The sequence below is a fragment of the Budorcas taxicolor genome, chromosome 1 (genome assembly GCF_023091745.1).
Source record: "Budorcas taxicolor isolate Tak-1 chromosome 1, Takin1.1, whole genome shotgun sequence".
Classification (NCBI taxonomy): Eukaryota; Metazoa; Chordata; class Mammalia; order Artiodactyla; family Bovidae; genus Budorcas; species Budorcas taxicolor.
In genome coordinates, this window is record NC_068910.1 from 208,987,469 (window position 1) to 209,116,422 (window position 128,954).

General features: G+C 49.5%; 1 protein-coding gene across 3 annotated transcripts; it reads left to right on the plus strand.

Annotated features, from left to right (window-relative positions):
* The first annotated feature begins 13,889 nt into the window (after positions 1-13,889).
* On the plus strand, positions 13,890-98,960 carry ADARB1 (adenosine deaminase RNA specific B1). Of its 3 annotated transcripts, none has more exons than XR_008198953.1 (11): positions 13,890-13,974; positions 34,495-34,631; positions 64,647-64,721; positions 68,480-69,414; positions 73,157-73,271; positions 73,997-74,165; positions 74,774-74,922; positions 76,210-76,378; positions 83,096-83,277; positions 83,770-83,892; positions 97,729-97,847. XR_008198953.1 is itself a non-coding variant. In XM_052635809.1 (11 exons), the coding sequence occupies exons 1-11, from the start codon at positions 13,925-13,927 to the stop codon at positions 98,924-98,926; spliced, it is 2,340 nt and encodes a 779-aa protein (XP_052491769.1). In that variant the 5' UTR covers positions 13,890-13,924; the 3' UTR covers positions 98,927-98,960. The 3 variants fall into 3 exon arrangements, 1 of the variants encoding a protein (XP_052491769.1); XR_008198954.1 differs by having other exon boundaries at positions 83,770-83,857; XM_052635809.1 differs by lacking the exon at positions 83,770-83,892 and adding an exon at positions 98,747-98,960 and having other exon boundaries at positions 97,729-97,907.
* The last annotated feature ends 29,994 nt before the right edge of the window (positions 98,961-128,954 follow it).

A 128,954-nucleotide genomic window follows, 5' to 3' on the forward strand; every position in this document is an offset into this window, starting at 1 on the left:
TTCTTTCGCCTCACGTGACTCTTTTGGGGTTCGCCTGTGCCGTAGGTGGATCAGTGATTTCTTCCTTTTAGTTGTCGACTAAGACTCTGCTGCATGAGGGTCACACGCCTGTATTACCCTCCGTCAGGGACGGGCGTTTGGATGCTTTCTGCCTTTTGCTTCTGTGAACAGTGTGCTCTGAGTGTTAGCGGCTGCATTTCTGTGGAAATTGGCACTCGGGTGGGGTTAGGATGATGGCGCATCTGCTCTCGGGACCCCAGGCACACTCAGGCCTGTCCCTGCGAGGGGCACTGAGTGTCCGGAGCAGTGAGGACCCGTTACCTCTGTGATGAACTACTGTGATGTGATGATGCCCTCGGGGCCGAGTGTGGGGCTGAGGAACCCTTCCCAGTGTCTGTCTGGCTTTTCCTTTCACTCAAGAGAAGCCGTCCAGCAGGAACTCTGAGGTTTGTTAAAACCCACACCCGGCCTGCAGACACCACGGGCTTCATGCTTTGACCCTGCAGTCCTCTTCTAGGAATTCAGCCCAAGGACACACTGCTAATAAGATGGAAATACAGATGGAAGTGACCTAACTGTGCAGCCAGGGGCAGGCAGATGGGCGCTAGGTGACCACACCATAACGAGCTATGTGGAGGTGTCGGTCTCTGATCTGAGGCGATTTCCAGAACATACAGGAAGGGAGTTGGGCCAAGCACTGGAGCGTGGCCAGTGAGCGCCCTTGAAGTGAGCAAACATATATCTGTGCCTTCGTGCAGAAGGGACACCAAAAAGGAAAGCCAGGGCGAGCAGGGTGGGGCCCCGGCTGGTGGGAAGGAGAGGGGACACAGGAGGGTGGAGGGCTGGCCGGGGCTTCTCTGAGCAACCCTCTCAGTACAGCCCAAGTCTGGGAACCACAGACGCCAAGACAAAATAAATGAGTGTCAGCCAGGATGTGCGGGACCCAGAATGGAACACAGACAGAAAGAACCAAAGCTCCATGTAGGATAGTCATGGAGCTACAGTGGGGGTGGGGAAGGATTAGCTGGATTTTGGAAAACAGACTTTTCTGGGTTCTGTAAGGCCACAGACAAAAAAGGCTGCGCAGCATCTGTCCCTCTGTCTCTCCCAGCGCCAGGTTAGTGGTGCAGCGTTCACAAAGGTGGGACAGCCAGTGTGTCGTAGGGACGGGATCCGGGAGGAAGATGCGGACAAGGGGAGGGGATGGAGGAGCCTGGGCACTGGGCTGAACGTAGGTGTCATTGTGCACAGGTGGGCAGAGAGAATAAATGTCAGAGCCCAGGCCACTCAGCTCCTGAGCCAATCCCCCAAGGACAGTTGGGCTCTCCTGAGCAGAGAAGCAGGGCTCCTCCAAGAAGATGCGACTGGAAGCCCTAGGTGCAGGAAGCAAGGAGGAGCCCAGAAGGGACCGGCCCACATGGAGGGGGTGGGGCAGAGCTGGTGAGTCTGAGCGAGGACCTCCATGGCGATGGCGTGGCTCATAATCCATAGAATAAAGTAAAGCCCATCACTCCATGCTGGTGCGTGTAACCAGCAGTCAGTAAGCAAGGAGAGGGGAACAGCTAAGCAACGGGGAAGGAGTGAAGACACAGGATCACCGAGAGGCAGACACCAGGGTAATAATTACTTTAGGCAGGGCTCAGGACTGATGCTAAATAAGTGAGAGTTTGAGGAGAAACAGGATATTTGTCTCGTCTCAAAGTACCTGTTCCCCAAGTTACTTATTTATTGAAAAGGGAAAAGCAGTAACTTTAGAGTGGAGAGAGCCAGCAAGACACCACCCCACCCGATGATCTGGGCAGTGTCACCCATGATAAGACAGGTCACCCTTGTGCCCTCCCTGCTGCTTGGGCACGGGCACAGTGCAGGCCCCGCCCCACAGAGGATGTCCCCAAAACACCAGGCCAGGCCCTTCATGTGTCCACATCACGAGAGCCCGGGCGGTTGAGGGAGTCTCGGCCTGGAGGGGCTTCAGGAGATGGGGCAGCGTGTGTGGTCCTAACTCTGTCCCAGGGGAGGGTCAGTGTTGTCTCAACGAGAAGTTCTCATGCCTTCTTACCAGAAGTTCTGGCCATCTGGACCAGGCATGGAGCATTCTGGAGACGCGTGACCTGCACCCTCAGCAGAGGGGCATGGCTCTTCCCAAAGTGGGAGCATCGAGATAGCCTGGACCCAGTGGGCAGAGACCCTGTGACCCAGAGGCAGTGACCTCCAGAGGCACAGGTAGGGACTTCTCAGCAGCAGGAAAGTTGTCCTGGGTAGTTCTTGATCTTTTGATTTTATTATTTTTTCCAAAATGAAGTGAAAGTTGCTCAGTCATGTCCGACTCTTTGAGACCCCATGGGATTCTCCAGATCAGAATACTGGAGTGGGTAGAGTTTCCCTTCCCCAGGAGATCTTCCCAACCCAGAGGTCGAACCCAGGTCCCCTGCGTTGCAGGCGGATTCTGTACCAGCTGAGCCACAAGGGAAGCCCATTTTTTCCGAAGAGAAATTTAACATTTTTAAATGTTCAGGTTTGTCAGCCTTTTCCTTTATGGCTTGGTTTTGAATCTGCCTAAGAACACTTTCCTGTTTCAGGAGCCGTTCTTCCAGGAGTCTTCTGTTGTTTTCCACACAGCCTATTAATCCGCGTGAAATCTGCTTCTGTACAGTCTGAGGCCAGGATCTAATATCTTTTCTGGTTGGCTAACCAGTTGCCTCAGTTGTTGCTTGCTCTGCCCTTTGCCCAGTGTTCAGAAAAGCCATTGTATCCTGACTAAATTTATTTAATTTGCTATTTAACTTGCTATTTGTTTTAATGTTTTCTCTCTTTTAGAATGTGTCTCTTCTCTCCCCCTTGTCCTGTGTGCTTTTGAGACATGGTGTGCATGCTGTGAGGTACCTGCAGGGCTGTGCTGATCGATGTTCAACAGATGGGTTTTTTTTGGTGCTGGTGCTGGTGTAAAATGCCCTGATTTGTAGCATTTGCCAATTTCCGTGGTGTAAATCTTCTCACCATCACCTATTTCAGGATACTGACGAGCTATTGGCTGGTGGTCCTGAGATATAACAGTTCTCTCGATCTGGTAGGAGCTGGCCCAGCTGCCAAGTTTGGTGGGCAGCCTGCTGACTGATGGCCACACCCATGTGGCTCAAGGGACCATCTCAGACATCCTCTGTGCTTCCTGGCCATCCACACTGGCACCCATGCCCTCGGTCTAACCTTAGTCACCCAGGGTCCTTGCCCCGTCTGGAGCCCTGGCATTCTTTCCTGCACTCATAGCTCCTCTCTCCCACCGGCCACCTTGTGTAGAAAAGGTAAGACATTGGGTCACAGTGAGCTCTGTTGAAGAATTGAACATTGGACTCATGATTACTATTGTGGCACTAACTTTACTAGAAAACAGTGAGGGTTCTCTGATAGTAACTTTCTTTAAATCTGAGGGGTTGCTAGCATGTTATAATCATGCAGCTTTTCATCTTCCTTAGTATTAATTAGGGCCTTTTCCCTTCATTTATTTGTTCAGTCATTCAGCGGGCATTTTATGAACATCCGCTCGTGTCAGGCATTTGGGTGCCAAAGGTAGAGCAGTGAGTAAAAGGCTCAGTCTCTTTCTTCATAGTGGGCTTCACCAGTGGCACAGTTGGTAAAGAATCTGCCTGCATTCCAGGAGCCACGGAGATGTGGGTTCGATCCCTGGGTCGGGAGGATCCCCTGGAGGAAGACACGGCAGCCCACTCTAGTATTCTTGCCTGGAGAATCTCACGGACCGAGGAGCCTGGCAGGCTATGGTCCATGGGGCTGCAGAGTTGGACGTGACTGTGCAACTGAGCACACGTTTACTCTTTCTTCATAGAGCCCAAGCTCTGATATGCCTTTCCGTTGTGTGTTTTTCTGATCTGATCATCCTTGTGAGTTTTCTCCTTAGACATCCACTTGTCTTTGCCCGAGTGTTATCTTAAATCAACCCTAAATTAATCCAATTTCTTCCACTGCTCCGGTTTTGAAATTCCCTGCTTCGATGCTAGTTGACATTACCTTAACTACTTATACAGCAATTTCTACTTTTACCAAAATCTCACCAGGAAAAGCCGAAGAATTGCATCTGATGACTTTTATATTAGGAAAGATCAGTGTTTTTAAAGGGTTTGGTCAGTAGACTAATTGAAGAGGTTTAGTGAAGTGACGTTCTTTATGGTGTGTGGCCTGTTGTCCGAGGAGGAGCCGGGGACGAGCTGGTGGTCTTCCACAACAGTTATGGTTGGGGGGGGCAGGTGTCCACGGGCTGCTCCCCACCACCGTGGTCTCATCTCACTCTGGACAGCATCAGGGTGTATGGGGCTGTGCCTTGGCAGCTCGGCTGCTCTGAGGGGGCAGCCCAGCCACCGATCCTTGTTAGACGTTCACTGGGAGCTCTGGAACCAGGCGAGGTGGAGGAGGTGGGGGCCAGGTCCCTGTGCCCCATGGGTTACAGGCCAGGAGAGAGGAGGCTCCTGTGGGGAGGAGGAGCAAGAGGACCTTGATCCAGAGAAGCCGGCCTGGGGGCAGCTGGAAAATTAGGGTGCAGCCGGAGGGCCTTGCCAGTTTACCTCCCCGCCTCCGCTAAGCTGATGGTTGGGGTTTCAATCCTTTGCGTAATTAGTTTGACTTTAATTTAAAAGTCAGTATTTCATTTTAATAAGAAAAATCATTTGTAGTTTATTTATTCAGGATCTTAAAAGACCTCAGAGATCAACTTTGCTGCCCCTCCGGGAGGACATGAGGAAGTCAGATGTGTGAAAGAACAGCATGGGTAGGCCTTGGCTCCTGGCCCCTGAGTGTCTGTCTGCACAGAGGAACCTCCAGGGAAGCACGGGTCACTCTGCTGCCGGCTGTCGGTCCAGAGGTGTGGTCTGGCCCTCAGTGTCAAGGATGGACAGAACCTCCGAGAACCTCCTGCCATGGGTGACTTGTGACCGTTAGTAAACGCTCTGTGAGCTGGCTCTCCTTTCTCTTCTGACTGTGTTGCAACTGGCTGATGAGGAGGATTTACTGTAAAAATGGATGTGATGGAAAGCATTTTTCATGGGATTAAATATATTTTGGTGGAGGTATAGCTACACCTTGGAATTCAGTCTTTGAAAGTAACAATTCTGGGCGTGCAGGCTTAATCTGAAAGTTGAATCCTCACAGACTACCTTTAAATCTTAGAATTCAAGAACCCTTGTCAGAAGTAATTTTCCATTGTTGTGGTCCTATTGGATTTTTAAATGAATACATCTTATTTACCTGTACTTAAATATATAAGTCAGATACTAATAGTATCACAGAATATGAAAACAAAACATCCTTCTATAGATACCAGAAGAATGGACGAGTTAGAGATTGTACCAGACACAGCAGATGAGGTGGGGGAGATTGATGAGGCTCTAATATTAGGCTCAAACCTAACTCTTGTGTCCTTATTTAAAGTGTCTTGGTGGGTAGAGCCTCTCAGTACTGTGGAGTGGCAGTCATTCATCACCATACATTTGTATTCTTGGTTCTTTTTCTTGAAGGTGGATCCAGGGTCCTAGAGATGTCAAAACCACTGTCACCTTGAGTTTCCTAAAGCGGAGGAAATCTTTGTCCTGCTTCCTAGAGGCCACGAGGTAGTCTGTTACAGGCCTCTGACACCCTTCTGGGGAGTCTCAGATTGCCCCCACCCCTGTGTTTACACAATAGGCACAATGAAAACCAGGAAACCGAGGCTCTGAGATAAGTAAGGTCTCTGGGAGGAAGGAAGCTTGGCTCCCGACACCCTGTGGGGTCACACCCACCTGCACGTGACTCTGGCCAAGAGGGACCTCGAGACCCTGGCTGCTGGGCTCTGCTGGGCACGGAGGTGGGGGCAGCTGCTGGAGGCTGGCCTCCTTCCCACTTCCTGGGCGGCTCCGGAGCTGGACCCGGGCCGTGGGGCCCTCTTACACCCTGGGCACTGCTGTCCTGGGGCGGGTTCCCTCCTGTTCACCACTTTCCAGACCTGCTGGCATCCCTGGCTATCAGTTGGAAGAGAGAGAAGTGGGACCTCTCATGGAGCTTCCTTTGGAGCCCCCCTCTGCTGTCCTCTGACTCTGTGGCCCTGGGACAAGCCTTGCCCTCCATGGGGAGGCTCGGTGGGCATGCTCAGGGCTGTGGTTTCACAGTGAGGGCACAGCCACTCCTGGGAGGAGGCCCTGGGGCCCGGGGCCTGAGGAGGTACAGGCCTAGTCTGGGAGTGCAGGGTACAGGCAGGCCTCCTGGATTTCTCAGTCAGTCCGGAACCTCCTTCCTCCATGTCCTTCCTGCTGGGCACCTTGGGGCTGGGCTTCATGTCCCCGCTGTACACAGTGCCCAGAAGAGGTTTGATACAATCTGATGAAATAACTTGCCTTCCGGCATTTCATAGGACAATCTTTTTAGTTGCCTTCTCAACTTGTGACTCATCTGAGTGTTTGTATTGCTCTATGTGATTGCAACATTTTTATTCAAAGCATTCTTAGAGGTGGTATCTTGTTTTTAGTATATAGTGTCTTTTTTGTTAAGATGAGTTTCTGGTGATTTCGTATATAAAAAGTGAGGCTCTTTTCTGACATGGAATAAATCAAATGATTTGTTCAGAAATGTCCAGAAGCAGGTTTCACAGCTCCGAGACCAGCTGGGCTTAAACAGTCTTTAATGTGTCTCATTAAAGGCCCAGAAGAGCTGCCGGCCGCTCTCCTGTCTTTATTGAGGGCGGGGCTTCCCGAGGGCTGTAGCCTGCTTTGGGCCAATGCTGGCTTGTTGTCTGAAATCACCTTTAGGGTGGAGGATCTTTCAGTGAAGTCTGGAAAGCTTTGGCTTCGTTCCCTGGGGTGCTTTTGAACTGTGGATTGGGCGGGTAACCTGCTTTGGATGGTTTGCCTCCACTGCCGCCAAGTGCCCCACTGCTGTCTGGGCTGGTGGGGTCACTGGTCGGGACACCCCCTGCCCAGAGAAGCAGCCCCAGTGTGTCTGCTTCAGTGGGCCCTGTCCCCCCACCCCAGCCCAGGTGAACGCACCTCCCTCAAGTGCCAGCCTGGGGGCTCTCTACACAGGTGCCTCCCGCCTCCCGGCCCTGCTGTCAGCATCTCCTGGGCTGTTGTGGTCAGGTGGCCTCGCCATCCCTCCACGTGGCTCTTCCAGCCCCTGGGGACCTGTCTTTGTTGAGGGCAGTGGTCCATGCCAGCCTATCTTCCTGTCTACCCTCAGCCCGAGACCACCCTCCCTCCTGCTCTGGAGTCGGAGCCTCTCCTGCCCCCGCCGCTCCCCACTGGCTGGCCATGTGATCAGCCGCCCCTCTCAGCTTTGCTGTGTCTCAGCCTGGTTGTCATCCTCTCCTGCCAGTTCCCGTCTCCTGCTTGAGCCTTGCTCTGGGCCGTGGGCGCTGCTCCTTGGCTTCCTGGGTCTGGACTTGCTCTCGAGAAGCCTGCCCTTCATCTGGCCCCTGCAGGCATCTTTCTGGGGGCACATCCTGCCCGGGAGCCTTCCTGGTGATTTCCTATCACACCAGGAGGGCGTTCCCTCGGCAGGAGTTCAGTCTTCCCTGAGCCTGCTTCCCTCTGTTGCCCTGTGTGCTGCTCTGCGCAGAGCCACCCTCCCCTCCCCAGGGCTGGAGTGTCTGCTCTTCCTCCCGTGGGCGATGGCTGTCTCCTGGTGTTCACAAGGCTGCCGCTGCTCCCCGTTCAGCCATCTGCGCGCTGGCCCCCTGGCCTTCCCACCCCCACTGTGAGCACTCAAGGTGCCCCTGCATTTGCTTGTAGGCACGTGTGCTGTCTGTCCCCTGCCCTGGCACGTGAGCTTTTGGAAACCAGAGGCGGTCCTGGGTCACTGGGGGCTTTCTCTCGGGCCTGTGTTTGGCTCGGGGGTGGTTTGGCAGCAAGTAGCAGACCACCAGCTCCTGTCAGGGGCCGGACCCTCCGTCTCTCTTCTCTGCTCTGCCACCGTCCCTCTGGCTCCTTGGCCTCGGGGTGGCTGTTCTGAGGGGAAGCAGGGGACCAGTCTCTTTCAGGAGCCCTGCCGCCACCCTGCTGGCTGGGAGGGTGTCTCTAGAGTCAGGCTCTGCACGGAGCAGGGAGACGGTCGGGGGAGGCCTGGCAGGGCTATAGGGTGTGGCCTTCTGTCACCTGCACCCACTCTTCTTGGCTCAGGTTGCTTCGTGGGGAGGGCCCCACGCCCCATGGATGGGCTTGTGGTTCCTCTGTGGGAAGGGCCCCCATACCCCATGGATGGGCTCCTGGAGAACAGAGGTGGCCCACCCTGCGGGACGACATTATCATTAGCGTACAGGCTGCTCCTCTTTCGTCTCAGATTAGTCAGACCAACCCCCCTGGTGGTGAGCATGGCCGGGCAGGTGACCTCGACAGGGACAAGCCCCTCCTGCACAGTGACTTGAGGGGCCGGTCTTGGGGGTGGGCCACCCTCCCCCAGACCATCGTTGCTGCCTCCTCCCTCCTTGAAGGTGAGCTGGCTTCTCCCCTCAGGGCAACAGGAGCAGGAAGGCAGCTTCCTCATCCGCTGTGGGCTTGGCCATCTCCAGTGGGGGCAGCCTGCCATGGGTCGGCCTTAGGGATGGTGGCCCTATCCTCACACAGCCCCTGATGAGCCCCCCGCCTTCTACCTCTGTGACTCTCCAGGGGCCCTGCTGACTCTTGCCCCCTTCTTGCTGCCTCTTTGTGGCTTCTGAGGAGAACCCTCCCATAGGTTGATTCCATAGTTCTGGGAGCCAAGGGGCACCTCTGGGGGCACCCTTCTGGGATTTGGCAGGAGTGTTCCCCCGGCAGCCCCCCCCACTCCCCCCGCCCCTTGTATCCTGCAGGGAAGGGGCTGGGTTTCCTCTCCAGCCCCAGAGAAGGGTGGCAAGAGCAGTTCTTCAGTTCTTCAGAGAGAGTCGCTCACCACCATGTAGGCCCTGTACCTTCTCTTTGTTAGTCGATGGGGATGGAGCACAGCTTTGCTGAAAGCCTGGGTTGCAGGAGAGGAGGCTGGCGGAGGATCTGTGGGCGGCAGGCGGTTGTGTCTGCTCTGAGAATTAGGGCAGGTGGAGAGCTCAGGCGTGTTGGGGCTGCGTGTGGGGCGAAGGGGTGCCTTTGCCTGAACAGAGCTTGCTGGGAGGCGGCTGTAGTGGTGGGAGGCCTGGAGCAGCACGTCTGTTCTGCACGCACACGCTTGGACGGGAGGGAGGTTTGCGTTTCCGTCTCCAGCTCCCGCGGAGCTCTGGGCCCGGGCCTGCCAGGAGCACGGTACACCCCTGCACCATGCTGACGAGCCACAGGCCCCAAACTGAACATTTGGAACCAGTTCCTCTATTTTCCTAAGTTTTCTACCCTTTCCCCCCAGTCAGTGTCACAACACCCCCAGGTTTTCCGCTAGAAACCGGGCAGTTGTCCTAGGCTTCCCCTGCTGCCACCTCAGCCCCTCTCACACACCATGTCCCTGCAGTCCCTGCATTCATCTCCTCCTGGACGCCTGCCTCCCCACATCCCTTCCCCCCCCCCCCGCCGCCCCGCCCCGCAGCCTGCAGGCCACTGCTCTCCCTCCTTTGGCCTTGACAGAAGCATCCCAGTGGGCCCTGAGTCTTCCCTTGTCTCTCTGAGCCCTCCACAAGGTAGTGGCGGTCAGACCGTCTCACCTCGTGCTTTTAGTCTTTCCTGACGTGCCTTTGCATCTGCAGAGAACCCTGACTTAATTCTTAGCTACCAGCGCCCTGCTTTCCCTGGCCTCCAGCTGGCCCCGGCTTCCCTCTGACCACTGTTTCCTTATGCCTGGTCCACCCTAGCTTTGCGCCTGGTTCGCCCCAGCCTCCCCCTTCTGGCCATGTGGGCCCCTGCCCCCGTCTGCCCGGTCTGCCCCAGCCTCCCGGCTCTTGTACATGCTTTACTTGTTCCCGCCTCCTGGCTTTCCCTGGCTCTTCTTCTCCATCAGGTGACTGCCACTGAGGTGGGCCTGCCGCACCGGTTCCTGGTGGTGTCTTCTGATGTTCCGTTGGGAGGTGGCTTCGGGATATGGTCATGGGCCTGGTCTCTGGAACCAAACTGGATTTGAGTCATGCTGACCTTGCCTCTTACTGTGTGACCTTGACAGTTAACCTTCTGGGCCTCAGTTTCCCAATCTGCAAGATGAGGATTAAATGATCATGTGAAGCATTTGTGAGAGTGTGTATGGACAGCAGGTGCTGGGAAGAAGTTGACGGGTCACCTGGCAGAGTGCCCCGCAGAGAGTGGACGCGCAGGCAGTCAGGAGCTCGTCTCCTTACCCTTGAGCCCTGCTGCCTTGCCTTGGAATTGGACACATGGCCAGGCTTTTCTTAGTATTTCAGCCTGGTCGACCAGAGTGAGCACGTTCCCTGCAGAGCAACCGTGGCTGACCACAGGACAGGAACACAGTTCCCCCAACAGAATAGATACCTGATACAGGCAGGAGTGGGGCTGGCAAGGGCTTCTCCAGGCTTCAGAGGTGAAATCTAATAGATGCTGGAGATTGAAAGGAATCCCATGTCTTCTCTTAAGGGGTGTTAATTCAGCACCACTCCTTGAGAAATGGGTTTTGTAGGATTGGTGGCCAAGAAAATGTTGTTTCCTGTGGTACAGCAGCATTTTCATCATTATTTTAAGTGAAATAAAGCTGTTATTGGTCACCATTCTTTACTGCAGAGTAAAACCTAGCTGTTAAATTAGGGTCTTTTTCTCTCAATTGCTCTATAACCTTAAAAAAACTACCACTTATGTTCAGTGCAAATACTTTATCATTTTATGTAAATCAAAGCATAATTATACACTAAACACAGCATGTGAAGCAGGACACATGCAGTGTTTGTTCACACGTGCTGTCCTTTTCCTCCAGATCTCTGGCCCCGGTGTTTCTGGAATGCCCTCTAAGGCTGGCATGTGTTTGGTTATGGAGGCTTGTAGCCTCTGGGTGCTGAGTGTCCACGTGCACCCGTGAACCACAGACTCTGGAGGGGGTGTCTGTGCATCACTGGCTGTATTAGAGTTGCCTCTGGAATCTATTTTAGGCTCTGCCCCGGATGCTGTCTGAAAACACTGATAGCAAGCAGTCCAGGTATGGATTTGTAAAGAGAAAACACACGTCATAAAAAGAGAACACACGTCATGAAATCTGTGTGAACTCAGCCTAGGGCAAGTTCCACTCTCCCCTTTCCAAACGCTCAATTTACCTTTTTACCCAAACCTTATGTTCAAGATTCTTAAATATGTAAAAAAAAAAAAACCCTCACCTTTAAATTGTAGAAATTATTGAACATACCGAAATAAAGCAGCAGCATCTACAGTCCAGTGAGGTTATGTGTGTCTGCTCTCTGGGTTAGTGTAGGGTGTGTGGGGAAGCGGGGTGCACAAGTGACTCACTCGGTCTGGATTTGGGGGCCATCTGCCATCACTGTGTAGGCCCCTGTCACTTACTGTCCCCAGGTCAAATGTAGCCACCAGCTCCTAAGAGAACTGCAGCTTCCGAGCTGCACTGGTGGGTGGCCTGGCTGCTGCCACTGGCCCACAGTTCAGAGACAACGCTTTGCCGTTTTTCAGAGACACCACCCAGCCATTTTTTAGCTTTATAATTTAATGAATCAAAGTAGAGATAAACTATCTTCTGATTTCCTGGTACCCAGATTTCCTGAGCCCTGTCTTCAGTTCGCTGGGATGTGGCATCTCCTTTCAGGCTGTTCAGGGAGTCGCTGGGAGGTGTGACCTTGACAATCACTGACCGCACACGGGGTGGTGGTGGGGTTCTGCTTTCTGGACCTGTTTCTGTCCGTGAGGTCGAGACGTGGAGGCCGGCGAGGTGTTGGTGCAGTGTCCACGCTGGGCAGGCCTGGATGCAGCGTCCCTACCCGAGAACCAGCCACAGGGCAAGCGGGGCCAGCAGGGCGAGTGGGCCAGGGACGGGGCTCGAGCCGCGGGCTCTGAGCTCGATGCCGGGCAAGGCCCGGCTCTCCGAGGTGTTGCTCTCCGGGATCAGGGTCGCGATCGGGGTGGGCGCGCTGTTCGTGGGCTCCGTGCAGGTCTGCCTGGGCAAGAGCAGCGCCAGCAGCAGCAGCAGCACCGTCATGGGCGGGGTCGCCATGGTCGTGCGCTCAGGCACCTCCCAGTCAGGCCAGTGGGAAGCGTCAGTGCCCGGTGAGTCTGCCCCGCAGAGACCTTTCGGGGTCCTGTCGGGCGAGGTCTGGGAGGCTGCACCCTATGACTTGCGTCCGCTACTGTTAACGGTTGGCTCTGGGCTGGCCGCGCGCCTGCGCCCTCGGACTCTCGGGAGCCACGGTGCGCGCGCCCAGCCTTGGGTCAGGGGTTAGCGAGCCGCCTGCTCTGGGTCTCCCCCTCCCACTTCCATCCGCAGCCAGCTCCTCCCGGTTCCGCAGATCCCCAGGTGCGGATATTTTAGGGGACATCGGAACACCTTGCCTCCTAAAGTACACATACAGAGATATGGTTTTAGAAACCTTGACATTATAAATTATACTTTTTCTTAAGTATACCTGTGATGGAACTAAAACATTTTTTGTCTCATGTTTCTCTTTTGCTAATGTACAACATTTACTTCCTGTCCTGGAGTTTAAGGGGTAACTCTTCTCAAATAGATCAAGAATGCTTTTGCTTTGGGGAGTTATGGTGAACCCCACCATCTTTGGAGCTATAAAACTTCTCAAGCAAAGCGTTTTCTAAAAGTTTCTAGATACTGTGTATTCAGCAAAAGCATTTGAGTACTTTGAATGCAATTCATGTTAGTTAACCAGAATCTTTGCTGATTGTTAAAGGAGTGAAAGAGCAACTTAAAATTGTGTAAGAAAAAGAGTGGACACTGAACAGGTGGTATGTGCTTTGCTAAACTCGGCCCATTCTGAAGTGAGCATGCTTTGTGTTTATTTTTATTCAAAATCAGAATTGTTAGTATTCTCTGTCTTAGATTTGGTTTGTACTCATAGACAACACAAGGGTTTAAATTATTTTTTTACGTTTTAAAAAATTTATGGAAATAATACACATCCTTGGAAAAAATTATGCAAGCAGTTTAAAATGAAAAGTTTGGGCTTCTTCCCCCATCTTACTCCCTGCAGGTAACCCTTTCCACAGGATCACCCAGTCATGTCCAGTGGGAGGAAGTCATTCTGAACAAGGTCAAGGTACTGTTCCCAGGAGGAAGATGCCTACCTTTGGAAGGTAGGCAAAGCTAGCTGTCTGCCACTTGTGTTTTTAAACATGTAACTGCATGCTCCATAAATGAGCATGTAGAAAATAAAGAGTGAGGGTTTCTTTCTGAGACTGTGCAGGAAATACCCAAGATGACCTGGAGCCCCTGGTAGTGCCAGAAAGTACAGAAGTGCTAAAAACAAACAAACAAAAAAACAAAAAAACCCAGCCCCCATGGACGGGCATGTCAGGAGACAGAGGAGCCAACCAAGGAACTCCCGAGGGCCAGCACTGGAACAGGTTCAGTAGCAGAACAGAGTCGTACTGGATCACGGCCCAAAGCATAAAATAAATAAATACCCATGGGGCCAGCCTGACATAAACAAGTGATGGAGAAGGAAACCAGGAGGATCCACGTGGCTCTGCAGCTGCCCCGTCCTCAGGGGAGGGGAGGGGAGGGGAGGGGAGGGGAGGGGAGTGCCCCTCCTTGGGTGGGGAGTGGGCACAGCGACCCCCTTCCAGAGGACGGTGGGAGGAGGTGGCAGCATAGAGGAGACGACCGCCAGACTCGCCTGAGCCGGGCGACCACAGTCAGCGTCCACCATGGAGGTCACATGACGGCACGCACCCTGGATGGGACGTGGTGAGAAGGGCCCCTCCCCTCTGTGGTCTTCACTGAGGGGCGTCCTGCAAAACGCCTGGCTCCTCCTCCAAACTGTCAAGGTCGTTAAGGACAGGAAGGTCTGAGGGACTGTCACAGCCCAGAGGAGCTCTGAGGGGACACGATGGCTGCATGTCACGTGGGGGCCTGGCCGGAGCCCTGGGGCAGCAGAAGGTCAGTCGGGGAAAATGAGGAGTCTGAACAGACTGCGACTTCCTGGTTTCATTAGCCAAAGTCTGACTTAGGTGACAGCTGTCCACTTGGTTCTCGTAGATACCACGTTGGTTTCTTGCCCTGGTCAGTGTCTCTTGTGAGCTTGCCAGTGCAGACCCTGTTCTGGGAAAAGGTCAGGTCACTAGCGAGGGTTGTGAGCAGAAACTGTCCTGCTTGTCAGCGGTGCCTCTGGCAGAGTTGAGGTGTCTGTTTTTCCAAGTGGGACACCGTGAGGCCTTGGGGAGCAGGGCCTCTGCCCTGCAGTGGGCGGCCGCCCTGTGAACCCCTGCCTGCTGGCCTGGAAGCCCTGCTCCGGTGTCACCTCTGCACACGCTCCTGCTGGCTGCCTGGGGTGACTGCTGGCTGGAAGGGCTCTTGGGTTTTATGACCTTAATACCAATCTGTGTTTTCCCCAAAGCGACACCCTCCCAAATGAAGGGCAGGGTTTAGTGGAAGAAACTCACCTCCCACTCAGGGTGACGGTGCTGGGGGCGTGTGAGCCGGCTGGCTCACCTCCTCCGAGGCTCTTCTGCTGCCTCAGATGCATCACTGAGCCTTTGATTTTCACTTTTTGACGGTGGCGTTTGTGTTTTTAGAGGAACATTTGGGTTCATTTTGGCCCTTCATGTGATAACCGAGGGGCAAGGCCAGGTCTCTTGTGTTGGTCAGTCTCAGAGGATAAGTAATGGAATGTATTCCCATCTGCCAGTGGAGATGCAGTGGATGTGAGTTCCCTGGAAGATCTCCTGAAGAAGGGAATGGGAACCCACTCCAGTAATCTTGCCTGGAGAATTCCATGGACGGAGAAGCTGGTGGGCCACAGTCCATGGGGTCTCAAAGAGTCACACATACATGCATTCTAAAGGAGACAGCCCCTGAGAGCCAGCTGTGAGCAAACAGGGAAGTATTTTGAACACTGTACAGATGAAAGCCCCTGAAAGTGTTGGTTCTGGCTCTCCGGTACACCTGCTATCTGGAGACGTGGTTAAGGGGGGTTTATTTCAGGAACTGACCTGTTCATGAAGGTGCACCAGAGGCCATGTGGGGATGTGGGACCGACCGCGCAGGGTTCACCGGCCTCAGAAGCAATGACACCCTCACCCTGGCCAGGCTTTCTGGACCCGTCGCTGTGTGCTCTTTTCTTAATAGGTCTCTGTCTAGGAACTGGGGCTGAACTCTCCTTCTTTGCTTTTTCAGACTGTTTAGCTAGCGACACTGTTGCTTTTGTCCAGGGGAGCAGCTGTGGGGGAATGTCAAGAACAGTGTCCCCTCCTCTCCTGAAGAGAAAGCACCTTGATGCCATTTCAAGTCTTAAGATTCTTCTCAGCTTGTTTACAAAGCTGTTCTTAGATTTTCAAGCGTAGTCAATAGGGTTCAGGCTTTCAAAGCTGCGTTTTTGTTTTTTTTTTTTCCTTCTTCACAGCAGTGGTAATTCCTTTCTTTGTTTTTGTTGCAATTGTATCCTGTAAAACCAGGCTTATTAAATTCCTCTGGAGGTTTTTATAGGTCCCTCTCTCCATGATGCCTGCTGAGTTTAAAGCCCTTTTCTGGGTCCAACAGAGCTCTCTGTGTTCAGGGCGGGTGGCGGGCCTGCTCCGTGTTGCAGCCTAGACTAGTATATTCAGTACACACGTGGTCTGTCAGCTAACTCATCCTTCTGTTTCCATGATCGTTTCTGTACAACCGTCCCACCACATGAACTTGCCTAGGCCTGACCACTGTGGTGCCTGTTTCCTGGGTGTGGTCTTCAGAGTAACCCCTGGGAGAACACTGGGAGGCTGCGGGCCTGTGGCGTGTTTGCTGACCCCCTTTTTTTTCCTCTCTAATAATGAGTGACTTGGGAATTAGAGCAACAAATTAATAAAAAATGAATTTTCCCAGCAACATAGAGAAGTTCAGCCCACATCACTTTTACAAACCGTGTTACTGCATCTGCGGTGGCCTCGGGTCCTCCCAGTGAAAGACCCTGAGCAGCGGGATGCAAGGAATCCCACGTCCCGGTGTGAGCGCGAAGCCTGGGGCTAAGCGTGGGGTCAGTGAGGCATGTGATCTTTGGATGCTGTACTTATGGAACGGGAGGCAAAAACATGTGTTCTATTTATTTCAAATTCTATTGAATGTAACCTTTAGAAATCTTAAGGATCTCTTTTTCAGGTCCACAGGTGTCAATCATTCAGTTTGTCCCAGATGGAAGTTTTGTTTTTCTGTCTGAAAAAGTCTTATCAGAGGTTTAAATAAGAGTCAGAAAAGTAAAGAAGGTTTTACTGAAAAACAAATTTTAGGCGCTAACTGATCCTCCTTCCATCCCCTGTACTCCCTTCAGAGACGTTGACCTGGCTGCGGACCAAAGGGAGGGCAGGAGGCAGGGGCTGCACCAGACACAGGTGTGCAGTGTGAGGCCTGATCACAGCGTTCCTCCCAGCCAGGCTGAGCAAAGAATAGGAGGACACAAGTGGGGTTTGGACCAGAGGAGGTGAGTGGCCCCTCTTTGCAGCAAACCTGGGCAGTACTGTCCAGCAGAACTTTCTGTGGTTGGGGCGGGGCTACTCACACTTGGGCTGTCCGTGCAGAGGCCACCACTCAGAGAATCACTGATGAGATAAACACAGGTAATGAAAGAATTTGCCAAGGTAGTGTAAATACAAAGTTAATATGCAGATGTTCCTAGTGCCTTTCACATTCAGAGCTAACCAATTAGAAGATACTGGGGAGAAGACAGCCCCTTTTACAATAGCAAAATAAAGTCCTTAGGAGTAAATGAAATAAGAATGTTCAAAACCTAAGGAAGAACATTCTAAAAGTGCTCCAGAAAGACACAAAGGTAGCCTTTGGCAGACTGAAGACAGGGCTTTTTCCTGGTTTGGTTGTTGCAGCTTCCGTAAGATGGCAGGTCTCTTTACATCAGTTGTTTTCCTTCCCTGGGGTTGGACATGTTGATTGTGTCGTTAACAGAAGAATGTGTGTGACCACCTAGAAAACTCAGAAGAGAAAGGGCCAAGGAGAAGAGCCCTGCTGGACGTTAACTCATCCTCTAAGTAAGAGAAGGTGGTGACGGAGCAGGGCAAACACGAGTAGCAGACAGCCCAGCAGACCTGGAGGGCAGGAAGAAGCCCAGGCACAGACGGAAGCCTCGGGTCCGACGAAGGCGGCATCTCGGAGTGCTGGGTCAGGATGAACTTTCAGTAAGTGATTTGGGGACAGGCCGACACCATTTTGTTAAAGACAGTGTTAGGTTTATGCCTTAGACCATGTACGAGGATAAGCACCAAATGGATCCGAGGAGACTATTCTAGTGTTAGAAACACCTGCCAGTATAACCTCAGTGCTGGGAAGGGCTTTTAAAACATGACTCAGGGTTGAGAGTCAACCAGGAGAGGGAGAGTCTTAGAACATTACAGTCCTCCAGCGATGAAGAACTTCTATCTGACCAGGATTCAAACAGCAGCAATAGCACAGTACATGAGGTCAGAAGTCAGAACGATCAGCTGTGAGAAACGCACATGCTCAAGCACATGTGCACAGGCAGGCAGGCATGCATGCCTACACATATGCACACAGCTGCACAGCACACACGATCACACGCGCACACACACTGCATGCATGTATGCACGTGTGCACACATGTGCACGTGTTTGCACACACGTGTAAAAATGGCCCTTCAGCTTCTTGGAGGTACTGTTTCTCACACATCAGATGGGTGGAAATTCCAAAGCTCTTTGGAAAGCTGTCACTGTACATGTGCTTAGTGGGAGAAGACGGTCAGTGGATGAAGGGGCCTCTCGGCTCCACCAAGAGGCTGCATTCACAGTGGTTGACCTAGCTGACCTGCGACTGGCCTTGAAATGGACTTTATGATGGAAGTGACACCCTGCCCTTGTTTTCATTGTTCGTAGGTTCTGAGCATAGAGCGAGTGTTTGGGAAGCTGTGTGCATGAGCTGCTGGGCCCCTGGGCCCCTTCCTGGGTCCCATGGGTCCCTCGGGCTGTTTGTCCTTCCCTCTCCCCACACCTGAAGTTTAGGAGCTGCTGCTCTGCTGCCCTTTGCCGTAGGCAGCTCTGTGCTCACATGGATTTCACGCTCTGCTTGGCGGGAAGGTGTCTGTGGTGTGTGTGGATTTAGGGGGAAGGGTGACTCCTCGTCCGTGTAGGCCATGTGGGTGCCCCTTCATCCATCCTCGAGCTGGCTCACCCTAGGGGCTGGTCTCGGGGGACAAGACAGCCCCGTGCAGTCAGTGTGGAGACTGTTGGCTTCGCTCCGCTGACATCTGTCTCGGGAACTTTATGTGAAGGAGTGAGATGGGGAGGAGAGGCCTGCAGGTCAGACCTGCGGCCTGGGCTATGCCGGGCCCTCCCATCCCGGCCCTCAGGCTGCTGTCTCACCACTGACAGCCTCTGCAGACACTGGACAGCCTTCTCTGCTCCTGGGTTCTGGTTAAAGGCTAAATTGTTTTGATTTTGTGTCCCACGTGTGGACCTATGAGCCCACAGCCTTGCACACAGGAAAGGCAGCCTCAAAGGTCTGACTGAGGAGCTTCAGGGCTGCTTCCGGCCCTCCTGTGCTCAGTGTGTGTGAGTGTGTGGGAGTGAGCATTCGCCCGGGGTGGGGTGGGAAGCCAGGCCAAGGCCTCTTCCAGGCTGGGAGCCGTGCCCCATTCCATGTGGGTGACAACATGGGGGAGGGTGTTGTCCGTCCTGCCAGCCGCCTGTGGGGCTGAGGCCTGCTTCTCGCTGGGGGTCCAGCTTGGCCCCGGCCGGCTTCAGCAGCCACCCTGTTGCTCACATTGAGACAAACCCCCACTGCCACACGAGGGTCAGCAGTGGGAGAGAGTGACGGGCCTGCCCGTGGCAGGGCCAGGAGGATGGCTGGCTGGAGGCTTGCTCGCTGTCCTCCCAGCAGACACTCACAGTCTTCCTCTGTGGCTGCAGCCGGCCTGGCCTCTGTGTCTGCAGGAGAGACAGTGGGCGGTGGGTGAGAGGTCTGGCAGGCGCGCGCCCCCCTCTGTCCCTCACTCTCTCCCACACATGGCGGGCGGCCTGTCCTTTACAGGCTGCTCGGGCATCGCCCATCCCATTGGGAGCTCCCGTCCCTGGCATCTTCCTGCTCTGCGTGCCAGGCCTCGAAGCTTTGCTTCATTCTGGGGACCAGCTGGAGGGGAAGAGAGATGCCTCACCGTGAAGAGGGGCTGGGAGGGAGGCACGGGAGCTGCCTCCCCTCGTGGCCGTAAGACTTGCAGGGACCGTGACAGCAGTGCCGCCTGCCATGCTGGTTTGCATTTAAATTAGAGACAGAGGTTGGTCTGCTAAGGTGCAATGGATGCCGAGGGCCTGAGTAGGGGGAAGCAGGGGACAGTGGTGTGGGGCACTGAGCCCAGCCCAGAGCCCAGCCATGGGTCTCGGGCACAGGGGCAGCCAGGACTCAGCTACCTCCTCTCCTGTGGGGCTTGCCCCTCTCACCCCTGGAGCTTTTTCTCTTGTGAGAATCGTTTGCTTTGCTGTAGAAATTTCAGACTGCGGAGATGAGCAGAAGAAAGCAAAAGACGTCATCTCGCCACCCAGAGGGGACTGCAGTGATCCTCTGGGGCGGTGCCTCCTCGTGGACACATGTGGGCACACGGGTGGGTGTGCCTTGGACCCAAGTCCCCCTGGCGTGTCAGTGGCCAAGGGGACATGGGGTCCAGCCTCTCTGCTCTCATCACAGGTCAGGGAGCAGAGGGGGACCAAGCAGCTGCCTGGGGGCATAGCTCTGGGCTCACATGCTGTCACTGCACAGCCACGCCCAAGCACATGCATGCCTATCTGTGTGGGCTCACACGTGAGGTCGTGGCACCTCTGGCTTGTCAGGCGCCCGTTTCTGTGTGTGAGTGCCCCCGTGGCCAGTGGTGTCCCTCCGCGCCCTCCCTCTGGAGCCGGTGTGTGCACCTTCTCAGCCCCTCCTCAGCACCTGGCCTCTAGGGGCCTGGGCCCCTCTCTTGTTGAAGAGTGGCTGGGCGCCTCAGTATTTTCATCCTGGTGTGCTTTTTGCTTGTCTCCAGGTTTGCTATTTAACCAGTGTTAAATAGCTCTTAGTGTGCTTTCAGCTGAAAGGATAGAAAAGCCAGTTCGATCTGATTTTCGGCAAACATAGTTAATCTACCCCTGAAGTTCCCTTTGGGGTCCTGCCGTGAGCGGATTATTCCCGGTGCATAGCCGCTCGCCAGCCACGAGGTGAGGAGTTTCCTCTCCTGCTGCTCATGGGAACGTGCGGGTCGGGCGCAGGGCTGCTCCGCAGTCACGACTCAGCCCCGAGTCAGATGTGAGTGTGTATTTATATCCTCAGCCTTTCTCCAGAAAGCTCAGACCGCTATGCTTTCTAACTTTAGCTTTCTGCTCTATTAGCCAGCGCAGGGAGAAGAGAAGCCCAGATTAGTCAGTTTGCTTTGTATTTATTTTTACTTGGCCTTTTCACTTCCAGAGTTTGAGGAGAAAATGTGCGATTCTTTTCTCTGCATAATTTTGTGCCTCGACAAGAAGCCACTCTCAGCATGAGATGCTCCGAAAGTGGTGGGATTAACCTCAGGGTAGCATGTTCATTTTCCGTTCATGAAGCACACTTTAAAATGTTGATCCGTTTACTCTATGAAGTAATTGTTAATTCTTTCTCAGCAAGTTGGAGAACAGCACAGACTTGCCCCGAGCAGTGGTTGTGTTTTCCAGGCAGTCCGGCAGAGTCCCAGGGCAGAGGGTCTTGGGGTGGCCGCACATGAGGGCTGTTTTGTCAGAGAGCCAGGTGAGGCGAGTGTGGGGAGGATCTGCTTACTGTTTGGTGTTTATTTATGTTTTCCTACAGGAATTAAACTAAATAATAGTTACTGGCAGGAGTGTATTTTAATTCCTCAGAGAGTGAACCCCTCACTGGTGGCCATGGGAGGGGTCAGCCTGATATGTTTAAGCCTCTGTCCCTTTGGAGCTTCTCACAGTCGACTCGCTAGCATTTATAGCACCTTTGACCTTTCTAGTTAGCTTCCAGCAGGATTAATTTTGTTTTGAACAAGTGATGAATCTTCAGCCATTGTTAAAAGTAATAAACAAACACGTTGAATCTCATGGAAAGTGTTGCACAGACTCCTGTCCTGCCTCATAAAAGCTCGCCGTGCATCTCTGTCCAGTTTGGTTCTTCGGGAGAGGATGGCCGTTGGCCCTGCGAGAGCTTGTTCCCCATGGAGGCCCTCGTGGGAGGTGAGGGTGCTCGACTCTCTCTGGAGCCCTCGTGCACTGCCTCTCTCACCTGTTCTGACTCAGCAGTGACTTCGTGTTTGAAGTGTTGTTGAGAGGCATCACATGCCTGGGACGCACACAGGACAGAGACACGTGGCCCCGTGGGCTGCCACAGAGCAGGACGCGCCGGGAGCGGAGCCCTGCTGGCCCACGGCCTCCCCACCCCCGTCCCCCAGGGCCACCCCACAGGTGGGGTTCACCAGGCACATGGAGCTCAGAATGCCACGGCACCCCTCACCCTGCTGGTGCCCTCTCCAGAGTTCTCGTTCCCGGGTCGCGTTGTGATGAGGGGTGATCTCCTGGTCGTGCGTGCCTCTGGCTTCAGCACCCTCCCCCTTCTCCTGAAGTCTTGGGTTTTGAACTTCACATGTTTAAGAGCTGAGATGTCTTTCTTTACTTGTGTTGATGAAGCCTGAGGATTCTTGCAGAAGTTGTCGAGGTTGTCTGGAAGGTGAGGGTGACTCATTTGCTCTGAATCCCCTTGTGGGGTCTGCGTGCTGTTGTGTAACATGCGGGGTTGCCGGAGCCAGGCCTCGTCCCCTGAACTGCGGGGCGAGGTCATCCCCCTAACTTAGTGTTTGGAATGTGGACTTGTCCAGAAGGGAGCTTGCTTTGTCATGTTCCGCACAGGCAGAAGCTGGGGAGACATTAGACCCCTGTTAGCTCAGTGGCCTCTCCTTGGTTGCCACCACGCAGGGCCCGTGTGCTGCGTCTCCACCATGGAGACTCGGCCCGCTCATTAGGGCAGGTAACGGGGTGGGGGGTGGTGAGTGCTTCCAGGGACGGTTGGTCAGCGTGTCCTCCTGGTCCTCCTTTGAGCCAGGTTTGTCTTACAAGCAGGGTCAGTCTGGGAACCACCTTGTCCAGGAGGGGCTGGCGGGACAGGATTGTGCCCTCTGGCCCCACTGTCCCACCATGTGTGCCCTTTGCCTCAACTGTGGTCTCTGCAGAGCACTCCTTGCACTGCTGAGTTTGAGTAAGATTTTATGTTTTATTCAGAAACAAAATATTGTTGTGAACTGTGTCCTCTGCAGGGATGCAGACTAGGAGCAAGGAGGTGCAGTGATCCCTCTGCCTGATGGCAGCTGTGCTGGTAGCGTTTGTCTGTGTCCTCTGAGTCATCTTTCTTATGGACATGTTTTATTTTTCCCTAAACACATTCGAGAGACTGCTGTTCCTCTGCGTATTTCTGTGGGTCTCTCATGTCATCGGAGCAACACATGCTACAGATTAGCAGCAGCGCCTGGAAGAATGGTCTATATTTAGTTTTCACTGTTCAGTGTCGTCTAGTAAGGACTTTGCTGCAGGTCCCACATGGAGTGGGCGGCACTGTTGTGCGTCTGGGGTTTCTTCCTCTGAGGACGGTGGCGCAGCGGAGAGGAGCGGCCCCGGGCACTGCCCCAGCCTCGCTCTCCTCCAGGAGAGCCCACTGCCTGCCTGAGTTTCCAGGGAGTCCATCTCCAGGCACTCCAGTATCTTCCCATGATGTCTGTGCACTCTCCCGGCCGGCATGTGCGGCGTGTGAGTGTGTGAGTGTACACGCAGGGGAAACGTGGAAAGGGGCAGCTAAACGTGCTTGCAGCCCTGACTTCCTTCCGTGCTGGGTGTGGGTCTGTCGTCATGTTCGTGGGCTTCCTGTGACATGTGTGGGGTTTCTGTTGTCTGTGTGGCATTTTGTGGTACGTATGGGACTCGTGCTGTGCACATGGGATTCCTGAGATCTATGTACACATCATAGAGCAAGCATATACGCATACATGATGTATCTGCGGGCTTTCTCCATTAGATACTGGCTTACTCTCTGCACAATTGTAACACACCTTTTCCATTACCTTGTGGGCATGTTAGTGCACAGGGACCTCCCTCTTTGTAGGGCTGATACATTTTATCTGGTACCTGTTCGCTTCCACAGTTAAAAATAGTTTCAGAAGCCTTCTGATTTTGTGTAACTAATACCACGCTCATAACCTTGTTATCGGGCTCATTTCGCCATATTTACCAGGAGAGCTTGTCCTTCTGTCCTGCAGATGGACTACAGTCGTTCAGTATGCCCTGATGGGTGAGGTGCCCTTGCAGTTTAACTGTTTAAAAGCCCAAAGTGCTGTGAGCATGCGGTAGGAATGAAGTCGCCTGTCCCCTTCCGCCCTCGGTGCTCCCCGAGCTGAGCCGTTGACAGTGTGCAGCTCCTCTGCTTCCCCATCCTTCTGGTCCTGACCGTCATCACTTCGTCTCATTTCTGTTCCTGTGCAGAGCCAGCAAGCAGCGCCTCTCCAGTGCTTGACTTTTACGAGTTACATTTTTAGATTTATATTGACTAAGCTCTAAACATTTGTAGTCTGTTTCTCATCTACCATTATTTTAGGCTTTCTGTGCTTTTTCTACAGTGTTAGTCCAGGAACGTTAACAGAAGGAAAGCGGTGTGTATAGTACTATGATCATATAAATGTATTTCACTGCAGAGCCAAGTAGGAGAAAATGCAATTCCGAATCACAGAGCTCCTGCCCAGCAAAGAGGACATTCAGACGGCACCTCCTGCCTTCCTGTGGGGCTTCCGTACTGCCTCTGGCTGCTCCAGCTGCTGTGGGTCCTCATACCCCATGGTGTTCATTTCTTAGATTCCATTTCTCTTTTGCTGATGCACCTCCTTCATCCACTTCCTTATGGAATGCACAGCTGAGAGACTTCCTGGGTTGCTGCACACAGTCTTCAAACGTGGTATTTTTTGTTCCTGAATTCAATCGATAATTGGCTGGGTCTAGAATTCTTGGTCCGTGTCACTTTCCTTTGGAACTTGGCAAGTATTCTCTAGCATCTTCCAGGGTCTGGGGTCACTGATGGGAAGTCAGGACGGCGATGCTCGTTCTTCTGCGGGTAGGTCTCCCGCTGTCCCGTCATATCCCTGCGTGGCCTTGAGTGCTGCTTATCTGACTTAGGACTGCCCTTTGCTCCACCCTGCTTCTCCTCCAGGCCCATGCTTGGGCCTCCTTCAGGCTCTCGGCTTGTCTTTTGACAGTCATTCTCAAGTCCTACTCTTGGCTCCTTGGTCTTGGAACCCCTACCCTGCCGTCCTGCACAGGCTCCTTCCACTCACGTGAGTCAGGCTGGGTCCACCTGCCTTTTGCCATGACGCCTGTCCCAACTTCCTCCACCGCTGAGCCCCCTTGGTGACTTTTCAGCACTGTTTTGGCTCATTCACCTCCAGAACATACCTTTTCTGACCCTTTGACAGGGCCTTCGGAAGGAAGGAAGGAAGGTGTGGACTTTATCACTGTTTTCAATTGAAAGCCTTTTTAGATCACTGTGAGTGGCAAGGTTCTTGAACATCTCCAACAGTCGGGGTTCTTTCTTTCCACTGGAAGAACTGCCCAACAATATCAAAGAATTGGGAAGAAATTAAATGAGCCAGTTCCAGTAAATTTGTCAGCAGCATATACTTGTCATTTTGTATTATGTAAGCGTGCCCCATAAACTTAAAAATAGCTGGGTAATATTGTTACATTTACCTAGATACTGTGTTGCAAGTTAGTTAAATTTCACAGACTTAGAGTCAGGGCGTGGTTTTCTGATAAACATCTCTGCTGCTGCTGCTGCTGCTAAGTCACTTTAGTCCTGTCCGACTCTGTGTGACCCCATAGATGGCAGCCCACCAGGCTCCTCGATCCCTGGGATTCTCCAGGCAAGAACACTGGAGTGGGTTGCCATTTCCTTCTCCAATGCATGAAAGTGAAAAGTGAAAGTGAAGTCAACGACTCTTTGTGACCCCATGGACTGCAGTCTACCAGGCTCCTCCGTCCATGGGATTTGGATCACAATTCAGAGGGGCTCTATACACATGTTTAGCCATAAGGTTGGAGATCATTTATGATACTGAAAGTTTAGTTATTGAAAAATTATGGTCCAGGAAAACTGACCATATTTCCTCCCTGTGTACCCAAATAGCCCATATTAAACTAATATGGAATGATAAAGCAAAGCTAATGTTATAATGATTAAAAAAAAAAAAGCCGTTGAAGTCCATGATAAATTAAAACCATCATTGATAAAAGAATCGTTCTTTCTGAACTTGGGGGTGCATGGCCCTCTGCAAACTTGAGAACACCCCAGGTTTGGGTTATGAATTACAACTTTTAGTTTTCCTTAATGATTCACTTTATAGGTTACCATCGAGTGATAGTTATACCAAAAGAAGAAAGGCTATAACATCTTGTTGGTTAAGTGCCAAAGAGAGGAATGGGGGCTCCCCTGGTGGTCCAGTGCAGGGGACGCAGGTTTGATTCCTTCTCTGGGAAGATTCCACGTACCCCAGAGCAATGAAGCCCACGTGCCAAACTCCTGAGCCTACTGCCGTAACTGCTGACGCCCACGAAGCCCCCACGCCTACAGCCCATTGCTCCACGAGAGAAGCCGCCACAGTGAGAAGTCCACGCAGGGCAACGAAGAGCAGCTCCTGCTTGCCACAGCTAGAGAAAGCCCATGTGCAGCAGCAGAGACCCCCAAATAAATGAGCAGATAAACAAAAGAAAGGCTGAAAATCATTAAAAAGCAAAAAAAATAAAAAGAGACTGGGTTTGAGGTCAGCCACAACCTGTGGTTAGACATGCCTGAAGCAGGGTGCAGGCCAGAGGGTCTCGGGGCGTCTGGCTGCAGCTCTGTTCATGTGTCCTAGGAAGGTGTGTCTGGACACACACACACACCATTGTGTGTCTAAGTTTATGTTTCCACAGACTTGACCCCTCGGTGTGCCCCTCCTCTAGATAAGGCGTGCGGCCACTGTTTCCCTCTGCCGAGCACCCACCGGGCAGGGGGCGTCATGCATGGAAGCAAAGGACAGAGGTCCCACAGGCTGCTGCCCCCTCCTGCCGCAGCCTGCGGCTCTCTCACAACTTCCTGACGGAGGACCCAGAGTCTTCCGAGGATGCCGAGCCCTGTGGCCCTCCTCCTCCCAAAGGAAGGACGGGGCTGGGGAGGCTTCTGTGTGCTTGGTTTTCATCTTCGTGATTCACGAGGACGCCAACTTTCATCCTCTTGGTGTCTTTATTTCTCCTTGCCCCGTTTTCAGTTCTTTTCCGCAGTAGAGGGTGGTTTTGGGGATGAACACCAGGCTCACCACACTGGTGCACAGTCAGGAGAACACCAGTTGGCTCCCTGGGGAGCTTTGTTGCTGGTGACGTGGGTACTGATTTGTTTTTAGATCCAGCCCACTGTGCCCTCTCGGTATGAACACAAGGAGCTGGTGGTGACCTGTTGTCACACGTGCCGGTATTTTCGTTATGGTTTTTGTGTCTCTGTAAGAGAAGTTGGCCACTAGATTTTAATTCCTGTAACTGATGTCCTCGAGAGGCTTCCAGCCAAGGTCGTGGCAGCTATGAGGAGCATTGGGAAGTGTGCCCTCTTCCCTCCTCTGAGGGTCTGGGGGGCTCTCAGGCTGCCTGCCTCATCTCCATCCTCTCCGTCCTCCACCTCACCTCCTCCTCCTGAGATGACTACTGTGCCTGGCTGCAGGGGGCCCCAGGTGCCGGTCTGGGCCTCTTGGCTTTCCTCACCATGGAAGGGCTACTGCCCATGTCTCTTGCTGGTGGGGGTCTTGCCACCTACCGCCCCCGCCAGGCCTGGGCTCTCTGGGGTCTAAGCTCATAGTTTTTAATAGCTTCATTTATTCATCTGGAGTGACTGAGCTGGTCCCCCACCGTCCCCCCTAACCAGCTGGCTATTCCCTCCTTCTAGGGATCTGCCCCCCTCTCTTCTCTGATCCCTAACCAAAGACCATTTTCTGGTTAAAAACTTATATTTAGTTCATCTTATGTAAGAGCAAGGAGACAGATTTGAGAACTTTCTATCAAAAATGATTAAAGGTTTTTCTTGTCTAGACAGCTCATCTTCCTGCAATGGATAATAGGATATATTAATTTTCAGTATTTGATACGTAACCTTACTGATGGCTTTTAAAATTACAACATTACTTAAGAAATACAGAGATCACATTTGTTTGGGCTTTAATTAAGAGCTTCTGAGAATGTGTGTGTTTGACACATGAATCGGATCCAAGAGGTTGATGGCTGGCCCAGGTTTATGTAACACAGGGACGTGACGGTGGAAGCTGGCGCTGCTGTCACTCAGGGACATGCGTCCTTAGGGCAGTTTCCGCATTATTGGTATTTTTAGACCTTGCAGTGAATGGTGGATCCCTGCGCTGCCTGCCAGGGCTGCTGCCCCAGCATCTCTGCTTGTCCGCTCTGGTCTGTGTGGGTCTCAGTCTTGTTCTTTCTTTCAGTTACAGGAGGCTTCCTGAGTTTTGCTCTGCGTGTTAATTCTTCCTGTCACTCTGCCTTCCATACTTGGCTTGTGCATTTCGGTCTGGAGAGCATTTTGTTTTCTCCAGTTGTTCAGTTCATGATCCAGTCCGGGTTTCTCAGGGGAGTGGCAGGCCTTCCTTGTGGGTTTCCTGGTGTCTGTGGGCAGCGGCTGCAGACTAGAGACAGGCAGGCATCCTCTGGGGCAGGTCCCCCTCACCTGCTGCTCTGGGTCCTGTTGTTTGTCGGCTGTGATGGGGTGCGAGGCTCCACTCTAGGCCAGTGTGCCTTTGGGCTCTCCTTGGCAAAGACACCTCCTCTGCTCACCCGCTGGTCTCGCTGGTTTGTCCCAAAGGGAGCAGGGGCCGAGGACGGGGCGGGCGGGCTCAGAACGCCTATCCCTTACCAACTGCTGCGCCTCCTGTTCTGGTGACCAGGCATCTGCCCTGTGCCCAGGATGGAGTCACTCCTGCTCTGCGCTGGTGATGCCGGTGCTGCCCGCAGCCTGTGTCGGCATTGATTGTCCTGGGCCTGAGTGTGGGAGAGGCGGGAGGCCGGGCCTTGGGCGCTCACTCTGTTCCCTCCTGCACCTCTGGCCTGCCCTCGCTGCCTCTCTACTCTTCCTCTGAGTGCCTCTCCTCCTCTTTATGTGTGTGTCTCTCTCTATGTGCCTTTCCCTTTCTGGGTCTCTTTCTCTCTCTTTTCCACTCCATCTCTGCTGTCTTCCAGTGGAGACCCAGGGCTCATTCCTAGTGTTGGGAACATTGAGTTTCTCTAAAAACGATCATAAAACAATAAAATATATCTAGACAGGGAGCAGCCTCCCACCTACTTAATGAATTGTTTTAATATTTGCAACATGCTTTAATTGCCCATGAAGCATTTGATTGTTGAAAGTTTGAAAAAAAATAACATTTCCTTCGGGTCATAAAAATATTTCCAATAATGTTCACCAGTTCACTTCAAAAAATAAGTGGGGTTTTAAAATACAAAACAAAGTAGTCTTTTTTTGACAGCAGCTTTCTTGGGTGCGGTTGGTGTGTGCCCGGAAGCTGCACGTGTGACGGGTGCAGCTGGCTGCGTGTTGAGCCCCAGGGGGCATCGCCCTGTGACGGTGGTGAACGCCCCCTCCCTGCCCCGTCCTGGCACAGTGGATCCCTTGCAGCTCCTGGTTCACGTGGATGGGATCAGGCCACGCGTCCCTCTCTGTCTGGCTCATTTCACTCAGGGCGATGACTCAGAGGCCCAGCATGTTATTGCAACTGTCAGTGCTTCATCCCAAAGGAATCTTTCTTATGAGGGAAAGGACAGTACTCTTGCTTGCTCAGAAGGTGGGGTGGATTTAATTCACTGAGTAGAACAAAGTCCGCTTCGACTGGGGCTATCAAGCCCCAAATGCAGGGGGAATAAAAGGCTGGGAAACTGAGGCCCTGCTGGGCGGTCCCAAGGTCACGTGAGAACCTGTATCTGGCTGAGCCTTCAGGACCAGGTAGATCCAGCGCTCTCCCCTGGACCCCGTCCCGCTGGCTCAGACTGGAGTGGGCCCTGCTTGGGAGCAGTGATGAGGGTGGTTCTCGGGTGTCATGGAATAAATGTACTGTGCGGAGCGTTTCCTCGGCATGCAGGGTCTTAGATCCCCAACCAGGGTTTGAACCTGGATCCTGGTAGTGGAAGCGCCAAGTCCTAACCGCTGGACAGCCAGGGAATTCCAAGTGGAATGTAAGTAATACAAAAAGATGAAATCAAACCAAGGCCTCTAGACTAGAGAATCGTTTCCTCAGGCGAGTCTTTCTTCATAGACTTCCCAGAGGAAGTGAAGGCCAGTGGCACCCCCACCCCCACTTCCCTTCCTTGGGGGGGACATTTTTATATTTAAGTGTTTATTGTAGTTTACCACGTGGAGCTCCTGCTTTTCTCCCCAGTGGTCACATACCAGGATCGACTTGATTCTTCTGAAATCTTAGCCAGGGAAGCTTCTGTCCTATCAGCTGAAATATCAATGCTCAGAGGTTTCCCTAGTTCAGAACAGTTGAAGACACCTGTCTTCTAGAACTTCCTTTGCATTTTCTCATGCTAGTTGTTGAAGAGCCGCTCTGCCCTCTGGGTGGAGCCAGGATCTTTGAGGATCCCGAGTCATTCGGCTTCAATGTGCTCCTCCACCCACAGGCCTCATCCCCAAGGTCCGTCCACTGAGCCTCCCAATGAGAAGCCTGATGTTTCCATCTCTGTCATCCCTCTGCCCCACAGCTGTCCCAGCCTCATCCCTGGCATTGCCCATAGAGCTATCAGCCTGACCTTTCAGCCCAGATTCCTCTTTATCACACCAGCTTTTGCCAAGAGCCCCTCCCCTAACAAAGGCATCCAGAGGGACTCCTCCTGCTTTCAGTCTCAGCCTCAGATGAGGGGCATCCGCACCCCCTGCCTGGCTCAGTGACTTAGGGGGCCCCCTCCTGGCTCAGTGACTTTGGGGGTCTCCCCCTGCGGCCCCTCCTCTGGTGCCTCCCCCTGTGGTCCCACCTCCTGGTGGCCCCCCCCCCCCCGCCAGCCTCTCCTCCTGGTGGCCCCTCCCAGTGCCATCCCTGCCCGCTCAGTGACTTGGGGGGACCCCCCTGTGACCCCTCCTCCAGTACCATCCCCCGCAGTCCCTTCTCTGGTGCCCTACCCCACGGCCCCTCCTCCCGGTGCCCCTGGCCAACCCCCTTTGGTGGAAGATCACAGGACTAGTTAAGCATTTGAAGCGGTGGTGGCACCAGTGATGCGGAAGTACCCCTGAGTGTCAGCATTACTTTGCTGACCGTTTTCTGTCCCCTGCCTTGAGCCTGTGAAGCCTTATGTCTCGGATAGTTGGCATCTCTAGTATCAGGGAATCTGGTTTGTGTAACTGCATACTTACAAACGGTGCTACACACCCGCAAGGTAGAATGTAGGGGAAGAGTGAGTGAGTGAAAGTCGCTCAGCCGTGTCCGACTCTTTGCGACCCCATGCAGTCCATGGAATTCTCCAGGCCAGAACACTGGAGTGGGTAGCCTTTCCCTTCTCCAGGTCTTCCCAACCCAGGGATTGAACCCAGGTCCCCCGCACTGCAGGCGGATTCTTTACCAGCTGAGCCACAGTGGAGGCCCAGGAGTACTGGAGTGGGTATCTGCTTTGTGTCTCTGCACACTTACGAATGGTGCTACGCATCTGCAAGGTAGAATGTGAGATACTTATTTGGGGGCAGAGTGAAGGCTTGATTTCCACAGTCTAGTAAAATTGTAACGATAAATACCACTTTTCAAGGAAATTCAAGAGCTTCATTCAGTCAGCAAGGTTTCCAAGGGCATAGCAGTCCATCGGGTGCCGAGCGACGCGTTCGTGTAACGGGACTGGTTCTGTGTCTGCAGTTAGTGCCCACGAGCTCAGCCCCACCTGACCCTGTTTCACCAGCATTGCTGTGGCATCTGAGCTCCTTTGGTCAGCAGAACGGTGAAGCCCTGCAGAAACCCTTGCAGCCTGACTAATGAGTGGTCACGCTGCTGTCAGAGGGGGGTGTCCTGAGCCAGGCGCAGCCACCAGGAGAGGGCTCCGGGAGGCAGTGGTGGTGGTGCCTGGGTGTGTCCGGGACTGGAGACCATGGAGCCTCCAGCTGACAGGGCTCCTCCATGTCCCACCCCCTCCACCCCTTCCAGAGTTTTAGGGTGCCCAGGCCCTGCCCTTCTCCTGTGGCGTGCCGGGTGTATCGAGCCAGGCAGGGTCCTGGCTCCTGACCCTGCGCCATCAGCTGGCCTCCTCTCCCTGCAGCCTGGCTCCCTGCCTGCCTCTCTCTTCTCCCACAGGGTCTCTTTTCTTCTCTTTTGCAAGAAATAGGAAACCTCCCTGAGGGTTCCGATAGTAAAGAATCTGCCTACAATGTGGGAAACCCAGGTTTGGATCCCAGGAAGAACCCCTGGAGAAGGGAATGGCAGCTCACTCCAGTATTCCTGCCTGGAGAATCCTGTGGACAGAGGAGACTGGCAGACTGCAGTCCATGGGGTCACAAAGAGTCAGCCACAACCGAGCGACTAACGCTTGCACTTTGACTGGCAGGAGCGCTCCAGCTGCCTCTCCCGGCCTTGCCTGAGGTCTTGCCGCCCTTTACACCCAGGCTCCTCGGCTCTCTTTGCTGCTGCAGGCAGTGCCGCTGTCACTGGCCTCGTCTGGTTCAGTGTGGCAGGTGCAGCTGGCCCTGGCCCAGCTAGGGTGTGAGTGGGTCACCTTTCCGTCAGCAGCAGTTCTACAGCACTGCGCGACCCAAGGACACGGGACCTGGGGACTCGGGGCACCGTGCTTGGCCGTGTCGTTCCCAGGCCGTTCCTGGGTCAGCTGTGCTGGGCCCCATCGTTACCGACAGTGCTCCCTAACACCGTGGGCACCATGGTGGGTTTGTCTTCTGTGCCTTGTGATTTTCTCCTACATCTGTGTTGTAACCTGTGTGACTCCTACAGAGGCGTGAGGGTCAGGAGAGCGGTTCTGATGACACGTCCGTCCTCTGCCCTCCCCAGGGTAAAAGCAGATGTGTCTCAGTCTCCCTGGAGCTCCTCCTTGACCACAGCCTCTCCCCATGCAGACAAGGCCGCTGTCCTGGGTTTCAGAGCAGCACTGTGCTTGCCGTTCTCTCTACATCAGCACAGAAGCCTGTGTCCCTTGGAATCCATCTCAACTGTGCCTGCTACTGAGCTGCCAGTAGTGGGGTCATGAGATGTCCTCCTATGGCCCTCTAGGTTTATTAGCGCAGAGGATTACATCGATAGGTTTCCATGCATGCAGTCATTCTCATGTTCCAGCACAAATCCAGCTAGATCATGCAGGATTAGTCAGGACTACATTCGCTGATGTTTTGTCGAGGGTGTTTACATCTGTCCCTGGGAGCAGTTTGGCTGACACTTCCTCCTTCCTCCTTGCACTTGGCAGATATGTTCCTGCTGAGTGTTGGGCGAACTTCCTTGGGGAGCCATCCAGGCATGGACTGTTGTTCGTACAGTGATTTTTTTTCTCTCTTGATTCTACTTTAATGTTGGTAGTCTAGTCGAATTTTCCATTTCTTCCTGAGTCAGCTTTGATGAGTTGCATTTTTCTTGGAATTTGCTTGTTTTACCTAAGTTTACAAGATTTTTGGAGTAGCTCCATTCTGGGGGGTCTCTTGCTACTTAACTTAAACACCCAAGGCTCAGCTTCAGAGAACAGCCACGATGTTGTTCTGCTTGTGTCTTCCTGGGTCAGGGATTTGCGGGGCGTGTGTGGATGGCCTGTCTGTGCTCCGCAGTGATGGGGACCTCAGCTGGGCTCGCCCAAATATCTGGAGGTTGGCCATGTGTCTGGGGCCATCGTTTAGGCTGATGCCTGGGTTCATTGGTTCTTAGTGTCCTGCCCAAGGAGGCTTCATGAGTGACATGGGCTGGCACCTCCTGCAGCTGGGTGATGATGGGTGGGCAACGCTGGGCCCAGCTCTGGGCACTCGACTCAGAACCTCTGTGCTGGACAAGACGGCTGTGTGACTGTAACCCCAGGCCTGCGGGGCTCTGCAGTGAGTGCCTGTCACAGCGGTGATGCTGCCAGAGGAGATGGGGACACCGTGTGCCCTCTGGCACACGTTCTGGGGGCATCTGAGCCCGTCACAGCGGAGAGGTGTGGCGGAGCCTGAGGACCTGCAGCTGTGGCTGTGCAGAGGGAGGGTCCCGGGGGCTGGGGATGGGGGTCTGCACAGCTTGGCCGCCCCGTGGTCAGATGCACCGTCCGCCTCGGTCTTGGCACTGCCCGCCTCGGTCTTGGCACTGCCCCTCCGAGACCCGCCGTTCTCCCCGTAGACGTGGGCTGGTAGGTCTGCACTGGAGAAGCAGGTATCCTTTGGATATCAGTTTGTTTTTCAGAAAGAAAATACGGGCGCTCCATTGTCAGGTCTCATAGGTATATCAGCAAGTTCCATCGTCCCACTGGTCGGGAGGAAGTGATCTGGAGAGTTGTTTCCTGGGCTCCGCTCCAGACACAGGGCTGGCTGTCGGCGCTGACCTGGGCGGGAAGGGGTGGGGGTATGCCAAGCCTGTAACTCCAGGTCTGTCTGGACTCACACGCGTGTACACAGGCCTGCGCAGGTGGCGTCTGCTCTCTCGGAAGATGGGTCCGGACAGGACTCTGCCCGAGGCCTCATTCCTTGGCGTGTGGGTTGGTGCTTGTTTGCGCTGGCCTGTTGGCGAGTGGAGAGCTGATGGTGTGTGTCTTGTGTGCCCCTGCCTGTTGTGGCAGGGGGTGAAGGTGGGAGTTATCATGGGGTATCTGCTTTAAAATCCAAGAACACATTAGAAGTAAGTGAAACATATCTAGGAGTTGTTGTTCAGTCACTCAGTCGTGTCTGACTCTTTGTGATCCCATGGACTGTAGCCCGCCAGGCTCCCCTGTTTGTGGGATTCTCCAGGCAAGAATACTGGAGTGGATTGCCATTTTCTTCTCCAGGGGTTCTTCCTGACCCAAGGATTGAACCTGCGTCTCCTGCATTGGCAGGCAGATTCTTTACCACTGAGCCACCAGGGAAGCCTCCATATTCAAGAGAGGACTGGTTATTTTGGGGGCTGTGCTGTGTAGCCTGCAGATCAGTTCCCTGGGAGAGGACTTTTCATGAGCAGCATGTTACGGAGTTGGCTTCTCTGGTGGCTCGGAGGTTAAAGCGTCTGCCTGCAATGCAGGAGACCCAGGTTTGATCCTTGGGTGGGGAAGATCCCCTAGAGGAGGAAATGTGCAACCCACTCCAGTATTCTTGCCTGGGAAACCCCATGGATGGAGGAGCCTGGTGGGCTACAGTCCACAGGGTCGCAAAGAGTCGGACACAACTGAGCGACTTCACTTTTTCACTTTGACTTCTGCAATGGTGGAAAGGCTTTATTGTTGGGTTAAAGTTAACATGAAGCACGGGAACTGTCTGTTACAGGGGGAAGGCTTTCCGGTCGGCATGGAGAGCTGGACAAGGGCCTGAAGGAAGCTCGCCGAGCGGGCGCCACGCTCGGATCATCTCAGCTCCACCCGCTCCACAGGGCCCAGGCGGCACAGGAACACGTGGAATTCACAGTAAGAGTGGAACCTGTAAACCTCTGCTAACTTTTGACTCATAAAAAATGCCTCTGGCCCCACGTAAACTCATTAGTTAAGCCTTTTGGCTGGCTGTTTAAAATGCATTTTGTTAGCAGCTTCCTACAGACCATCTGTTCCTGTCCCCACAGCCTCTCAGCTGGTGCTCTGCTGCCCCCCAGTGGCCGCCGCGGGTGGCCAAGGGCTGGGCACTACCGGGGACTTGCCGTAAAGCCCTTACCGCAGATTACTTTCTTTGAGGTAATTAAAAGAACGTTTCTTCGGTACTTGTTGTTGGTGACTATTACATGATTCAGCGTCTGCTTCTGAGGGAAGCTGAGACGACCCAGTCAAAATCCCGGTAGTTAGTATGACGTAAGGTTAGTTTGTGGCCTGCAGAGTGACTGAGTCAGGAAGGTCAAGCACTGAACTTTCACGGAGGTTTTTTCCTTGGGGAAGAAGTATTATAGGGAGTGGCTGCCAGAAGCTTCTGGGTGCAGAAAGAGGGCGTTCTGCATTTGTCCACTCCCTCGCTGGGGGCTGAGGCATGTCAGCCAGGACACAGCCCCCTCTGGGCCGTGGCGGGCGTGGAGCCATCCATGGGGTTGGTTAGGGCCGGGAGATGCGCCATGCCTGACCACAGGGCCCGGGAATTGTACCTGGAGGGCCCCACCTGTCGTTTCTGTGTTTGTGGACATCAGGAACATCAGGTCCCTGGTTTCCAAGGAAACCTTTAAAAGAGGTTTTGTCTAATCTTCAACTGGTGCTTTCTGTTGTTGTTTTTTTTTCTTTTGTACATAGCCAGCAAGTGTATGGAGAGGGCAAAACCATGCTTACTTTTACCACTGCTTGTGCCAGTAGGATGGAGTTGTGTTTTTAACCACAACTCATCTGTTAGCTCAATTAGTGATCTTAAATCAGTTTCTCTGTAGCCGGAGTTGGCTGGGAGATGGTACAAAGCCCAGAGTGAGACCATGCTTTAGCACCATGCTTGAGCTGGGGTTTATGGCCACCTACATCCAGGGTACCGTGTGGGCTTCCCTGGTGGCTCAGACGGTAAAGCGGCTGCCTGCAATGCAGGAGCCCTGGGTTCGATTCCTGGGTCGGGAAGATCCCCTCCTGGAGAAGGAAATGACAATCTACTGCAGCACTCTTGCCTGGAAAATCCCATGGATGGAGGAGCCTGATAGGCTACAGTCCATGGGGTCGCAAAGAGTCGGACATGACTGGGCGACTTCACTTCCACTTTCACATCCAGGGAGCTGTAGATGTAACGTTCTTGTTGTTTAGTCCCCCAGCCGTGTCTGACTCTTTATGACCCCATGGACTGTGGGTCCCCACGGTCCTCTGTCCGTGAGACTTCCCAGTCAAAAATACTGGAGTGGGTTGCTATTTCCTTCTCTAGGGGATCTTCCTGACCTAGGGATTGAACCTGTATCTCCTGCATTGGCAGGTGGATTCTTTCCCACTGTGCCATCAGGGAAGCCCCCAAAACATTGCCCTCTTAGGCCCATCTGGGATTCAAACCCAAGATCTCCTGTTTACTAGACAGGTGCTTTCAGAGCTAAGCCACAGAACCAATTATAGTGGGATGTAAACTATCGTTTTAATTATGCTGTTGAAGTGAACTAGAAAGTGTTTTTAATGTGACGTAAGCATGCAGTGAAGAAGCGAATTGTTTTCAATCCTGTGCACAAGTCAGCTGTCCCTGAAGGCACAGGAAAAAAAGCAAGGGCAGGAGGTGGCATCTGAAGCAGAACGGAGGGCGGAATGGTCAGACACCCAGTGTCAGGAATCAGGTCTTCTGCTGAGTCTGTGCTGACAGGTGGTACCTGCAGAGTAGACACTTCGCATTTGTTTCATAAAATGAGAGCTAATTCTGGCAACCGTAATCCCGTGTATTAATCTTTTTTTCACAGTGATTTGAAAAAGAAAAAAGCACGCAAGCTTCTGGCTGGATAAAGTATCTCTTGGCTGACGCACTCCTGGTCAGTAGCCTCATTTGCCGTCTGGCGGGAGCGCTGCAGGCAGCCTGTATTTTTAGCTCCAGGCCGGTCCCTGCTTCCACCGCTCTTGCTCCTTAAACAGGCTGAAGTTGCTTCCTGTGTTTCATAGGTGAGAATACCTTCCGAGGCTGGGGCCTCTTGAGGTTGTGCTGTGGAGCCCCTCCAGAGTTTAAGGGCCCTTGCGTGCTGTGCAGGCCAGGTTGCTTCAGTCCTGTCTGATTCTTTGTGGCCCTATATGGACTGCAGCCCGGCAGGCTCACCTGTCCATGGGATTCTCCAGGCAAGAGTACTGGAGTGGGTTGCCATGCCCTCCTCCGGGGGCTCTTCCCGAGCCAGGGATCGAGCCGAGTCTCTTACACTCCTGCATTGGCAGGCGGGCTCTTTACCACTAGTGCCACCTGGGAAGCCCGTAAGCTCCCTCAGGGGGTTAATTTGAGGGGGTCCCAGGGAGGCCTGGCTCTGCTCAGACGCTGAGGCTTTCCTCAATGTCTCGTTGCCACCAGTCCCCGCAGTCTGCTTATGACAAACATGTATAGACTCCCCTTCAAATTCTGAATTGAAATCATTATAATTGTGACCATATCCAAATGTAGTAAAAGAGAAATTAAGGACGCACCGTGACATAGCTCTCACGGGGACCTGTGAGTGTCCTGTGCTGCGCGCACACCCGCAGACGCAGAGCTGCAGGCGCTGCGATGGTGTCGTGGGACTGCGGTGCTGACTTGAGTGGGATGGCCCTCAGCTCATGGACTGGCTCTCAGAGCAGCAGGGTGCGGCCTCTCTGCCTCCACACAGCAGTTCCACTCTGGACTGCTGGGTGTGTGGGAAGTTGTGACCGTATTGAAACAGGCCTGGTCTTGTGTCCTCATGAATCTCTGTGTCACCTGCATGTCAGTCCTTCGGGCAGGACAGTTATTTCTGGAACGGTCCTGCTTGTGTCATACATTCCCTCTCCCCATATGGTGCCCGAGCGCCCCAGCCCTGTGACGACCAGACCACATCCACACGTGGCTACCACTGATAGGAGCCTTAGCAGAGAGAAGAAAGTGGCAAGGAGGGTCTGTTGGGGACAGGGTGGCCTCAAGATCCTCACAGGCCGGCTGGGTGTTCTGAAAGCTGGGGTAGCTGTGGGCCCAGGAGGGGTACCCTGGGGCATCAGGTAGGCCCTGAGGTGCAGGTGACCCCAGGTGCTCCTAACACATCAGCAATGGAGAAAGCGGGAGGCAGCGCTGCGAGGGCACCTGGTGCTTAGGCAGGCAGCTAAATCCTCACATGTTGGGGTAGAAACTTGACTTTTCCCCCTTACTGTGATTTATTGGCCAACAGAATCTGTTTAACACAGATGACACTTCAGTTTACAAACACTTCTGAAGGTCGGTGAACTAAAGAAAAGTTTGGCTGAGAATGGAGAGTGTCTCAGTGTGCTTCTGGCATGAGTCACTGCTGCCGAGAAGGTGTCCTTGTGTGGCCTGCCTGACTCATCAGCATCAGCTCAACAAGGGGCGTCCAGGCAGAGGCGTCCCTGTTTGTGAGGTCACAGGTCTTGGGCAGCCAGGGGCAGAGACTGGCCCTTTGGGACCCCGGTGCTGCCCAGGGAGCCGAGGTCCGCCCTGCTCAGATCTGCCAGTGTTTGCTCTTCTGCTTGGGAACAAGGAAGCCGAGCAGGAAACAGATCCTGCCGGGGACCATGCTCTTCTGCATGTGAACCTTGGTGGTCCAGTCATCACTCATTGGGAAGCTTGTGTCCTGCCTCATGGGGCAGTGAGGGCCTGCATCCCCAGGCCACGTGGAGGAGACGCACTCAGGGTCCAACGAGCCCAGATTGTGGGCGTGGCCGGTGTGGTGGGCGTGGCCGGCGTCTTGGGCATGGTTGGCGCAGTGGTTGTGGTTGGTGCAGTTGGCGTGGCTAGCGTCAGGCGAGCCTCACTTCCCCGGCTGCCACAGGCCACCCGCCGGCTCAGTGTGGAGCGTGAACCCAGTTTTGTCCTTGGAAGCATCGGTGGTCAGCATGCCTGTGGACTAACTTCTTGTCACTGTGAAACAAACCGCAGCAAATGTCCTCCAGCCGTCTCAGGGTCAGGGCCGGATTCCTTGCTCCCGCTCTCACCTGGTCCAGAATTTAGAGGCCCAGGGGCCCTACCCAGCCCACCGAGTTACTTGTGGTTGCAGGATGCAGGCCTTTGGCCCCAACCCCTGGACACAGGAAGGGGAGGGAGCCTCTTCTGCTGCCTCCCATACGGATTTCTTTCCTCCACCCTAATTGGGTGAGCCCACCTAGGGAAGTCCGCTTTACACTAACTCAGCCGGCTGATTCGGGACCTTCATCATATCTGCACATCCCTTCCCCATGCCTCCTGTGGCAGTAGGCCCATCATGTCTGCAGCTCTGCCACCATCAAGGGGGAGGGAGAAGCAAGGTGTGGAATGAAGTGTGCTGCCAACACCCATTGATTGGGGAACTTACTGCACCTGTGCCTGGTTGAGGTGTGTATCTGCCATCAGTGTGTGCCTCGCAGGATGTGTATCTGATCGGTGTGTACCAGACGGGCAGAGGCCTGCGTGGTCTCTAGAGCACATAACGCATACGGGCCCCTACAAGCCAATATGGACAAGACAGTGGGCACAAAAAGGGCAGGAAAGCTTGCATAGGTTTGGCGCCAGAAATGAAACAGGGGTGGCCAGTGAACATATGAAGCAGTGCCCACTGGCAGCGAAACCCAGCATGTCTGGAGGTTGGGACAGCACCAGCCCAAAAGCCGCCTGGGGATCCTCCCAGAACCATCCCCAAGGTGGGCACCTGGGCCCCAGGTGGGCCTGGCGTTCTACTTCTGGGGCCTGTCCCAAGATATGTGCAGCCTATAGACTGAGACCCTGGCAGCAGCCCTTGACTGAGTCTGCGTACGTGGACTTGAAGCCAGAGTGGAGAGGCTGGTTCCTGGGGAACCCTCTCTTGCTCACCCCCTCCCTGTTCCTGCTGCCTGGCACTCCCGGTGCCCAAGGAAGCCCTGAGGGTGTCACCGCGGCTGTGGTCTCGGCACTCGGTGCAGGATAGACAGTTAGAGGCGCTGTGAGCATACTCACGGAGAGACCTTACGGGCTCATCAGCAGAGCCAGGAGGCCATTCTGGAACTAATGGCCTGCTTCTGCACCTCACTGCCCATGACAGGCTGGGAAGGATGGGGGCCTGCTAGGTGGTCAGGTGCGTGGAGGGAGCTACAGGTGGACTTCTGGGGGGCCTGGGGTTGGAGTGAGGCTGGGGTGAGTGGACCAGGGCCTGGAGCTGGGGGGAGGGAAGGACTCCATCTTCTCCCTCCACCTGGAGCTCACCTGCTGGGAGGACTCTGCCCAGGCTGTCGCCCCCGACCACGGTCCAGCTCCGGCCTTCTCCCCACCCCTCATGGTGGGTGATGGTGTGGACCAGGCACTGGGTTCATGCTCTCCTGGCTGATCTTGCATAACTGGAGGTGCCCCCTTCAACGTCCTGGGCCCCTAACGCTCCTTCTTTCTCAGCTCCAGGGCCTCAGGTAGGGGCTCAGATGGCAGGGAATGTCCCAGTGAAGCTTCTTAGCACCTGCAGCAGTGTTCAAGGAAGATCTCTGTTGCACTCTGGACCCCGTCTGTCATTTGTCCAGCAGATATGTGCCTTACACCTGTGGGCAGGCACTAACTGAGGCCCTTGGGACCAGGGTGGCCTCCTGATGCTGCTGGAAGCAGAGGGCAGTCATGGTTGCCACCAGGCAGCGCTGGCTGTGAGGGGAACCTGCAGGCCAGGGGTGGGACCTCTCCCAGGGGGCAGCATCCCAGCAAGGACCCAGGAGGGGCCCCCATGTGCCTTCTCTGCATATCCCTGGCTGAGGGTGGCTGCAGGCAAAATAGTGCGCAGTTAACCTCATGAGTGGGCTTCCCTGGGGGCTCAGACAGTAAAGAATCTGCCTGCAACGCGGGAGACCTGGGTTTGATCCCTGGGTTGGGAAGATTCCCCTGGAGTATGGCATGGCAACCCAGTCCAGTTTTCTTGCCTGGAGAATCCCGTGGACAGAAGAGTCTGGCGGGCTACAGTCCATGGGGTTGCCAAGAGTCAGACACAACTGAGCCCCAAGCCCAGCGCAACCTCAAAAGTACGACTCGGCAAATAAAAATTCAGTTGCCTTTGCAGTGTCGTGTGCCGTTGCATCTGTTGTTCTTGGAGATTAATTGGTGATTTTCTTCTAGCTGTTTTGAGCTCTAGTCAATACTAGACTCAATACTAGATAATAGAATCAGACACTTAAGACTGACGTGTAAAAGAAAAATGAAGAGGTTCATTTATATTGTTTAGTCGCTAAGTTGTGTCCAAGTCTTTGTGACCTCATGGACTACAGCTCACCAGTTTCCTCTGTCCTCCAGTATCTCCTGGAGTTTAATCAGATTCATGTCCATTGAGTCAGTGATGCCAGCCAACCATCCCAGCCTCTGTGGCTTAATCATTGTAGATACAGGAAAATCTGGTGTTCTTCCCTGTGTCCTCATGGAGGGATTTTTAGAAATACTATCATCGCCCTCCTGTGGATGGGTTTGTTATGTAGTTACCACTCTAAAATTTGAAAGGCTTAACCTATGAGACCCCCTGCCCCTCCTGTGCACATGGAGAATTCTAGAAGATTGATGTTTCCTGATCATCTTATTAATGCACGCTTGGCTGTGCCCAGGACGCTGTGGACCGCTGCTGGGTTTGTGGTCCACCTTTTGGACATGAACTGGGACATTCCATGTGGTCTCTCATCACTCCCTGGAGTTTGTCAGGTGGCAACTGGCAGCATTGATGAGAGCTCCATGGGCCCCATTCTGGAAGAACCAAGCCCAGAGCTGCTTAGTGGACAGGGTGGGTCTCTTGGTTCCTGGTGGCACTCAGGCCCTGTGCAGTGCTGTATACAGGCAGGCCCTGGAGGATGGATGTGGCTGGGGGTGGGCAGGAAGCAAGTGATGACGGGGTGTCTGCTGCTGCTGTGACGAGAGTGGGGGCAGAGGCAGGCGACCTCTCCAGGCAGGGGCTGCAGGCTTCATGGAGGTGGGGAGTCCTGAACATTGTATATTTTCTAAGCAGATGGTACAGGGAGGTGGGCTTGGAGCAGGGGATTGGGGACAGGAGAGGATCCCAGCAGCCTGGTGGGCCCAAGTGGGCTGCAGCTGTCGGGGTGGGGGCATGGAGGGCACTTTAACTAGCCTTATCATTGGGTCATGCCTTTTTTGTTCAGTGTTAGCCTCTTCTTCCTGCATTCTTGCATTGTCTGGGGTGGTGGAGCAGGCTGTGAGAAGTGGCTACAGCCCGAGTTTGGACCTTGGCCTCCCTGACACAGCTCTGTGCTTGTGGCTGTTTGCCGGCTTCCCAGCCCGGTCTCCTCACGAGATATGTCAGCTGTAGCAGCGAGAGCTGGTGGCACCATCCTCTGCTGTCCTGATGAGAGAGATCGGGCTTTCCAGTCTTTTCCAACTGATTCATTCTGTGTTTGGAATCCATTCATTCCTTCTTCTTGAAATCTACATACCTTTTATTTTGTTTCAAATTGAACGATGACTTTCTCATATAATTTGTGTTTTTTTTTCTGAGATTTTTTAAAAAGCTGACTTTATTGAGATATAGTTGACATGCAATAAAAATCACTTTTCTGTGAGCAGTTAATTGTGTGCCGACAGTGTGTGCACATAGCACAGCACCGCCGCGTCTCCTCCTCCCAGAGGCGCCCTCTGGCCCGCTCAGATGTGCCCATCCACCGTCATCGCAGAGTGGCCTTGTCTGTTGGTGGTTTTCTGTGTCATCGCCTGCCACGGACAGAGAGCCAGGACGTAGCGGTGGAGAGGGCCGACCACACTGTCCAGCGTGCCCAGAGCCCCAGGTAGACGCCTTCAGACAGTAGGTGGCGCTGTGGGGTTGTGCTGCGATTACGAGAAAAGCCTGTTTCACATCCTGAACCCAGATACCAACTTCCTGTGGAAAAGTGCAGAGAAGTTTCGGTTCACTGGCTTTGGTTTAACCGTTTTAAAGGAGCCAGGAGACAATGGCATGGAATACTTATGGCTAGTTTAGTTTACTGAATGACCTGATTTATAAATTTTATCAAATAATTTATGTTTAACTATGCTAATAAATCGGAGAAGGCAATGGCAACCCACTCCAGTACTCTTGCCTGGAAAATCCCATGGACGGAGGGGCCTGGAAGGCTGCAGTCCATGGGGTCGCTAGGAGTCGGACATGACTGAGCGACTTCACTTTCACTTTTCACTTTCATGCATTGGAGAAGGAAATGGCAACCCACTCCAGTGTTCTTGCTTGGAGAATTCCCAGGACGGGGGAGCCTGGTGGGCTGCCATCTATGGGGTCTCACAGAGTCGGACACGACTGAAGCAACTTAGCAGCAGCATAGCAGCAGCATACTAATGAATTGAGTCTGTGTTACAGACTTGGAAAGCACAGTCGCATAATTTGTTCTCATCTTTAAAAAAAGTACTGCTTTGCTTATTTATGTGTAACATAATTCTTCAGTTCTACTGTTTTAGCTTAATATTTCACATAGGCAATAATTAAGGAAAAATGCAAAAGAAAAAAAAAATCCCAGTCTGTACTCTCAGGTTCTAAATGTGTGGTAACAGATTGCTGATTTTAATAAGACTAACCAAAATTTGTATGTGTGTGTTTGATCTTTAGTGAAGAGTTGCCAACTCTTCACTTCCTAAAGTGAAGAAATAATGTGACTGCTTAAGGTTTAAAATTCCTCTTCCATAAACCTGCGTCTTGCAGCCCTACGGCTGTGTCGAAGCCACGCCCACTCTGTTGTCCTGTTCCCACCCCCACTTGCTCTGCTGAGGCTGACCTTGCAGCAGCGGGCACCAGGGGGAGGGGGAGGGGGGTCGGGGCTGGCCAGGCGGTAGCCCGGGTCCATGGTGTAATCTAGGGCCTCCAAGTCGTGGCTCAGATTCTGCCTATGAGATCCCAGGGTGCTAGACTTTGGGGATGAAGGCACACTCCAGCCAGAAGAGATCCCTGTGGGCCAGAGTGAGTAAGGGACCTGTTCCCACACCTCCCTGTGAAAGTCCGTCCAAGATGACACTCACGTCTCCTGAGGGCCTCCTGGCAATTTGGGGATACAGATCTGCAGGTGGGGTGAGGCCTGCGGGCTGCCCCACCCTGGAACTCGGGGTCTCCTAGGCTCCCACCTTCGTAGGTGATCAGCTTGAGGGACCTGAGATGGGTCACCCCCTCTCAGACTGGCTGACACCCTGCCGCTGCCCTCCAGCCCAGCTGCATTGCCTCAGTAACCAGACTGCTTTGGTCTCGACTCCACTGGCACTCTCTAGTCATGGATTTCAGTGACAAAGATGTGGGTTTTCGTTGTTGCCTTTTATTGCCATCTCCTTGCACATGGCATCCATTTGGTGGCAGATTCGGCTCTTCACACCCTGAATGTTTCCCCTCTTGCAGCTCTGAGGGTGCCCCGTGTGTGTGTTCCTCAGGCTCATGAATTGCATGCCTCAGGCGCCACCTACGGTCCAGCTTTAATGCCTCTGATATCTTTTCAAGTGGTTTCTTCCCCTTCAGTCTTGCTGAAGTTTTTAGTCAAATCTGGTCACTTTTGTCCTCTGGTACCTTCACTGTGACAGACTTTCTTTTTTTGGGCTCCAGAATCACTGCAGATGGTGACTGCAGCCATGAAATTAAAGGATACTTGCTCCTTGGAAGAAGAGCTGTGACCAACCTAGGCAGCATATTAAAAAGCAGAGACTTTGCCAGCAAAGGTCCATCTAGTCAAAGCTCTGATTTTTCCTGTAGTTATGTATCGATGTAAGAGTTGGACCATAAAGAAAGCTGAGTGCCAAAGAATTGATGCTTTTGTCCTGTGGTGTTGAAGACTGTTGAGAGTTCCTTGGACTGTGTGGAGATCAAACCAATCTATCCTAAAGGAAATCAATCTTGAATATTCTTTGGAAGGACTGATGGTGAAGCCGAAGCTCCAATACTTTGGCCACTTGATGCGAAGAACTGACTCACTGGAAAAGACCCTGGTGCTGGGCAAGACTGAAGGCAGGAGGAGAAGGGGACGACAGAGGATAAGGTGGTTGGATGGTATCACCAACTCAATGGACATGAGTTTGAGCAAGATCTGGGAGTTGGTGATGGACAGGGAAGCCTGGCATGCTGCAGTCCATGGATCACAGAGTCAGACACGGCTGAGCAACTGAACTGAACTGAACTTTCCTTGTATATATATACGTTCACATCAGCTCTTTTATCTACACATACCCAGTTAAAAAACGACAATCTTGGAATCATTTATAAATAGATCAACTAGGCCAGGGGTTTTCTACTCTAGATTGAGCAAAGTCACTCTGTCTTCTTTGAAGAAATAGCCAGATTTACTTTGTATTTCAAAAAGTTTATGTTCTAATTTGTTATTAATAATCAGTAATAGCTAAAGCATTTTAAAGTATGCTTCAAAAAAGTAATGTTTAAAGAAAAACATACCTATATGTATACCTATGACTTATTCATGTTGATGTTTGAGAGAAAACAACAAAATTCTGTAATGCAGTTATCCTTCAATTAAAAAATAAATAAATTAAAAAAAAATACAATAGAGAAAGAAATACCTATCCAATCATGACTATCAATTGTGTACTCAGTTTAGCTTCAAATTTATGTTCAGGCTTGATGGCAGTGTTTATTTCAGACTTTCCTTTCGTCTTTAGCTAGATGTCTGAGCCCTCCCTGCATAGCCCAGGCCTCGTGGGTTTGGGATGGCCTCTGCTGCAGACACTCATCCACCGGCCACCATGGCCACTTGTGGATCACCTCCGTCATCCGTGGGACATTTGAACCATCTGCCTACCACCATCTGTGGCTACTTCCTTGCTATAGGTGACTTTGTTCAGTTGCCCAGTTGTGTCTAACCCTTTGCAACCCCATTAATGGCAGCACGCCAGGCTCTGTCCTCCACTGTCTCCCGGATCTTGAGCACTGTCTTGCTCAAACTCATGTCCACTGAGTCAGTGATGCCATTCAACCATCTCATCTATCACCCCCTTCTCCTGCCACCAGTCTTTGCCAGCATCAGGGTCTTTTCCAAAGAGTCGACTCTTCCCATCAGGTGGCCGAAGTATTGGAGCTTCAGCTTCAGCATCAGGCCTTCCAATGAATATTCAGGGATGATTTCCTTTAGGATTGACTGGTTTGATCTTGCAGTGCAAGGGACTCTCAAGAATTTTCTCTAGCACTACAGTTCAAAAGCATCAATTCTTCAGTGCTCAGCCTTCTTTATGGTCCAGCTCTCACATTCATACGTGACTGCTGGAAAAACCGTAGCCTTGACTATAAGGACCTTTGTTGGCCAAATGATGTCTCTGTTTTTAAATACGCTGCCTGTTTGTCATAGCTTTTCTTCCAAGAAGCAAGCATCTTTTAATATGGCTGCAGTCACTGTCTACCGTGATTGGCTATTGGAACTAATTTCAGGGCCTAATTTCAATTCAAGTGTCTCCCTGCTTTTTTTTTCAGATTCAACACCTGCTTTACTTATTTGAGCTGTGTAGATTTTTATTTTAATCCAAAGTTCCTTGGTAAAGTCACTATAAAAGAAAATGGAAAAAGCTCACTTGAATCCATGATCTTAACTGAGTGGAGCAACGTTGGAAGTAGACTGACAACTACGCTCACCTTAGTCTGCTTGAAACTGTTCTGTCAGAGAAAGTAGAAACGTGCAATGTTAGAGAAATACGGGCGTGTCGTTTTGACAATACTGTAGAATCTTAATACACTAAAAAAGTTAACGAGTGGCTGTGCTTTTGCTATGCTGGCTGTGTTGCAGAGGTTGAAGCGCTGCGTCTGAGCTGGGCGTGTCCTGGGTTCTGAACAGGGTCCTGCTGGTTGCCCAGTTGTGACTGTGGACAGGTCACTTAGCCTCTCCAGCTGGCAGGCTCCTCTGTAAAGCGGTGCTGCTAATGCAGGAGCAGCTAAAGCTGAGGGTCCGCTGCCCTCCCTGTGCATCATCCTCACATGGTCTCCCCAGCAAGCCTGGAGGGAACCTTCACCGTCACCAGGAAGCCAGGAGGGTGAGAAGTTCCTGTGGCCCCAGGCCAGTAGGAGGTGGAGCAGGGCTTCAGCAGGGAGGTCCCTATGCTGTAATCAGGCTGCACTGCCCGACTTCCCTCACAGAGGTTTGACTGGCATCCCTTCTGGTCGTGAAACAGATGGTGGTTGTGTCCAGGCTGCCCCTCATGCGGTCATTGCAGAGTCTTCTTTACTGAGATTTGGTGATGTTTAAGTGAGCTAAGGCAATGCCAAAGAATGCTCAAACTACCGCACAAGTGCACTCATCTCACACGCTAGTAAAGTAATGCTCAAAATTCTCCAAGCCAGGCTTCAGCAATACGTGAACCGTGAACTCCCTGATGTTCAAGCTGGTTTTAGAAAAGGCAGAGGAACCAGAGATCAAATTGCCAACATCCGCTGGATCATGCAAAAAGCAAGAGAGTTCCAGAAAAACATCTATTTCTGCTTTATTGACTATGCCAAAGCCTTTGACTGTGTGGAGCACAATCAACTGTGGAAAATTCCTCAAGAGATGGGAATACCAGACCACCTGACCTGCCTCTTGAGAAATCTGTATGCAGGTCAGGAAGCAACAGTTAGAACTGGACATGGAACAACAGACAGGTTCCAAATAGGAAAAGGAGTACGTCAAGGCTGTATATTGTCACCCTGCTTATTTAACTTCTATGCAGAGTACATCATGAGAAACGCTGGACAGGAAGAAACACAAGCTGGAATCAAGATTGCTAGGAGAAATATCAATAACCTCAGATATGCAGATGACACCACCCTTATGGCAGAAAGTGAAGAGGAACTCAAAAGCCTCTTGATGAAAGTGAAAGAGGAGAGTGAAAAAGTTGGCTTAAAGCTCAACATTCAGAAAACGAAGATCATGGCATCCGGTCCCATCACTTCATGGGAAATAGATGGGGAAAGAGTGGAAACAGTGTCAGACTTTATTTTTTTGGGCTCCAAAATCACTGCAGATGGTGACTGCAGCCATGAAATTAAAAGACACTTACTCTTTGGAAGAAGAGTTATGACCAACCTAGACAGTATATTCAAAAGCAGAGACATTACTTTGCCGACTAAGGTCCGTCTAGTCAAGGCTATGGTTTTTCCTGTGGTCATGTATGGATGTGAGAGTTGGACTGTGAAGAAGGCTGAGCACCGAAGAATTGATGGTTTTGAACTGTGGTGTTGGAGAAGACTCTTGAGAGTCCCTTGGACTGCAAGGAGATCCAACCAGTCCATTCTGAAGGAAATCAGCCCTGGGATTTCTTTGGAAGGAATGATGCTAAAGCTGAAACTCCAGTACTTTGGCCACCTCATGCGAAGAGTTGACTCATTGGAAAAGACTCTGATGCTGGGAGGGATTGGGGGCAGAAGAAGAAGGGGATGACAGAGGATGAGATGGCTGGATGGCATCACGGACTCGATGGACGTGAGTCTGAGTGAACTCCGGGAATTGGTGATGGACAGGGAGGCCTGGCGTGCTGTGATTCATGGGGTCGCAAAGAGTCGGACACGACTGAGCAACTGAACTGAACTGAAGTGAGCTAAAGCACGGGCAGTGACCGGACAGGCGGTAGTCAGTGGATAAACCTGTCCTATGCACACCACCTCGTGGCTGCTCCCTCTCCCAACCGCCCAGCAGCAGCGTGTATCCCATCCACCCTCGAGACTCTCACCTCCTCTCTGTGTTGGTGAGTCCCACACCTGAGTCTCCAGCCCAGACCTTTCTCTTGCTGTCTGTACTCAGACCCTGGGTCCCCCTGCATCTTCTGGGGGACTACCTCATCTCCAGCTTGGCACATCAGAGTGAACCCCCAGTGACCCACCCCCACCCCCTCAGCAGCTCCGTCCTTCTGGGCTCTCAGGCTGAAAGCCAGGCATCCTTTCTTTTTTTGCCCCAGACCCGAGCCATCAGGCCGGCCTGCCTGCTGTGTGGCTCCACTCCACTGTGGAGTCTGGCTGTTTCTCACCTCAGCCAGCTGTTGGCACTGGCCTCAGCCCTGCCCCAAGCCCACTCCTCCCCAGAGGACGGCTGGATGAGGGAGTGAGTGAGTGCTGCTTTTCTTATTAAGAGATATTTCTCAGGTGCCATAATATTAATATTAAATCAAGTACTGTTACAGTTTCCCATGTGTTGATTATATATGAGTAACTAATGAATGACTCATTTAGAGGGTTTAGAATTCTAATAGATTAAACTTTTTTTATTCCTTATAAGAGTAGAAAAATAGTTTTCAAGAGTCTTATTCTAGATTAATAGTCTAGGAACATTAAATTTTGGTGTCTTTACTCTAGGGTTTGGATAAAAATAAAGTTAATTAGGTACCAAGAATGTCAGATGCTAAATGGTGTCTGACTATTTATGACTTTCTCTTGGAATTCAGTAGTTATTAACTTGCAAAGATGTGACAGCTGAAGTCCAAAATTGATGTATTTTTAAATTAGAAAAAGAGCCTTGAAGTATTTTTTTAGATTATAAACTGTCAATTTAATGGTTCTGGAATCCCTATCCGAAATAGCAAATCATTGCCATTCTGCTGTGAATCTCTTGATTCTCATGAACATGGGAATTCTATTTTTACACTTCTCTTAAATAATCCTAAAGGTGGAAGAAAGAAGTGGGAAGAAAGAAGACTATAATAGATGCAGAGAGAGGTCATTACTTCACCTCTGGGGACTCCGTGTGGAGTGGCTCTGAGATAAATTAAGACACAGAGAGAAGCCTGATGCTCCTTGAGGGCCCCACCTGACAACAGCCACAGGCTCAGCATGGTCAGAGCCCCACTCGCCTTGTCATTCTGGTGGATTCTGCCCCACGCTTACTCTTGAGAATATGGCATTCATTACTTGATAAGATTCATTGTGCACTGGGTCATGTCATTTGATGAGAAAAAGCAAGCTATCAGTTTATGAAGTGAAGGCTGTGTGCATGTAACTGCCACTTTGTCTGCCTCTTGATATGAATGTAGAGCGGGTGTGAAGTGGGCTTGTGCACATGGTTGTAGGAAGCTAGCTTGCCCTTGTGTCTCACAGACTGTTACGTGCCCTTTAGTTGAAAGGAACCTAAGTGGACTCAATGTCATTGCACCAAGTGTCTTGAGAACCAAACTGTGTCCTCTTGAACCCATAGGATCATAGTGAGCAGTGGGTGCCCTGGGGAGGCCTGGCTGCATACGTGCCCTGCAGAACATGGTAGCACCCACTGGGGTCTGGAGGGATAAAGCAGTGAGAAGGCCTTTTGGGGAGTTTGCATGGGGACAGCTAACAGAAGCAGAAGATATTAAGAGGAAGTGACCAGTATACACAGAAGAACTATACAAAAAAGATCTTAATGACCCAGATAACCATAATGGTGTGATCATGGACCTCGAGCCAGACATCCTGGAGTGCTAAGTCAAGTGGGTCTTAGGAGGCATCACTACAAACAAAGCTAGTGGAGGTGATGGAATGCCAGCTGAGCTATTTCAAATCCTAAAAGATGATGCTGTTAAGGTGCTGCACTCAATATGCCAGCAGATTTGGAAAATTCAGCAGTAGAGCCACAGGACTGGAAAAGGTCAGTTTTCATTCCGATCTTGAAGAAAGGGAATGCCAAAGAATGTTCAAACTACTGCACAGTTGGACTCATTTCACATGCTAGCAAGGTAATGCTCAAATCCTTCAAGTTACAATTCAATAGTATGTGAACCAAGAACTTCTACATGTACAAGCTGGATTTAGAAAAGGCAAAGGAACCAAGATCTAATTGCCAACATGTGTTGGATCATAGAAAAAGGAAGAGAATTCCAAAAAACATCTACTTCTGTTTCATTGACTATGTTAAAGCCTTTGACTGTGTGGATCACAACAAACTGTGGAAAATTCTTAAAGAAATATAATACCAGACCACCTTACTTGTCTCCTGAGAAATTTGTGTGCAGGTCAAAAAACAGCAGTTAGAACCAGACATGGAAGAACAGACTGGTTCCACATTGGGAAAAGAGTATGTACGTCAAGGCTGTACATTGTCACCCTGATTATTTAACTTCTGTGCAGAGTGAGTGGGTGAAAGTTGCTCAGTTGTGTCCAACTCTTTGCGACTCCATGGACTACAGTCCATGGAGTTCTCCATTCCAGAATTCTGGAGTGGGTAGCCGTTCCTCCTCCAGGGGATCTTCCTAACCCAGGTCTCCCACATGGCAGGCAGATTTTTTACCAGCTGAACCACAAGAGTACATCATGTGAAATACCATGCTGGATGAATCACAGGCTGGAATCAGGATTGCCAGGAGAAATAACAACCTCAGATATGCAAATGATACTACTGTAATACCAGAAAGGGAAGAAGAACTCAATAACTTCTTGATGAGGGTGAAAGAGCTTAAAACTCAACATTCAAAAAACTAAGATTGTGACATCCGGTCCCATCACTTCACGCATAATAGATGGGGGAGAAGTGGATACAGTGACAGATCTTCTTTTCTTGGGCTCCAAAATTGCTACGGACAGTGACTGCAGCTATGGAATTAAAAGATACTTGCTTGTTGGAAGAAAAGCGATAACAGTCCTAGATAGTGTATTAAAAAACAGTGACATCACTTTGCCTACCAAGTTCCATATAGTTGAAATTATGGTTTTTCCAGTAGTCATGTACGGATGTGAGAGTTGGATCATAAAGAAGGCTGAGCACCAAAGAATTGATGCTTTTGAACTGTGGTATTGGAGAAGACTCTTGAGTGTCCCTTGGACAGCAAGGAGATCAAAGCTGTCAATCCTAAAGGAAATCAACCCTGAATATTCATTGGAAGGACTGATACTGAAGCTGAAGCTCCAATTCTTTGGCCACCTGATGTGAAGAGCTGACTCGCTGGAAAAAACCCTGATGCTAGAAAGGATTGAAGGCAGGAGAAGGGGATGACACAGGGTGAAATGGTTGGATGGCATCACTGACTCAATGGACATGAATTTGAGCAAACTCCGGAAGACAGTGAAGGACAGGGAAGCCTGGCATGCTGCAGTCCATGGGGTTGCAGAGTCGGACATGAATTTGTTGTGTTAGCAACTGAATAACAGCGTGGGAACAGCAGGGCAGGACAGAGTCAACCACGCAGGACTGACCAGTTTGGGTCGTGCTGACAGGCTCTGGGCTGGAGCAGTGACTTCTGGTGGCCTGGTCCCTGCCTGAGGGCCTTGGGTTGAGGCAGAGGGGTCTGGGGAGAGGTTGGATGGTGGTGGGCGCTGGGGTTTGCACTGCTCCTGGCTGAGCCCTCTGCTGTCTCTGAGAATTGGCTCACTGGGGAGGGACAGTCTCTCTTGGGGTCAGCAAGGCCTCTCCCCATGCCAGAGCATCAACAAAAAGAAAATATAGGTAAAGTAATGTGCCGTGTGGTGTATGGATGCCACATGGAAAAATACTGGACAGAGTCCAGGAAATCAGAGTTAGCATGACCGCCTCCATCAGCAGCATGAACGGCTGTGCCTGAGGCTGGGGACAGTCCCTGGGCTCTGCCCACCAAGCCGGCCCACCGCTCGGGTTTGCACTCTGGTCCCTCCGCCCCACCCCCACCCCAGGCCAGGGGTGGATTCTGTTCCCCTAGTGCCCTCTGCCTGGAGCCTTGGGGAGGGGGCTGTGCAGGGCAACCTCTTGTGTGGGGCACATTTGGATGGGCACACCCACAAGTCTAAGGTAACAGGAGCTGCTCGACGTGATAAGACATGGCTCAGCTCTGTGTGCAGTTGGTGAATCTGGTGTTAATTCATGTGCACCTTTGGGAATACTAAGTTGTAAAAGGGATGCTGGCATTACCGGAAAAGGAACATTTTTTTTTTTTGCAAGACACAGTCAGTCATGTTGTAAAGAAGAGTTTGACACATTGATTGACTTTTCTTTGGATGAAGGACTGTGCCATTCATGTCCTCCCGGCTGCAGCTGCCTTTTGTTCTGAGGACAGGGCCCCCTAGATGTGGGAGAATGTCTATACCACCTGTCTGGATGAGGGGGGCCAAGGGCATGGGTTGTGCTGGGCCAGCCCGAGTGTGGGGGTCCCATGCCCCGAGATGTGCCTCTCTGTATGTGCGCGTGGGTGTGTAATTGTGTGGTCTGTGTGCGCGCACACACGCGTGCCTGTGCACCTGGATGCATGGGAAGGGGTGAGTGGCACTGCCTGGCCTGGCTGCCCACATGCAGATCGGCGGCAGTGTCCCCAAACGGGGTCCTGGCCCCCGGTGTGTGCTGCCTGGCTGTGTTACTTTGAGCAGTGTGTTTTGTGAACTGGTCTCCTGGCAGTTCGACTTCATTACTTGAGGGTTCTGTGTGTTTGAAGATGCTGGGTTTTTTCAGGTCGGATTCTGTTTGCCAGGGAGAGCATGTCTCTCCTCCCCTTTCAGGGTCATGTCCCTGCCTGTGTTTCAGGTCTGAGAGTCCCAGGTCACCTGGTGGCCCCTCCGTCTGCCTCTGATGAGAGAGCCTGGGGCGGGGAAGGAGCCGCCCTCCCACGTGTCCCCGGGCGGCCGTCGCAGCTGTGCAGCTCCGAGGGTTGGCTGAGCGTCCACCCCAGTGGCTGCGGGGCCAGACTAGGGCCGGGCTGCCCCGGGCTGGCTCGCTCATCACGGGGACCCAGGCTATGGGGACCGTTCTCAGCATCAGGGGCCGCCGGTATAAGAGGAGGCGCAGCAGACGCTCTGAGAGGAAAGGTGAGTCGTCCTCTTTTATTCTGAAATGCAGATCCTGGATGCAAATGTGCTGTGGGAATGTGTTCTGAGTTGTGGTGCTGTGAATTCATCTTACTGATGCCAGTGATTCCAACTCTCCATTTAAAGCCCTCCTCTTTTTCTCTGTTGGCACTTCATAGAATGTCAGTGAGGGGCCAGCTTACAAAGGCAGATTTTAAAAACATGTCTAGAAACATGTCTAGAAATCCCGTTGGCTTCCAGGTTTAAAGTATTGTTTAGAAAGATGTTTATGGAATCTCAGAAGTGTGCAGCTTGGAGTCCTGGGGGATTCTCCCTCTAGAGATGGGAGCTCTGTAATTTCCCTTCTCCTGCCACGCTTCCTTACTGACTTTTCCAACCTTAAAACTGCTCTTCATGCTGTTTGATACTGTTACGTGTTTGCCTTTTAAAAACGCGGAGTGTTCCATTCACCACTGCAGATGATTTCTGTCTTTAATTCAGTTTAATGTGTTAAGATGTTAAAATCATTATTTTTTTCTTAACACCAGATTCAGAAGTTGCCCTTGACTATAAAAACCACACACTCATGGCTTTGAGGCAAATCGCTGCTTTAAGAGATGTTGAGAGTTTGCTGTCTCCATGTAATGTGCGTGAACTAACAGAAAACGTCATCAGTGCAAAGACGCCCCTCCTGAGGAAAAAGCCAGGTGTTTTCTGGGGGCCACCTCGTTACCCAGCAGCCGACAGGGCTGGAAAGGGTCTTTCAGGGGCACCGCATCTTTGGGGTCTTCTGCAGCAGGAGACAGTGACCTCTCCAGGAAATAGAATGAGCCTCAGTTTTTAGTGCACTTCCCGAGAGGAGGAGGAAGCCCATCTTGATACTGGCAGTCTTTCGATATCACAGACAATCACACTAGTGGGAGCAGTGGGGCTGGCTCACAGTGCGAGACCTCCAGGGGTGCCGTGCCCACGTGCTTGTCCAGGATCCGAGGGCATGCAGGTGCTGCCTCTCAGCGCGTCCCTGCTGCCCCCACCCCGCATCTGGGTGGCAGTATCAGTCAGGCGTGGGAGAGCAAGATGTCAGGAAGATAAGCAGCAGGGAACTGAGACAAAGGCAGGAGCCCAAACTGCACGAATTCTCATCCAAAGACCCTAAATTTAGACTTGCCACCTTTTTTCCCATGGTTCTTCACCACTAGACATTTAAATTGGAGAAAGTTTTGAGAAGTGTAAGAACAATTGTGTCATCATTTGGAACTTGCTGTAACTCACGTGGTTTGCGTTAGCCCCACCGTACACAAATTCTGAATGTCTTCACGCACGCTGGCATCTTTTTCTGCTGTAGGAAAGCTGTTTGCATTTTCAGACCAGCATCTTGGGAGGCTGAGCGTAATGAGATGTAGCAGTGCTCACTGCACATCGCTATGCGCGCACGCTCATCGTGGTTGCTGCGCGTGCACGCTCAGTGTGGACACTGCTGATGAGCGGGGCACACGTGAATGCCTGCTCCTGTTTACCACACACTCTATGTTTGAAACTAATAAAAATGCCTTTCAAATTTATGAGTGTTATTAGGACTGGCCCTCCCGTTTATGGGATGAGTTTTACAGGATTTGAAATATAGTCCTTACTATTGTGTAATTTTAAAGTGCTCCCAGTCACATGTAAAGCCTGGTGTGACATATGGCTTTTCAAATGTCATTGTTTGTCAGTACGGCGTAGTAGCAGGCAACTTGGTGTCAGTAGTGATGGGGTCTCAGTGGTTTTTCAATGATCCTGAATTATCCCTGTGGTCACCCCCTCCACAAGGCAGATGTTGGCTGTGGCTGTGGATGAGACTCTGGTGGATTAACTCAGTCGTCAGGAAGTGAATGGCAGTTAGAAGAGAGTGACGTGCAGTTTAATTACCAACCACCAGCCAGGACCTGAGGCAGACGCTGCTGCCCTGGTGGGTACTGTGCCCAAGGCCCAAGGTGGGCTGGAGCCCAGGTCACACCCGGGGACAGTGGAGCACACCCCAGTCTCCCCAGGGCCCCGAGGAGTGCCGCCAGCTCCACTGTGACCTCCTCCGCTCCTGGCCTGCTGCCGAGAACGGGTGGGGGAACCCCATGTGAACAGGCTCCAGTGTTTTGGGGTTATGGGCTTCCCTAGTGAGTGCTGGGTCTGTGTGCTCTGTGATGGTCACTGTCCTGTGCTCAGGCCATCTGGGCGCCCCCATCTTTCCAGAATGGAGAAGTGGATGGGCATGGGGCCTGTTGTAGAAATGGAAGCCCAGATCCACAGCAGTGAGCCTCCTCTGAGTACCGCCAGAGGACAGGGCACCAGAGACTGGGTCGACTTTCCCTCGTAGATGGAGGAGATGCAAACAGTGCCTGAGGCTTCGGGCTCCTTCCCTGCTTCCGCCTTGCTGAGAGAACACCTCCTTGTGAGGGGAGGCATAGGGAGGGAGAGCATTTATCCACCCACCCCTCCATCCACCCACCCCTCCATCCATCCATCCATTTGTTCATCCACTCATTGATCTAGTCCATCCACTCATCCCCCCACCCACCCACCCAGGCATCCATCCTTCCATCCATCCATTCGTTCACCCGCCCATTCACTCATTCATCTGGTCCATCCACTCATCCCCCTGCCCACCCACCCAGGCGTCCTTTCGTGCAGCAAATAGCTATTGGCACCCTCGTGTGCCAGCACCAGGATTGGGGCCTGTGTTTGCAGGCATGGGTGATAGGATGGTAGGCCTGGAGACCGCTCTGCAGCGGGCCACCCAGAGTGCCCTGTGTATGTCTGCCTCAGGAAGGAAGGATCTGAGCCCATCTCTGGCACGAGTAGGAGGCGCCATGTCTGCCAGGAGAGGATACAGGGAGGGGAAGTTGCTGACCGCTGATGAGCAGCAGTTGTGGACAGAGGCCTGGGGCTCCCAGAATTGACCGTCACATGTGTGTGCATGTTACTGCACTTGTACTGATGGGCTCCCCAGCATGAGTGGGGACCAGGCTCCCTGGGGAGGAGCTCCTCCAGTGCGGGACCTTTGGGGTGGACAGAGCCACCCTCGTCTGATAGTTGAAATTCTAAAACAAACGTGGGGTTAGGTCTGTGGGCTGTATTGGGTTGGCCCAAAAGTTCATTCGGCCCAATTCCCTGGGCATTCCCAGTCCCTTTGTTGGATCCCCAGGCTGGGAAGCCTGATGTGGGGCTCAGAACCTTCACAACAGCAGGGGAACTTCTTTGGTTCTGTAGCTTGTGGGTCACCCACCCGACAGGTATGGGGTTTGATTTTACTGTGGTTGTACACCTCTTGTCTTTGGATGTAGTATCTTTTTTTGGTGGGTGCCAGTGTCCTTCTGTCAATGGTGGTTCAACAGCTAGTTGTGATTTTGGTGCTCTTGCAGGAGGAGATGAGCACATGTCCTTCTATTCCACCGTCTTTGTTCAGATCTGTCTTGATTCCCACAGCTGTATACACAGAAAGTCTTGAAGTCAGAGACTGCCAGGGCCCCTCTGTTCTTCTCCCTCATATTATGTTGGCTGCGCTGGGTGTTTGCCTCTCCATATGAACATGGGAACAAGTCAGTTGATTTCCACAGAATGTCTTGCTGGGATTTTATTGGGATTTTGTTGAATCTATAGGTGAAGTTAGGAAGAGCTGATACCGACATTGTTGAGTCTTTCTGGATTATATCTCCGCTATTTAGTTCTTTGGTTTTGTTCATCAGAGTTTTGTACTTTTCCTCATATGGATCTTTTACATATTTTGTTAAATTTTCATTGGGGGAAGTGATACTAATGTAAACAGTATTGTTTTTTTATGTCAAATTCTAGTTCATTGCTCATATGTAGGAAAGCAGTTGTCTTTTGTGTATTAACTTCGCATTCTGCAAGCTTGATATAACTGCTTCTAAGAGTCTTCCTGTCAGTTGCTGTGCATATTTTAATTATTCTTCATTGCATTTCACTAGGAAAACTACATTTTCTGAAAGTAGTGCTTGAACCTTATTTGTTGTACACAGTCTGCCTTACCATGTTCAGTGTGTACTGAGTCTCTAAAGGGAAACTGAACTGAACATCTATTATTTGGGTGGTTTCCTAGAAAGGAAAATATTTCATTGTAAAGTATTATAAGTTGATTGTTTTGAATATTTTAGTGATACTACTTTGTTTAGAAAGCAAAATAATGGAAGCAAAATACAAGTCACGAATGCATTCTCTAAACATGCATGATTAAGTTGTTGAATTTGAGATTATTTTTTTAAATTAAAGAATTTTGTACTTCAATCACCTTTGTTAAATAAATAATCAAATCAGCATTCGATTTTTTCCCATAGCTGCAAAATTAGTCTATGCTATGCTTAGTCATGTCCTACTCTTTGTGACCCCACGGACTGTAGCCCGCCAGGCTCCTCTGTCCTTGGAATTCTCCAAGGCAAGAATACTGGAGTGGGTTGCCATGCCCTCTTCCAGGGGATCTTCCCAATCCAGGGATTGAACCCAGGTCTCCTGCATTGCAGGCAGGTTCTTTACCATCTGAGCCACCAGGGAAGCCCCTTAGCAAGTTGATTGATTTATAGTAAAAAAAATTAACATGAAGAATCTTCATTTGAATAATTCTCTCTTTAAAATTTTGTAGTGTATGGCTCCTAACTGAAACCCATAACAGTCATTAAGAATATGTAAAACTTTTTCAAAACCATCCTTTTCAGAGCATAAGGTAGATTAAAACGAGTAGTAATGGCTAGTAAGTTTTGTCAAGTTTACTGTCTCTCTTAACATTTTTAAAATTTTTAGTGAATTCCTCAAGATAGCTTTTTTTTTTTTTAACCAGCACAACAGAGAATTCATGTTCTGATGCATCTTGAATGTGAGTAAGTGCTGTTCTTCATGTTTTATTCCAGAAAACCTTCTTTTCACCAAGGGAGGGGAGGCATGTGTGCAGGTTGGTGTTTCCACAGTGAGAGATAAGATACGGAGAGAAATGCTATAGTTTACGTATTTATTTATACTTTGTCTTACATCAGAAACACCTACAAGTGTGTAAGGAATTACACAATAGATGACCATCTACCCACCAGCCACTTAGAAAGTAAAGCTTTGCCATTGGGTGGCATTATGGGAAGTCAGACGCAAACCCACAGGGAACCAACACTGACACGACCGAGGGCCCTGGCGGGTCCAGCCTCCTCTTCCCCCAGGGGTCACCCCAGGTCTAGCCCCACTTGTTATAAAGGGCATTGGTCAGTGGTGGGGAAGCCCTTCTGTCCTGAGTCTGTCTCTCTGCTCTGCGTCCATGAGCCGTGAGCACATTCTGGGGCTCCATCCTTTCCAGTCTGGGAGGACCAGCCCCACCTTGTTGCTCCTCAGGTCAGACTTTTCCTAATTATTCAAATCTGATTATTTCTCCACATAAACTTTAGCATCAGTGTGTCTAGTTCTACTTTAAAAAAGGGAAGTTGAAATTATAACTGGAATCAAGTTAAACTGAAATCCCAGGTCTTTTGATGCCAAGTTTAATAGTCTTTCCATACCTCCCTGCCTACTGTTTAATGCTTTGGGGGAATCCTGCAAAATGAAGAAATTATTCGAATGTTGCTATCAAATAGAGCTTTTCTTTAACTGGGAGTTCCTGGAATTTTGTCCATATGGGATTTTTGATGGGGTTTTCATTCTTTGGTGTTTGTGGTCCAGGCCATGCAAGGTGCTTTTCAGAATGAAAGAAAAACGGTTATGTAAAATGCTCTGAACTGCTTGTATTTGCTATTTTGCCTTGTTTTATAACCTTCAGTATGAAAGCTGGCATTTGTGCAAGCTGGAAGTGCCAGCTTCTGCCCTGCAAGAGGTCTCTGGCCTCCATTCTGTTACATGCGTACTCACCGGCACGGTGCACAGCCTGACTGTTTGCTACTGTGAGACATTTTGAGTATGAAAGAGCAGGAAAAAAAGGCACGTCCTATAGACCGAGTGAACTCTGGGGCCACAGGACTCCTGTGGCTCAGACTGCCCGTCATGGTTACTGCCTGCGTGTGTTCCTCTTGTCCTAGACCCCAGGGGAGCCAGCCTCTCAGCACACCAGCCACTGATTAGTTACATATGAATATGCTGTGTACCTTCTGCCTACTTTTCAATCAACATTTTTATTGTGAGAGAACCTACATTCACGAGCCTCTGTGAATACAGGGAAATTGTGTTCCCTTTACACGGTGTGCGGTCTCAGTGGGAGGCAGGCCTCGGGGAGAGGTCCAGAGGTCCGAAGCGTCTGCTGTCACCAGGACCCCCACCCCCTTGTGCTTTGTAGCCACACCCACATCCTCCCTGACCCCCACAGCCACTGCTCTGCTCCCTATTTCTATGATTTTCTCGTTTTAGGAACCCTTGAAAGTTGACCCTTGAACTGCACAGGGTTGGGTGTTGACCGGAGCTGCCGTCAAAAACCCATGTAATGGGTTGTCGGCCTTCTGTGTCCTCAGCCGGCCTTGGGATGTGCAGTGGGCAGTATGCGTTTAGTGAGAGTAATCTGTGTCTGAGTGACCCACGCAGTTCAAGCCTGCCTTGCCCGAGGCTCCCAGTGTGTAAATAGGTGTAACTTATGTGACCTTTGGGTCGGCTTTTCCACTCAGCTGAGTCCTCTGGAGACTCACCCAGGTTGTTGCGTATTGACTGCTTGTTCTTTTTTCTTGTCTGTGGTGCTCCTGGTGTGGACGGGCCACAGTGTGTCCAGCCGGGCACCTGCAGAAGGGCATCTGGGTTGTCTCTGGGTTGGGGCTGTTATGAATAAAGTTGCTGTAAACATTCGCCCACACTGTTTTTCTTAAAGTGAATGTAAGTCTTCATTTCTCTGGGATAGATGTCTGTGTTTAGTTTTAAGAACCCACCAGACTGGTTCCCAGGTGGCTGTGTGGTCCAGTTCCCCTCGTCCTCGCTGGCCTTCGGGTCGTCGGTCCTCCGCTTCAGCCATTCTTGTGGGAGTGTGGTGGATGCGTGTGGCTCTCAGCCCCTTTCCCTTGTGGCTGATGACGATGGACATCATTTCCTGTGTGTCTGTCTGTGTGCACTCTTTGGTGAAATGTCTTTCTCACGTGAGTGTGTGTTCTGCTCTTGAGAGTTATGTTCTGTTTGTTGCCTGTGTGGTTTTCTCATATCTGCTCACAGTCCATAGCTGGTCTTTTCATCTTCTTAACAGAGTTGTTCACAGAGCAAAACCCTAACATTTTGAGGGATTCCAATTTATCATTTTCTTCTTTTATGGATTTGATGGCTAGTCTGCAAACTCTTCACCCAGTTCTGAATTTGGGGTATGATTTTGTGAAAATTTTCTAGTTTTATGCTTTGTATTAAGCCTGTGGTTTATTCCAAGCACCTGTGTGGGGTGTGAGCTGAGACGGCTGGTTGACCCAGCGCTGTCTGTGGACAAGGCTGTCTTCCCCTCACTGCGTGGCTTGTCTGCCTTTGTCAACAGTGAGCAGGTATGCTGTGCGGGCTGGTCTCCGAGTCCCCTGTTCTGTTTTGTGTGGTCTGCCTGTCTGTCTTGGTGATGCGGGCTGTATAGGCTGTGTTGAGATTGGTTACTGATTCCTCCCACTTCTGTTTTGATTGCTGCTTGAAAGCCCTTCTCAGATAATGTTGACATCCTGGGGTAGGCATCTCTTGCCTTCGTTCATTCAGTTTGAGGTTCTCAGTCTGGTGAGTGACTTCAAGTGTAACCTGGACGTATTATGTTCCCGGATCCGAATCCTGCTTGAACCTCTGTTTCAGCTGCTTTCTCTCGTGGCCTCTGTAACGGAGGGGAGACCTGCCTCATTGCTGCCGGTGGGAGTGCACGTCTAGGCTCCCCGGCCTCCACTGGCACTGCTGGGTGGGGCCTCCTGCACCACCCCAGCAAGGAGGGGGCAAGCACCTGGGTGCCACGGGGTGGGGGCAGTCCAGGCTCCCACCTCTTCTCCCTGACTGCATCGCAGGCCGGGTGGGAGGGGCCGTCACAGCCCAGAGGGCCTGGGACTCCAGGCTCCCTCACCCCGTATTCCTGCTGGGTGGGAGGCTGGGTCTGGCTGGAGTGGGGCAGTTCAGTCTGTCAGTCTCCTGCCCTGCTGGGAGGGCCTCTCCTGGCCCCTTGGCCAGAGAGACAGTTTTGTTGGGAGTTTTGGTCTGCCTACTGGTGCTTCCAGGTTGCTGGTGTCTTCAGCTCCAAGTCTGGGGTGGCGATGGGGACTCGCAGCCACACCATCCTCGGGTCCCAGCTGTTCTGCCATCCTCTCCTCTACCCCTTGCCCAAGCCTTCTCGCTGTGCTGTGCTGCGCCGTCTGGGGTCTTCAGTCGGGCTGAAGGGGAGGGGATGGACGTGCCCTCTGACCTCCCACCACATGAGCCCCTCTGCCTGCTTTGAGTCCAGCTCTCAGCCAGAGAGAGCAGGGTGCTTGGACGGCTCGTGTGGTTGCCTCCAGGATTGGTCCTTCGAGTCTCTCAGCAGCAAGTCCTTTCTCACCCAGCCTCTGTGCTTCCCAAACGCCCCTCCCCTCCAGACTCAGTGCAGCCACCGCACGAGGCTCCTCAGAGCACCCATACCTCACCCGCGGTGAGGGGCGGTCAGCACTCATGTCCATTCTAGATCTCAAGGGAATTACTTTTAACAGTCTCCATAGTGGGAAGGTTAAAGCACACACCAGTACAGAACTGCAGCCAGACCCGCACCCCCCCGGCAGGACCAGCATTGCCAGCTCCTCAGTTTAATCTGTACCTACTTTCTCCCACTGCACTGGATCATCTTTTATAATAAATCCCAGGTACCATTTCATCTGTAAGCATTTCGGTATATATCACAAAAGATAAAAACACTATTTCCACACCTAAAATGATCAAAAGTAATTCCTTAATGTAGTCAGCTATCCAGACAATATTTTTATTTAAGTGTATCAGTTGCAGAGTCTGTCTGATTCATTTTAGGTTCTTATAGTATCCAGTACTGTGCTTTTCCTATAGTAAATTTTCAGAAAAATATATGTTCAAGTAATTCATGAATATAAAATATTAATACTTTAAAAACTATCTGAAACACTTTCTTGAATAAAGGAGTCCAAGTAGAAACTCAGAGGGGCTTCTGGCAGCCCAGTGGTTAACACTCTGTGCTTCCACAGCAGGGGCCTGGGTTTGTCCCCCGCTTGGGGAACTATGATCCCACATGCTGCATAGCACAGCCAAAAAACAGAAATCCATTTAAGTTTTAACTCATTTAACTGTGTATTTGCCAGATATGCAGTAAGGGTTAATGTTATTAACAAATGATTGTCATGGAAACTATTTTATATATGTGTTATATGAGACAGATGTATAAGATATAAGCATGATTTAGCTCATTTTAGTCACCATTTTCTTAAAAGCAATAAATTTGCCTTTTACTGATTTACAATTTGATTTGTATACAAATCAACATGTTACTACAAAATTTGCCAATCTCTTTTTTTCCTCAGTGGCAATTTGATGGGATTCTTTATTATGAGTTTAGAAAAGGCAAAGGAATCAGGGATCCAATTGCCGACATCAGTTGGATCATAGCGAAAGCAGGGAAATTCCAGAAAATCATCTGCTTTTGCTTCATTGCTAAAGCCTTTGACTGTGTGCATCACAAGAAACCATGGAAAATTCTTCAAGAGATGGGATACCAGAATACCTTACCTGTCTCCTGAGAAACTTGTATGCAGGACAAGAAGCAACAGTTATAATCGGACATGGAACAACTAACTGGTTCAAAATTGGGAAAGAAATACATCAAAGCTATATATTGTCATCCTGCTTTTTTTAACTTATATGCAGAGTACATCATGCAAAATGCTGGACTGGATGAAGCACAAGCTGGAATCAAGACTGTTGGGAGAAATATCAGCACCCTCAGATATGCAGATGACACACTCTAATGGCAGAATATGAAGAGGAGGTAAAGAGCCTCTTGATGAGGTTGAAAGAGAAGAGTGAAAAAGCTGTTTTGAAATGCAACATTCAAAAAACAAAGATCATGGCATCTGATCCCATCACTTCATGGGAAATAGAAAGGGAAAAAGTGGGAACAGTGACAGATTTTATTTTCTTGGGCTCCAAAATTACTATGGACAGTGATTGTAGCCATGAAATTAAGATACTTGCTCCTTGGAAGAAAAGCTATGTCACATGTAGATAGCATATTAAAAACCAGAGATATCAGTTTGCCACCATAGTCAAAGCTATGGTTTTTCCAGTAGTTAAGTACGATGTGAGAGTTTGACCGTAAAGAAGGCTGAGTGCCGAAGAATTGATGCTTTCAAATTGTGGTGCTGGAGAAGACTCTTGAGAGTCCCTTCAGCAGCAAGGAGATCAAACCAGTCAATCGTAGAGGAAATCAACCCTGAATACTCATTGAAAGGGCTGATGCTGAAGTTCCAATACTTTAGCCACCTGATGGGAAGAGCCAACTCATTGGAAAAGACCGTGATGCTGGAAAAGATTGAGGGCAGGAGAAGTGGGTGGCAGAGGATGAGATGGTTGGATGGCATCACCGACTTAATAGATGTGAATTTGAGCAAACTTCACGAGATAGTGGAGGACAGAGAAGCCTGGCATCCTGCAGTCCTTCGGGTCCTCAAAGAGTCGGACATGACTTAGCAACCAAACAGCAGCAAACACGTTAGTATAATCCTGCAAAGTACAGCCAAAATATTTAGGAAGAGGAAACTCCTGAATTTGTTAAAAATTATATAATTGGAATAATTGTTTTTTGAGGATTTCCTGTGGTTTCTCCTGCCAACAAAATAATAAGTTATACATGGTTAAGAAACTAGATCAGATTTGAGGAAGTACTTGCTTTTTAATGTCATCCATGCGATGCTGCTCAAGATGAGAGGGGACTGGTGGGGTGAATGCTGAGGCATGTTTGTTCTTGCTCCACAGCTTTATCTTATGACCCCAAAACTGAAGTCTCCCCAGAGCAGAGATCACGTGGCAGCCGGGCCTGAGTTCTGTCTGGGGTCTGTCTTGAGGAGTCTGGGATGCATAGATCCTCACCCTGCCCTGGCTTGGAGCTGTCCATGGTCCTGACCCCAGAATCCAGGCTGCCCTCTGCAACGTGGCCTGAGATCTGCCCCACCCCTACCCCAGATGCAGAGTCCTGGCCGGGACCCTGGGGTTCCTGGTATGCACTCAGAACGTGGGAGCCTCAGAATGCTGTCCAGAGGGCAGACCTAACCATCCTGTTTTGCCATTTTCCCACAGAGGAGACTTACTCAATTACTTGTACACTCAGTGTGGTCTTCTTGATGTCTTGCAGACAGAAACAGCCTCCGCCAGTCAAGAAACCCTCAAAAGTATTTTGCCATGGATGTAGAAGATGAAGAAAACATGAGTAAGATCCAGGCCTATCCTGTAGTGTCAAGTGGCTCATTTTTCTTTTAAAATCTTAGTGTTGTAAATTTATGCAATGGGACCAATTTGGGGAGGGTCATTTTTTTTCTTCGATACAGCCTGTTCACAGTGGCATGTGTTTAATTTTCATATATTCTCTACAGTAGGTCTCGGAGTCTGCTGTGGGCGTTTTCCTTATAGCGGTTTGTCTGAATTTTTATTCTTGTATTTGCCCTGGGGCCCCAGTGCACATGCCTGAAACGCGGGGCCCAGCCTCCAGGCACACATGCCCTAAAGCCACATGCTTCCTGTCCCTATGTGCTTCTCGTAACAGTGGCCCTGATTTCCATCTGTCTAAATCTAAGGTGGCCTTTGAGATTGGCCGTGTAGGTGACGGTACCTGGAATCTTCAGGTGCAGTGGGCTGTCCTGCACTTTGAGGGAAGGGCTCACACGAGTCTGTTGGTCTTGTTTGATGAGCCTCAGGGCTGGAGTTGGCTGAAGCCCCTCCTCACTGCCCTCCCTGGCCTTGGCTCCACCCTTGATGCTGTTCCCTGTAAAGAGTCAGTAGACACACTTCTCTGTTCTGTTTGTTGCTGATCCCAGGTAGCAGAGCAGTTAGATAAGGTTACATGTTCCCACAGAGGCTGGGCGTGTTCTGTAGGGAGGTCACAGCGGAGCTGAGAGTTCTGGTGCGTGTGATGTGTGCCCTTCCCTGTTACCTGTGTGTGTTGAGGTGTCCCTGGAAGAACCCACGGGTGTAAGGGATGAACAGTCACTCAGGATGAGGACACACTTCAGCCAGCATCCTGTGGCCTCACCCAGAGCCTATAGCTGTGGCCTTGGGGTTAGCTTGTCTGCTCGCAGAATCCAGGCCTCTGTCCCCGAGGGTAGTGGGTACCGTGGGTTGCTGGGTCTCTGCCAGGTGACCCTGCAGTTGTGTGCCCTCATGTGGGAGGCCACACCCAGGACCCTGGCATGAGAAGACGTGACCAGGTGCGATTTCAGGCCATGTGGCAGTGCGTCCTCCTGCGGCGTGGGTGTGGCCTCTGGCTGCCCGCACTCTCTCCAGGCTGCTGCCCCAGCGGTCACTCTCCGGGGGCTTTGGGGCCAACCCACTCCCCACGCCCACTGTCACCCATGCAGCCCTCCCCCTGCCGTCAGGACTGTGAGCTGTTGTCCACGGTGCTGGTCGTGGGGTTTGGGAGGAAGCTTCACAATGCTCTAGGTTATGTAACCGTCCCCAGACTGCTCTGGGGGTCAGTTATCAGATAAAGAGTCCTTCTGAATACAGTTTCTGGAAAGATGAGCTGCTGGTTCTAGTGCTGAAACTGAAATGCCAGACCCATATTTTTCTGTCATTTTGAAAGCAATGAATCGTTTTTATCATGATTAGTATTCACGTTTATGAAATAAAATAGCATGCTATGGAAATAGAAAGCATCTATCTAAGAAGAGCTGTGAGGGTGGGCTGTCTTCTTGCATTTCTGGTGTTTTATTTGCCTTTATGTAGAAGCGTTTTTAGGAAAGTAGAGCATGAGTAGTATTTGCGAGCTTCTGAAGCACATGAGAACATAGAATCCGTGTGAACTGAAGCACATGAGAATGTAGAATTCATGTGAACTCTCTTGTATAAAGTGTATTTTTCTATAATCAACACTGACTATTTTTACTTCTTAAAGGAAAGCTTTGATTTCAGAGAGTATGAACATTTGGTTAAATGCATGTCAGAATGTTTACTGTAACTTGACTTCTTTACTGATAATTCTGTTTGGCAGTAACATGAGAATGTATGCAGCCATGCGGTGTGCCATGCTCTCGCTCACTTGTTAATCTAAACTGTCTCGCTCTGCCCTCTCTAACCTTCTGTTTCCTTTGAGCACCGAAAGGAGTAACCTATTGAGCTTTTGCTGGAGGATGTTATAAATGAAAATTTAGTGTTCATTCCGTCAGCTTTGTCAACTGGGAGAAGTGGTGTGTGTGCCAGGTGTACCTGGGAGGCAGTGAGCTAGGAAGGCTTGAAAAGTGAAAGTGAAGTCACTCAGTCGTGTCCAACTCTTTGCGACCCCATGGACTGTAGCCTGCCAGGCTCCTCCACCCATGGGATTTTCCAGGCAAGAATATTGGAATGGGTTGCTGTTTCTTTCTCCAGGGGATCTTCCCCACCCAGGGATTGAACCCTGGTCTCCCACACTGCAGGCAGACTCTTTACTGTCTGAGCCACCAGGGAAGGCTTAGCAGTGTCTTAATCTCAGCCATAGCGGAGATAGTCAATCTTCCTGTGGCTGTGTTTACATGAGCACTGTTCTCGCATCTCAGTGAGGATGTCAGCCCGGGAGCCCAGGAACTTGAACTGTGGGCACTGGCAGCCGGGGACCCAGACTTGCTGCCACGTTAAGTACCTCCCATGGGTCCAGCTGGTGAAGGTCTTTACGGCTATCCTCAGCCTCCTTAGCATGGTCAGAATCTACTTTCACATTAAGGAATAGAAATGGCCTCCTTAGCATAGTCAGAATCTTCTTTCACATTAAGTAATAGAGATGGAGCGGGGGCCACCTAATGGGGCACCTGTAAACCAGCTTATGATTGTGAGCAATATTCCGTTGCTGAAAACACTTGTGGATTCTCAAAAGTTAGCAGTAGGGCTTTAAATACACTCACATTAACACTATTGTAAAGCCTGGTGGTCATTAACCTTGTGCTTCCTGCAGCCAGTGGCCTATGCAAGCTAACCAGGAAAACAAGAAGTTACTGCTTTTTCTCTTTTCCAAAAAGCTTGATAAACTTAAAGGGAAGAGGGAGTGCTTTTTTTATTCCCATTTTTTTGAGGTTAAAATCATATTTATTTTGCCATGAACTTTTAGAGTTCTAAAAATTATTTTTATTAGTTGTAAAAATAAACTACCTTTAAAAGGTGGTATAACCAAATTATTTTGTAATTTTATCAAATATTTGTTTTTCTAAAAAGGAGCACATTGCCAGCCTCAGGAAGTTAGGAAGCTGTGGCCACCACCGGCGTGTCAGTCTTCATGTCTGGCCTTATATGTTTTTTTCTATCATGGGGTGTATTAAGGATTCAGAGACAAATCGGTCCCCATAACTTATTGAAAAAATGTTAACTGAGCATCAGAAGTGAAGCTGTGTCCTTCAAAATAGTTTCTAAAAGGCCAGAACACTTTATATAAACAGTTTTCTAAGACTTATCCATGAACCAAATCAAACAACTGCACATATTAATTGAATATTTTAAACCAGAAAAACTAAGTGACTGGTGAATGCATATTTTAAATCATGTTTTCTCTTCTGGAAAGGCTGCAGTTGAAAGCCCAGTATGAGTATAGTATGAGAAACAGCCTTGAAAAGGAGGAAAGGCTGGAATAAAAGGCACTTTGTTGATACTGATGTTAGATTATTAATGTAAGGTCTTCTTGGATTAGTTTATTCCACTTTTTGATAAACTTGAATAGAAACCTTTAGGTGCTTCAGAATACTCTCATAGAAAAAGATGACTTAAAGATTCACCTTTCGATGCAATCATTGATGCTAAATAGAAACAGGATTAGCCATTATTTAGCAGAACATCAAATTGCTTGTTCCAGTGTAGACGGATAGTTCTGTGGTTAAAAGTGCAGCCAGGAATAAGATATATAAGCACACATCACTTAACCAGTTACAAAGAGAGATAAAGGAATCTATAAATTTTGCATTTACAAGATCCTGCAATGAAGGCGTTGTAAGTTACTCTTTCTGGGCACCGCAGGTTCGAGCAGCACAGATGTTAAGGAAAACTGCAATCTGGACGGCGCGCCCCCCAAGGACGGCAGCGCCCCAGGGCCTGGTGAGGGTGCCCCGCTCTCCAACGGGGGCGGCGGGGGCACCAGCAGGAAGCGGGCCCTGGACGAGGGCAGCAACGGCCATGCCAAGTTCCGCCTGAAGAAGCGGAGGAGGGCGCCGGGGCCCGCACTGCCCAAGAACGCGCTGATGCAGCTGAACGAGATCAAGCCCGGCCTGCAGTACACGCTGCTGTCGCAGACGGGGCCAGTACACGCGCCCCTCTTCCTCATGTCCGTCGAGGTCAACGGACAGGTGTTCGAGGGCTCCGGCCCCACGAAGAAGAAGGCCAAGCTGCACGCGGCTGAGAAGGCCCTGCGCTCATTCGTCCAGTTCCCCAACGCCTCCGAGGCTCACCTGGCTATGGGCCGCAGCCTGTCCACCAACGCGGACTTTACATCTGACCAGGCCGACTTCCCTGACGCGCTCTTCAACGGCTTCGAGACGCCCGACAGGTCGGAGGTGCCCTTCTACCTGGGCTCCAATGGCGATGATTCCTTCAGCTCCAGTGGGGACCTCAGCCTGGCCGCGTCCCCAGTGCCCGCCGGCCTGGCCCAGCCGCCCCTGCCTGGGCCCCCGCCTTTCCCACCGCCCAGCGGGAAGAACCCTGTGATGATCTTGAACGAGCTGCGCCCGGGACTCAAGTATGACTTCCTCTCAGAGAGTGGGGAGAGCCATGCCAAGAACTTCGTCATGTCCGTGGTCGTGGACGGCCAGTTCTTTGAAGGCTCTGGGAGGAACAAAAAGCTGGCCAAGGCCCGGGCCGCACAGTCCGCCCTGGCGACTATCTTTAACTTGCACTTGGATCAAACCCCGTCTCGCCAGCCCATCCCCAGCGAGGGCCTGCAGCTGCACCTGCCACAGGTGAGGAGAGCCGCTGAGCACCGCATGTGGCTGACGCTCTTAGACAAGGTGTGGCTGTCAGGGTCAGCTTCTCCGTGGCCCTGTCCCCAGCAGAGAGAGCTCCTGTAAGCCAGGCTGCCAGGGGGCCTTCCCTGTACCGTGCTGCTCGTGTGGGCGCGGGAGCCCAGCTGAGGCCGGCGCCAACAGGTGCTCTGTGGCTGTTGCTGCCCACGGCAGGCGGGCCAAGGTGCCCTTACCTTGTTGCCCATCCTGTGGCGACCACACCCTGCAGGGCCCATCTCAGGAGCGGGAGGGCAGGAGAGGGGCTGGAGCCCTGCTCCTGTCACAGCTCAGTGGTCTCCTCCCTCCATGTCTCACATGGAACCCCAGGTGCAGGAGAGGTGAGGCAGGCCGGTCAGCAGCTGAAACCCAAGTTGGGGTCAAGGTACCAGGGCCTTGTGGAGCGTGTCCAGGCAGAGGCCAAGCCTCCACAGTGGTGAGCACATGTCAGAAGGCCTGGGGCATTGGGTCCCCATGAGAGAGCCAGAGCCCCAGGGTCCCAGGGGTCTCTGCACCTGAAGTCCCCGTGGGGTCCCTAGAGCTCTGCCTGCTCAGCCACAGGTGGGCACTGCTCTTAGTTTGCTCTTGGACAGGGCATGGAGCAGGAAAATCAGGAGAAGAGGGGAGGGGTCATCTCAGGGTGAGGGAGGGTCATCTCAGGATGAGGGAGGGTCATCTCAGGGTGAGGGAGGGTCATCTCAGGGTGAGGGAGGGTCATCTCAGGGTGAGGGGGGGTCATCTCAGGGTGAGGGGGGGCCATCTCAGGGTGAGGGAGGGTCATCTCGGTGAGGAGGGGTCATCTCAGGGTGAGGGGGGGATCATCTCAGGGTGAGGAGGGGTCATCTCAGGGTGAGGAGGGGTCATCTCAGGGTGAGGGGGGGATCATCTCAGGGTGAGGGAGGGTCATCTCAGGGTGAGGGAGGGTCATCTCAGGGTGAGGGGGGGTCATCTCAGGGTGAGGGAGGGTCATCTCGGTGAGGAGGGGTCATCTCAGGGTGAGGGGGGGATCATCTCAGGGTGAGGAGGGGTCATCTCAGGGTGAGGAGGGGTCATCTCAGGGTGAGGGGGGGATCATCTCAGGGTGAGGGGGGGATCATCTCAGGGTGAGGGGGGGTCATCTCAGGGTGAGGGGGGGATCATCTCAGGGTGAGGGAGGGTCATCTCAGGGTGAGGGGGGGTCATCTCAGGGTGAGGGGGGGTCATCTCAGGGTGAAGAGGGGACATTTCAGGGGGTGCTCTGAGGAGAGTGAAGGAGCAATGCTTACTTGTCTCAACACCATAGAACTGTTTGGTTATTTGTTGCTTCTTTTCATGGAAATCCAACATGTCTCTGGTCTATTGTGAAGATGTTTGTTTCAGGGAGAAAGTCTCACCCTGTTCTCTAATCCTTTCTATCATCATATGATTCAGTTTGAGAATAAAATACACATTGATGTAATGAGAAGGTATGGAGGAGCCCAGGTTGACAGGCCAGCCTGCACTCCCCCAGAAAAACCCACCCCCGTCCTGCCTCTGGGGGACCCTTGAGGACCAGTAGTTCTCAGCTGTGAAAGAAGGAACTTTATTTATTTATTTTTTGCTGAAAGCAACCAATACAGCATCAATGTAAAGTAATATATTAAAAGTATATTACTGTTTTTTTTTTAACGAGCCAAGTAACTGCTTCCTGTATTAGCCTCTTGTTATATGATTTATAAGGACTGTTGGTCCATTTATCATTGCACACATCAGGGGCACCAGCTCTCAAGGGACTTTATTTTCCAGTTGAATATCTGATGCAGTCTTTCAGCCAAGGTTCACCCATGCTGTGGTCACGGTGACTCCTGACATGCGCCGTCTTCTCCTAGTGTGAGCAGTTGTGTAAAGAGACTGGGGTCATTGAAAGCTGCTTGGGAGTCACCTGTAGGGGGAGGGATGAGTGTGCATGCGTGTGTGGGCACTGGCAGCCTGCTTCGGTCCTGGCTGTGACACCCGTGGGGAGCAGTGAGCAGAGCTGCTGGCTCGGGAGGGGCCTCATCAGCCCTGCCCAGCTGCCTCTGTGGCCCTGGCCAGCTGGGTCTGGGGAGGTGAACTGTCTCCCCCTCACCCCCCACTGCTTCCAGGGGCCCCAGGGTGGCTCCCTTCCCTCAAGCAGTACCCAAGAATGTAGTCATGCCCTCCTTGGAGGACCTGTGGGTGGCCTTCAGAGAGTTGGTCCTCTTAGCATCATTTCTGGACTCGATGGCCTTTTCGACACATACATTCTGGGAGTGAGGCATCTTGCTGTCTTCCTGGGGTTACCCGGAAGCATGTGGGGGGGCCTTCCCTGGTCCCAGGGACTTGTTGCTTCCATGTTGCCTTCATGTGGCATTGAGAGATTATAAAGTGAGATGGTACTGTCCACATGGTGAGCACAGGGCTATCCATGAACTTGATGGACGTGGCCCAGACAAGGCGTCCCAGGAGCCCACCCAGTCCCCACTGACTGTGAGAGCATGTTTGCTGTGTGGCCTTGTCTGCCCCAAAGCTGGAGGGAGGGGCTTCATGCCAGTGTGTCAGGGGGATGGTGGCTGGGGGACTGCCCAGGCAGAGGCGTGGCAGCAGCCCAGACTCTGCGTCCACCCGTCTGCAGCTCCTCACCCTGTAGGGGGGCCTCTGTCTCCTCTCGCGCACATTGCCTCCACTTCCTGTCCTGTCCGCAGTCTTGCTGCCTTTCTCGCGCTCACCCACAGCCTTGCTCCTCTTCCGAGGGTGCAGGGTTAGGTCCTGGCCCTGTCCCCACTCTCCTGTTCCCCTCCTACTTGGCCGTGAGCACCATCTTCTGGGGCTCGTTGCTGGTGCAAGAATAGGGCAGTGTCCTGACGACTGTTCTTTCCGGATAAGCTGCCATTGAGGATAATGACTCTTCTGCCCATTCGGGAGTGTTTCATTGAGGGCTTGGCTGGGGACTCGAGACAAGTGTGAGCTGCTGGGACGTGGGTCCCACGTGACTCCTTGCACCCCCTCTCATCAGGTATTGTTCCCAGAACACAGGGGGTCCCTCAGTCCATGCTGCAGAAGGAGGACCAGGTCCACACTCTCGAAGCCGTGTGCCCCCAAGTGCAGTGCTGCAACGCCCCCCCAGACGCGGCCAGCGCTGTGCGCGAGCGGCCCTGCAGCCCTCCCCTGTCGTCCCAGCTAGGGGACAGAGCCCGCGCCTGCGGGGCTCTGGGCAGTGCTGCTCTCTGGTCTCAGATGTGGAGGTAACAGGAGCAGGTGGACTGCTGCCTTGGGCGGGAGGTGCTGAGATATGGTTTCCCTTCTGACTCCCCTTTCCTTCCTGAGTGGCCCCTGCAGGGCCGTTCTGGCCTCCGCCCTGAGGTGACCAGTCAGAAGCCCTATTTCTTGGGGAGTGTGGCTGCAGGCTCTAAGCCACAGAGGGAGGGAGGCAGGTGACCTTGCCGCCCTGGGCCTGGGTTCCCCCCGGAGAGAGGGCTGGGGTGGGAGGCCTTAGCTGCTCTGTGCTGCTCCCACGTGGCTGGGCTCCTGCCATCCTGTCCGTAGAGGCCCTTATATGCCCCTCGGATGCCTGGTTCCAAGAAATGTCTTGGAGAAAAAACTGCGCATGCACACGTGTGCGTGCACACACACACTCACACACTCATTTGCCAGACCTACCGTGTGGCTCAGAGAAGAGGCCCCAGAACGTAACCCCAGAGGGCGCTGACCCCCTCTTGGTCCTCAGGTCCTGGCCGATGCCGTGGCCCGCCTGGTGCTGGATAAGTTTGGGGACCTGACAGACAGCTTCGCCTCCCCTCACGCGCGCAGGAAGGTCCTTGCTGGAATCGTCATGACAACAGGTAACCGTGTTGATGTGTGTCCACTGTGTGTTCTCACACTTAATGAAGAAGACACGCTTTCAGTGTACAGAAGTCTCTGACAGGAGCAGAAGGCGACTTCTTCATTCTCCTTCAGAATGTCTGCTGTGTGCCACTGGAGGAGCTGCACTTATGTTTTTCCCCCACCATTTCATCTGTTTAACCTGAATGTTTTGTTTGGAGAAAGCGTCCTGTATTAGTATTTGATTCCAGTAACCTTACATGAATCATCTTGAGCGAGTCTGGGAAATGCAGGAGACCTGTTGGTTCTTGCTTCACAGAGAGTAGCCGTCTCTGGTGTGTCAGTTCACATCACTGTTGCCAGATAAGCTTCCCTGTTCCCTTCCCCGCGAGAGAAGGCTTCCGCAAGCATAGAGACTGCGTGGGGGAAGCACCCTTGGAGACGGCAACAGAAACCCAGCTAAATTTGCCCTTAAGTTGCCAGCTGTGAGGGGATCCCTCCCCAAGTCCTCTTCCACCTCCTGGAAGTGAACCCCCTGAGCAGTGTCTACATGGACCACTCCTGGGAGCAGGAACCACAACCACGGCCAGTGCCTGTGTCCCTGGGGCGGCCAGAGGACCTTCGGCTCCTGGGGGCTGGGTCTGAGGCTGTCTTGGGGCCCTCTCTTCTTGGAGTATCCGCTCAGCCCAGCTGGCTGAACCGATTCCTGGGGAGGAATCGCGAGATGGTTTCTCCTGTGTTCCAGGCACAGATGTGAAGGACGCCAAGGTGATCAGCATCTCCACGGGAACAAAGTGCATCAACGGCGAGTACATGAGTGACCGGGGGCTCGCACTTAACGACTGCCACGCGGAGATCATAGCCCGCAGATCCCTGCTGAGGTTTCTCTACACGCAGCTTGAGCTTTACTTAAAGTGAGTGTCCGAGGAAATGGGTGAAGGAAGCTGTTTTCCATAAAAAAAATTTTCCTCCGATCAAATGTATTGCATCCTTTTCACCGTGTCTGTCATCACTGAAAAATTCTCAGCGTAGTAACTTTCTGAGTTACAGTTTGGGAACCCTTTGCCCTTGAAGCTCAGGCTGTCAAGTAGAGTTGGCTGAGTTATATAACTCACATGCCTGCGTACATACCCCCCACGCGTGCAGTCAGAGGGGTCATGTCTGTGTTCCAGACCCCAGGCTTTTGCTTTATACAGGAATAAGTGCTGGGGAGGTCACCATGTCCAGACGGCTGACTGTGAGTCTGACTACTTCCTGCCCCAGGTCATGTCTTACTCGCAGCCTTTCTGTTCTGAGGTTGTAAATGAAGAGAACGGGGTTACTTGTGTACTGATGACCTGTTTCATTGTTGAGCAGGCAGGAACCATGCTAATTATCATAAACATGTCAAGTAAATACCCCAGTGCAAGCTTATCTTACCCTGTTGAAAACACTGGCCTTTGAAAATCATCATCAGCTATGAGAGACTGAATTTTGATTATGTTCAGCTTTAAGGTTTATCTTTGCAACTTACTCCTTTCAGTAGCAGAGATGATCAAAAGAGATCCATCTTTGAGAAGTCCGAGCGGGGCGGCTTCAAGCTGAAGGAGAATGTCCAGTTCCACCTGTACATCAGCACCTCCCCCTGCGGGGACGCCAGGATCTTCTCACCACATGAACCCATCCTGGAAGGTACCATGCCAGGCTCAGCAGAAGCCGCCGCTTCCCGAGAAAGTTCATGACTGTGTTGTAACAGAGAAAAGGACAAACCTGTATTAATATCGTTTCTTCTTCAAAAATTTCAACCTTGGATGTAGATCTGATAGGAATGTATAAAAACATGAAGTTTTCTTCTCAATTAGTAACTTGAAATTTTTAATGAATGAAAATGTGGATTCAAACAAGAAATTAGAATAGAGTGAGATATTAAACAAAATTGTGTTCAGATTTTGAATTTGGATGACACACATCTCTAGATTGGAAATGCACGTTGTGGTCCACGTTTCTGGCGGGTTGTGATATCACGAGAGTGTGACCAAGTCTCAGAAGCAGGTGTCAATGGGCAGGAACGCCTCTCTCTGACCTCCGTGAGCTCTCATTCTTGTTCCTGCTCTTGTTTCATAGGAATTTGTATCCACAGCCCTGCTCACAAGCTTAAGGATTATTTGTTCCAAATAGAACATTTGATTACATTATTTTTCTTGATTATAAAAGCAACATGTGGGGACTTCCCTGGTGACCCAGTGGCAAAGACTTCTCGCTACCAGTGCAGGGGGCCTGGGTTCAATCCTGGTCAGGAAACTAGATCCCACATGCTGCAATTTAAGATCCTGCGTGCTGCAACCAAGATCTAAGATCCTGCATTCCACAAAGAAGACCCAGCACAGATAAATAAATAGATACCTAAGAATTTTTAAAAACACAAAATTATAAAAAAAAATTTTTTTAAGCAACAAATATGCACTGTAGAAATTGCCAAATATTTTTAAAACATAAAAAATAACATTTAAATCACTGTATTCATGTAAAAAACTTCTGGGTTTTTATGAATGTTTCCTATGGATTTATTTCCACATCCCTATAGATTTATTTTTGAAAATTTAAGTATACAGCAGAGAAATATAGCAAATACTCTAATATCTGTCACCTAGAATTAGCAAATGTCAGCCTTGTGTTCTGTCTGCTTCCGCTAGTTTCTAATCCTGGAAATACATCGTTTGGTTAAAGTGGAGGCCTTCGTTTCTCCCAACCACCAGGGAAACCACCTTTGTGACTTTGGTGTGTATTGTATCCTCCTGTCCAATTTCTTGTGCTTGCATCATACGCACATGTCTTAGGTGCATGTAGAATGAACACACACACGCGTGTGTGTGAACCGTGTTTTGAATTGATAGAGTGTTGTTAGACATGCTTTCTGGTGAGTTAAATAGGTGGTCGACCGGCAGACCCTCTCAAGAGGACCTTGTGTCTCTGTCTTAGAGCCAGCAGACAGACATCCGAACCGAAAAGCCCGTGGACAGCTGCGGACGAAGATAGAGTCTGGTGAGGGGACCATCCCCGTTCGCTCCAATGCCAGCGTCCAGACGTGGGACGGGGTGCTGCAGGGGGAGCGGCTGCTCACCATGTCCTGCAGCGACAAGATGGCCAGGTAAGTCCCCTCGGACACGTGCCTGGGCCTGCCCCCACCCCTGCACGCCCGGGTGCCCCGGAGTGTTTCCAGGGACACCTGGGCACGTGTCCCACAGATTCACCTGAAGGACTCAGGTCTTAAAAAGTGTTTCAGGGCCACCTTGAGAGGAGAGGTGGGGTCTCTGGACAGAGGCTCTGGAGCCAGGTCCTTTTGGGTAAGAGGCTTCACTATAAAGGCACCATTGATTAAAATCATGGCTGTTAGTATAGGAACTCAACCTCCAGCTGCTCTCCCCTACCGGGAGGTCAAGAGAATGGGGCTGAAAGTTCCCACAGTATGTAATCAGTATTTGGCTCCACAGCCGACCAGCCCCCGTCCTCAGGTGGGTGACACAGTCCACCTCATTAGCATAGACCCCTTATGGTTAATCACTTAGAAAGTTCCCAGGGCCTGGGAGCTGTGAGCCAGGAACCCCAGAAGAAGACCAGACCTATATAAGAGAAATGCATTCTGATCACCTGAGTGACCAGCTGTACTTTCCGATAAATCACAAGATCAGTCACTGTAGCTTCATAGTAGGTCTTGAGGTTGGATAGTCAGTCCTCCAGCTTTGTTCTCCTGTGTTGTGTGGGCTCTTCAGGCCTTCTGGCCCTTAATGTAAACTTTGGAATCAGTTTGTCAGTATCTGCAGAATACTGTGCTAGAGTCTTGACGGGTTTGTGCTGAGTCTGTAGCTCAGGTTGGAAAGAATCGAGTCTTCCTCTCCATGAACATAGGCTATCTCTCTATTTACTTAATTCTTTGATTCGTTTGTCAGTTTTATAGTTTTCCTTGTATAGGTCTTGTATTTTTGTTAGATTTGTACCTATACTTAATTTTGGGAGGTGTTAATGTAAACAGGTGTTTCTTGACTTCCTACTTTTGCATTCCAGTCCCCTATAATGAAAAGGACATCTTTTTTGGGTGTTAGTTCTAAAAGATCTTGTAGGTCTTCATAGAACCGTTCAACTTCAGCTTCTTCAGCATTACTGGTTGGGGCATAGACTTGGATTACCGTGACATTGAATGGTTTGCCTTGGAAACGAACAGAGATCATTCTGTCTTTTTTGAGATTGCATCCAAGTACTGCATTTCAGACTCTTTTGTTGACCATGACGGCTACTCCATTTCTTCTAAGGGATTCCTGCCCGCAATAGTAGATATAATGGTCATCTGAGTTAAATTCACCCATTCCAGTCCATTTTAGTTCACTGACTCCTAGGATGTCCACGTTCACTCTTGCTGTCTCCTGTTTGACCACTTCCAATTTGCCTTGATTCATGGACCTGACATTCCAGGTTCCTATGCAATATTGCTCTTTACAGCATCGGACCTTGTTTCTATCACCAGTCACGTCCACAACTGGGTGTTGTTTTTGCTTTGGCTCCATCCCTTCTTTCTTTCTGGAGTTATTTCTCCACTGATCTCCAGTAGTATGGGCTTCCCTGGTGGTGCAGAGGTTAAAAGCATCTGCCTGCAATGTGGGAGACCTGGGTTCGATCCCTGGGTCAGGAAGATCCCCTGGAGAAGGAAATGGCAACCCACTCCAGTATTCTTGCCTGGAGAATCCCATGGATGGAGTAGCTTGGTGGGCTATAGTCCACGGGTCGCAAAGAGTCGGACACAACTGAGCGACCTCACTTTCACTTTCACTTTCTCCAGTAGTATATTGGACATTCAGAAAACAAAGATCATGGCATCTGGTCCCATCACTTCATGGCATATAGATGGGGTAACAGTGGAAACAGTGTCAGACTTTATTTTGGGGGGCTCCAAAATCACTGCAGATGGTGACTGCAGCCATGAAATTAAAAGACGCTTACTCCTTGGAAGAAAAGTTATGACCAACCTAGACAGCATATTGAAAAGTGGAGACATTACTTTGCCAACAAAGGTCCATCTAGTCAAGGGTATGGTTTTTCCAATAGTCATGTATGGATGTGAGAGTTGGACCGTGAAGAAAGCTGAGCTCCAAAGAATTGATGCTTTTGAACTGTGGTGTTGGAGAAGACTCTTGAGAGTCCCTTGGACTGCAAGGAGATCCAACCAGTCCATTCTGAAGGAGATCAACCCTGGGATTTCTTTGGAAGGAATGATACTGAAGCTGAAACTCCAGTACTTTGGCCATCTCATGTGAAGAGTTGACTCATTGGAAAAGACTCTGATGCTGGGAGGGATTGGCGGCAGGAGAGAATGGGATGACAGAGGATGAGATGGCTGGATGGCATCACTGACTCAATGGATGTGAGTCTGAGTGAACTCCGGGAGTTGGTGATGGACAGGGAGGCCTGGCGTGCTGCGATTCATGGGATTGCAAAGAGTCGGACACGACTGAGCGACTGAACTGAACTGAACTGAACTGAATGTAAACAGTGTTGTGTTTTAAACTTCAAGTTCCGCAAGTTCAGTCACAGCTGATTTTTGATCAAGGTTCAAAGCCAGTTCAGTAGAGAAAGAATAGTGTTTTAACAAATGATGCTGGCACAACTGAACATCCCTATGTAAAAACAAACAAGTAAACTTCATATTTTGCACCATATACAAAAATGTGTCATATACTGAAAATGTGTCATAGACCTAAATGCATAAAAGTTTTAGAAGGAAAGAGAAAATCTTGGCCACTGGGATGGGTTATGTCTTAGATGCAACACCAAAAGCACGCTCCTTGAGAGCAAAAAAATGGTGTTAGCCATCATCAAATTAAAAATTGCTTCTCTGAAAGACTCTGTTAAAAGATTGAGAAATAAAGTCACTGACTGGAAGGAAATATATACACAGCTTACATCTGATAAAGGACCTAGATCCACACTATACAAAGACTTCTAAAACCAACAGGGGGGGAAAAGCAGTTTTTAAAATGGGCAAAATATTTTAATGGACACTTCACCAAAAAAGATGTCAGATTAGCACATGAGAAGCTCGGTAATTACGGGGACGTACAGAGAGCTATGAGGGCACATTCTTCACTCCAGGGTTAGAGCCCTGTCGGGTACGGTGGGGACCCCAGGCCCTGGGGCGTCATCCTCCCAGGCTGGGAACAGACACTGCAGCCAACTGTGAAAAAGGCTCACCCGTGTCTTAGATGTTAAAGGCATCTCTGGCGTGTGTTCCCTCCACTTTACTCCTGTTTCCGGAGAGAAATGGAAGCACTGTCCATGCAGACTCACACTGGAGTGATTGAAGCGGCTTCTCCACATCTGGGAGCAGCTCGAACAGCTGTCAGTCTTTAAACAGGGTTAAATGGGAGTATCTGTGCCTCAGGGCACTGCTCAGGCAAGGGACAGAATAAGCTGTGATGTTCAGTCCGTGGTATGTGGACACATCGAAGAAGAACTGCGCAGCATGCCAGGAACCAGAGGAGCGCTTACCGTGTGATTCCATTGCTGTAGATTTCTAGAAAGTAACAGAAGCAGGTCAGTGGTGGCCCAGGGATGGGGCAGAGCAGGAGGGGCAGGAGGAACGCCTGGAGCAAGGCGGGAGGAGACTAGAGGGCTGGGGTGGGGGTTTTGTTGTTGTTTAGTTGCTAAGTCATATCTGACTCTTTGCAACCCCGTGGACTGTAGCCTTCCAGGCTCCTCTATCCATGGTATTCTCCAGGCAAGAATACTGGAGTGGGTTGCCATTTCCTTCTCCAGGGGATCTTCCTGACCGAGGAGGGTGTTTACATGCCAGGACTCCCCAAATTCTGTGCTCTAACCCCAGGCAGGGCACTGTGTGTCCATCAAGCCTCAGCAACTCATAGAAGAAATTGCAGGGGAAGTTAGGAGATGGTCGTAAGTGAATGACATAAAACACCACAGCTGAGAACAAGAGAGCAAGTCCAAATTCGCAGAAGGGAGGGAAGGACACAGAACAGACGTTAGTACTCGATACAGCACTGATGAGCAGTGAACAGTCAGAAACCCAGAGTGCTGCTTTGAAAAGTGATAAAATTGGCAGACCTCTGGAAGTCTGACCAAGACACAGGGTGCAGCCAAGTCAGGGGAGGAGGAAAGGGTGTCAGGATCTAGTAGGAATGGACACGTGCACAGATGGCTGCAGTGAGAGTTACAGACACCATTAAAGCTGAGATGACATAAAAGCTTTGTAGAAACGTGTATGTTCCTAAAATTGACTCAAGCATGTATAAGAAATTTGAATGGAATTCCAAACATTAAGAAAAAGTAAACCAGTCATGCCCTCACTCCCAAGAATTAAATAAATTGGAGAAAATCAGAGGTGGCTGCAGAGAAAGAGGATGCAGCTCTTGCAGGAGACCCTTGAGTGAGTTCTCTGCATTCTGGGGAGGTATCCTCTTCATACATACAGTCAGGAATGTGGGGAAGGGCCTCAGCTCACCCTGTATCCCTAGACCAAGCCAGGAAGGGAAACAAAATGACAGGCTGTCCTCTAATCTAAAACATCCCCATATATGCCAAATCCAACATTATTTCTTTTTTTTTAATATAAATTTATTTATTTTAATTGGAGATTAATTACAATGGTCAACCACTTGTAAAAGAATGAAACCAACATTGCTTGATTTTCTTCCAAATCGGTAACTTCAATCAAAATCTCATCATTTTTCGTAGCACTTGACACTCAAGTAGAAGAGTCTCGCTGAGTGGTTAAGGCAGCAGGGCCTGGGTGGAGGACACTCCCAGCCCTGTCCTCTGGGATCTTCATGCAGATGATTGAATCCTTGGTCTTTGGTGATTCACTCAACCCCGGAAGTGGGGGCGGGGCTGAGCTCCCACCCTCTGACCTTTGGTGCCCCTGGAGGGCTGCCCCTGCCTCTGGCAGTCACGTGGTCACCATGAACAGGGTCTGGGGGGCTGGCCTGGGTCTCATAGGGGGCAGGGCTGCCTCCCACAGACGGTTCTGGTTCCAGAGGGATCAATCAGGGCAGTGGGAGGGCTTCGGGTAAGACCACAGTGGGCGGGTGGTGGTGAGGGGTCCCGGGGGCTCTCACCTCTGGGTGAATTCTGTTGACTGGGCCATGGGAGGGGGTAGCACAGCCTGTGCCCCGCGCAGAGCTGGGGAGAAAGCAGAGACCACCTGCCTGAGGGCAGTGCGCGTGACCATGCGGAGCCCTGTCCCCCCACCACCGCCTCCTCCCCCTCCCCCAGACACAGAGGGGGGCGGGGGCATCAGCTGTGAGCCCCCCTGCTGTGGGGAGGCTGTGGGGTCACGGGGACAGCCAGTTTTCACAGGGGTTTGCTGGGGGCAGTGGGCTTGTATGGCACACATCCCACGCGTGTTTGCTGCTGGTAAAGTCGGTGCCTCCATGTTCCCTGTGAAGGTCGCCCAGGGGAGCTGAGCCGAGTAGGTAGACGACTTCCCACGAGGGCCTCCGTGGAGCAATCGGGGCCTAGGATTCGCCTGCGAAGCATGTGTTCAAAATTAATGACTTGTAACTTGTATAAGTTTCTGCAAGTGCAGGGTTTTCAAGTTTGCCCCAGGAGGCTGAATTCGGCTTAATGGGGCCTAACCCCCCTGACAAGACTCTGATTTACATAAGAAAGGGCTCCCTGTGGGTTTTGTGTGCACTGAATCCTTCCCTACTGTTCCTTGCTAGATAGGAGAAAACCTGTGCTCTAATTTCCTTCTTAGAGGGTGGGGGGAGCCGAGGATTTGTCCAGTCAGTGCATACTGAGCTGTGAGGCCAGGTCCCTGAATGCTGGGATGTTTTAGTATGCTAAACAGACAAATCCCTCCCGCTTAGAGCCTGTTGATGGGAGAAGGTAGGGGACAGATGGTAAGATCTGCAGGGGTTCAGCAGAGGGGGCACCTGGTGGGCTCCAGTGGCAGCTGAGGGGGCTGTGCCCAGAGAGGAGGACTTTGCACAGACCAAGGTGGGTGCACTGGGGACCCTTGGCTGAGGGCTGGAGCTCTGCAGGGAGCAGAGGATGCCTATGCTGCTGGCTCGGGGAAGGGGTGTGAGGGAGAAGACCCCTGGAGCCAGTGAGCTTTGCCCCCTGGATGCTGGGACATGGACCCCCGAGGCCATGGAGGGCGGCTCTCCTGCTGTCTGTGGGGCTCAGAGCAGTGATGCGGTGTTGGGGTTGTCATTGAGACAAAGCCCTGGCGGGTTGGTGCTGTGACTTTACCCACACCAAACACAGGGTCAGGACGGTCGCTGCCGCCACCAGAGAGCAGGAAGAGGCCAGTTTCCGTCCCTCTGGAGCTACCATTTTTTATATATTAGAAGTAATGAAATAAAGGTTTATTTTTTCTTTTGATTTTTCTCACAAGAAACGTGGCTCGTTATCTTTTTAGAACTAATCTTCAGTAAATGTGTCATCTTGGGAAACATGGAGGCAAAAGATCGTTCCAGCGTAAAATAATTAAGTAGATTTTTTTCTTTAGAATGTTAAACTAAGTCAGTTATTTAGTGAAAGTCGCTCAGTTGTGTCTGACTCTTTGCAACCCCATGGACTATGCAGTCCGCGAAATTATCCAGGCCAGAATACTAGAGTGGATAGCCGTTCCCTTCTCCAGCAGGTCTTCCCAATCCAGCGATCTAGCCCAGGTCTCCCTCATTTCAGGCAGATTCTTAACCAGCTGAGCCACCAGGGAACCCAAGTCAGTTATTTAACTGCCTTTTAAATTGGTTAACACTTGTTCGGAATGAGCAGCATGCCCACGTGAGCATGGCGCTATGGAGGGCCCAGGCCAAAGGAACCCTGCACTGAGGGCCTCTTCCTCTGCCTCCAGGTGGAATGTGGTGGGCATCCAGGGGTCCCTGCTCAGCATCTTCGTAGAGCCCATTTACTTCTCCAGCATCATTCTGGGCAGCCTGTACCACGGGGACCACCTCTCCAGGGCCATGTACCAGCGCATCTCCAACATTGAGGACCTGCCCCCGCTGTACACCCTCAACAAGCCTCTGCTCAGCGGCAAGTACCACTTCCCTTCCTGACTGCAGCATGCAGGTCTCACAAGTAACACACCAGTGGGGGCTGCGGTGGCGGAGTTGGGGGGTGGGTGGCGGGGAGTGTTGGGCCATTCACAAGGGGCGTAGGCAATGGATGGGTCGTTTAAGTGGGTCCCTCGAGGTTCCCCTCTCTTGCCAGTTGAAAACCTTGCCATTTACAGGGAAATTAGAGCCCAGACTCAGCACCCAGGGGCTTTCCTCTCACCCATATTCGTGCTGCTGAGTCCTGCGTCCACTGTAGAGCCTTGCAGGTGCCATGAAGATTCCACAGGCCTCAGCCGCCCGAGATGATGCTGGGCCGGCCCACGGAGGATTCACGGCCACAGTGACGTGCTCTGCAGGAGGGTGGCAGTGGGGCTGTGTGCCCGTGGCAGGCAGTGGTGTCTTTCTCAGTGGGGACGGGCACCTGCCTAGTGCGCCCTGGGTTACTGGTTGTTTATTGTTTTTCTTCTAGAATGTCAGTGGCTAGCAGTAAAGTGAACAAGAGCTTTTGAATTCAAGGGCCCTAACTGCTCAGTTCGGGCTTCCCTGGTGGCTCAGAGGTCAGTTCACCTTTACTTAAAAGGACACAGTGAAGGTATTTTTATCCTTTGGAAATCTCGCTTTACCTACTTTTAAAGCTGGAACTAAAACCCTAACCGTGAACTAGAATGCCTCTTGGTGTGTGTGTGTTTGCCGTGGTCTGTAGTCTTGCTACTAGCCCATCTCTAACTGAGAAAAGCAACGAGGAGCTTTGTTTGAAAGCATGTCTCTTAGAGCACGTGGATCACACGGGAATGGAGAAAAAGTTGCTCCAAATTCAGTTTTACAGCTCTCTACTGTAAACCGTTATCTTCTTAGGAGAAAAAAGATAAAAGTAGACTGATAAAATCTGATGGTAAGCTGAAATTGTAGCATCCCTACCGTTGAACTTACACTGGTAGGTGTGAAGCAGGTGTACTTGGATGTGTGTTAGCGTGTGAATTTCTCACGAGTCAAACAGTTTTCCAGCAGTTTTCCTTGTTCTGTCTGTGCTTTGTGTGTGGGGCAAGAGTGCTTTGATTCAGTCAGCTGTCGCTTGTCTTGAGTGTTGGTAGCCGCTGAGAAGAGCATATGTAAGACTCGTGGCGCCGGGGCCACTCGGGAGTCACCGCTGCCCGGGCCCAGTGGGTGGCTCTGGGTGTGTAGCTCCACCACTTGCTGAAGGGGCCCTGGGCACTGACCGGCTTGCTCACCCATGAAGTCAGGCGTGCTTTTATCACGTCGTCTGTGTACAGAGCGCGTCTGTATCCATGAGCATGTGCTGCAAAATAGTGTTTCACCATGTATGTTTGTTAGAAACCTGAACTTACAGATAAGGAAGACCTGCTCTTCCTTCTTCCTCACTGGTATTGCCCTGAGGCCCACAGACACCACGCAGGGCATCTTCACAGACAAAAGGATTCCAACAGGAGAAATCCAGAGGAGAGGGCGTTGGTGTCTGAGTGACTCAGGAGGCCACACTCCTTTTAAGCGGGCCCATGGTGCCGCCCTCAGCTTGCTCACAGGGAGCCCCAACAGTGAGTGGCCAGGCCCACCTGGGCTGTCCTCTCCCAGTTGTGTACATCTGGTGCACGGCTGTGCGCCTGGCAGGTCATGCCCTGCTTGTTGCTCTTTTTCACCTCATAGTTTATCGCAGGTCATTCCCATGTTGGAAGGAGAAACAGCCGTGAGAGAACGGTAGTGTCTGAAGGGGGCGAGAGAAATGGACCTGAATGCCACACAGAGAAAGGCTGAGGTGACTAAATGAGGTTTCCTGGAAACTGGAGCAAATCTAGATGGACTTATTAAAAGGTTTATCAGCAGACTGTGTCTGAATACCATCGAGCTTAAAAATGAGAATTTTACTTTAATTTCAGCCTGCGAAGTGTGTGTGTAAGAAGGAACTTCCTGGAGGTGAACCTTTGCCTTGGGTGCTCACGTGATGCACTTTCCCATCCTTCTGAACTCTCTTGTTCCTCCATTTCAGATTAGTTTCAGATCCAGCGCCTGCAAGTGCAGGACAGCTCTGGCTCCTGGCTCTCCTCCACTGGCCCCCAGGTCTGAGTCTCTCCCTGGCCCTGCTTGATGTCAGGTGCACCGAGAGAACTCAGTGAGGAAGACCAAGAGGCTTGACAGTCGTGGTCACAGCCAGGATGCCTGGGGTCATGGGGTGAGACCCACAATGCCGATCTCACTGCCAACAGTGTCACAAAACAGTAACACACAGAGGAAGAGCAAACGGTGTTGGGGTGAGCGTGTGGGGCTCACCTACCCCCAGAACAAAAGCACAGGAAATGGAAAATTTAATGAAGCCCCAGTCAGAAATAGATGATTCAATATCTGAGATTAAATAGCACTCTAGAAGCCATGGATAATAGACGGAATGACCCAGAAGAACACAGAAATGATCTGGAAGAGAGAGTAATGGAACTCACCCAGCCAGAGCAGTGGACGGAAAGACGACAAAACAGAAATGAGTGGAACATGGGGGATCTCTGGGGTAACATCAAATGTGCCAGCATTCACGTTGTAGGAGTTCTAGAAGGAGAAGGAGGGGTAAAAAGTGCATGCAAGGAAATTATGGCTGAAAACTTTTCAAACCTAAAGAAGGAAACAGATATCCAGGTACAGGAAGCACAGAAAGTCCCATACAAGATGAACCCAATCAAACCCACACCAACACATCATTAAAATGGCAAAAGCTAAAGAATTCTTAAGGCAACAAGAGAAAAACAAGGGGTCGGTTACATGAGATTCCTGGTAAGGCTATGGGCAGCCAGAAAAGAGTGGCACAGGATATTCACAGTGCTGAAAGGGAAGAACATACCACCCAGGATATGCTTCCCAAGATTATAATTTAGAATAGAGGAAGAGAGGAAGAATTTCTCAGACAAGCAAAAACTAGAATTCCAGCAGTACTGAATGTACCCGAAAGGAATTATGGAAGGGCTTTCTCTAAATGGAAAAGAAGTAAGAAAATATAGGAAAGAGAAAATCCCATTAGGAAAGGCCAATATGGAGTAAGACGATCACTTAAATAATCCAGTATGTAATTAAATGGCCAAAAAAAAATAAAAGCAGTCATGACTACGATGAATCGTAAAGGAAAGTAGACACATGCACCCCCTGCGTTCACAGCAGCACTGTTTACAGTAACTAAGGTATGGAAGCAGCCTGAATGTTCGTCGACAGATGAATGGAGAAAGGAGACGTGGTGGAATGTCACTCAGCCATAAAAAGAATGAAGTAATGCCATTTGTAGCAACGTGGCTGGGCCTAGAGACTGTCATGCTGAATGCAGTTAGCCAGACAAAGAAAGAGAAATGAGATGGCACTGCTTTTTGTGGAATCTAAAAAGAAATGATACAGATGAACTTATTTACAAAACAGACCCACAGACTGAGAATGAACATGTGGTTACCAAGGAGGAAGTATGGGGAAAGGATAGTTAGGGAGTTTGGGGTGGACATATGTACACACTGTTAAATTTAAAATGGATAACCAACAAGGACCTACTGTATAGCGCAAGGAACTCTGCTCCATATTCTGTAACGGCCTAATTGGGAAAATAACTTAAGGAAGAATAGATACATGTTATATGTATTAAAACTAAATGATAAGTTAAAAAAAAAAACCTGTGGGGCTTTCACAGAATCCACAGATAGAGATACATGAAATTATGTTTCCTTCCTACTCCATTATTGTAGTATTCCCCATAAAAGCTCATCTTAACAAAAGCAGCTGCTAATATTTAGTGACAATTCTCTGTAATGTATTAGTTGTGTCTTTTGGGATAGGAAATTGATTATCTGACCTTAACATAGTGAAGACTTTGCAGGTGTGCTGCCTTCTACCTTAGGTAGTAACTTAGTTATATAAACAGTGAAAAATAAAGTACAGGAATGTTGTAATTTGATTAGGAAAACAAAAAAATGAAAAAACTAGGCTTATTTATTTATATTTTCCATAGCAAGTTATGGATTAAAATGCTACTGTCTTAAATAATGCATTTTATAATGAGTTTTGATATTATTTGTATGCATATTCATAAACTTTTAAGAGGAAGATGTAACATTCCTTAACCACATATTGACTAGAGATGTATTAATACGCCTTTTGTTACCTGAATGTTATTAACCAGAGTGTTTCAATATTTACTTACATAACAAATAGCCAGCCATAGGCATTAGTTTCTGCAAAAAAAAACCCAGTCAATAATATGTTAACATATACAGGAGCAGCTAAGTTTATAAAGCAAATACTAACAGATGTAAAGGAGCAAATTGACAACAATACAATAATAGGTGACTTTAACACTCCACTGACATCAGTGGACAGATCAGAAAGAAAAGCAGTAAGGCAAAGGTGGTCTTAAATTACAAATTAGACTAGTTGGACTTGATTGATATCTATAAGACATTATGCCCCAAACCAGGAGAACATACATTCTTTTAAGTACACATGGAATGTTCTCCAGGATAGATTACATACTATGTCACAAAACAAACTTCAGCAGTGTTAGAGGGCAGAAATTATATCAGGTATTTTTTCTGCCCACAGTAGTATGAAACTAGAAATCAACTACTGATAGAGAAACAAAAAGAAAACAAATCTGTGGACACTAAACAACATGCTGCTAAAAAAAAAAAAAAAAAAACCACACTGGGTCAGTGATGAAGTCAAAGAGGAAATCAGAAAATACTTTAATATAAATGAAAATGGGACACAACTTTCCAAAATATATGGATGCAGCAAAAGGAGTACCAAAGGCAAATTCATGGCAATACAGCCCTTCCTCAGGTAAGAAGGAAAATTTCAAGTGAACAACTTAAGCTGCCATCTAAACTTCAGAAAAAGAACAAATGATGCCCAAAGTCAGAAGGAAGGAAATAATAAAGATCAGAGAGAGAAATTTAAACATAGTTTCAAAAAAGCAATAGAAAAGAGAAACGAAAGCCAGAGCTGTTTGTTTTTTTTTTTTGGTACAGACACACAAAGTTGATAACTTTTAGTCAGTCTCATCAAGAAGGAAAGCGAGAGGATCCAAATAAATAAGATAAGACGTGAAAGAGGGGAAATGGCAAACAATACCACAAAAATACAAAAGATCATAAGAGTACTATGAATAGTCATATGCCAACAAATTGGACAATCTAGAAGAAATGGACAAATTTCTGTAAGCACACAGCCTGGCAAGACAGAGTCAAGAATAAACAGACAATTTGAACGGACCAGTCACTAGAAGTGAAATTGAATTTATAATTAGAAAAAAAACTAGCAAACAAAAGTTTAAGACCTGACAGGGGAATTCTACCAAACATACAAAGAACTTCTATGTATCCTTCTTAAACTATTCCCCCAAATTGAAAAGGGTGAAACACTCCCAAACTCATTCTATGAAGCCACCATTGCCCTGATACTAAAACCGAAGATACTCTATCTTTGATGAATATAGATGGAAAATTCCTCAACAAAATAGTAGAAGCCAAATCCAACAATACATTAAAAGGATCATGTATCATGGTGAAATGGATTTACTTTAGGGTCACAAGGATGGTTTAATGTTCACATGTCAGTCAATGTGATATATACCACATTAACAAAATGAAAGATAAAAATCATATGATCATCTCAATAGACTCAAGAAAAGTGTTTGAAAAAAATTCAACATGCATTCAGGATTAAAGCTTTCATTAAAGTGAGCATAGAGGAAACATAGCTCAACAATATAAAGGCCATTTACAATAAACCCACAGCCAATATAATACTCAATGGTGAAAAGCTGAAAGCTTTGTATTAAATTCAGAAAGAAGACAAGTGGCAACACTCTTGCCACTTTTATTTAATACAGTTTTGGAAGTCTTAGCCACAGCAGTCAGACAAGAAAAAGAAATAGAAGGTACCTAGGTTGGAAGGGAAGAGGTAAAACTCACTGTTTGCAGATAATCTGATAATCTCTACAGAGAACCCTAAAGTCTCCACCCAAATACTATTATAACTAATAAGTGAATTCAGCAAGGTTGCAGAAGCCAAGATTCTATACAGAAATCATTTTTGTTTCTGTCTGCTAATAATGGCTTCCCAGGGGGTGCTAGTAGTAAAGAACCCACTTGTCAATGCAGGACAAGTAAGAGATGCAGTTTCAATCCCTGGGTCAGGAAGACCCCCTGGAGGAGGGCATGGCAACCCACTCCAGTTTTCGTGCCTGGAGAACCCCATGGACGGAGGAGCCTGGCAGGCTACCAGTCCATAGGGTTGCGAAGAGTTGGACATGAGTGAAGCAACTTAGCACACAGCACACACACTAATAATAAAGTATCAGAAAGAGGAAATTTAAAAAGAATTCCATTTAAAATTGCATCAAAAAGAATAAATTACCTAGGAATAAACTTAACCAAGAATCTGAAAGACCTGAAAATTATACAGCATTGATGAAGGAAATTGAGGATGATGCAAAGAAGTGGAAAGATACCCCGTGCTCTTGGATTGGGAGTATTAATATTATTAAAATGGCCATTCTATCCAAAGACAGCTACAGATATAATGCAATCTCTATCAAAATGCCCATGACATTTTTCAGATCTAGATCAAATAATCTTAAAATTCTCTGGAACTGCAAAAGACCCTGAATTGGCAAGGAAATCTTGAGAATAAAAGAATAAAACTGGAGGAATCATGGTTCCTGACTTCAGACTATACAACAAAGCTACATTAATCAAAACAGTGTTGTATTGGCACAAAAAGAGATGCATAGATCAGTGGAACAGAATAGAGAGCCCTGAAACTAACCCACACGCCTGTAGTCAATTAATCTTTGAGGAGAGAAGCAAGAATATACAATAGAGAAAAGACAAGTCTCTTCAGCAAGTGGTGTTAGGAAAGCTGGACAGCCACCTGCAATCAGTGAAGTTAGAACACACCCTCACACCATACCCAAAAATAAACTCAAAATGGTTTCTAAAGACCTAATTGTAAGAACTGAAACCGTAAAACTCCTAGAAGAGAACCTAGGTGGAACCCTCTTTGACAAAGATCATAGCAGTATTTTCTTGGATCAGTCTCTGAGGAGGAAAGAAAGAAAAGCAAAATTAAACAAATGAGACCTAATTAAACTTAAAAGCTTTTGCATAGCAAAGGAAACCATCAACAAGATGAAAAGACAACCTACCAACTGGGAGAAAATATTTGCTTATGATACAACTGATCAGAGGTTAATATCCATTGTGTACAAAAAGTGCATACAACTCAGTACTAAAAAAACAAAATATAGGCTGAAATCCTGAATAGACATTTCTCTAAAGAAGACATGGATGGTCAACAGGAAGAGATGCCCAGAATCACTAGTTATTATTGCTGTTGTTCAGTCGCTCAGTTGTATCTGACTCTTTGTAACCCCATGAACTGTAGCACGGCCAGGCTTCCCTGTCCTTCACCATTTCCCAGAGTTTGCTCAAACTCGTGTCCGTTGAGTTGGTGATGCCATCCGACCATCTTGTCCTCTGTCGCCTCTTTCTCCTAATGCCCTTGATCTTTCCCAGCATCAAAGTCTTCTCTAATGAGTCAGCTCATCGCATCTGGCAGAGTACTGGAGCTTCAGCAACAGTCCTTCCAATGAATATTCAGGGTTGATTTCCTTTAGGATTGACTGGTTTGATCTCCTTGTTGTCCAAGGGACTCAGGAGTCTTCTTCATCACCACAATTTGAAAGCATCAGTTCTTTGGCGCTTAGCCTTCTTTATGATCCAACTCTTACATCCATACAAGATTATTGGAAGAACCATAGCTTTGACTTAGTGGGCAAAGAGATGTCTCTGCTTTTTAATACACTGTCTAGATTTGCCATAACTTTCCTTCCAAGGAGCAAGCATCTTTTAATTTCATGGCTGCAGTCACCATCCACAGTGATTTTGGAGCCCAAGAAAATAAAGTCTGTCACTGTTTCCATTGTTTCCACATCTGTTTGCCATAAAGTAATGGGACCAGATGCCATGATCTTAGTTTTTTGAATGTTGAGTTTTAAGCCAACTTTTTCACTCTTCTCTTTGCCTTCTACCATTAGAGTTGTATCATCTGCATATCTGAGGTTGTTGATATTTCTCTCAAAAGTCTTGATTCCAACTTGTGATTCATCCAGCCTGGCATTTCTCATGATGTACTCTGCATACAAGTTAAATAAGGAGGGTGACAATATACAGCCTTGACGTATTCCTTTCCCAATTTGGAACCAGTCTGTTGTTCCATGTCTGGTTCTAACTGTTGATTCTTGACCTGCATACAGATTTCTCAAGAGACAGGTAAGGTGGTCTGCTATTCCCACCTCTTTAAGAATTTTCCAGTTTCTTGTGATCCACACAGTCAAAGCTTTAGCATAGTCCGTGAAGCAAAAGAAGATGTATTGATCCATTGAATGTTGTCTACTTAATCTCTCATTCCCTTGCCTTTCCTGAATCCAGCTTGTACATCTGGAAGTTCTCAGTTCATGTACTACTGAAGCCTAGCTTGAAGGATTTTTAGCATTACCTTGCTAGCATGTGAAATGAGTACAACTGTACAGCAGTTTGAGCATTCTTTGGCATTGCCATTTTTGCAGTTGGAATGAAAACTGACCTTTTTCAGTCCTGTGGCCCCTGCTGAGTTTTCCAAATTTGCTGATATATTAAGTGTAGCACTTTGACAACATCATCTTTTAGGAGTTGAAATAGCTCAGCTGAAATCCCATCCCCTCAACTAGCTTTGCAGAGAAGGCAGTGGCACCCCACTCCAGTACCCTTGCCTGGAAAATCCCATGGACAGAGGAGCCTGGTGGGCTGCAGTCCATGGGGTCTCTAAGAGTCAGACACTACTGAGTGACTTCACTTTCACTTTTCACTTTCATGCATTGGAGAAGGAAATGGCAACCCACTTCAGTGTTCTTGCCTGGAGAATCCCAGGGATGGGGGAGCTTGGTGGGCTGCCATCTGTGGCTTGCACAGAGTCGGACACGACTGAAGCGACTTAGCAGCAGCAGCAGAGACTAGCTTTGTTTGTAGTGATGCTTCCTAAGGCCCACTTGACTTCACCCTCCAGAATGTCTGGCTCTAACTGAGTGACCATACCATCGAGGTTATCTGGGTCATTAAGACCTGTTTTGTATAGTTGTGTGTATCCTTGCCACCTCTTAATATCTTCTGCTTCTGTTAGGTCCATACTGTTTCTGTCCTTTATTGTGCCCATTCTTGCATGAAATCTTCCCTTGGTATCTCCCATTTCCTTGAAGAGATCTCTAGTCTTCCCCATTCTGTTGTTTTCCTCTATTTCTTTGCATTGTTAACCTAAGAAGGCGTTCTTGTGTATCCTTGCTGTTCTTTGGAACTGTGCATTCGCTTGGGCATATTTTTCCCTTTCTCCTTTGCTCTCTTATTTTCTCAGCTATTTGTAAGGCCTCCTCAGACAACCACTCTGCTCTCTTGCATTTCTGTTTCTTTGGGATGATTTTGGTCATCCTGTACAATGTTAGGAACCTCTGTTCATAGTTCTTCAGGCACTCTTATCAGATCTAATCCCTGGCATCTATTTGTCACTTCCACTGTATAATCAAGGGATTTTATTTAGGTCATACCTGAATGCCCTAGTAGTTTTCCCTACTTTCTTCAATTTAAGCCTGAATTTTGCAATAAGGAGCTCATTATCTGAACCACAGTCAGCTCTTGGTCTTGTTTTTGCTGACTGTATAGAGCTTTTTCACCTTCTGCAGCAAAGAATGTACTCAGTCTGATTTTGGTATTGACCATCTGGCGATGTCTATATATAGAGTCATCTCTTGTGTTCTTAGAAAAGGATGTTTGCTAATGACCAGTGTGTTCTCTTGGCAAAACTGTTAGCCTTTGCCCCGCTTCATTTTGTACTCCCAAGTCCAAACTTGCCTGTTATTCCAAGTATCTTTTGACTTCCTGCTTTGCATTCCTGTCCCCTCGGATGAAAAGAACATCGTTTTTTTGGTGTTGGTTCTAGAAGGTCTTGTAGGTCTTCACAGAACTGTTCAGCTCCTTCGGTGTTAGTGGTTGGGGCATAGACTTGCATTACTGTGATGTTGAATGGTTTGCCTTGGAAATGAACTGAGTTCATTCTGTCATTTTTGAGATTGTACCCAAGTACTGCATTTAGGACTCTTGTTCACTTTGAGGGGTCCTCCATTTCTTCTAAGGGATTCTTGCCCACACCAGTAGATATAATGGCACGTGGAAGACTTGAACCCTGTCTGAGGTGCCTCCCGTGGAGCCGCATGTTCTGTGTCTGTCCTGGGGTCTGCTGCCCCGCCCTGCCCAGATGTCCTCTTTCCCTGCACCAGAGTTGGATCTCCCCTCTCGTCCTCAGGGCGTGTTGCTTGGGGTGGGGGCACTTTCCCTTCCACCCACCAGCCCTGTTGTCCCGGGGATGAGGCTGGCTTGGTCCTCTGTCCTCTGGGCCAGGTTGCCAGCAGCATGCATATCACCTTGTGGACCGCAGCACCCAGTATTTCGCCTAAGTTGGTGCTTTAAACACCCCCCCACCCCGACCTGGTGTAAGAAGGGGGTCTGATTTGGCCTGAGGTCCACCAGGTGGAGCCCACAGTCTCACGATCTGTGTCTGGGGCTGGGGAGCTGAAGATGACAGAATGGGTGTGTGTGGCCGCCTTGCCCTCACAGACTCATGCTTCCCATTGGTTCCCACCCCCTCCGTCAGCCCAGGGGAAACGAGACGGACATCCCCGGGTGCCCCACTCCAGGGGCCGCAGGCCCGGGACACACGGCCCGGGCGACGGACTGCGTGGCCATCACTGTGCTGTGCACTTGACTCCTTCCCCTTTAGCTCTGCTCGGTGTTTCGTGTGTTTGCAGAATGAAGGCCACACTCAGTCCAGATTGTAACTACACGTTGTCCTGGGCATTTAATGAGGGAACAGTAGCCTCTGTAACAGGAGCCGTAGTCCCCTAGGCATCTGTTACTCTTCACTGTGTGTGTGAGGCCTCTGATCACACCATGTGTGGCACAGGAAGCACCCTTACAAGGGAAGCAAGAGAAATACCAGCGCCACCAGCCAAGTTTCCTGAGTTTCCCTTGTGTCAGTTACTAGGCCAGTTCAGTTTTTCATGCTTTTGCTCTAAAAGCTCTGACTCAGCATGCTGGAGATACAGCAGCAGAGACACTCTCAGGACCCCCAAGCTGTTGCTGCTTTTACTGTTTTCTGCACGGTAGCCTGTGGTTAGCTCATTACCCTAGTTCTCACTTTGCAGCCCCGGAAACACAAGCTCCTTCTGGGTGTCTGTCCTGCGGGAGTATTGACCCCAGAGACTTACAGACAGGAGCTCCTGGGCCCATGTGGGCTCCCTGCCCTAGGAAAGTACATGGCTGGTACCAGAACCTTGGACTGGCTGCTGTCTTGTAGCTTTATTTTCTCCATTCTTGCTAAAGATGGTAGTTTTTATTTAACATAGAATATGAGAACTATTTATGGAGTTTCCCTGGTGGCTCAGATGGTAAACAATCTGCCTACAATGCAGGAGACTTGGGTTCCATCCCTGAGTTGGTAAGATCCCCTGAAGGAGGAAATGGCTACTCACTTCAGTATTCTTGCCTGGAGAATCTCATGGACAGAGGAGCCTGGCAGGCTGTAGTCCCTGGGATTGCAAAGAATTGGACATGACTGAGTGACTAACACTTTCACTTGAAAAATATTTATACAGTTAGTTAACCGACCATGTCTAGTTTTAACGTAAAATGTTGCAATTCTAAGGTTTAAGTATCAGTGAAGAGAAACCCTTGATTTCGATCTTATGTCGAGGAGTCATGGAATTGCAAAAGAAAATAATATAAGCGTTATCCATTCATTCACAAAAGGTTCTGTCCCATTACGAGATTCCCCACCAGTTATACCTAAACAGACCCCCTTTCTCCCCCGAACCGCTCGTCCTGACTCTGTCCTCGAGAGGCTGTGGCCTTGAGCCAGGGGACCTGCAGAACCGACTATACCTGCACACGTGTGCCCGTGACAGCTGCCCTGGACCCAGCAGCTGATGAAACTGCCTGAAGCAGCCCCAGCTCGCAGGGCAGAAGCGGCCTGGCGGCAGAGGGTTAGCATCAAGGATGTGCTGCCCTGGGACACCCAGGACGAAGCCAGAGCTTCCGTGGTAGGAGTCCTGCCCACCGTGAGGCTCCCGTGCTGACAGCCGGACAGGGGCCAAGCTGGACTCTGGACCCCTGGTCTAGATGGACGTGGGTCCAGGCTCTCCCTGTATGCGCAGGCCTTTCCCAAAAAGAGGCTCAGGAGGCCATGCCAGCTGCCTCTGTTCATCAACCAAGATGTTTACTGACAAACATGAATGAATGGCCATCAAACTTCTGAGGAAAATAAACACAGAAGAGAGTGATCTATATGAGAAAACACAACTGAGAGAAAGTAACTCTGAGAACAGAGAGGATGTAAGGAATAAGCCTTATTAATACGTGTTTTTAGTAAGTACAGAGATCACACGTTAATTCGAAGGTCTGGAAAGCACTCAGTAATGCGGTGTCAGGCTGCTGGTGGCTGCTGTGGCGGAGGAGCAGGGATGGGGGCGGACCCTGGGGCCAGAGGCTCAGTTTATTGAGGGTTTGCTTACTCTGTGAGATGTCCTATAATTTAGTTAAAACATTTATGGAAAGTGAAATAATTCAGGGCTCATGTCTTAGAATGAAAAAAATGATTCTTTCAGCAGTTTCACGGAGAAGGCAGAAACCTTGAAAAAACAACCATTAAGATTTTCTCAGAACTGGGTCTGTCTGCCTAGCGGCTGTCGAGTCCCCCAGGCCAAGCTGGAGGCAGGCTGCTGGGGAGCAGTGGCCCTGGGCACCGGTGGGGGACTGCACAGGGGACTGGCCTTGCTGGGAGGATTCCGCAGGCGGGTGCTGTGTACACCTGAGAAGACAGGCAGGTAGACGGGCTGGGGCTGCAGGAGAAGCCACCCAAGGCCAGGATCAGCGCACCTCTGCTCTGTGCGTGCGGTGTGTTCTCCACTCGGCCTCACCGGGGGCTCTCACCCCTCCCGTTAGGCTCTTCACTGCCTCTGGGAGGAGGGCGTGCAGCCAGTCAGGCAGCTGGACCCCCGGCGTGGGGCTTGGACAAAGCCCTCAGAGGTGGCCACTGTAGCCAGGAGGACTTGTGAGTCAGAACAACGATTAGCAGGGCCAGGCAGTTCTGTGGGCAGATGACTCGAGGGGACATGCACCTCTTATTCTGTACTCTTTCCTGGGGACAAATCATTTTTGAAGTGTTCACTTGCTGACCTGAAGTCACCCTGGCAGTCACCTCAGAAGGGCAGGTGACCCAGGGTGGAGTGGTCCCAGCACGAGCTCCCTTCTGGTGCCCGGTACCTATCCTCTGCTGGGGCAACCCCCTCCCCACCTTCCTGGGGAAGACATACTGGGCAGCCACCCCGGGGGTTCCATTGTGGGGTCTGTGTTTAATACCTGGGTCTTCAGGAAGCTCCACCCAGTGCTATCCAAGTGTGAATTCAGATACCAGCACCCACCACGCAGTGGAAGGGCAAAGGGGAGGCCGGGCATAGTGGGTACCCACCCCTCCCCTGCACATCTGGGGGAGGGGGCAAGGTCATCACATTGAACTCATATTGTCCCTTGAAATGAATCCCCGAGATTGGTGGCCTGTAAACATGAATTTTCCCTGTTCCTTCTCATGCTGCTTTGCCCTGAAGAAGTGAGGCTTCTGAGTGAGGCCTGGGTGCCAGCCGTGGGCTGCCTGGACCTGCTGCCCTGGCTTTAACACTCTGTGCAAGGGGGAGGAGGTGGTCACCAAGAGCAAGGAGCCCCAGGGAGCTCCCGGAGGTCCGGTACTGCCACCACAAGCCAGCTCTTGTTGCAAGCACTCTGGCCTGTGTCTGGGTCCATGGGGTTGCGTCAGTCTGCCCATGGTGGGCACCTGCATTCAGTCCCCAGTGACCTGAGGGCATCCACCTGTCAGCCCCAGAGCACAAGCCTCTGACTGGTTAAGACAGGAGACTTGTACCGTGCTGAGAAAGCACCAACACATTCGCTAAGAGGCGAGTTTGCTGGGTCTTGAGTGTCATGCGTGTGGGGAGGGTTCTGAAGCTGCCTGGCCTCCGCGGCAGGACCCAAGCACAAACATCCCGCAGTGCACAGCCATGTGGCCCCTGAATTAACCTGGAAACGGAGCCCACCTGCTCCTGGATGTCAGCAGTTTTGGCCCCAAGGGAACTCAGAGTGCGTGAAGTCTCAGGTTTCGGGGTTTCTGTGGACCTGCTCGCCTCCCCACAGGCATGTTTCAGGGCTGCATCACTGGACCGAGCTGAGCTCCTGGGAGGGCGGATGTGCCTGGCTGACGACTGTCAGACCTGTCCCCACAGCAACCGTGTCACCTTCCCCGTCTCGTCCCATTCCAGGCATCAGCAACGCGGAGGCGCGGCAGCCAGGGAAGGCCCCCAACTTCAGCGTCAACTGGACGGTGGGCGATTCAGCCATCGAGGTCATCAACGCCACCACGGGGAAGGACGAGCTGGGCCGCGCCTCGCGCCTGTGTAAGCACGCGTTGTACTGTCGCTGGATGCGTGTGCACGGCAAGGTACTGAGGCGCCCAGATCCCCCACCCACTCGCGGCCACCCTTCCCTGTCTCCTCTGGCTGCTCTCAGCTGGCAGTCAGGCCCTGCCTCCTCAGATGCAAAGCAGACTCACCCTACAACGCCCATTCCCCAGCCCCATATGAACCCAGGACTCAGCACCCCCTCCACTTGGCCCCCCTCTGCCTGGCAGGCGCTCCCCCTCACTGCAGACTCCTGGGCCCTGCAACCTGGGGCTGCCCTGAGTTCACTCAGCCCTTCAGGAAGCCTCTTAAACCTGTTGATTTTGAGGTTTGGTTTGGAGTTAGAGGGTTTTCACAGCAACAGGTCCCCTTTCCCCAGATAAAATCTTCTCTAGTGGATCCATATGTGACCAGTTTTCACCTATTAAGTCGAGTCAGAAGCTTTTATCTGTGATGGACAGAAGTTGCCATGTCCACATGGCAAGAGGGTCACCACGCGGGCAGCCTCATAGCAGCTGCCCTCGCTGCAGATCCTAGCTGCACAGAAATGCGTTGGCCTCATGGGCCGAGGCACAGAGTTCTCTGTGACCAAACAGCAGAGCAGTGTTTGCTCAAGACGCAGAAGTGTTAGTGTATCATTTGAGTCCCCTGCTCATAGGTTGCCAGCAGCCCGCCTGTTTAACTGCGAAGCCGCCACTGGGGCTGAGGACGCAGGCGCACGGGGGCGTCTGGCGTGGCTCTGTGTGATGTGGTTCTTGGGGTCAGTGGGGTCCCCCAGAAGCAGCACAGGTTCAAATGCTGCTCTTTGAACACCGTACTGGATTGTGTTTTCCACTGTTACGGCTTGAACAGCTGCAGTTGCCTTTTCGTCTTTTCACAGGTTCCCTCCAACTTACTGCGCTCCAGGATCACCAAACCCAACGTGTACCACGAGTCCAAGCTGGTTGCCAAGGAGTACCAGGCTGCCAAGGCCAGTCTGTTCAGAGCCTTCATCAAGGCCGGGCTGGGCGCCTGGGTGGAGAAGCCCACGGAACAGGACCAGTTCGCACTCACACCCTGACAGCGTGCAGCGCAGCCCCAACCCCACAGCCGGGCTGGGGCAGGCATGGGTGTGCGGGCGCCGTCCTGGGGGCAAGCATGCGGGGCAGGGCGGGGGTGGTGTGGTGGCTGTGGGCTCGGGGTCCCGGTCCCCACCCGCATCTCAGCAGCAGCGCTTCCCCTCTGAGTCATCCAGTGACTGCTTTCAATCTCAGTTTACGTTTAGAAATTGAGTTCTACTAAGTAGGGCTTCCTGAAGTTTAGGAAAATAGAAATTACTTTGTGTGAAATTCTTGAATAATTTATTCAGAACTAGGAATGTGGTTTATAAAATAAGAAATAATTATGCCAGGTCACTCTTATGCCACATCGTATTAAGTGCAGAGGCATTTCCATATGGAGGGCGCTAGGAAGTAGCGAGGAAGCTAGCCTAAGGAAACCGTCCCTGTCTGCCCGTGGCCCCTTCCCCTACAGTCGCTGCCTTCCCACAGAGGCCCACCTGCAGCACAGTGATCTGCTAGGTGGCCCCTGGGACCGTGGCCCAGGTCCTGCAGCCCCTTCTTCTAGAAGCTTCTGTACCCCTTGTTGGACCATATCCTGGAAAACCTCTCAATAATCACAGGTCAAACGTGGCCAGTGAGCCTGGCCATTCACTTGGGTTTTTTAAACAGTATTTAACTCTTAAGGACCAGAAGGAGTCTGCAGGCCGACTGCACAATAAATGGCCTAGGATTCCCTCTGATCCCTCCTCTGAATCATGTGGATGTGAACGACCATCCCAGAATCCTCGCAGGATGGAAATAGGATGAATTACATAGATGTTCACTCTTGGAAAATGCCACTAAGGGCATATTTTTAAATTATTCTTTCCCACTTTATCAAAGACGTGTTTGAAATATAAGAAGTGTTCAGACTGAAAGTTGGCAAGATAGCATGTCGCTCACATGTTCTCGACCAGGGTTGGGTGTTGTGTCACGGCAGGGAAGGGGGTGGTCTGGCATCTGGGACACCCGGGACACGGGCCGGCACCCCACTGTGCAGGGATGAGCCCAGGCAGGCCGAGCCAGTGAGTCTGGAGTTGGGGCGGGTTGGGGGGCGTTGGGAGGCCATCCCCACTGAGCACAAAGTCCACGCTAACTGCCTCCTGCTTCCACTCAGGACCCCGGAGGAGCTTCCCACCTTTCGTGGGGTCAGTGCCAGTTCCTGGTCTTGGGGTGCTGTGGGCGAGAGGGCAGACCCCACTCCCCAGCCAAGTCCAGGAGTCAGGCTGTGTGCCCAGGGGGCGTGTTGGGGGTGGGGGGTGTCCTCTGTGGACTTAATAAGCAGGAGCAGGGTGGCCCTGGCCATGACCCTCGTGCTCAGGGTGGGAGGTGAGGCTGAAGAGAGCTGGCCTCCAGGTGTCTCCTTGCACCACAGAGACGGGAGATGGTGTGCCCTGTGGGCACATGCTGGGGGTGCTGTCCACACAGGGGCTGACCAGGTTAAAGGACAGATCTTTGTCCTTTGAGACCCACACCTCCCTCTGCCGAGTGTGGCTCAGCCTGACCTTGCCAGTACAAGGCCCGGTAGGGCCTGCACACTCAGAAAAGATGTCTGTGAACCCCTGCGTTTGTATTCTCGTCCCTATAGATGGTATTTTTTTCTAATGGGGAGTGGAAGATGGACTTAGTTTTTTAAAAATACATGGATTTTGGTTACAAAGTCTAGAGGAACGGTGTTGCGCACACACAAGCTACCCTGCACGCCCGGCCCCTCCCCACCCCCGCCCCCACCCCAGATAGTTGAATGTCTTACGTGCGGGTCCCCCGGGCCTCGGCCATGTGCCGCTGGGCAGCATGGGCCTGGCGCAGGGCTCCCACCCCAAGAGTGCTCAGGCCTCGAGAGAGGCTGGGGGGAAGGTGTAGGAGTTCACAGGGGTAGGGGTTTAGGGAGCCCTGGGTGGGCAGGACCCCTGTGTGAGGCCAGAGGGAGTCGAGCCAGGGCAGGAGGCCAGCCCTGCTCCCGGAACAGGACAGCTGGACGCTGCTCATAGGCAGGAAGTCTCCAGCCCGATCATGCTGAGTGCGGCCAGTCTCCTCCATTGGTGTGTGTGTCTGTCTGTCTGTAGGCAGGAAAAGCAGGGAGCGTACCCCCTCAACCCCAAACAAATCAGGGAGCCCAGCATCTTACACACCCCTCCCAGATGCCCACACAGTGTCACCAAGGAGCTGTTCCCTTGAGGAGTCCTTTACATCTAGGGTCCTTAATCTGGGCTTTAGAAACAGAGATTTGACATAACCAAGAGCTTGATTTTTTGAAAAAAATCTTACATTTTTGAGGGCAGCTTCACCAGCAGGGATGGGAGGAGCTCTGTTTTGACTTGTTGGCAGAGCCTGGAGTGCTAATTCTGCCAAGACACTGGCCTCTCTGCGGTGCCCAGCCCAAGGGGCAGCTGTCCTGTGTTGTAGAAAAGTGAGCCAGGGCTCGTGGGGGTGGGCCCGAGGCAGGCCCCCATCCTGGGTTCTCCAGCCCTCACCCCTGCTTGGGGTCAGGACACTGTATTCCTCCCTGCCGGTTGACTCTTAAAGGGGCTTTTCATCTTTTTCTGTTTTGGAGATTTTTATTGTGATCAAAGCAAATTATTTTATTTTAAAATGTACAAACCAGCATTGTGTGAGATATATACACTTTTCTGGAATTTATTTCCTCGGAATAGTTTTGTTGCCCTCCAGACTGCAGAGCCCTTACTCTCCTTGTCTTGGGGCCGAGCCTCTGGGTCTCCTTGCTGGGCAGGTCCCAGGGTTCACCACGTAGCCCTTTTCTCAAAACAGACGAAAAGGATGGATGTTTGGCATTTCCACAATACCTCACACCAATGTGTAAGGTCTGCCCCAGTCATCACTTTGATCCAGCATGAGAAATAAAATGAGCTGGCTTTCCCATCTCTAAATTCTATGAATTCGGTGAATCTCTCAGAAGGTTTATTTTTCATCAAACCTATACAGATGGAAAAAGCAGAGTGTGACTGTGTGGGTCCAGCTTTGTGAGTCCTGGGACCCCCTCTCCCTCACCAGCAGCCAGCCCAGGGTGCTGGGTTTTGTGTCCACTCGACTGGGAGTCGGGGGTGGGTGCTCTCACTTAATCCTGGCTCTGAGCTCCTGTTCCTAGCAGCATGTCTGCACCCCCTCGCTCAGTGTCTGGAGGGACAAGGCTCCCCGCCCCCGCTCCAGCCAAGGACTCATGTTTTGGCCACAGCCTGTGCTGACAGTGCGTCATGGACACAGCTGTGAGCAGTTTAAGGTGGTCTGTGGAGTGAGCCCCGAAAACGGTTTGCTTCTCCGACTTTGGGTTCTATGCTTTTAATCTTGTTCTAGAATTCAGACACTTTTATGAATGTAACTCAGCTGAGAACGCTGTCACTAGGGCTCAGCCCTTGGTGTCCCCACGTCTACACTAACGTCCAGGCCACACGTGACCCCCGCATGAGCTTCCTCCTGCCCCGAGACCAGCCAGAACCAAGCATGAGACGCTGTCACTCAGACGGAGGGCATGAGATGTTCTCAATAAAACCATGTTTCACCACCACAGCCTTGCCCCGACTCTCTCTCCTCCCGGGTGTCCCCCTTCTTGCTCGGGAAGGGGTGTCAGGAGCAACACCTGCTGGGGCCGCTGCGGCTGGGCTCCACGCCCCGCCTGTGCCTGCTCTGAGCGCCAGCCCTGGGGTCAGCCCTCCGAGTCCCGTCCCCAAGTTCCGGGCAGAAGAGTGGACTGCACAGCCGCCCTGCTCCTGCCCCATCTGTTGGGGAGTGGGGGACATGAGCCCATGTGATAGGAGGCATGTGCAGGGACGTGGATGGGGCAGCAAAGGGGGGCCACACCCCAGGGTGGTGCTGACCAGACCATCTGGGTGCTGGGGCCGTGAGGTAGCCCCTGGTCGCAGTAACGTTCAGGGCCGGTGTTTTGGAAGGACATTGCCAATAGAGTGGAAAACTGGCTGTAAAGCAGGTGTTCAAGTTCACAGTTGTGGAGATGCTTCGTGGAAGGAGGGTACACGCGGAACAATCTGAAAGGACTGAGTCTGGTCACTGTGCATGGATGACGGGATGGGAAGTCGTTTCCATTTTATTTTCCTTTTTAAAAAATTTACCTTTGTCCAGCATTCCTGCAAAGACATGAAAAGCAAATAGGAAAAGTTTTTGGAAAGTGAACAGTCCCATACAAATAAAAAGCAGCACTGTTAGAGACAAGTGGTTTGCTCTCTTTTGCGTCAGTTTTGATTCTGTTTCCATTTCTTTCCCCACAATAAAAGCAATGTTCGAATGAAGGTATGTGTCATCAGAAAGACCGATGACGCTTCAGAGAAAAGGCTGGGAGCAGCCTCTTCTTCACAGGTTCAGTCCAGAATTGTGGGGTCTTCCTGTGGCTCCTTTGGAGAGGCGGCAAGACTCCGGGTTCTGTGATGGGGCTGACCACACGGAGCACACATTCTCCAGCAGGAAAGGCTGAAAATCCGCTCCCAGGTTGGGAGGGGGTCTGGGGGCTGCCCTGAAGACTCACTTGACCGCTGGACGTCTGGGAGACCAGCTGCTTAGTAAGTTGCTGAGTCGTTAATATTAAAATCCAGTTAGTCACGTCATTAATAATTTCCTTAGTAAAGACAGAGGGACCAGCCTGAGTGGGCCTGGGGCACTGGCCCAGCAGTGAAGCTACAGCATTCTGGGGAGAGGTGGAGCCCAGCTGCTGTTCAAAGCCGCACAATACGAGCTCACAGCTGTGTTGAGAACAAGGTGCTGGACCCTCAGGGTCATCATTGTGCCAGAGCCTCCGCCTGCTGGGCGCCCTCTGGGCCCTGGGGGAGCCTTGTACCTCGGATGCTCCCTCTTGGGCCTCGTTGGCTGCCCTGCAGTCCCCAGGCCTGAGAACGGGGTGCAGACGTGCAGATGACACTGAAGCATACATGTTAGGTTGCAAAAGCCCCGGAATTGAGGAGGGGTCGGTGCAGCCTCTGAAAGTTGTGATGAGAGGCATTGCTCGTCCTAGTCCGATGCATGAGTGACAGTGACCTCCCCCTCTGGTCAGAACCACAGTCCCCACACTACTGGCTCTGGGTATGAGGGCACAGTGAGAACCCACCGGGTGTCTGGGGGCAGCAGGCCTCAGGACTTGGCAGGTCATCATATTTTTTATTGTTTATAAAGCGTGGGCTGCCGTCTTCATAGCTGTAAAACTGGTGATTGGCTCTAGGCCGTGCAAGGGCCCTGAGCTGGGAGCGTCCCCCTGTAGCCCTAAGTGGCAAGGCTGCCGAGCTGGGACACCACCCACCCGGTGCTCCCCACCTCTCCCCACCCCTCAGCTCCCTGGGCTGTGGCCACAGGCCAGCTGCCTAGTGGCCATAGCACCCTGGGGAATGACCTGAGGAGAAGACGTGTGACGAGTACAACTGATAATTAGAATGGAGACAGTGATTTAGACTCCATCACAGTACGTGCCAATATTTCCAAACAGAGAGCCCAAGAATTTCCATTAACATTCTAAAAGAAATAAGAAAATGTGAGAGCAAAGAAGAATTTGAAATACTGAACATAATGGGCTATCTCAATAAAAGAATGCGTTTACAGTCAGGAAACTGATGGAAAAAGGAAGAGAGGAAGGTGAAAATATTTGGACACTAGCAGCAAGGTACTGACATCTGGCTAACGGGGAGTCCGTGTCATTTGTCACCATCACAAAGGCGCTGCCAGGATGCACAGTAGAGTCTTTGGAGATGAACAAGTCTGGAACTTGCTTAAAAGAAAAAGCAGCAGAAGTGATGGGAAGGTCTAGATGAAATGCTGTTGGCCAAACATAGGAAATTGCTAGAGGTGACACATAGAAATTCACTACACTGTTCTTTCTGCTTCTATGTCTTTAAATTTTTTCCTCGGGTAGGAAGCAGTGGGGCCAAAGTGAAAGTCAGCTATGTTTAGATAAAGTCTGGCCTCGTGAACACGAGCTTCTCCTGAATACCGAGTTCCTCCCCCCTTAAATGATTACAAGAGTCAGACTACTCACTTCTCAACTCTTCTCTTTTCTTCCATGGATAAACTGAATATTCTTAAATAACACTGCAGACATACATTGGAAAGTGCTAGCTATCAGACTGATTAGTTTTAGCAATGCATAACTTTGTTTTTCATTAAACATCAAGGAGGCTTTGATTATGAATTAGTGAGGCAGGGCTTTTAAAAATGCTTTTTACACTTAATTCTTACTTAGCCTTTAGCTCCTGGGAATAATGTTCAATACCAATATATACACATTTTTTGTCATCATTCTCCTCACTCAGTATATAACCTGAACATTTGCCTACATACTTTCATTAAATTTTATGAATTAAGTAAGGAAATCAGTATATAGACTGATTTTCTTTTAGTGGCAGATAATAAAGAGGGTCAATTAATTACATCTAGGTGTTCTAAATCTTGGCCTCACTGCCTGTAGATGTTTATAAGGTATGTCCTCTAATTTTATTTCTCAGGATTTTCTTTTTGAAAATTACTAGAAAATCATGTTAATGTTTTTATTTCAATTAGAAAACTGGGTCAGACCTGGTCTGACAGAAGGTAAGTCTCACTCATTTCCCAGGCTTGACAAGGAGGGTCAGGCTGCATGGCAGACATAGGCCATTAGGATCAGTAGAATAAAAATAATCTGCACCTCCAAGGTTTGGTGAAAATAGATTTAAAATAATGGAATAGCCAGAGCATTTTATTAAAAAATGTCAAATGGGCTAAAAAGCAATGAAGTGAACATTTGCACATTCCCAATACTCTCAGAATGTATCAGGTTGAACAAAGTACCACTTGGTGATGGAGGATCACTATAAGCAGAAGTGAGGCCATGCCAGTAAATGTCCCAGCAATTTGAGAATGACAGGATAAAATATCATCTGACAGGTACAGAGTTTCGGATCCTTTGCTTTCAGAGCATTTGAATGAAAAGGTAACCTGGTTGGGACCTGATAAAGCATTTTAAATGTTTTTATAATTTTTATTACAGATCACCTTCTGATGAAAGGATATTAGGTTGGAGTTCAATAAGCAGTTGAGGGACATTGCTGTCATGTGTCAATGCCTCCTTTTCTGTGTATTCTGCAAAGTGTCGTGGCTTTACAGCTATTGAAAAAACAGTAAGAGTGTAACTAAGACTGAACTGGTGGTGTTGCAGCAGACTGCTCCTGATCCTTGCACCTGAGAACCATCTAGTTAGAAGAACAGTCCTCATCTCATTCAGTTCAGTTCAGTTCAGTTCAGTCGCTCAGTCGTGTGTGACTCTTTGCGACCCCATGAATCACAGCACGCCAGGCCTCCCTGTCCATCACCAACTCCCGGAGTTCACTCAGACTCACGTCCATCGAGTCAGTGATACCATCCAGCCATCTCATCCTCTGTCATCCCCTTCTCCTCCTGCCCCCAATCCCTCCCAGCATCAGAGTCTTTTCCAATAAGTCAACTCTTCGCATGAGGTGGCCAAAGTACTGTAGCTTCAGCTTTAGCATCATTCCTTCCAAAGAAATCCCAGGACTGGTCTCCTTCAGAATGGACTGGTTGGATTTCCTTGCAGTCCAAGGGACTCTCAAGAGTCTTCTCCAACACAACAATTCAAACACATCAATTCTTCGGTGCTCAGCCTTCTTCACAGTCCAACTCTCACATCCATACATGACTACTGGGAAAACCATAGCCTTGACTAGACGGACCTTAGTCAGCAAAGTAATGTCTCTGCTTTTGAATATGCTATCTAGGTTGGTCATAACTTTTCTTCCAAGGAGTATGCCTTTTACCTCAGATGTTGCTTTTGTGTGTAATCAGTTCAGTTCAGTCACTCAGTCATGTCCGGCTCTTTGTGACCCCATGGACTGCAGCACAAGATTCCCTGTCCATGACCAACTCCAAGAGCTTCTCAAACTGATGTTCATTGAGTGGGTGATACCATCCAACCATCTCATCGTGTCATCCCCTTCTCCTCCTACCTTCAATCTTTCCCAGCTTCAGGGTGTTTTCCAATGAGTCAGTCCTTCCCATCAGGTGGCCAAAAATTGGAGTTTCAGCTTCAACAGCAATCCTTCTAATGAATATTTAAGATTGATTTCCTTTACAATTGACTGGTTTGATCTCCTTGCAGTCCAAGGGACTCTAGAGTCTTCTCCAACACCACAGTTCAAAAGCATCAATTCTTCAGCTGTCAGCTATCTTTAAGGTCCAACTCTCACATCCATACAGGAGTACTGGAAAAACCATAGCCTTGACTAGACAGACCTTTGTTGGCAAAGTAACATCTCTGCTTTTTAATATGCTTTCTAGGTTGGTCATAGCTTTTCTTCCAAGGAGGAAACGTCTTTTAATTTCATGGCTGCAGTCACCATCTGGAGTGATTTTGGAGCCCAAGAAAGTAAAGTCTGTCACTGTTTCCATTGTTTCTCCATCTATTTGCCATGGAGTGATGGGACTGGATGCCATGATCTTAGTGTTTTGAATGTTGAGGTTTTGAGTTTCAAGCCCGTTTTTTCACTCTTGTGTATCAGTTGCCTATCAGTGTTGTTAAGTCACCCCCCAGGCTCCTCTGTCCATGGAATTCTCAAGGCAAGAATACTGGAGTGGGTTGGCGTTCCCTTCTCCAGTATGTATTTATGTGGTTTGAATAATTGTCAACTGAGAGTATTTAAAAAGAAATACAAATCCAGGAGATATTATTAATAAGTAAAATCTGGTGATCACAAAGAGATGAAAAGGAAGGATAGGCAAAGAGAATAAAAGATGCTGGAAAGCCAAAGAGAGGAAAGTGGGTTGTAAGCAGTCGAGGAGCACGGTGGAGTGGAGAAGGTAGAATGGACCATGGGTGATGGTGGTGGCTGGTCAATGGTAGAAGGTGGATGGGGGGATGCAATAGGTCCATGGTGGATGGTGTGTGGTAGAAAGTGGCTGGGGGGGTGTGGTGGAAAATAGTGGTGTTTGACGGCAGGTGAATGGTGGAAGGTGACAGGAGGCAGGTGGATGGTAAAGTGTGGAAGGTGGAGGGCGATGGTGCAGGGTTGGTGGCAGGTATACAATGAGTGGTCACAAGTGTAAGGTGATTCTTCTGAGTGAAGCTGAAAACTTATGTGGATGTGAGTAGTGGGTATCATGTGATAGATAGTGAAATATGGGTTTTGGAAGGTGGAAGATGGGCAATGGAAGGTTGAGATTGTAGGTGACAAGATGGATGGTTTACACTGAGTTTTGGGTGGTGAGTGGTAGGTGATGTGTGGTGGCTAGTGGGTGGTAAATGTGGGTTGTGAAAGGTGAGTGGACATTGGAGGACAGTGGAAGGTGAAAAATCAACAGTAGAAGGTGGTGAATGGGGATGGTAGGGAAGGGAAGATGGGTGGTGGAAAGTGAAGTAAGGGTGGAAGGGTGGTGGTGGAAGGAGGATAGTAGAGACTGGGATTTGAATAATGGCACATGATGGTGGGAAGTGGACAGTGGGAAACGGATGGTGAGGTTACAGGGTTTTAGGTGGATGACCTATTGTGGATAGAGGATGCTGGGTGGTAAATGAATGGTGGCTGTTGGGTGGTGGATGTGTGAGGTGAAAGGTGGGAAGTAACAGGTGGACTGTCAGAGGTGGACAGAGGCTGGCAGATGGTGTGTGGTGGGTTTTGGAGGGTGGGTGGTGGGTGGTAACTGGGGAAACGAGTGTGGTGGAGTGTGGAATGTTGAAAGTGGAAAGCAAATGGCCAGTGGTGGAGGATGGGATGAAGAAAGTGAATCATGGGTGATGGGTGGGAGGTGGTGAAAGGTGGACTGTTGATGGTGGAAAGCAGATGGTGGTGACTGATGGTTGCTAAAGAACAGTGAGGAGTAAATTGTGGATGGTGGATGCAGAAGAGTGAGAGGTGGTGGGCTTTGGGAATTGACTGAGGGATGGTGGAAAGTGATTGTGGATATTGGAAGATGAATTGTAGACGTGGAACGTCGATGTGGATAACATAAAAATTCTAGTTATAAGAACACTCCCCAGGAACATAATCAGTCTTTGGACTCAGTTCAGTTCAGTTCAGTCGCTCAGTCGTGTCTGACTCTTTGCGACCACATGAATCGCAGCACGCCAGGCCTCCCTGTTCATCACCATCTCCCAGAGTTCAGTCAGACTCATGTCCATCGAGTCAGTGATGCCATCCAGCCATCTCATCCTCTGTCGTCCCTTTCTCCTCCTGCCCCCAATCCCTCCCAGCATCAGAGTCTTTTCCAGTGAGTCAACTCTTCGCATGAGGTGGCCAAAGTACTGGAGTTTCAGCTTCAGCAACATTCCTTCCAAAGAAATCCCAGGGTTGATCTCCTTCAGAATGGACTGGTTGGATCTCCTTGCAGTCCCAGGGACTCTCAAGAGTCTTCTCCAACACCACAGTTCAAAAGCATCAAATCTTCGGCACTCAGCCTTCTTCACAGTCCAACTCTCACATCCATACATGACCACAGGAAAAACCATAGCCTTGACTAGATGGACCTTAGTCAGCAAAGTAATGTCCCTGCTTTTGAATATGCTATCTAGGTTGGTCATAACTTTTCTTCCAAGGAGTAAGCGTCTTTTAATTTCATGGCTGCAGTCACCATCTACAGTGATTTTGGAGCCCCCAAAAATAAAGTCTGACACTGTTTCCACCACTTCCCCGTCTATTTCCCATGAAGTGATGGGACCGGATGCCATGATCTTCGTTTTCTGAATGTTGAGCTTTAAGCCAACTTTTTCGCTCTCCTCTTTCACTTTCATCAAGAGGCTTTTTAGCTTCTCTTCACTTTCTGCCATAAGGGTGGTGTCATCTGCTTATCTGAGGTTATTGATATTTCTCCTGTCAATCTTGATTCCAGCTTGTGTTTCCTCCAGTCCAGCGTTTCTCACAATGTACTCTGCATAGAAGTTAAATAAGCAGGGTGACAATATACAGCCTTGACATACTCCTTTCCCTATTTGGAACCAGTCTGTTGTTCCATGTCCAGTTCTAACTGTTGCTTCCTGACCTGCATACAGATTTCTCAAGAGGCAGGTTAGGTGGTCTGGTATTCCCATCTCTTGAGGAATTTTCCACAGTTGATTGTGCTCCACACAGTCAAAGGCTTTGGCATAGTCAATAAAGCAGAAATAGATATACCAAAAAAGAATATTTATTACAGAATTACTTGTTATAGCAGAAACCTAGAAAAGTTACTGAAGGTCCAAACACAAAGGGATGATTCAGTCAATTCAGAGGTAGGTTTAGGATGATATTCTATGAGTAAGGGGGAGCAAGATGTCTTGGGGAGAGGGCATGGGCACAAATGATGACTAGTGAAGATGTTGTTATGGGAGACATTAAAGTGGCTTCCTGCATTACTAAGCATACACTCATATGTATGCATCCATGAAACATACCTGCCAAGCATGGCTAATGATGGAACCCTCCATGAACTGAGGATTACAATGTAGTCAATTCAGAGAAATGGTACTCACACCAGATGGATGATCCAGATGGACAGATGGTAGATATGGATAGAGAGGCACTAGATGCAAACACCAATACACATAAATGTATGTGTGTGGACACGTATAGATTTCTATATATTTTTATATAATAGTTAACAATAAAAATTTTAAATACCCTTTATAATATTATCTAAAAACATAAACTACTTAGATAAATTTAAGAAAAGTTGTGTGGGGCATATAGAGTAAAAAATATGAATCTAGTCAATGAACAAATACCTAATACATTAATTACAATAAACTGTAATGGCAACCCACTGCAGTATTCTTGCCTGGAGAATCCCATGGACGAGGAGCCTGGCGGGACTACAGACCAGAGGGTGGCAGAGAGTCAGACACAACTGGGAGACTGAGCAGAGAGAGACTGAGGTTATGAAATGGACCCACATTAGTGGTCATCTACAGTATTTATATCATGAACTCCGTATTGCAAAATTCAGAATTAAATTGAAGAACAGGGAAAACCTCTAGACCAGGTATGACAGAAATCAAGTCCCTTACGATTATACAGTGGAAGTGACAAATATATTCAACGGATTAGATCTGATAGATAGAGTGTCCTGAAGAACTATGGACAGAGGTTTGTAACATTGTACAGGAGGTGGTGATCCAAACCATCCCCAAGAAGAAGAAATGCAAAAAGGCAAAATGGTTGTCTGAGGAGGCTTACAAATAAAACAAGAGAAGTAAAAGGCAAAGGAGAAAAGGAAAGATATATCCATCTGAATGCAGAGTTCCAAAAAATAGCAAGGAAAGATAAGAAAGCCTTCTAAAATGATCAGTGCAAAAAAAATAGAAGAAAACAATGGAATGGGAAAGCCTAGCGATCTCCTCCAGAAAACCTGAGATACCAAGGGAACGTTTCATGCAAAGATGGGCACAGTAAAAACAGAAATGGTACAAACCTAACCAAAGCAGAGGATATTAAGAAGAGGTGGCAAGAATATGCAGAAAAACTATACAAAAAATATCTTGATGACACAGATGGCCACAATGGTGTGGTCACTCAGATACAGCCAGACATCCTCAAGTGTGAAGTGTAGTGGGCCTTAGGAAGCATCACTACAAACAAAGCTAGTAGAGGTGATGGAATTCCAGCTGAGCTATTGCAGACCCTAAAAGATGATGCTGTTAAAGTGCTGCACTCGATAGGCCAGCAAACTTGAAAAAGTCATCAGTGGCAACAGGTCTGGAAAAGGTCAGTTTTCATTCCAATCCCAAAGAAAGGCAATGCCAAACAATTTTCAAGCTACTAAGAATTGCACACATCTCACACACTAGCAAAATAATGCTCAAAATTCTCCAAGTGAGGTTTCAACAGTACGTGAACCGAGAACTTCCAGATGTTCAAGCTGGATTTAGGAAAGTCAGAGGAACCAGAGATCAAGTTACCAACCTCTGCTAGATAGTAGAAAAAGTAAGAGACTGCCAGAAAAACATCCATTTCAGCTTCATTGACTCTGCTAAAGCCTTTAGCTGTGTGGATCACAAGAAACTGTGGAAAATTCTTCAAGAGATGGGACTACCAGACCACCTTATCTGCCTCCTGAGAAGTCTGTATGCAGATCAAGAATCAACAGAAGAGATGTGGAACAACAGACTGGTTCCTAATTGGGAAAGGAATACATCTAGGCTGTATACTGTCACGTTGCATATTTAATTCCTGTGCAGAGTACCTCATGTGAAATTCCGCACTGGATGAATCACAAGCTGGAATTAACATTGCTGGGAGAAATAGCAAAACCTTGGATACCCAGATGACACCACCCTTCTGGTGGAAGGCAAAGAGGAACTAAAGAGCCTCTTGATGAAGGTGAAAGAGGAGAGTGAAAAAGCTGGCTTACAACTCAACATTCAAAAAGCTAAGATCATAGTATCCAGTCCCATCACTTCATGGCAAATAGATGGGGAAACCATGGAAACAGTGAGAGACTTTATTTTCTTGGGCTCCAAAATCACTGCAGATGGTGAGTGCAGCCATGAAATTGAAAGATGCATGCTCCTTGGAAGAAAACCTATGACCAACCTAGATACCATATTAAAAAGCAGAAACATTACTTTCCTGATAAGGGTCCATATAGTTAAAGCTATGATTTTTCCAGTCGTCTTGTATGGATGTGAGAGTTGGACCATAAGGAAAGCCGAGCACCTACAAATCGACGCTTTTGAATTGTGCTGTCGGAGAAGACTCTTAAGAGTCCTTTGAACAGCAAGGAGATCAAACCAGTCAGTCCTAAAGGAAATTAACCCTAAATATTCATTGGAAGGACTTATGCTGAAGTGAAGCTGAAGCTGCAATACTTTGGCACCTGTTGTGAAGAACTAACTAATTGGAAAAGACCCTGATCTGAGAAAGACTGAACTCAGGAAGAGAAGGGTCAACAGAGGATGAGATGGTTGGATGGCATAACCAACCTGATGGACATGAGTTTTGGAACAAGCTCTGGGAGCCGATGAAGGACAGGGAAGCCTGGTGTGCTGCAGCCCGTGGGGTCACAAAGAGTTGGACATGACTGAGTGACCAAACTTTAGAGTTTACAGGATTGGACAAAACATTTTTATGATGTCAATTTGCTTAAATTTACCTGTAGAAGGAATTCCACCCTCAAGCACTGCCGGGGTCCAGCCCTGGTGGATCCAGGGTAATTCGAAGCGGGGACGGAGTTGGCATCCTAGGAAAGAACTTATTTAATTACAGATATATAGAGAGATTAGAAACGGATAGTGTAGTAGGAAATATTAGTGGAGAAAAAGAGGGTGAATAACTTGGTTTATGTGGGATACCAATAAAATTCCAAGACAAGGAATTTGCACCATCTACGTTGGGCCACCGGCACCACTTGAATATCGGAAGGTGCCCCTCCTTGGGCTCCTTCTCGTGTGGAACTTAAAAGCCGGGGCAAGTAAGTAGATGTGGTGAGCACCCATGCTCCAGATGGGAATTCAGCCAGAAAAATGGGGAGCAAGAAAGAAACAACACGGGGAAATCAGTCTTTCCAGAAACTGATCCGATTTCTTTATTTTTTAGGTTTCCTTATATACCTTTTGTTACACATAGGGACAAATGGAAATTTTAAAGTCACACTAGAGTCAGCAGTCCTGACCTTTATCAAAATCAGGTGCTTCACATAAATGTATAAAAAAAAGATCTTAGGGGTTTTACATCATCTTCTGGCCATGAGGCCTGCTGACATTTTATGATCCTTTCTTTCTGATAACCAAAAAACTTATTTTTTCCAAGGGTGTTTTTTATCAAACCAGGCGCCACCCTCTGAAGGTAGCAGATAAAGTTGCATTCCTATAGGGTGAGGGTGAAGTGGGTTACAACTAAGAAAGGAATTTATTTAACCTAAGGTTCAGTCAGTTCAGTTCAGTTCAGTCGTTCAGTTGTGTCCAACTCTTTGCGACCCCATGAATCGCAGCATGCCAGGCCTCCCTGTCCATCACCATCTCCTGGAGTTCACTCAGACTCACATCCATCGAGTCAGTGATGAAATCCAGCCATCTCATCCTCGGTCGTCCTCTTCTCCTCCTGCCCCCAATCCCTCCCAGCATCAGAGTCTTTTCCAATGAGTCAACTCTTCGCATGAGGTGGCCAAAGTACTGGAGCTTCAGCTTTAGCATCATTCCTTCCAAAGAAATCCCAGGGCTCATCTCCTTCAGAATGGATTGGTTGGATCTCCTTGCAGTCCAAGGGACTCTCAAGAATCTTCTCCAACACCACAGTTCAAAAGCATCAATTCTTCGGCACTCAGCCTTCTTCACAGTCCAACTCTCACATCCATACATGACCACAGGAAAAACCATAGCCTTGACTAGATGGACCTTAGTCGGCAAAGTAATGTCTCTGCTTTTGAATATACTATCTAGGTTGGTCATAACTTTTCTTCCAAGGAGCAAGCGTCTTTTAATTTCATGGCTGCAGTCACCATCTGCAGTGATTTTGGAGCCCCAAAAAATAAAGTCTAACACTGTTTCTACTGTTTCCCCCTCTATTTCCCATGAAGTGATGGGACCAGATGCCATGATCTTCGTTTTCTGAATGTTGAGCTTTAAGCCAACTTTTTCGCTCTCCTCTTTCACTTTCATCAAGAGGCTTTTTAGCTCCTCTTCACTTTCTGCCATAAGGGTGGTGTCATCTGCATATCTGAGGTTATTGATATTTCTCCCAGCAATCTTGATTCCAGCTTGTGCTTCTTCCAGTCCTGCATTTCTCATGACGTACTCTGCATAGAAGTTAAATAAGCAGGGTGACAATATACAGCCTTGACGTACTCCTTTCCCTATTTGGAACCAGTCTGTGGTTCCATGTCCAGTTCTAACTGTTGCTTCCTGACCTGCATACAGATTTCTCAAGAGACAGGTCAGGTGGTCTGGTATTCCCATCTCTTGAGGAATTTTCCACAGTTGATTGTGCTCCACACAGTCAAAGGCTTTGGCATAGTCAATAAAGCAGAAATAGATGTTTTTCTGGAACTCTCTTGCTTTTTCCATGATCCAGTGGATGTTGGCAATTTGATCTCTGGTTCCTCTGCTTTTTCTAAAACCAGCTTGAACATCAGGGAGTTCACAGTTCACATACTGCTGAAGCCTGGCTTGGAGAATTTTGAGCATTACTTTACTAGCATGTGAGATGAGTGCAATTGTGTGGTAGTTTGAGTATTCTTTGGCATTGCCTTTCTTTGGAATTGGAATGAAAACTGACCTTTTCCAGTCCTGTGGCCACTGCTGAGTTTCCCAAACTTGCTGGCATATTGAGTGCAGCACTTTCACAGCATCATCTTTCAGGAGTTGAAACAGCTCAACTGGAATTCCATCACCTCCACTAGCTTTGTTTGTAGTGATGCTTTCTAAGGCCCACTGGACTTCACATTCCAAGATGTCTGGCTCTAGATCAGTGATCACATCATCATGATTATCTGGGTTGTGAAAATCTTTTTTGTACAGTTCTTCTGTGTATTCTTGCCAGCTCTTCTTAATATCTTCTGCTTCTGTTAGGTCCAGACCATTTCTGTCCTTTATCGAGCCCATCTTTGCATGAAATGTTCCCTTGGTATCTCTAATTTTCCTGAAATGGTCTCTAGTCTTTCCCATTCTGTTGTTTTCCTCTATTTCTTTGCATTGATCGCTGAAGAAGGCTTTCTTATCTCTTCTTGCTATTCTCTGGAACTCTGCATTCAGATGCTTATATCTTTCCTTTTCTCCTTTGCTTTTCGCCTCTCTTCTTTTCACAGCTATTTGTAAGGCCTCCCCAGACAGCCATTTTGCTTTTTGCATTTCTTTTCCATGGGGATGGCCTTGATCCCTGTCTCCTGTACAATGTCACGAACCTCATTCCATAGTTCATCAGGCACTCTATGTATCAGATCTAGGCCCTTAAATCTATTTCTCACTTCCACTGTATAATCATAAGGGATTTGATTTAGGTCATATCTGAATGGTCTAGCAGTTTTCCCTACTTTCTTCAATTTGAGTCTGAATCTGGTAATTAGGAGTTCATGATCTGAGCCACAGTCAGCTCCTGGTCTTGTTTTTGTTGACTGTATAGAGCTTCTCCATCTTTGACTGCAAAGAATATAATCATCTGATTTTGGCGTTGACCATCTGGTGATGTCCATATATAGAGTCTTCTCTTGTGTTGTTGGAAGAGGGTGTTTGCTATGACCAGTGCATTTTCTCGGCAGAACTCTCTTAGTCTTTGCTCTGCTTCATTTCGCATTCCAAGGCCAAATTTGCCTGTTATTCCAGGTGTTTCTTGACTTCCTACTTTTGCATTCCATTCGCCTATAATGAAAAGAACATCTTTTTTGGGTATTAGTTCTAAAAGGTCTTGTAGGTCTTCATAAAACTGTTCAACTTCAGTTTCTTCAGCATTACTGGTTGGGGCAGAGACTTGGATAACTGTGATATTGAATGGTTTGCCTTGGAGATGAACAGAGATCATTCTGTCTTTTTTGAGATTGCATCCAAGTACTGCATTTCAGACTCTTTTGTTGACCATGATGGCTACTCCATTTCTTCTGAAGGATTCCTGCCTGCAGTAGTAGATATAATGGACATCTGAGTTAAATTCACCCATTCCAGTCCATTTTAGTTCGCTGCCTTTAGTACGTCTAAAACATCTCGTTCCTCTCACGGTTGGGAGGCTGTAAACAATCACATGTGGCTGGATGAACCTGTACAGGCAGGCTAGATAACCTTCAGAGGAGTTCGTAAGTTGAAACACTCTTGTCACGCCCAAGAATTTTTATTGACTTGGAGCTGTAAGTTAACTCCTTCTCCGAGAGAGGTAATGGGGGTCAGCCCCACGTAAAGTCAGAGGTATAGGTGAGAGCATAAAACAGTAAAGTTGGCAGACCCTGGTGTGGAGGGTAGACGCTCGGGAACCGGGGGTTTCCTGAGGCTCGATCCCGCCTTTGGGTATGCCGAAGCCTCCTTCCTCATGACTTTTGCCATGGGCGGAGTTCCTTACCCTGGCTCCCGGCATCTCCCCCTTTTTTAATTCTTAAAACAGCCAGAAATGCTCTGCTGATGAATCCTGACAATACAAGGAAGAATGATTATAAGAAGTAAAATTAGAGTATAACTGAAGATATTAGACAGCATGATTTTTCCAGAAATAAAGTTAGAGAAGGTGTAGAAAAAGTCATTAGTGGCTCCAGCGGCAGTAAAATCCAATCGAGAGTGTTCCAAGGACTGTATCTGATTGTGACGTTTCCCTAAGTCTAAACTAATATCTGAGCTATTCCAAACACCTAAAATATGATCGTTCAACATATTGGGCATTTGCACTTTGTTCAGTCAATGATATTGCTGCCACAGTAACAGTAATAGTTGTTGTTATTAAAGCTGAATTCCCTAAAATTAGTAAGCCCACAAACCGTCTTGATCACATTAAATCTTAACAAGATGAGAGCATACATTGTTTACAATACACTACATTAAGTCCACCTGTATAATTCATATGAACATTGTTTTCCAGAATCCTTAACAAAGAGAAAAACATAAGGAGAGGGTAGACAAGCTAAAATAGAGTAAACAGAATCATTTTCTGGTCAGAGTTCGCGCTGCAGCAGCTGTCAGTCCCGCCGGGGTCTCGACGTTTATCTTGTCTCTCTTGCCTGCGACCAAGCGAGCGCGGACGCTGGCGGGCGGCTGCGAGCACAGTGCACTGGGCCCCAGCAGCCAGGCTGGCCCCGCCCAGGCTCCCGGCGCGCGGCTGTTCCCGGCGGCGGCCGCGGCGGCAGCGGCAGGGGTAGAGAAGTGTCCTTCCTCTTCTGTGATTGAAGCAATGGCGAAGTCTGTCTGGGATCCAAATTGGCGAACCTGCATCCTGTGGAAAAATACAAGCACAGCCTCGACCACTAGTTAATAATGGGTCGGGACCTTTCCATTGTCCGGAGAGGAGGTCCTTCCATTTTATTAATTGCTTTGAGGGTCCCTTGGACTGCAAGGAGATCCAACCAGTCCATTCTGAAGGAGATCAGCCCTGGGATTTCTTTGGAAGGAATGATGCTAAAGGTGAAGCTCCAGTACTTTGGACACCTCATGCGAAGAGTTGACTCATTGGCAAAGACTCTGATGCTGGGAGGGATTGGGGGCAGGAGGAGAAGAGGACGACCGAGGATGAGATGGCTGGCTGGATGGCATCACGGACTCGATGGATGTGAGTCTGAGTGAACTCCGGGAGTTGGTGATGGACAGGGAGGCCTGGCGTGCTGCGATTTATGTGGTCGCAAAGAGTCACACACGACTGAGCGACTGAACTGAACTGAACTTGCATTTAATTGCTCCAGGCACCAATGGTGAAGCATTGCAGTAGATCCGGCTGAATCAGCATTTAAAATATTTATTACAAAAAGAGCATGTTGCAAGATTTGATGGGGAGAACTATACTTAAATTCCCCCTTCTTTAAAATTTTTGAATTAATAAAGCATGTGAGGGTAAATGATGCAAAAGTTGACCACGATAATTTCCTATGGCAATCTGCCAATCTTCATCAAACATTAGAAGAGCATCACGTTGTTCCTTATTATACGGAATTACAATCTCTGCTGGCTCTTTACCGAACAATCTAATGTTCCATTTCCTCCCTTTTAATATCAACATTTCTATCAAACCTGGATAAGAAGCCACTACTTTTTTAGCTTGGGCGGGAAGGTGGATCCATTCTAGGGGACCATTCTGCCACAGAACTCCCATAGGTGCTGTCGGGTTGCTAGGCAAAGGAATTGCCAGTTTACTGTTAAGTCAATTCTTTTTACATAACTATCAGATAAAGCTGCTTCTACTTTGCCTAGGGCTTCCTGAGCCTCAGCAGTTAATTGTCTTTTAAAAGTGGGGTTAGAATCTCCTTGTAAAATGTTAAAAAAATTTTAAATATGATCTAATTCAGTTAATATCGCCTAAAAGTTTTTGATAATCATTTAAAGTAACAAGATGGTCTTTTCTCAATTGCAGTGGGACATAAGTCACAATTTTTGAACTAATAACCCTTCTTAAGTAAGTTATGGGTGGGTTAGTTTGAATTTTCTCTGGGGCAAGTTTTAAGCCTCTAGCTGACAATGCCTGGGTCAAATCTTGGAGTACAGTTTGCAAATGAGCTCTATCAGGATGAGCTATTAACATATCATCCATATAGTGAATCATATATACTTGTTCATATTTAGTCCTGATATCTTCTAGAGCGGCACTGGCAAATTTCTGGCATAGCGTGGGGCTATTTCTCATTCCCTGGGGCAAAAGCTTCCACTGAAACCGTAGGTAAGGCTGTTTAAGATTTTTTGATGGCAGGCTAAAGGCAAATCGCTTTTTATCCTCAGCATTTAAGGGAATGGTGAAAAAACAGTCTTGTAAATCAATTACAATTATATTATATCCCTCTGGAACAGCTATTGGAGAAGGGAGCCCAGGTTGTAAAGCTCCCATGTCCTCTGTGGTGGCATTGATTGCTCTTAAATGTTGTAAAAGTCTCCATTTACCAGATTTTTTCTTAATGACAAAAACAGGAGTGTTCCAGGGGCTATTGGAGAGCTCAATATGTCCCAATTCTAGTTGTTCAGTAATTAACGTTTTAGCTGCCAGTAATTTTTCTTTAGGTAGAGTCCATTGTTCCACCCACACTGGGTCCTGAGATTCCCATGTAATGGGGTCGGCAGCAAAAACAATAGCCTTCATTATAAATTTGGATAAGCCTATCCAGTACGTAGCTGTTGAGGAGTTGGGCAAATTGGCTCAATTATTCCTGTCTGTTGTTTACCTAATCCTTTTGATGGATCATAGCCCATCCGCAGCATTTGAGAGGTCACTTTATCATCAGGGCTAAAAGGTAACACTCCCATCTGAGACAGCACGTCCCTCCCCCACAGAGTAAAGGGGAGTGAAGGAACTACATGCACTGTATACGGTTGAAAAGTTCCGCAGGTAACCTCAAACCGCCAACCTAACATTTTCTCTCTTTCAGCTACACTGGGGGCTTGAGGGCAAATGAAACAAAATTTGACCCCTGAAATCTATCAGGGCAACTTGCCAATCATCACTATTTTGTAAAAGACTTGCAGTTGATCCTTATTGAATGGAATTACTATATTTGCTACTTCTTTTCAAAAAGTTCCACATTCTCTTTCTTCCTTTTATAATTAATTGTGCCACCAAGCTGGGATAAGATAAAACTCTTTTTCTTGGGGTCACTGAGAGATGGAACCAATGGGCCTTCTTGTCACAAGCATCCTGTAGATGTATGCTCTGTGGCAAGAATAATTTAATCTCACCTTTTGATAATATTAATCCTAATTAACTGATCATTTAAAGCCTCATCCACTTTAACAAGAGCCGAAACTGTCTCACTAGTGAACGTTCCCTTAGAACTGAGATTCAGTTTAGTTCAGTTAGGTCGCTCAGTCATGTCCAACTCTTTGCGACCCCATGAATCGCAGCACGCCAGGCCTCCCTGCCCATCACCATCTCCCGGAGTTCACTCAGACTCACGTCCATCGAGTCCGTGATGCCATCCAGCCATCTCATCCTCGGTCGTCCTCTTCTCCTCCTGCCCCCAATCCCTCCCAGCATCAGAGTCTTTTCCAATGAGTCAACTCTTCGCATGAGGTGGCCAAAGTACTGGAGCTTCAGCTTAAGCGTCATTCCTTCCAAAGAAATCCCAGGGCTGATTTCCTTCAGAATGGACTGGTTGGATCTCCTTGCAGTCCAAGGGACTCCAAGAGTCTTCTCCAACATCACAGTTGAAAAGCATCAATTCTTCGGCTCTCAGCCTTCTTCACAGTCCAACTCTCACATCCATACATGACCACAGGAAAAACCATAGCCTTGACTAGACGGAATGCGGAATGAAGCAGGGCAAAGACTAGTAGAGTTTTGCCAAGAAAATGCACTGGTCATAGCAAACACCCTCTTCCAACAACACAAGAGAAGACTCTACACATGGACATCACCAGATGGTCAACACCAAAATCAGATTGATTATATTCTTTGCAGTCAAAAATGGAGAAGCTCTACACAGTCAACAAAAACAAGACCAGGAGCTGACTGTGGCTCAGATCATGAACACCTTATTACCAACTGAAGAAAGTAGGGAAAACCGCTAGACCATTCAGGTATGACCTAAATCAAATCCCTTATGATTATACAGTGGAAGTGAGAAACAGATTTGAGGGCCTAGATCTGATACATAGAGTGCCTGATGAACTATGGAATGAGGTTCGTGACATTGTACAGGAGACAGGGATCAAGGCCATCCCCATGGAAAAGAAATGCAAAAAAGCAAAATGGCTGTCTGGGGAGGCCTTACAAATAGCTGTGAAAAGAAGAGAGGCGAAAAGCAAAGGAGAAAAGGAAAGATATAAGCATCTGAATGCAGAGTTCCAGAGAATAGCAAGAAGAGATAAGAAAGCCTTCTTCAGCGATCAATGCAAAGAAATAGAGGAAAACAACAGAATGGGAAAGACTAGAGACCTTTTCAGGAAAATTAGAGATACCAAGGGAACATTTCATGCAAAGATGGGCTCGATAAAGGACAGAAATGGTCTGGACCTAACAGAAGCAGAAGATATTAAGAAGAGGTGGCAAGAATACATGGAAGAACTGTACAAAAAGATCTTCAAGACCCAGATAATCATGATGATGTGATCTCTAATCTAGAGCCAGACATCTTGGAATGTGAAGTCAAGTGGGCCTTAGAAAGCATCACTACGGACAAAGCTAGTGGAGGTGATGGAATTCCAGTTGAGCTGTTTCAACTCCTGAAAGATGATGCTGTGAAAGTGCTGCACTCAATATGCCAGCAAGTTTGGGAAACTCAGCAGTGGCCACAGGACTGGAAAAGGTCAGTTTCATTCCAATCCCAAAGAAAGGCAATGCCAAAGAATGCTCAAACTACCACACACTTGCACTCATCTCACATGCTAGTAAAGTAATGCTCAAAATTCTCCAAGCCAGGCTTCAGCAATACGTGAACCGTGAACTCCCTGATGTTCAAGCTGGTTTTCGAAAAGGCAGAGGAACCAGAGATCAAATTGCCAACATCCACTGGATCATGGAAAAAGCAAGAGAGTTCCAGAAAAACATCTATTTCTGCTTTATTGACTATGCCAAAGCCTTTGACTGTGTGGAGCACAATCAACTGTGGAAAATTCCTCAAGAGATGGGAATACCAGACCACCTGACCTGTCTCTTGAGAAATCTGTATGCAGGTCAGGAAGCAACAGTTAGAACTGGACATGGAACCACAGACTGGTTCCAAATAGGAAAAGGAGTACGTCAAGGCTGTATATTGTCACCCTGCTTATTTAACTTCTATGCAGAGTACGTCATGAGAAATGCAGGACTGGAAGAAGCACAAGCTGGAATCAAGATTGCTGGGAGAAATATCAATAACCTCAGATATGCAGATGACACCACCCTTATGGCAGAAAGTGAAGAGGAGCTAAAAAGCCTCTTGATGAAAGTGAAAGAGGAGAGTGAGAAAGTTGGCTTAAAGCTCAACATTCAGAAAACGAAGATCATGGCATCTGGTCCCATCACTTCATGGGAAATAGATGGGGAAAGAGTGGAAACAGTGTCAGACTTTATTTTTTTGGGCTCTAAAATCACCGCAGATGGTGACTGCAGCCATGAAATTAAAAGACTCTTGCTCCTTGGAAGAAAAGTTATGACCAACCTAGATAGTATATTCAAAAGTAGAGACATTAGGATCGCTTTTTAAGCAGTCAAATAAAAGGCTTTAAATCTGCAGTAGTCAGTTTTAAATGTGGGTGTAACTGATTAATATCCCCCAATAATTTCTGGAAATAATTTAGTTAGTAAACAATCTCTCCGCAGCTTCAACGGGGCATTATCAGTTTTCAAAACTTTTGGCAGACCTAAATATAAGAGGCTTTGGCTCCATCCCTTCATTCTTTCTGGACTTATTTCTCCACTGATCTCCAGTAGCACATTGGGCACCTAATGACCTGGGGAGTTCCTCTTTTGGTATCCTATCATTTTCCTTTTCATGCTGTTCATGGGGTTCTCAAGGCAAGAATACTGAAGTGGCTTGCCATTCCCTTCTCCAGTGGACCACATTCTGTCAGACCTCTCCACCATGACCCGCCCGTCTTGGGTTGCCCAGCGGGCGTGGCTTAGTTTCATTGAGTTAGACAAGGCTGTGGTCCTAGTGCGATTAGATTGACTAGTTTTCTGTGAGTATGGTTTCAGTGTGTCTGCCCTCTGATGCCCTCTTGCAACACCTACCATCTTACTTGGGTTTCTCTTACCTTGGCGTGGGGTATCTCTTCACGGCTGCTCCAGCAAAGCACAGCCGCTGCTCCTTACCTTGGACTAGTGGTATCTCCTTACCGCCGCTGTTCCTGACCTTCAACGTGGATAGCTCCTCTAGGCCCTCCTGTGCCTGCAGAGCCACCGCTCCTCAGGTTGCTCCTCCTGGCCGCCGGCCCTGGCCTCTGGCGTGGGTGGCTCCTCCTGGCTGCCGCCCCTGGCCTCGGGCTTGGGGTGGCTCCTCAGGGTCACCGCCCCTGGCCTCAGGCAAGAGGTGGCTTCTCCTGGCCACCCCTGACCTCAGACTCAGGGAGTCTCCTCCCGGCCACCACTGACTTCGGACGCAGGATAGCTCCTCTCGGCCACCGCCCCTGACCTCGGATGGACGTGGGGTAGCTCCTCTCGGCTGCCACTGACCTCGGATGCAGGGTAGCTCCTCTCAGCCCCCACCCCAGTTGTGGATGTCACTGGTGATAGAAGCAAGATCCGATGCTGTAAAGAGCAACATTGCATAGGAACCTGGAATGTCAGGTCCATGAATCAAGGAAAATTGGAAGTGGTCAAATGTTGGGACCTATCCTGAGCCATGACAGGCTCAACAGGCCACACTAGGCGTAAGCCTCACCTTCTTGTAAGCATGAGTCATAATTCTAGGAAGCCCCACCCTAGGAAAGTCCCTGATGGCACCAAACCTGAGCCAATCCAGATAGGGATGCAGGATTTGGAAATCGCGCACGCGTATGGCTCAGCCAATCATTACCCACCAGCTGTACTAAGAACCACCTGTATAAAAGCAGCTGTGAGTCAGAGCGCAGGGCTCTCGTCAAGACTCCACTGCGCTGGATGAGATGGGAGCCCTAGCTCGAGCTAGCAATAAACCCCTTTATGTTTTTGCATTGCTGCGGATGTCTTATTCTCTCAGTTTTGGGGACTCGGACACTGGGCATAACACAAACAAGAGATGGCAAGGGTGAACGTCGACATTCTAGGAATCAGCGAATCAAAATGGACTGGAATGGGTGAATTTAACTCAGATGACCATTATATCTACTACTGTGAGCAGGAATCCCTCAGAAGAAATGGAGTAGCCATCATGATCAACAAAAGAGTCCGAAAGGCAGTACTTGGATGCAATCTCAAAAACGACAGAATGATCTCTGTTCGTCTCCAAGGCAAACCATTTAATATCACAGTTATCCAAGTCTATGCCCCAACCAGTAATGCTGAAGAAACTGAAGTTGAACGGTTTTATGAAGACCTACAAGACCTTTTAGAACTAACACCCAAAAAAGATGTTCTTTTCATTATAAGGGACTGGAATGCAAAAGTAGGAAGTCAAGAAACACCTGGAATAACAGGCAAATTTGGCCTTGGAATACAGAATGAAGCAGGGCAAAGACTAGTAGAGTTTTGCCAAGAAAATGCACTGGTCACAGCAAACACCCTCTTCCAACAACACAAGAGAAGACTCTGCACATGGACATCACCAGATGGTCAACACCGAAATCAGATTGATTATATTCATTGCAGCCAAAAATGGAGAAGCTCTATACAGTCAACAAAAACAAGACCAGGAGCTGACTGTGGCTCAGATCATGAACTCCTTATTACCAGATTCAGACTCAAATTGAAGAAAGTAGGGAAAACTGCTAGACCATTCAGGTATGACCTAAATCAAATCCCTTATGATTATACAGTGGAAGTGAGAAACAGATTTAAGGGACTAGATCTGATAGATAGAGTGCCTGATGAACTATGGAATGAGGTTCGTGACATTGTACAGGAGACAGGGATCAAGGCCATCCCCATGGAAAAGAAATGCAAAAAGCAAAATGGCTGTCTGGGGAGGCCTTACAAATAGCTGTGAAAAGAAGAGAGGCGAAAAGCAAAGGAGAAAAGGAAAGATATAAGCATCTGAATGCAGAGTTCCAGAGAATAGCAAGAAGAGATAAGAAAGCCTTCTTCAGCGATCAATGCAAAGAAATAGAGGAAAACAACAGAATGGGAAAGACTAGAGACCTTTTCAGGAAAATTAGAGATACCAAGGGAACATTTCATGCAAAGATGGGCTCGATAAAGGACAGAAATGGTCTGGACCTAACAGAAGCAGAAGATATTAAGAAGAGGTGGCAAGAATACACAGAAGAACTGTACAAAAAGATCTTCAAGACCCAGATAATCATGATGATGTGATCACTCATCTAGAGCCAGACATCTTGGAATGTGAAGTCCAGTAGGCCTTAGAAAGCATCACTACGAACAAAGCTAGTGGAGGTGATGGAATTCCAGTTGAGCTGCTTCAACTCCTGAAAGATGATGCTGTGAAAGTGCTGCACTCAATATGCCAGCAAGTTTGGAAAACTCAGCAGTGGCCACAGGACTGGAAAAGGTCAGTTTCATTCCAATTCCAAAGAAAGGCAATGCCAAAGAATGCTCAAACTACCGCACAATTGCACTCACCTCACATGCTAGTAAATGGCAACCCACTCCAATGTTCTTGCCTGGAGAATCCCAGGGATGGCGGAGCCTGGTGGGCTGCCGTCTATGGGGTCGCACAGAGTCGGACACAACGGCAGCGACTTAGCAGCAGCAGCCGCAGCACATGCTATTAAAGAAATGCTCAAAATTCTCCAAGCCAGGCTTTAGCAATACATGAACCGTGAACTCCTTAATGTTCAAGCCGGTTTTAGAAAAGGCAGAGGAACCAGAGATCAAATTGCCAACATCTGCTGGATCATGGAAAAAGCAAGAGAATTCCAGGAAAACATCTATTTCTGCTTCATTGACTATGCCAAAGCCTTTGACTGTGTGGATCACAATAAACTGTGGAAAATTCTTCAAGAGAAGAATACCAGACCACCTGACCTGTCTCTTGAGAAATCTGTATGCAGGTCAGGAAGCAACAGTTTGAACTGGACATGGAACCACAGACAGGTTCAAAATAGGAAAAGGAGTCCATCAAGGCTGTATATTGTCACCCTGCTTATTTAACTTCTATGAAGAGTACATCACGAGAAATGCTGGGCTGGAAGAAGCACAAGCTGGAATCAAGATTGCCAGGAGAAATATCAATAACCTCAAAAAGCCTCCTGATGAAAGTGAAAGAGGAGAGCGAAAAAGTTGGCTTAAAGCTCAACATTCAGAAAACGAAGATCATGGCATCCGGTCCTATGGCTTCATGGGAAATAGATGGGGAAAGAGTGGAAACAGTGTCAGACTTTATTTTTGGGGGCTCCAAAATCACTGCAGATGGTGACTGCAGCCATGAAATTAAAAGATGCTTACTCCTTGGAAGAAAAGTTATGACCAACCTAGATAGTATATTCAAAAGCAGAGACATTACTTTGCCGACTAAGGTCCGTCTAGTCAAGGCTATGGTTTTTCCTGTAGTCATGTATGGATGTGAGAGTTGGACTGTGAAGAAGGCTGAACACCGAAGAATTGATGCTTTTGAACTCGGTGTTGGAGAAGACTCTTGAGAGTCCCTTGGACTGCAAGGAGATCCAACCAGTCCATTCTGAAGGAGATCAGCCCTGGGATTTCTTTGGAAGGAATGATGCTAAAGCTGAAACTCCAGTACTTTGGCCACCTCATAGGAAGAGTTGACTCATTGGAAAAGACTTTGATGCTGGGAGGGATTGGGCGCAGGAGGAGAAGAGGACGACCGAGGATGAGATGGCTGGATGGCATCATGGACTCGATGGACGTGAGTCTGAGTGAACTCAGGGAGTTGGTGATGGACAGGGAGGCCTGGCGTGCTGTGATTCATGGGGTTGCAAAGAGTCGGACACAACTGAGTGACTGAACTAAACTGAACCTAAATCTGGTCTATAGCTTTTTAGATGACAAGCAACCATCTAATCTTTGATTTAATATCTCCAGCAACTGGGAACTCACTACTCTCCAAGGTTCTAAACTCTCCCTCACCTTTTCCTCTGCAGCACTCCCACCCCGCATACCATTTTCTCTAATCCCATCAACTCATTTTAGGTAGTATGTGTTGGCCAGGAGCTGGGCCAGTAAAGATCTTTTAAAGGCCTAGAAGCGGTAATTTCCTGTACCCAAAAAGCTAGATCACTAGATCTAAATCCTCTAGGGCTCCTAGCTTGGGAAGTCAAGGTTTTTCTTGTCTGATTATAAGGCCCGCCAGCCTCCTTCTCCACCCGGTGATGACCACCTGAGGGCCACTCAGCAATTCCCTGCAGACCCAAGAGGGCTCTCCCCCCACTTTCGCCCCTACATTCCACTCTTTCCACCCCCATAGGGGTCTGCAGGGAACAGCCATCACCCCACTTCCCTCAACTCCCTGCCCAGGGCTGCCCCTCCATTGTGGGGTCTCAGCCCTAGAGGATCTGCCTGAAAGCAAGAGGCCCTGCCCTGCCCCTAACCCAGGTCACCTTTGCCACATTTTTGGCCCCAGACACCGAATCTCAGGCATTCCCATTCCTGCAGCCTGCCTGGGACACTGTGCCCCTGACTTCCAGGCAGACTCGCCCTGCCTCAGACGGACAGCAGCACCAGTGTCCACTGGTGGGAGCTTGTCACCCCGCTGGGCAGCCAGTGGACGAGTCTGGGGAGCATTGGGTCCGTCTCTCCCCTGGTTCCTTTCCTCCTGAGAGCTAGACCCTTGGTCCCCTGGACCATGCACCTGGGTGACGTTTTCGTGCCCGGATCCAACACCCAGGACAGTGTTGGGGACACCGGAGGAGCCCAGGAATGTTAACTGAACAGACAGATGGATAAAGAACACCCGCAGCCCAAACACACACTCTGATCCAGGACAGTGCAGTGTGGGGCTCACTCCCCGCGCCACCCCCCTGGCGTCCACTGTGGCCTGGCCTGCCCCAAGGCTCCCCTCTGCCGGCACCAGCCAGGTCTAGGGCACCATCCACTGCTCCTGCATCAGTGTGGGGACAGCACCCAGGTGGGGGCCCTTGCCATGCTCCTGACAAGCCCCTCCCCAGATCAAGCCACACCTCTTCCCCTCCTCCCGCCATGCCCAGGGCAGGGACAGCTTCCCTGTTGAGCCCTGGAGGCCTGTCCTTGGTCCTTCCCTTCCTCCTGCCACCGCTCAGGACACAGCCTCAGCTCAAGGTCTCATGCGCTCCACGTGGGGAGCTGTCCCGCTGGAACCCACTCACAGTCTCAAGGAATCCACCCCTCCCTCTGCATACCCGAGATGGGCCTGATTTCTAGAAATGACACATGCGCCATCGATTCTCCCCAGACACATATTTATTTTAAATACTTATTGAAAGCCTTCTTTTACATTTTTCAGGTACGTGACACACCGAACAGGGTCTAATACCTGTTTTGTGAAGTGTGTGTGTGCGTGAGGATGGCATCAAAATAAACTTGTGAATTTGAGTGCATATATTCAGAAAAGTTGAATGAAAATATGATCTTAAAAAAGCAACAAAGATTTAAAAGAATTAGGCATAAAATGGCTGCAAAATCTTAGCTTTTTCTAATCTATGAACTAAAAGTAAATTACGAGTGAAGACTAAACTAATACAAATATTAAGTAGTTTGCCTAGCATTGTCTAATCTATGAATTAGGAGTAAATTACGAGTGAAGACTAAACTAATACAAATATTAAGTAGTTTGCCTAGCATTGTCTAATCTATGAATTAGTAAATTATGAGTGAAGACTAAACTAACACAAATATTAAGTAGTTTGCCTAGCTTTTTCTAATCTATGAAGTAGGAGTAAATTATGGGTTAAGACTAAACTAATACAAATATAAGTAGTCTGCCAGGAGT

Bases quoted from the DNA above. Each gene is read 5' to 3' on its own strand.
- ADARB1 (XM_052635809.1), top strand. From the start codon at position 13,925: ATGGCTGCATGTCACGTGGGGGCCTGGCCGGAGCCCTGGGGCAGCAGA. The intron at 13,975-34,494 runs GTCAGTCGGGGA...TGTCTGTTACAG, and splicing joins GAGCCCTGGGGCAGCAGAAG to GGGGAAGGCTTTCCGGTCGG. The intron at 74,166-74,773 runs GTGAGTGTCCGA...TACTCCTTTCAG, and splicing joins CAGCTTGAGCTTTACTTAAA to TAGCAGAGATGATCAAAAGA.